Source organism: Manis pentadactyla, chromosome 12, assembly GCF_030020395.1.
Source record: "Manis pentadactyla isolate mManPen7 chromosome 12, mManPen7.hap1, whole genome shotgun sequence".
In the NCBI taxonomy this organism is placed as follows: Eukaryota; Metazoa; Chordata; class Mammalia; order Pholidota; family Manidae; genus Manis; species Manis pentadactyla.
The window spans coordinates 58,493,920-58,638,098 of NC_080030.1; the positions used below are offsets into that span (position 1 = coordinate 58,493,920).

Below are 144,179 nucleotides of genomic sequence, written 5' to 3' on the forward strand. Positions count from 1 at the left end.
TTTAAAGATACGAGATTTGCCAAGACCTGGGTTCAAATTCTTGCAGGGTATAACCCACTAGCCAAAGTTAGGATTGGTATTTTCACATTAAAAGATTGTTAAGAAAATAATTGAGTATATCTAAATCATTTAGAACAATGTCTGGAACAAAAGGAGTACCCAGTAAAGGTTAGCGATTATTATAATTATCATATTTGATCTAGTTTCTGTGATATCTTTTTTATCACAATAATATTACTGATTCTTGCAATGAAGCCTTTTCAAAACCTGTGAGAAGAGCTCCCTCTCTTGCTCTGCCTCCCCTGTTCGGTTGGATCCTGCTTCTTGGTCAGAGAGCTCTATGCTTGGGGAACGAGGACGCCTCCATATGCCGCTGAGCCAGGCCCCAAGCTCCACGAGGACAGACGCTCCTTTATTTGGGACCTTGCCCTGTGTATCTCTTCCTCTGGCCGTTAACTTGTACCCTTTGTGGTATCCTTTGTTAAACTGGTAAACATAAGTGTTTTCCTGAGTTCTGTGAGTGGCTCTAGCAAATTAATCGAACCCAAGGGGGAGGTTGTGGGAACCTCGTCTGTAGGGGGTAGGTCAGAGGCACAGGGAACTGCCCGGGGCTGGTGACCGGTGTCTGGAGTGGGGGATTGGAGGACAGTCTTTCAGGACAGAGCCCTTAACCTGGGAATCTGGTGGTGTCTCCGGGCAGATAGCATTAGAATTGAATCCTCCAACAGCCTGCTGGTGTTTGAGAATTGCTTGGTGCCTGTGTGAGAAGACCCCTTCCCACAGATACTTAGACATGGTGGAATTGGGTCCAGGCACCTGAATGAAGTTTTACTATTACTGCTGTGTATAACACTGTTACTGTTTTATATATATGTAGGGAAGAAATACACCATTTCATTTGGTGTCAGAGATATTGCAGATATGAAAGGCGCTTTTATGTTGCTTCCTTTTGGCATCCGTGGGTATTATATCTATTCCAGAGATTATTTCATTTCCAATAGACTAACACACATTTTCTATCTATGATTTCTGGTATGGATATGATTTCTTAGTAAACATCTTCATTTCTCCTTCAGGCACTACCTATATAGTGGAGAAGATAAATGCAAATTTTTCATTTTCATGGAGAAGAAAACCTATGGAAGTTACAAATTGGGAGACTTTCCCTCTGGTTCAGACCATTCTAAAAACTTGAAGGATACTTATATATGCCCATCCCTTAATTTTACCTATAGGTACAATTAAATATTAAAATACCGAAAACAAGAATGTAGGTCACAGATCAGAAGTAGGTATTCTGTGAACCTGAAATGAACTTTGGATCTTTTTTCTCCTTCCAACGATACAACTGTGGTTAATTGTCCACAACCCCTACACTCAGTATCCTCCCTGGAGAAACACCACCACCCCTCTCCTGCCCCACCCTCCAGACACACAAATCGACACAGGAAAGCAGCCAAGCTTCTGTATATATGTTTATTTATAAAATCCACATTTCTTAGCTTAGAGACACTTACATTCTATGGATTTTTTTTTCTCCCTTACAATATTTAGACTGGTGAGGAATCAGGGAAAATGTCCTTGGATGGTAGCCATACTAACATTTTACTTAATGCTTATGAAAGCATCCACACGCCAAATTCCTATGATAGGTTTTGGCATGAAATATAATCACCACATTTAGTTTCAAAGTTCAAATGCCAGTTATGATTATAGATAAGCACATAGCCACAGAGCAGGGCAGGACAGTTATTGTCGCTGTGACAGAAAAAAGTGAAAGGGGGCTAACAGCCTCTCTTGGAGGAGCAGGTGGTCTCAGCTCCAACCATGTCTGTCTAATCTCCTTAAACAGGGCCAGGCCAGCTGGCCTATCCATCTTTTCTACGTATCTGCTTATCCTGCTGGAACCTGAGCACGCACCTTCTTCCCCCTACTACTTGTCCTCTTTTCTCTGATACTTGGAAATATTTTTAAGTTCCACCTGGCTCTTTGCTCTGCTATGAATAAAGTGACTTAGCTATGAAACTGTCTCCTTTTGCTAAGTGCAGATAAGAAGGTAAGGCAGTTACTTACCTCATTTTATGAAGTACTGATCAAGTCATGACAGCAATATTGGAGATACATAAAGGTTTTGCTTTGCATTTCAAAAGCAAAGAACAGCCTTTATTGAACAAAGTAGTATAAAGGTGTTTCCATATATAGTCACATGAATTTACCATTCAAATTGGGGAAGTGAAGACGTCATATTTTTAAGTTGATGAAATAGTAAAAGGAGGGGGTCTCTTTGAAGACAACGAAAGTTCAGTACATGATAGCAACTGAAGAAAAGAGCTACATGGGAACCGATGAGGATGGCTTTTGCTTTCAAGAGTCAGCTAGCAATTACAGTCTGACATTTTCTTTAAGAAAGGAGATTATAACAAAGCAAGAAATATGGTATCATTGTATTTCATAAGTTGGTCACACTGACACTTACAGAAAATATCAGAAGTAGCAGTGAGAGAATGCCAAAAACGTATCCATCCAAGGGATGTTAGAATTTGCTTTGTACTCCTGGTGTCTGGCAAAGGGGAGAGGCAGCTATCCATTTAATTAAGATCTGTTAAAATGCTTTACTTAGAGGAATCACGTGTCTGTATGTGTTTTGAAGAAGACAGAAAAATCAAAGAGACCTGTCTACAAAGTAGATCTTCTGCCAAGTGCAGATGGGAAGGTTGGATGTTATATATGAAACAAACGTAGGAAGATTTTGAAAGGTAGAGAGAAGGCAGAAAAGCTAGGGATGCCAGGACCCAAGGAACAACACTGTGAGGAGTTCCCGAGGTTGCTTTTCAGTTCATATACCCCAGATTTGGAGCTGAAGCTGGAAACCCAGCAACACCGACAGGTGCAGATGAAAAAAAGCCCCACAAAGGCCTGCTCTCTCTCCAGCCCAGAATCAGAAGGGCAGTAGCCCAGAGAGAAAACAAGAACTGCTCCACCCCAGCAAACACCGCAGAAAATACAATAGCCCCACCCACACCAGCGAAGGCCAGGTGGGAGCCAGGACTTCCGGCCTTGATAGGCTGCAGTGAGGTGCCCTAACTTCCTGCCAGGGCGGTGCCGGAGAAGGCTGACTAGGGAACTGGGATTTCATCCCCACCAGGTCATAATAAGGCCTTCCCCCCACTCCTGTCCATAGTGTCAGTGGAAAGCATGTGGAAGTAGTAAAAAGGCGCCCTGCACTCCTAGCCACGGGAGCCTCACAGAGGCCTGGTGAAGAGTTGAATTCCCACCCTGCCTGGCAGCAAGAAGGGTCCCCTATCATCCCAAGTGTAAATGGAAGCTGAGTGGGGAACACGAACTCCTAGCCACACATGGCACTACCCAGGCAGTGCCCGCAGTTCTCCTGCTAGGGTGATGCCAGAGAAAGTCAGCTAAAATGGGTTTAAGTAAGATCCACAGCGACCTAACATAATACCAAAAATATCCAGGTTTCAAATGAAAATCACTCAGCATACCAAGAACCATGAAAATCTTTTTGAATGAAAAAAAAAAAACAGACAACAGTGCCAATGTTGAGATGACACAGATGTTGGCATTATTTGAAAAGGATTTTATAGGAGCCATCATAAAAGTGCTTCAATGAACAATTATGAGCATGCTTGAAATAAAAAAAGAGAAAGCAGAAGCAAGGAGATAAAAATTCTCAGCAAATATAATAAAGATATAAAAAACTACCAAATGGAAATTTTAGAAGTAAAAAATACAATAACTGAAATATAAAAACCAATAGATGGGCTCAAGAGCAGAATGGATTAGACAGAGGAAGTAATCAGTGAATTTAAAGACGGAACAGAAATTACCCAATCTGAACATCAGAGAGAAAATAGACAAAAAATATATATATATGAACCTTCAGGGACTTACAGGACTAAAATAAAAACTAATGAGACTTTCTAAATCATTAAATTATTTTCTGGCGCAAACTGCATTATCTAAAGGTCGTTGTGGTCCCAAGGCTGTTGAAGAATAACTATCAAACGGAGGACAAATATACATCTTTGGTATACTAATATGACACAAATTCAGACCCAGGTAGCCTAACAGCAAAGGAAGCTTTCGAAGGTCCACAGGATGGGACTAAAGGATATAGCCTGTGCAGTGGGAAAAACAGGTTAATTTATCACAACCACCTTAAAGATATGAAGGGTTCTCTTCAAATCTATGGAACTTCAAAATGAACAGCTTAGCTCACTCTGCTCTGGTAGGGTCATTTTTGTGCACAGAGGAAAACATTCCTACCATCTCAAAAAATGCCACCTTGCATGTGTTGACAAGTTCTTTGAAGTTTTGCCAAGATAAAACACATTTTGAGCAGTCTAAAATAAGCACTTTTAGAGGTATTTTCAACCTATGTTAATAATTATCAGTGAGCAGGATGGAGATTTTTTTTTTGTACAAATATAGAATAAAATTTTATAACAGGTAGATACTCTCAATTCACATACCTGTCAAATTTTAGCTTGTTAGAGCCATTAAACATAAACAACTAAGTCACAATATAAAAAATACAGGATTGCATAATTTGGCTTCTCAGGGGGGATGTATAGAATATAGAAATAGGGTCACAAATATTTTTGCTTCCAGCCATTTTTTTGATTAAAAATAAATGCAACTCCCAGTTAAAAAGAATACAGAGTTACTTAAATTCTTATTTACATACTAATGTAACGTGGACTATTCCAATCCTATCCATTAGTTTGGTGTTTGCCAGCTCCATAAAAGCTTAAAACTGATAATAAGATTCAAATATCTGATGTCCAGACAATGTTCACAGCTACTTCTGTCCTTCAGAGAAGTAGAAGAGCAGTTTTAGGTATGGTGTATCTTTATTCCCCACATTGGAACAATTCTTACACATTCAAACATGTGCGAGACTCAACAGGAACACTTTGCTACTGCTATGCGGAGGCCACAAGTTTCCCTGAGATGGTCGTATCACAGAAGATTCCCAGCTCTAACTCTGGTTGACAGTTTCTGAACAATGCAATAGTGTGAACAAAAAGAACTGTATGAAAGAGAAGGTTCTTTCAAAAAGATGTATGGTACATTTTGGGAATAAAAAATATCAGTCTTCTTGGTGAAAGGTTGGCAAATGTGTTTTCAATTTTAAAATGTCTGAAACTGGCTCCTTTCTTTCTTGATAGAAGCTGAGTCCAGTAATGTGTTCAATATCTGTGATCCGAGCTCTGTGTAACCTCAACAACTCTTCAACCCATGAGGATCCATGCTTCCAATGCTATGAGGGTGGAAAACAGAGAAGAGTCACTGGAGATCAGTCAGTTCACTTTCCCGGCAAGCTCTCTCTCTACTGCACCATTTGAATCAGCTGTACACCTTGACTCCCAGATATTAGATACCACAAGGTGCTCCTGAGTTGCTTCCATCGAATATACACCATGCATGTTTCTTCAATTAGATGTGTCAAATTTGGGAAAAGAAAAGTACACCTGGCACAGATGCACATGTATTGCATTCATGCAAGAAACTTCCATGTATGGGGTTAAAAAAATTTGGAAAACAGAAGCACCATGGCATGGTAGAAAGAATGTGGGAATTAGCACAGAGAAACATGAATTCTACCATTACCCTACCAGGTAAACTAACACAAGTTAACATTTCAATCCTGATTCTCTTACCTGTACCCTCCTTATAGAACTGTTTTGAGGATCATATGCACTGATACGTGCAAATGAACTCTGAAAACAGTAGATCCTTATCAGAATCAGTTATCTACTTAGTCACCACGAAGAAAGGGTTGAGGGAAGCAGTAAAACAACAATTCCATTTCTGGTGAGGGAGACAAGTCTTAGCCAGTATGAGATCAGGAAGAAGTAAAGGCATATGCTCTGGCACACGGAAGCAGCAGTGGTAGTTGAGGCCAGGAATAGAGAAGGGAATCATACATCCATGTGTTAATGTAAATGGTTTGGGAATCCCTACTGGAGAAGGTCAGAGGAAGAGAGTACCTACAGCTTGGTGGACTATGATTGTACTTTAAAGATGTCCTTCAAGAGAAGTGCCTGCACCCTTAGGATATTATTAGCTGGAAATGGCAAGTACAGACTTTTAACAGAAGGGAAACAGATCAATAATATCCATTTTCTCATTCACCTCCCATCATCTACTACCCAAAACTGGGACCCATTCAGTCTCTTTCTCTGAAGCAGTCCTCACTCTCATTCAGGGAAAAGCCCTGACCCAGTGGACTACTCGGCTAGTAAACATTTACCATTTGTGCCAATATTACAGGGTAGGGGCTGAGGGCAGGCTACCCCAAGATGTGTCACTTTGATATGCAGACTATGTCCAGCTGAAACAATCAAAGCCCAAAACTAAGAAAGAAACTTTGACCTTCCCCTAACATGCCTAAAAGAATGTAGAGGGCCTGCTGCAGGAGGAGAGCTATCAACCATAGATAACTACATTATAATATGAACCAGGGGTGGTAGGGAGGAATGCGGCAAAGTCTGTTAAAATTCCTCCACTGTTTCTAGGTGGCCCAGCAGACACTGGTTTACCAAACATTTACTCTTTCCTGTTCCTGGGATTTGCTTCCCTTTTCCTTTAAAGTCCGAGACCCATACCCTCTTCTTCCTAGTTCAGGATGACGTATACTCTCATTTTCCCCTGTCTATGTAATTTATGTCCATGGATTCCCATTCATATGCAATTAAACTTTGTGGTTTTCTTTTTTCATCCTGTAAATTTATCTAATGTCAATTCTATTCTTAGACCAGCTAGAAGAGCTTGAAGGTAGAAGAAAATTCTTTCTCCCCAACACCAGGAATAGCCAAAAAGTCCATGCAAGATTCAGGCCAGTATCCTAACCCTCAGTTACTACTTTGGATGAAATAGAAGGAATCAGTAAGTACATAGAATATACCTTCAAATAATCTTCTCTCTGGTTCACTCCCAATATTCAGTATTTTCTAGGTACACTGCCATTACAGAACTTGATAAAATGTTTATATTTAAGATATAGGTATATAGGTATATAGTTTTGGGGATGGCAGAGAAGGCAAAGGAATGTAACACCTAACTCATGGACTTAACATCATTTTGGTCAATGAAGTATAAGCATAAAATTGTTGCTGCTTTTTTTTGGTGGGAAAGTTGGAGCAGGGGAGAATTCAAATATCTAAAAAAAGCAGAAGCTACCTTTAGGCCACATGGGCCACATGCTAAGAATACTGGCACAGAGGAACAGGAAAGGTGTGGGTCCCTAATGGTGCTGCTGACCCAAAGTACCACTCAAGGACCGTTTACCTCTGGATTCCTGTTACCTGAGGAACCCCTTTCTTTCTCAAGACTTCCTGTTACCTGAGGAACCCCTTTCTTTCTCAAGTCACTGTGAATAGTTCTCTGTTACTTGCTGCAGAACACAACACTAACTGATACCTCTAAGGACAATTTAATCTCTCAAGGAAGAGAAAGCAATGAAGAAGGGAACGCTGGGTCTGTGTCCAACAGTCCTGATGTTGCCCAGTTAGCAGAGTTAGATGCCCAGCTGGCACTCAAATAGTTAAAATCCTGCTATTCTGACTTGATTAGGAGAATAAGGAAAAAATGACTTAATGAGATATGTGTTCTGTGAGGACTGGTCAGTTAATTCTGAAAATCTATCAGAGAAACAAGTCTTCTCCCAAGCTCAGACACAGCCTCAAGATCCTTTTGATTTTTATAATAAAATGATATATAGAGAATTAACTTGAAATGTTGTATAACCATAACTTTAAGACTAATTTATAGCAGTGCTGACATTTCTGGAATTATAAATCCAGTTTAGAAACATGAGTAAATTCATGCTTCAAATAAACCTAGAATTAGTGGTTTAGGCACATGAAGTCACTAATTTGTTACATTTTGATTTGATTTTCAGTGTTTTTAACCAACAAGACATATCTTCTCCAATGTCATGTAATTTTAGAGGATCGATTTTAAAATCACCCTCTAATTTCAAAGCACAAGAATATTCAAGTTTTGTTTCCCCCCACATTAACGTTACATGTAAGGCACACACAAACATACTTACATTTATATTTTCAATGTTTCAGGTAAGTTAACAAAAGCCACTTACCACACAGCTCTCACTGTTATCAGTCCTGTGAGGCAAAATGAAAGCTAAGGTGTCTAAATTTTCACACTGTGAGGGAGTTTGGGATGCATTTTTACAACTTGTTAGCACAATGAAGAAGTGAGTTGGAATCAGAATTTCTTGACTACGTATGAGTCTGATGTTCCTGTAAAATATGGCAACATTCAGTTTAAGAAACTATCTTCTTTTACTGAATATTTCAGTAAAGCATATTTTTAATACAAATCTAAAGTCAGTCAAATTGTTAAATGTACTGTAAGAAGTTAGTAATCATAATATCCCAACATACTCTGCCATATTGAGTGTAAAAATCTGAAGACAGATAAAGACAACCCAAGTAATTTACATTTTCTATTGGAATTTGTTGAACTTAAGGTTTTTTTTTGTTTGTTTTTTTGTTTAGTTCTGCCTTAACATACTGGAGTTGAGACACAAAGGCAAAAATATTTTTTAATAACTACAGACAAGATTCTAAAGCATTATTGACAGTCTATTAAACTCTCTATAGTTGTGGGCAGACAGTACACAGAAAGAGGACTGGTTTGGGATTTTTTTTACTCCAAATCCTTCACAGAATCATGCTGCTGTGAATTCTCCTTTGTCTGAACTGGATCTTCTTTTCTGTCCAACAATGTTGTTAAAAATCGCAGCACATTCTCAAAGATGTCCCAAGCAACATGTTACACCCCATCTTAATTCTCTTGTTTCCTTTGGTTTCAAAGCTAGGTTAGTTTGCTTTCAGTGTGTTTCAAAATTTAAGGTAGTGTGATCATTGTTTTTAAATATAATCTTACGTGGAACTATAATACATAAAACAGATTAAGATGCTCCGGTTGAAACTGTGAATGGGAAAGGTATGAAGTTCTCTGCTTTAGCCATTCTATTGCTGTGACCTATAAGGCAGCTACATGGGACCCTTATGCTTGAAGGTATAAAGTAAAAACGCTGTGTTTTACAAACTGATGTAGTTCAGAGATATAAATATATGTGTAAACAGTAATCCCCAAGTCAGGACATTAGTTGTCAGAAAGGCGCTGGATCTCAGCAGAAGTTTCAGTCTCTTTTGCTTAAAGCCTTAAAAGCAAAACCGCTTCAAAAAAATCTTGCCATTTTTACTTCATTCTCTACTGGCAGTATGCTAGTTAGGCCAGTTATCTTAACAATCTGTTACACATTGAGATTTTAAACACCGATGCTCCTTTGTTAACACATGTATTTAATCTGAGCTCAAGAATTACTCATCTGAGCTGAGTTGGGGAGAAACACTACTTTGGTGATCTAAAGAATATTTTACTGAATACTGAGCAAAACATCAAAATTAATCAGATATTAAAGGGGGTGCCAGTGTAATCAGAAATGTCACATATATAAATATGAATAGTGCTAGACAGAAAAGGTTCTGCTGACTCAATTGGACAGTCATATCTCTTGATGGCTGTTTTTAAGAGAGAATGAAATAAGTTCTTACTGCTTCAGAGTCTCTGATGCATCGTAACGTCCATCATAATCAGAGTCAAACACGGGGCCGCTGATAACATTGACGCCGTTTCTTTCTTGAGCATACCTTTGCAGGAGGGTGCCATGGAAGTAACGCCATATAACTGAAATAGGAAGGACGACAGTGTAGTTGCAAAAGAACAGGGTGCCAAGCTGCCATGTGAAATACATGAATACCACGATTCAAAATGAGCATTTGTCATAATTAGAGATGAAGTCAAGTCTGGCTTCAGTTTTAGTGTGAAGCCAAAAGAAAAAAAACAATGTTCAGCTTGAGCCTTTGCAAGGACTACTAAACAAATGTTGAATTTAACTCTATTTCAGGCATTCCTGAACACGGGCATTATCAGGAACTCGTGACCACCTATCACCATTACGCATAAAAAGATGATGAACACAAACAAGGCAGATTATTCAGATTTAGTTACTATGTAATAGTCACAGGTATTCTAGATATAAATTAAAGAAAAAATCTTGTATGATCTGTACTTTGAAGTTCTTGCAATCACTTGCAGTATAAATGTATATTTATTCTTGTAAGGGCCAAATGCTGCAATAATTAGTAATGATGTAAAATCTATTCAAGATCAAAAATATTTATCATGAACTTCCAAAAAAGTTAAATAGAGAAACAGTGGATAGTTGGCATGTTAGTAGATGGTATTAGCTAGATAACTCAGGAAGAACACTACATACTTTTCCTCTCAAAAATGTTTATAAACATTTAAATACAAAGCAGAGTAATAGGCAACAAAATATATGATAATTCTAACACAGTATTTTTTGTGTATTGGTATTATCAAAGTTAGAGGAACGTATAGGATATATTTGATATTTAAGTCACTTAATTTAAAGCGTCAATCTTATTACATATAATTATACATATAATATACAGGATTAAAATTTTTTACCTTGAAAACTTTGGTACATTGGCACCGTATTAGTAGTAAGCAATGCTTCAGAATATATTCGACTTGAACCTTTATTTAGTTCTACAAAGAAAACAAAAAGGTTTTGTTTCATTCCTGCCCAATAACATTAGAAATTGTAGTTTCTCATGGAGGGTATTTAAAAAGATTAGCTGAGTATCATCTTATACCTGTAAAACTTTCCCAGGTACTGTGTCAAGAGAAAATGCAACATCCCTTTTAAAAAAATAAGATACCTGGATCTTTTCTTCAAGATGAAATTATCAAAGGAACAAAAACTTTAATAAGGGCCTCAAACTAAACATATTCAAATTTTACCTTATTTGCCTTATTACAACTGAAGTGTATTGTGTTGACAACCTCCTTTGGTTTCACCGTGAGAAGAAAAAAGAAAATATCTGCTTCAGAACAACACCTACTCCAAGAAAAAATATCACAGGATGTCTGCCTTGAAATGCTGTACAAGGTTTTTTTGTACAGATTTTCAGCTTGGACCTGGTCTATTTTTCTAATGCAATAGCCAAGTTCTGACTTCAGACACTACTCTGAGGACTAGACTGCATATTGAGGGCACTTAAGCACCTGGAGCCCTCCAATTTTTGCATTCCAAAGCCAGCCTCAAAATGTCTTCTCATTAACATACAAACTAGACATGTAAAGAAATAGAACCCGTAACTTAAAAAAAAAGCCATTCCCTCAGAGCTCCCTATCAGTGAAAGAGCAAACACACATCCCGCTTTTCTCTAAAATATAAATTTATATTTTTCTTTTTAAAGTATGAAATGATACCCCCTTCTTGAGAACCCTGATACCTCCTTCAGACTTCACTGAGTTCTCTCAAATTCTGTTTAAAAGAAATGCAGAAAAATGAAGAATGTCCTATCTGCACTGTCTGTACTAAATCAACTACCTTTCAAACAAAAGTAAACAGTTTTCTTAAACTCAAGTTTTAGATGCTTTAAAATTTTCCCTAATAGTTATGCTTTTGGTTTACAATTTTCACCAATAAAAACACGACAATGTACACTGTCCCAGAAGAGAGAAAAGGGAAACGAAGGAAGGACAGGAAGGAAGAAACTTACGTGGTGGAGTGAGGAACCCGTAACTCAATTTAGGGGTATTTTTATAAAATGAACACTTATGGACAGGGCTAAGGGGAATTCGGAAATCCTGGTAAAGACAGTTGGAAAAGTCTTCTGCAGAGAAATTGTCCTGAAGAACAAAACGAAAAGAACCATCAGGCACATAGAAGAAAAGGAGACTGCTTGACAAATAGCTAACATGAACTATGTCACAAAATTAGGGAGCTGTACTGTCTGTTCAGGTCCTGTACCATTCCATTTTTCTAGCTGTGCAATCATTTCTTTTTTTTCGAACTGATGTGTAAACATGCTTTCCAATAATAAGGATATTAGTCAATTGTCATATGTGTGCAAATATTTTCCATTTAATGCCATGATAAGTTTGTTTCTCATGTTTTTGTTTACTCATGTTCAAACTTGTACGTAGTAAAAATGCTGATTTCTAGGGATCTATGTCTATCTTCCATCTTGATCAGCTACAAAGGCTAAAGGGGAGAGGGAAGAGCCACAGAATACAATGCAGTGAGAACCTCAGCTGCAGCGATTAGTGTGCATTTCTGCAACTTTGATTATGTAAAACAACTGAAACTTCCAACACAATCAAAGAACACCATGCTTAAAGTATTAAGCTACAATAAATAAGATGGGAACCCACAAAACATTGTGTGCACTATAAACATAAGTACACAAAATATAGTGTTCGAATACAGCCTGCAAAAAATTTAGGAAGTCGAATTTAAGGTAGAAACTTTATATAAATATGTGAATATGTGTAATATGTCTCTTTCATACAGAAATTACATATATATATATACACACATACACGCACATATTCCTACCTTTTATTTAGCAATCTCAGTGAGTATTAACAATAGTTTTATTTTGTTTAATCCAACTGCTACCATCAGCTAAGCTCTTTTAAATCACCTTTCCTTCCCTTAAGAGAATCTGGTAGCTTGCAGACACTTTCAGCTGCTGAAAATGCTGAAAGTCTGGTCAGTCTGGTTGAAAACTTCGATTCCATGTAGTATCCAAATGTCTCTTCCCATTCTCTCTCTCAAGCCCTCTCCCCTTTATCATTTCTCTTTCCACCATGGCATCCAGAGGGCTGGGGTGAAGGAGAAAGGTGGTCCTCTCATTCTGGCATCTTTGTTCCCACTCCTTTCAAAGCCTACCTCATCTGATTTGGGCAACGAAACAGGCTCTCCAGCCTCTCTCCGGTTTGGGCTGTGAGTCTTCCCACAGATGGACCATGCAGTGAGCTTACTAAGCTTCAGTGGCCCTCGCCACTGGGGAGGGCCCCCTAAGGTTTGGGCAGCTGAGGGAAATCCTTGTCCTCACAAGTTATGTATTCAGAGCTGAATAATTGAGACTGATTGTAAAACTGATTTCATGAAATTGTAAATTAAATATTAAATATTAAATAAAATACATAAAATAAAGTAAAAAAGTATTAAAACCAAAAAAAAAAAAGCTTTATCGCACATCCCCTCATTTCACAGTCACATATCTTGTCAGTGGCAGAGCTAGAACTGGAAACTAATTTTTTTGACTCCCAGTTCAGTCATCCTCTATTTGGAAAATGATTATAGAGCCAAGATATAACAGTGAGAAACTATGCTTTCAATGTTTTGCTTAATGATAATTCGAAATAATTACATATAGCTAAGGTGACAAATACTTGCATTTCTGTCGACGGTGTAGGATGTCCAAAGGGGCATTAGGATGTCATGGCTGTAACCACTCACAAAGTGGTGGTGGTAAAGAAGACACACTGTGCTGTTTTTCTGGGGAACTCTGGGTCTTCCATAAGGTAAAGTGACACGCTTAATAACCTTCTCTTGGGTCAGAGAGAGAAAATGAAACCACCATTCAAATACATTTAGTGTGCATGGTATGATATTATATAATGATGCAGTCATCTCATTATTTCCTCTATTAAGACCCAACTGAAAAATTATTGTTAACAGTAGAAAAAATAATAATTATAAAAGAGTAGAACCATAAACAACTAAAACAAAAGGGATTCACTGCCCTTTTTACCTATGAAAATTCTGAAAGATCCATGTTAATATGTAGGTTCACAAGAAGATACTATATGATTGCTAGAAATTTCAGAAACTGGGAATTAAATAGTATTACTTAAAATTCTTTAACATTACCTTAATCAATTAGTTTTCAGGATATACCAGAAAGAAAATTTTCTGGATAATGTGTGTACTTAGAAAACAAAAGTTCAGACTAAAATATGAGGCTAAACTGAATGAAATAATAGTATATACCATTTGTTGCATTTTTTCCAAGTGTCAGGTACTTTGTACAGTTTTTTGTATATACCATCTAATTTAGTTCTTACATAGCCCTGTGAATTAAGGTTATCTGCCCATTTTACAGATGAGAAAACAGAAGCTTATAGGGGGTAAACAATTTTTCCATGGACATACAGTTCCTAAGTAGGCTCATATCCAAACTCAGATCTACTCAACTCCAAAAGCATCATCCTTAACCACAACACTTTGCAAACCTGGGGCAATCAAGTATTTCTCTAATCTGAACATTTACAGAGATTGTATATACAGACAAGTTCAAGTCAGGAATAGTGCAGAGTTCACCTTTTTATTCCTGCAATAAAGAACTATGGGCTGAGGAACTTAAGGAGCAAAGACTGTATCAAAGTGTATCAGAAACTATATCAAAGCAACACTGAATATCAAAGTCGCAAGTGACAAGTGTCATCAACTGTCTACATATTCTTAATTTTCATTCGAAAGTTATGAAGAAATAACTAGTTAAATGAGTCAATGTATACTCTTACAATTAACTAAGAACCCAGTGAGACAGAAATTTAATAGGTATTTTCAATAAAACTATTAAAACCTTCAAAATCTCAAAACCCTTCCACTACGTTCATAAAGAGTGATTCAGCTTTCTACTTAATACATTATACGCTGTTTCCACTGTAAATATCCCTTCTTTCCTTATGACTAACAGTCTAGGTATCAAGCAAAGAAATCTCTGTGTTTCATTAGGTAGTCCTCCACTACTACCTTCATTTTACTGGGTTTTCTCAAATAACGCCCCCAGACCAATGCACTATGGTTGAGAAAAAGCCTGCTTCCACCTTTCAAGCTCAAGAGTAAATATGCCTTACCTTCTGCCATGGTGAGATTCAGCTGTGTCTGCGAATCCACAACTGGTGAAATCTAAAAAAGATAATACTATTATTTTAAGCAATGAGCAATGACATGTTTTGATTCTGAAGCAACTTAATTATTCTATCATAGGACAATGGTAGTTATCCATATCACTTGTCCAAGTGAAAGTTATTTTTTTAGACGAGAATAAAAGGATACAGATGACAGTTGCAAAAAGACAAAATTATCAGCAAAACCACATTATTAATTGAAAAATAAGAATTGCCACTTTATAATTCTTATCTGTATTTAGTCTTTCTACAAGTCTAACAGAAAATCAACTACTCCCTAAATTTCTCTTTATGGACACAATTAAGTTTGCTCATAACTTGTACATATTTTTACCTCCCTTATAAATGTTATATATTAAGATAGGAGTAAAAAGGAACAGTTCCAAATATCCATTTTGTACCAATAAATGATATTTTCACCTTAATTTAAAATAGGTTTAGGTGTATTTTAGAGAAAGAATATTATAATCAGTTTATAATCAAGACCTCACTGCTAGGATATGGCACAGATTCTGTGATTCAAGATGCTCCAGGACTCAGATAGACTTCTCCCAGCCTGCACCCAAGTCCAGTCACAGCACCAAGGGATAAAAATAGAGGTGAAAATGCAAAAACTAGGAAGAGGAAAAATAAATAATACAAAGTCTGCATGTATCCTCCTAGGATTAAAAATAAACATATATTTATTCCCACTCATAAATTTTAATTTGGTCATTAAGTGTTTCCACAGCACATGCTGTACAAAGGGTGTTAAAAATCATACACACTGGGCTCAACTTCTCAGCAATACTTACCGAGGGATCACAAGAACAGCCAAGGTTATCTCTGGGGTTTCTTGCAAAGGGGCACTTTCCCACAGGGTGGGCTTCTTTGGGATTCTTTGGGGTATAAACAGGATTCTTCAGAAGGTGGTTAAGACTTCCATGAGATCCATTATTGGGAGCAGGTGTCAAATTCAGTAAATCTGCATCAATTCCAAGAATGGTAAAGAGTTACTTACAAGTTTCATAATCAAATGGATAGTAGACTTTTTAACGTTCAGACTTTTAAAATAAACAGTACTAGGATTTTTATTAAAACCAAATCTATATGAGTCCTTTATTCCCTACTTAAAACTACAAAATTCTCTTGAATTTTAGAGCATTTATGATTATGCGTTTCAAAATGGAAATACTGATGTGTATGCAGTACTTCAGCATAAAAATCACAGAATTTCAATGAGTATAATAACTATAGTTACCACCTATTATGCTCATCACTGTGCTAACATATTTTTCTTAATCTTTACAACAATTTAGTGTATTATTATCAGTATTTGACAGATGAGTAATCGAAGTATTTTGCTCAAGGTTTCAGAGATACTAATGTAGTAGACCTAGGACTGAAAACCAGCCTAAGTCTCATGCTATTAATAATAATAATAGAAAACACTTAAAAGAGTAAAGCACTTAAGATATTCAGGCACTGTTTTAAGTGCTTAAGGATATATTACTTTCTTTTAAGTATATAGGTTCCAATTAAAAGAACTGTATTTTGGACATATTTAAGGTTGTGCTGATGTTCCATATCATTATCAGAAAAAGGAAGCAATATTTAAAACACAATACTCAACCATAAAAGTACTAGTCAAGAAGGCACAGAGTAAACCAAGAATATAGCTCATGGGTCCTCCTGCATTTCTACAGTCTTGACATTGCCATCTATTGAACTAAAATTGCTACCAGAGGTTCTGCTGTTTTGTCTGTTATAGACCCCAAACTCTTTTCTCTGGCTTCTACCCCGTGATCCGATTCAGCTGTCATATAATTAAGCCTTGGGCCTGACAAAGTGCTATGTACTGAGGATGCACAGACCTCCCTGCTCTAGGTGTCATACTTCACCCGTGCGCAGCCTAGTGGGAGAAACAATAAGTCATCAGATGGCATGTTCCACACATTTTTTTCAAAAGTGACTCCATATCAGGAAGAAGAAAGGTGGAAATGTGAAGGTCTGTCTTGCCTAATCATCATGTCCACAAAGGTGCCCACTATGTGATCTTCTCGTGATAATCCTATTGCAGCTCTGTTTCCAGAAGGGATGAAAGCTGCCTTTTACACTTACCACACATTAAATTATAGACTTCAATACTTTCAAAGGTATCAACTTCAATGCCGTGCTTAAACCCAGGTCCATAGCCAATAAATAAGGCCTAGATTGCCCAGAAAAGGAAGAATTTATCAATCAATTTCAGTTATATATGCAGTTAGAAAATAAATTATATATTACCCACATTATACATACAGAAACTGATTATATTAAGATAAGGGCAAAAATACTATGCTCAATGGACTTTGTAGGATATTGTTTTAAATTCTGATGCACATTTAACCTATGGATATTTAGGATATTTGTCTTAGCTTTAAGATAATTTGACTTGACAATCGGAACAGGATGGACGATGAAATCTTTTTTCATCAGGGAAGTAGGATACAAATCCTACCGTGACCACCTCACACAGTGATGTAGGATTCAATTAGATAATTATTGTGAGAAAATTTTGGTAATTTTAAAGTGTTAAGTAAATGTTAGATATTATGTTCACTTAGAATGTAAGTATTATATCTTTCTTCCTATTAAATCATTAGCTTTCATTTACAGTGCAGCAATTTTCTTTCAGAAGCATAAATATAAGCAAAATAATTACTGGAAATTTAGTATGAGATATAAACCATATGTTCATGAAACACACATATAAAATTTGAACAAAGTTCTATTTAATTTAATGTCCAAAATAAAACAACTACCTGAAAGTATATGCTTCATTCTCATTCTGTATCGGTTTCTCTTTACATATATATAGACTATCATTTTTAAATGCATATGTTTACTCACTTGCATATTTGAAAATAGATTGTCAGAGCCATGAAATCCATTTCCACAAGATTTCCTTTCTGAAGGACTCCTAATTTTGACATAATATGAGTTAATGATGTAAAGTCCATCCATAAAGCAAAATTTGTAACCATGACATTATTTCCATTAATAAAGAATAAGTAACTGTTTTGTTAAACAGACCAAAAAAAGGTAATGTAAAACCACTGGCTTTGAAAAGCATTGAGGAGCCTACTTTACACTGTATTTTGTAGATACAGCAAATGTACAGAAAAGAAAAACTGCTAGCAGTGAAACAGAACTAGTTTTGAACTCTCTATTTACTACTGTTTGGCAATTCAATTATCTTCTCTTGGTTTCAATTTTGTACACTTGGATTGTTTGTAAAAATTAAGTGGCTTAGCCTAAAGAAATGCTTGGAACATAGTAGATGTTCATGAAAGAGTAGGGCAGGGACTGTCCCATCTCTCATATCCTTCTTCCAAACACTAAAAACACAATTCTGTAATAAAAGTAGAGGCAGTGAAACTAAAATTAACTAAATTTTGGTTCCCTGTTTGGGTTTTGCTTGACAGAGTATTTATGATCCCTGATTTCCTGGCAACCATTAGAAGAGTTAATTATCAGGTTTTGAGATATTAACAATATTAACCACTCAAATAATTTGCCCAACACACCAATAAATTGAGGTTCATGGATGGATTTGTATAACAAGAACGAGAAAACTCTGTACAGTGAAGTTCTAAATAACTTTCCATTCTTATGAAGTAGAGTTCTGCCATAAATTGGCCAGACTTTGAAGATATTATGAGGGAAACTGTAATGTGCAGAAGAGATATAAGGACAAGTGGTAAAACAAACGTGGAGCATAAGAAAGAATCAATGTGGATGTGAGCTAACAGAAGCTCTTAGTTGTGCGTGTTCCCCTACCCCATCTGCCCTGGAACTTCTGGCAACATCAGCAGACATTTTTGGTTGTCACCAACATAGAAATGGTGCTTTTTCATCTAATGAGTAGAAGCCAGGGATGTTTTCAAACATCCCACGATACACAGGACAGCTTCCCACAATAAAGAATTATCTGGCCTAAAATGTCAACAGGCCAAGGTTGAGAAACCCTGGGAGAGAGTGAAGAGAACCCTATTTGTGTAGTTTTCATATAACAGTATCGTTGAAAGATGCAACGGTTACCTCGAATTACTCATATCAAGCTAAGTTTGCCGAGGAAGCTGTCAGAACTTACAATGCAAGTTGCCACTGAGGGTCCAAATAGAATACCAAGGGCTCAATTCTGTCATTATTGGCAAAGTGTAAACGCTTGGGAAAGAACTGCTTCAGGTAAGGTGTGAAGTGCTGGTTTGGTTCCCGGCACTGAAATTGTAGAAGGTCAATAAAAACTATTATTTCCATATTTTCTTAAGTGTAAACTTCTCTTGAAATTGCTTTCTAATTCTGTATGATTTTTTTTTCTGACAAACATGTTGCCAGCCTGCCAGTCACAGATGCAAAAAATAAATTGAGTTCTTACTGCTTATATAATGTACAAGTTGAATATCCCAGCTATTTGATATATATCAATTTTTATAGGAAACCCTAATTACTGCATAACAGTCACAGGACTCTTAGACTATGTCACTAGATTATATTTGAGATACCACTGATGATATTATTTTCAAACAGTCTTGTAACTATAATCGTCTGAACTTTAATAATTAAAATGTACCAAGTAGAAAAAAGGTAGTATTGATAACTCAGTACTAGGACAAAAACTAATTATTTTTAAATGGGCCTAAAAAAAGACTGGTAGGAAATATATCATAGTGCTAACACTATGGTGTTGCTATATGTTTTTCCCTTCTATTTTTTCCAATTATTTCTTATACTTTCATATAATCTAATAATGCCAATAAATTCTTAAAAACTTTCAATTCTATTTCAATTTTGGGACATGTCCTTAAAGATCTTTAAAAGGGAATTTAAATGTTAGCCCAAATACTCAAGAATTATAATGCTACAATCCTAAGAACAGATTATGAACCTTTTTTCTAAATATATATTAAAACAAACAATAACTAGACATGGAATAAGAAAGATACTCACAGAAAGATTTTTGGCAATGCCTTCATAATTAACTGAAGGAGAACAAAGATAAGAATTAATAGTTAATGGTATGATACAATTAGAAATAAAAAGAATATAAAAATGTAGAATGTCAGATTCAAACCATATATGTAAACACCAAAGCAGGTTTCAAACAAATCATTTAAATCATTATATGTTAGTCACTGACAGGAATGAGGCAGATCTTTAGGAACTGCCCCATGCCCGTGAAATTATGTCATGTTGTGAAATGAAAAGGCAAGTTACAGAACATCTACCTATCCCTATATCTTTTCATTCATCTGACCATCCATTTGCCCATGTATCCAAATATCCACCCATCCATCCATCTAGATCAAGTATGATTTTACTGTGCACAAATTAAAATGAATGTTTGACATATGCACAGCAAACTACTGGGAAGACACAATCCAAACTTAACAGTGTTTGTCTTTAGAGAGAGGAACTGAATTATGTATAAGGGGGTGCTTAGGGTGGGAAACTGTTACTTTGATATTCAACGGTAATTCCAGAATTTCTAAATAAGAAAGATAAAGGGGAACTTAGAAGACAGGACAAACAGACAAATTTTGACTAGCAAGATAATTTTGCATGCAAGAAAACAGACTTATTGCATGTTGTGCTACAAATCAATAAACATCTAGCTTTCTAAAGATTCTATTGCTAAACTTTATGTAAGTTTTAGAAAATTATCCAGATTAAAGAAAATGTATTATATATACATACATATTTTATGTATGTATGTTGACAAATAGATATGTAGTTTTTGCTTTGATTTGAGATTTTTAGGGGCCTAATTTAGATAAGGGTGGGGCTAAAGTTTAGCCTCCCATTCTAAATATCTCTGGGCACTGCCACTGCTTGTATAGGTTTTACAACAGGGTTTATATCAACTGCGAACTGCTTTTACACACTTTTAAAAACCACTAATGAAAACTTGTCACCCACATAGAGTCTGTGCTTTGTGTCACCATGTTAATATAATGGCTAATATTTGCATAGCCATTTTCCTGCACAGAAATCTATTTCTCTTCATGAAATTCAACAGTATTTATTGAAAACAAATGGCTCTGTAGTGCCCAAACCTAACCCAATTCTGATAAATGTCAGAAAAGATTTTTTGTCTTTCCATTTCAAAGTAATAGTAACAAAAGGATAAACAAGATTTGCCCAGGTATCTGAAAGTTACTAAGGAAGGGCAATAAAAAAGAGGGCTTTAACAGAGGTACAAGTTATGAAATAGAGTTTCTTGCCAAAGAATATTTTAGAACATTTCTTGGCAGTTTGGACTCAACATGTGGTCAAGAGAGATTACGAAATATATTATTTTCTTTTTACAAAATATATTCTTACTGCTTTTCAGAATGGGTTAAGGAAGTTATTTATGAGGACAAAAATCAGGTGCATTTAGAATTAATCAATTCTGCCAGCATTCCTCTTCATAACAGAGTATTATTCTGGAACAGCTGTTAGTTATTTTAATGGAATGTCTTTAATTAAACTTGAATAAGTATAGCTGAACTTTTAAGTTATTTTTTTCTAATACAAGAAATCTTGAACCTAATACAAGTAAAACAGATACTATAACATAAAATTGTACTGAACTCATCAAATGATACGCTTAGCCATGAATAAAAAAATAATACATTTTTGGACTGTGTCCTCACATTCAGTCCCACAAAATCCCTTTGGGTGCAGAATACCTGCACTGGAGATTTAATCATGAAAAGGAAATTAATTTTAATTTAAGCACTTTAGTTTACAGAGACAATGATTTAGAGGAATGTATTCTGAATGTAATCATATTTAAAGTTAGCATGGATATATACTTACATGTATAGTAGTTATCTGGGACATCAGAGGGCCTCAATCGGGCTGCAGGTCCATAAATAACTTTAATATTTTTAATATCTCCCAAATATTTATTCAGATATATATATTTCTTACAATCACCTTTTTCCATGCCTAAGAGAAAAAAAAATCCCTAAACATGTTGCAATTTTAATAAAAAATTTAGCATGTAGAACATAATTTCTTTCACTTCTAGAATCTAATTCAATAAACATGTGCTCAGGGTTCATGATGAATATCCAATAGGTAGACACAGAATTTCAATTGTATCTACCATTTCACTTAAAAAAAATCTTCCCCTTCCTTCATCCAAAATTAGTTCAACATCTCTTCTTGTTTATGTATTATAGTATCTTTATGTGAGTGAGGAGAAATATCACAGATCTAGACTGAGTATGAAAGCCTAGTTATTTTTCCAAAATCATCTAGGATATTAACTGGGAGTGTAAAACTCATTCCAGAACTGGAGCTTCTTTAGAATGTAACTTCTTATGACTGTTTCTAGAAATACTTTTCAGTAATTATTTCTGAAGCAAGCAATAACAAGAAAAAAACAAAACAGGAAAACTTATTTTCTATTTTCCTGTACACACATTGCTTCTATAGTCCCAAGGCCATACACAAATGTGTTTTAAAGGTCATGCTAAATAAAAATGAAATCAAAATATTGCCAAAATTAATATATTCTGCCACTAATGTCAGATTTATCACACTAAAGAAAACAGAAGTACATAATAATCTGTTCCAATTAAAACTTTTAGAGTAGATTTACCAAAACTGAATATTGTAAAAATATTTTTAACTATCAAAAGACAGGTCCATTTTGCTTGATAGGCTCTTAGATTTCTGTGAATTCTATATTTTACTTGTACTTTATATTAAACATAATTTTTTTCCTAAAAATTTTCCATAAGAAACTATATTTAAAAGAAAAAAAAAGAACTATAACAATCAGAGGAAATAATGAAATAATAATCAATTAAGAACTTTTTGGGGAGGCACCACTCAATTTGACGGGTAAATGATGCAAATTCAGAGTACCATGATCTGAAACAAGGATGAGGTTCAGGCATCGATGCAAGTTCAGCTCTTTGAGACCATCCATCAGCATGCCAACCATGGTGTCAACCCTCTGTAATGCTCTGATGACCTAAGAAAGGGAAGCAATCCCACATGATGCATTCTACACTAAGGGCTATTTCTACATAAAGCTATCTCTGTTAGTAAAGAAAAACGGGATGCAAATACTATGATGAACTGATTCACATTAGGCTATGAGAAGTCAGATAAAGACAGGAAGAGAATGAAATAATACTGACCACGAACAGTGGAAGGGCCCAAACTCCCTTACTCAGTTGTACGCACTTGCGAATGATGTTAGCTCGTCTGATTAGCTCTCCCTCCCTGAGCTTCAGAACGCTACTCCTTAAGAGAAAATCCAACTTAAACCAAATAGTAGCTTCAATTCAGTATTTGACCAAAAATGAATGTATTCTTAATTATCACATCATTTTTTACAATTTCTCCCTGTATCTTCTGATCATTTAAGTGTTCACTGTGTAAATGCAATGTTTCTAATTTTCAAAATGATAAAATCATTCATGAAATGCTTCTTCTTGTTCCATGTACTTAATTTTTTAAATAAGAACTTCTGGGAGTCTTAGAACCCATTATCTACTTACAGCCACAGGTATTTTACATATGAATGGCACAAGGACACATAATTTTGCATATGAATGTCACAAGGACACATCATTTTGCATATGGATGTCACAAGCACAAAGAATGCAAATGATATTGGCAAATTGCTTTTGACAATTCCTCTTTCCTTGCAAACCACCTGCAGAAAATTCTTCTATAGTTTTTTGTAATATATCAAATCAGTCTAAATGATCCTTAGACTTACTTGTAGTCAAACTGATGTTACACATGGATCTCAAGTGTCAGTGAATTTAGTGAAAAGAATAAAAATTAGAGTAGCATCTAGCCAATTTGTTCAAGCCAAGAAAACAGCTACAAGAAACTTTTCCCTTTCACTAATTATGACGTTGTCACATCTTCCTTACCCCACCTCTAAAAAGGAGTATTTCTGCTTAGTTGAAGGACAGAAGCAAAGCAAGGGCACATGAGGTCACAAACTACATTAGAGCTGCTGGAGTTGGGTTTTGATGGTAAGAAAACAAAGGGTAAATACAGACCTGGATGCAGATCAACTTCCCTTTGTCTTTCCTCCCTTTTACCTGATGATATAGTACCCAAGGGGAACCTGTTCTTTAAGAAGGGCAAATCTAGGGTAAACCCAAGGTAAGGGAAACCAGAAGAAAGTTCAGGCAGCTGTTTTAAACTGAAATGAGAAATTTGAGCATGCTTTCTGTCTTCCTCCTGCTGTTGCTGAAGTAAGCATTTACAGTAAGTAGCACTGTAAAAATCAGGGCTCACAACAGACATGACAGGTCAGCCATGACAGGTCCATGACAATCCAGACCCTGAGATAAAGAGTCTTTGAAGCTCATAAACTCTCCAGCCTCGGCTACTTAGACAGGACAACGGATGGGAATTTGGGGGTGAAACTCTAGCTATTCCTAGCCTTTTATCTCTCAAAGTCACATGAGGCAAAAAATAACAAGGATTCTGAGATTAGGGATCCTGGTAATATCTTTCTCCCATTCATCATGACCAACAATATTCACAGATCCTTACTGTTTCTTTTCATATCTTAGGTCACAGACAAATAAAAATCATAAGTAAAGTTAGCTTAGAGGGACAAGGAAAAAAGCTTAAATCATTGTTTGTTCTACTGCTTCCTTTGCTTCAAGATACAAAACTGATATGGACACACAAAAACTTAATGCAGTATTTAATGTTTCAAAGCACTATATGGATTACAAACAGCCAGGAGTGAGCTGAATTCCTAAGAGTGTCAGGTCAAATAAGATGCTACATTAAGAGCCTTAGTCCATGAGAGTTTCCCTATATCAAGTTTCCTAGTAATCACTCAATAAAACAATGATTATTTGAAGTTTTCTGTACTTTTGATAAACTCACCCATTCTTTAATGCCTAAGCTCTGTTTTAAGTATGGTGTCAGACAAAGATATATCTGTTATGGTGAAGATTCCTTAGGAGGCTTCTTATGCTATTTGACAGGTTCTCCCACATTTTCATAGGAAATTGGACTCTAACCCAACTACAAAATTTTCAAAGAACACTTAGATTTTAGGCCAATGTAGGAGGATATGGAATGGATAAATATAAAATTTAATTTATCATCAGTTCAATTTAGCATTGTGGAAAGTATAAGCAAAACAATTCTTCCAACTCTAACTGATTAAAGTGCATCCTTTGGTTTAGTAAAATTATGCTTAATACTCACTCTTTCCAGAAACTATGGACTCTTACAGAAACAGGTCTTCAAAGCTGCTTCAAAGCAAGCTTCAGTTAGATGTTACTAGGTTCAATAAAGTAATCACTGATAAAAATGTACTTACTTCACTGCTGACTGGTCCATATGAATGACCTGAAGAATCTGGTTCTTCTAAATACAGAGTGTAAAAGTGTGGTCTAAATCAAACAGTATCAAAATGTAATATTTTATGAACACATTATGAAACAGAATGAAAAGAATAATTTTTAACAATTGATAGTGACTAAAAATTCTACAACACTGGGGTAATATTTCTAAAACGTGCTGACAAATAATTTACAGGTTTGGAATTCTTCAAAATGTGGCTTCACAGCTCACTAAAAAGTTCTCACTAAAGAGACCATGTAAAACTTCATAGCCAACTGAAATGTTTTCTTGTACTCTATTTTAAAATACTGTGTAATTTCTATAAAACAAAGGAGTATCAACAATAGAAATGAGTTGTCTGCATACCTTTCACCTTCAGGAAGCTGCAGCCACCTAAGAATAGCTGAAATTCTTTCTTCAAATGGTATTGAGCTAAAATTAAGTACAAACAAAATTAAATCTGTGACAACTGTTTAGGCTTAAAATATAAATGTTTTTCTTATTGAAAATTGCATTGAAAGACTAAAACAGTCAAACGCATCAATTATATGTGAAGCAATGTAAGAGTTTTATTTGAAAACTTATTGTTTTTTCGACATAGGAACAAAAGTTAAATTTTACACATATGAAAGTTGTATTTGGGTTTAAAATTTGCTCTCCAGGCTCTACTCCAGGCTCCATATCTGAGAATAGCAACTGCTACCACATGAAAAACCCATGTGTTAATACTTTCTACAAAGGGTATCTCATGAAGAACACACTCATCAATGTCTCTTGGTAAAACTGGAGTCAGTCACCAATGACTTCATTTTTCATTCCTGCCCTAAGATCTGAATACAAACTCCAACATGTTACCAGTACTTTCTAGAAAACCTCTAGAAAAATAACCTTGTCTAGTGTTATAATTTATCTATCTAAAATTTCTTTGAGATAGAGTTCTTATTCTGACCATTCTCATTTTTTTCAGCCAACATACCGCTCAAATGCTAGAACTTGGGCTTGATAAAAAGGAGGACCTGAGATTAAAAATAAGCTCTTCTAAATTATGGGTCCTAGAAAAAGTACATTATGCATACCCATTGTACACTTTATAGAAGTCTGGAAGAATTCCTTGAATTTCCACTTCTGATCCTGGCCAAAAATATGTACCAGTCTTCAGGCCTTGATATTTGGCTGTGAGCCAAATCTGGGAAAGATAATGAAGGAAATTTACCAAAGAAGGAAATTATGCAAACATTCATCTCTTAGGAAGTATGTGCTCATGAAACACTAATGCATTCCTCTCAAGTACTAGAATGTTTCTGAGCTTAACAAACTCCATCAGCTAGACCACAAAATAATAACGTAATATGACTCTGAATAGCAGCAAAAAGAAATTAAATACAGATTAAATTAACCTAAAAAATTAAATTAACCTAAAAAAGTATAGACATAAATCAGTTGGCAACTCCTGCACCTCTTAGAGTCATACTCCTGCTTAATAGGAGTTAAAATTCACAAATAGATGTATGTTTAATTTATTGACATAAATAAGAAGAAAAATTCACAAATACGCATATGTTTAATTTATTGACATTTTTGCTTATGTAATTCACATTGATTAAGCACTTATTATTGCCAATTGCAGTTCAAATATTCCTATAAGCATCGTAGTTATAACTTAAATAATCTTCACAATAACCCTATGCGGGAGTTAACAGTATGTCTACAGAATGGACATGAGAAAACTAAGACACAGAAAGAATAATTTGCCCCAAATCACATAGCTTTAAATGTCAGAGCTAAAATCTGAATTTATAACCTGCAAATTGAACATCATGCTTTTTCCATCTGATAGGAATATTAAGACTAACAGACCCTATGGAATTACTGGGGCAAATTTTAAAAAATTAAAAGGAGAACACACCTAAATCACAATCAGAGAGAAACTTCTAAGTTAGCATATGCAAACGAAGTCAGTTTGCCTCCTTCAGAAACATTTAGCTTTGTGTAAATCAAAATATTACCCCAGACTACTGCTATACACTGTTAGTACAAGTAGGTAGAATCAAGCAGAAAAGAAAAGTGCCTCAGAATAACCCAAACCCCCATCTGAAATAAACTATTCCTACTATATAATGATATTGTACTTGGGGTTATCACCATTCATCTCCATTTGACCACAAACACAGTGAATTAAGGTTATTAAAAGTTGCAGGAGATCTGGTATGTTACTCTGAATGAAACAGATGAGAATAATATAAGAAATTATTTTAGTAGCTATAACAAACAACTCACTGGTTCTCCTTTGTACCACTCTGGATTAAATTTCTCTTTATTTCTAATTGCAAAGGAAGCATTCATTTTGGGATCATAGATATTATTGTCAATTATGCCATGTGATTCTGGATAAAGTCCCTAAAAAATATAAAATACAAGTTTCATGTAAATTATGAGATTTTTAATGTTAAAAGTCACAGAACAAAATCATCAAAGAGAAACATATCCAAACCTACAAGGAATTTAACACAGATTAAGGAGGAATAAAACAACAGGATTGTCAGAATACAACCAATCACTCCAGCTTGTATGTATTATTTGTGTTTTAGGTTATGTAATAGGACAAAATGAGTTAGGCACCCTATGCCTATATAAATAGGCAGCCTTCCAATTTTTTTTTTTAAAAAGTGCTCTGTTCTTCTTTTGCATTTCTGATTAAAGCATTTCTGCAAAACAAACTCCTTTTTGGTTGGGTTCAAGAATAGGTTGTATTAATACAACCTAAAGTGTTGTTTAATTAGTGTTGTATTAACAAAATTAATAAAGTGTTGTATTGAAGCCTAAATTTCTGGCTTCAACGTTAAAGCCTAATGAATTCAACTGTTTTTTTGGATTCAAATTAAATCAGAAAACTTTGCCTGAAACAAAAACAGGGCTGTAATCCTATCTAGAGTCAGGGAAAGTGGCTTGTTTCAACTCAAACATCAAGGTGACTGGAAAGACAAGCTGATATTTGGCTGTGATATTTTGCAAGAGTGTGAGGCTGTTTGGGGGCTCGAATCAAGTATTCTATAAAACTAGCAAGAAAATATCAGGACACAGGAATCAGAGAATCTCAAAACTGAAAGGAAGCCAAGAAACATTTCCTGGGGTCTTTAGTCACCTCCTTTCACAGCTGGGAAAATGGAGACCCAGAAGGTAAGGTGACCTTCCCAAGGGCACAGCTAGTTAGTGGCCAAGCAAAGACCAGAACCTACATTTCCTTGCTCACTACACACTGGAAAAGAAGTTTGTTTGTTTGTTTGTTTTTCCTGGTCTGATATCTAATTATTTCCTTAAATATTGTCATATTTACATTTATTTTCTATGAACACATAAAAGTTGAAATACAGAACTTACCGTGACGATGCTGTAGTGATTGGGGAAAGTCTTGGTGGGATATACTGGTCTCATGTTTTTAGTATACGTTCCACAGTTTTCTACAAGGGTGAACAATTGAAGATTGTTATTAAACACAACTGACAATCTGTCTACCTCATTTAGCTTTGGCACTGCAGAAACCTAAACAGTATAAAAAAATTAACTCAGGAGTTCATAACCATAACAATTCTGGGGGAATTATACAGCAACTTTGTGGATCCAAATTCAGTGTTAAGATTTCATTTTTCTCTCAGAAAAACATTAAACAATACAAGCCAATGAAATACTTAGCCCAACTTATCAATAGCATTCTGTTCCAGACAGATTATTTGTAATAATGCTGCTTGTTAGATCTTTGTCTGATACAACTTGGTGGTCACATACTTAAATTATAAGAGGTAGCTTTAAAAAACAACAACAACAAAAAAAAACTGCAGTAGCTAAATCTGCAAAATTAAAACAAGGGTGAAAAGGTAGCTGGAGTGACAGTGTCCCAACCTGAAAATCCAGAACCAGCTAACTCCAGACAAATTTGACAGTGCTCTAAAGACAAAAAGCATCTCCTGGCTTCAAGGTAGAGAAAGCACAGAAGTCAGACTGTCCTGAGTTAGCCTTGGTGTCATGCTCCTCCTCTGCCTCTACTATTGAGAGAGGAACACATAACTAATCATCCTAGCATTTCAATACCTCCTTGCCTGAAAATGCTCCTCAGATTGGCATGTGTTTGTCTGTCTCAATGTCTTCGTAGCAATTCAGAATTACAGACTACTCACTCAATCAGGCAAAGCTAGTGCTTAAGCTAATTGTGTATAATGGTTTCTTTTACATTTCACCTATAGGTACCTACAGCTCCTTAATTCTGAACTCAGGACACCATATTGGGTGCCAACAGGACGAATTTTTCTCTGAATGGTAACAAACAGGTAGATTCAAGGTTCAAAGACCATGGTCCTATCTGATAAGAACAGAGCCTTCCTTACCTGAGCAAGGGCTTTGCTGAAGATTTTTTATGTCAACTGGGTTTTTTTTACAAAAACTATTTTTTTCCAGGTAGAAATTAAAGACTTAAATTTTTTTAAGTTTTCCAAAAATTATTTTGGCTTGTGACCAAAGAACTATAATAAATGTACATAGGTATTTACTGAGAGTGATTTTAATGTTTAATCCAATCTCACATACTCATCTGGTAAATAGTATTTTAAAATTCCAGAAGAACACTAAGGTGTATATAAATACATAGTTGTATTTACTTACTTCTATTTCAATCCACTATTACACTGTAGCTACTTAAATACTGATCATTGAAAATGAAAAAAGGTCTAGTTTTTATACCCATATACAATTTCTTCCTTTTTCAGTAACAATGATGATACAAGTGATACCCATATTACAGATGTTAATGTGACTTAAAAATTTGGCATTAATACTAAGGAAAGACCATTCCACTATTGCAAAAATAACTTAAGGAATAATCATTCAATCAAGACATTGGTTGAGACAGAGAAATTGGAAGGATGGTACACAATACTATAGGATAACTACCAGGCAAATATTCTATATCTACACTACTAGTATTGTATCAGAAATACCTTTAGTTTTTGAAATTCTATTTTAAGATGTAATACTTATTAAGTAAATGGATGAATGAATGACTTTTCCACAAAAGGAATCCAAAATTCAAAGGAAAAAAAATACATGTATCAGCCAAGGGATGAAAATCCTAAGGTAAATGTATCATCTTGGAAGTATTTGAAGGGTAGATTCCAGGTAATTACAATGTTTAAGACTGGTTCCTTATCATTAGGTTCAAATACTTTGTAATAGAAGTTTGGTAAAACAATTAGATTCTGCCAGTATTTTTCCAAAAAACGACTGCCTCCCTAGTCTATCTCACTGAAATTGTGACATTCTGTCAATTCTGAAGTTACTCACTTAGTCTACTAATAACAGGAAGAAGTCCACCCCAAGTGCGTAAATATTCTGCCCTGAAGCCATCCAAAGAAAGTAACAGGGTAGGAGGTGTCTCGAACCTGGGTAATGAGAAAGAAAAAGAGAGAATATTTAAAGAAGTAGAAAGAAGACACACATCAAGTGAAGATTTTCTCCCTCCTTGGCACAGGTGCAGTGAAGATTTTCCACTCAGATCAGTACGGAATTGAAAGTAAACTATCAAGCTTAGCAAACATCCTCATAAAGGATATTTTACAAGCATTTATATTTATATACATGTTCTGTATTTCATTGTATCTATCTATTATTAAATAGTATCGGTTAAGCATTCATACAACTATGAGCCACCATACAGAGAATATCATTCATGTTTACTGCTATTCTAAAAGTTAGACCAAATGCTACTAAAATGTAATAATATTTTCTCAATTTGTAAGAAAATGTTAATAGCATTTTCTAAATTGTTTCCATTGATTTTTTTTTCCTGAACAACCACTTTCTGACATTGTCTCTACTTGAATCTAATAGATGATCATACTAGACGATATGATCTTATCATATCACATAAGGTATATACAATATTTAGTTAAATCCAATATATTTGAAAGACATTAATATTTAATAGAGATGTTTGAAAGGTTTTTGCTACAAATAAAATATAAACAACAAAGAAATGATCCAAAGCTAGAAATGACAATAAGATTACACACACACACACATACACACACACACACACACACACACACACACACACACACACACACACACACACATACACAACACGTATGTGGGGTGGAAATCCAAAGAGGGAGGCAAACAATACATACAATGAAGAGCATATCTGCTGAGCCACCAGGCAAATGTACTGCTGTAATAATTTATGGTATAATAAAATGTGTTTTAAATTATGATCTTATTGTAAAGAAAGGAACAATATATTTTCACTGGGGTTAACATTAATTAAAAAATAATGATCAATGTTTAGAAGGAAAAGAAAGATTCAAAATTCACTGGCCTAAATTTTCAATATATCTTGGACTTAAAGACAGATCAGGATCCATGTGAAATCTCCTTTTAAAAAAGTCTGTTCTTTTGGAATACTTTGATTTAGGTTTAGTTTTTGCTGCTATGGTTAATGTTTTGTTTTTTTTTAAACTACTCTCCCATCCAAAAGAAAAAAAATACACGTTATAAAGTAACAATACAATAAATTATACACATAAAAACATAAGCAAAAATACAGCTTTAAAAATTTTAATAGTTCAGAAAAATCATTACTTTAAAAAGGTAAAAATATATTTCTGAAGATAAATAATTCAAAATATATGAGTTAGAGCTTAAGTAGAGCAAAGGTAAATATATCTAACATTTTCATAAAATTTCCACCCTTTGAATTCCATACAAATTTTTTCTGATGGCCTGGAATGTGTATGGTACTGCACAAAATAAAGACAAAAAATACGAATTATAAAAATTATGTAACACCCTCTCACAGACATGTTGCTTCTCCCAAATGTTTAAAAATATAAAAAAATAATGAGGCTGTAAAGTAATTTGCTACATATTCAACTCTCAAAACTGTTAATGAAAATAAGGGGCTTTCCTTCCTAAGAAGGAAGACACAATACGTCCACCCAACATTCATGAATTCTAGAGATTAAATATTCATGACTCCTCTGTTTTCCATTAGCTTCCAGAGTGAGGGTCATTCCATAATCATCTCTATACCACCAGCACCAAACACAAGGTCTGACTAAAACTAACGTCTAATGAACCAGTGATTAATTATTATTTCTATTTTTTCAATTTGTTGAGAGATAAAAAAAAAGGTACTTCTAAAAATAAAAAATTAATATCTCAGAATATCATCTTACCCTGCTGGACACTGTGGCTCATTAATGCTCTCACATGTTTCTTCTACCCAACTTTTCTCACCTAAAATATTTTCAAGAAATATAATGAGCTAGACACACTTGATCGTAACAACAATTGTGATGCTGTGATATACATTAGGACAGATTCCAAAAACAAAATATGTTGACAAATCTATAAATATATGGGGCATGATTTTAGGGAAATACAACAAACATAAAGAGTTATTCTGTGTCAAAATAAGAGGTAGCTGGTATCAGGAAGAAAAAGAACATATAATTGCAAGACTAAAACATGTTTTAGTATTTGTGAGAACTTGCAGGTGTCTTTTCCATTTTCAAATAGGTAACATTTTTAGTCAAAATTTACAACCCTCCTTCTATCCACCCAACAAAATCTTCTGGTATTAAATCCCTGATGCCTTAGTTCTTCTCATATAGAGCTAGGTTCTGTTAAAGAATTTGAAGGAAACCAGTAACATCTAGACAAGACATCATAACAGCATTGGTTTGCGTACTATATTATAATTTTAAGCAGTAATTTCACTTCTACTCTCTCAATGCATGGCAGACACTGTCCTCACTTACTAGGAGAGACCCCAGGGCATAGAAGTCATCCAGAACTGCAAAATCAATCTTCCCACAAATACAGCATTAAGTATGCACTAATATCAAGATAACATGAGGGGATGGATGGTAGCAGGACAGTGAGGACTACAGATGGAACAAGATTGGTCATGTATAGATAACAATTTATTAGGCTTGCTGATGATTACAAAGTTCATTACATACTCTCTTTACTCACATCTATGTTTGAAATTTCCTTTAATCAAATGTTTTAAAAATATTTTGTCAGCTAATATAATTAATAAATATGACTCCTACTGAAAAAAAAAAAAACACCTATGCAAAAACAGAAGTAAGATCTAGGAAGATGTCAGTCTGCTGTAGAACTGGATAAGTGCATGGAAACCTCACCTTGACACACAGAGCCATAGTTGATGCAGCAGTCACCTTTGTCCCTACAGTCATCTGAACAGGAGCAAAGGCTTCTGGACAACCTTTTCTCACCACACCTGAATTTACTGCAAGTCCATATATGTTCTAGAAACAAGTAGCAACAAAATACATTTTATGGCCTAAATTCAACACATCAAAAATGAACACAGAATTGGTGTCTCCTGGAGCATGATCCATAAGAGACAATGAACTACTTCATAACTCTGAGTCACAGAATCTGCCCCCACAGTGGTCAACCTGAACTAACAGATAGAAAGCATGAAGGCAACAATTACTACTATTTTGCTAAAAAACAAGCAGAATTTCATCATTTTAAAACACGAACAAACATAATTATTATTATACAATTCATATGTAGATTTTTTCCATCAGCCATTTTTTTTTCAGTTCTAAAAATTTAACCTAAAATCTAGCTCATTCCCATTTAAATATTATTCCACGTCATGTGTAGGAAGTCCAAATCAAACTGTGAAAATTACATATTTTCATATTCTGATGGGTTTATTTTAAAGTTTAAGTGAACATCTAAGAACTCTTGTAATAAGCCCATAATGAAAATAATTCAATTTCAAGTATCCCTTTTGAACTTCGTTTGAATGCAAATTAGACTACAGCTTTTTAGCATCCATTAAAAATAGGGACAGTATTTAGCTACCCATAAAATGCTTAACAAAGGCAAAAACACATGAAATTTTTTTCTTTAAGGAAATATAAGGCCAAATTTCTAAAAATCTTGAATGAGTTAGGTATATCACATACATAAAAGAGGCAGAACTTTCCCCTGTTCTTTTACTCATGCCCATGACTCCATCTTTCTCCAGGCACATTCTTACCTGGTTCTATACACGTCTCCTGGTAATCCAGACAGCAGTTTCCAAGGCCAACACAAGCAACATCACAACGACAGCTCCCAAATGTCCTCTCAAAACAGCGACCTTTGCAACTTTTAACTGAAAACAGTAAATAATGAGTCAGATGTTTCTAATCATTAAATAATTCCAAAGCAAACACTAACTCATACACCTATGTTAGATTCAAACACTACTTTAGAAAACACAGAGGAGGGTAATACAGTTACCCAAGAATCTTCACAAATACACAAGGAAAAGTGACACAAATGGAAGGTAACTTTATGGAGAGTTTGCATTTTTTTAAAAAATCTCTTGCCAAAGGAAGAAACAAGAACAACTTTTTAATTTCATTATAAACCTTACTGGGTCTGGTAAGACCGAAACACTTATGGTATGGGAAAGGAAAGTCAGAATACAGGCTTGTTCTGAATATTCTATGCTCTGAGAAAGTTGGCTTACACAGCCATGGGGGTCTCTAAAATGTCAAAAATGTGAGAAAAGGTTTTAAAAGTGGTTACCTATGAACATTTCAGGAAGAGAAAGATACCTGACGGACCTCACTGTCAGTCTTTGTGTAAAAAAGAAGTAATCTATTTGTGCAGAACACATTCTGCAGATTGCCCTCCTGCCTACCTAAAACACCCATCTCACCTTCAGATTAACCTGGTTCCCTCTGAGAACCAGTCCAAAACTGCCTAGTCTAGGTCTGTGCTCCTTTTTAAAAGCTTTTATAAGACCTTGTTCTTCTCCTCAGTCACTTAATTCTATTTGTAACTAGATTACCTGGTTAGTATTTTAGTCTCACACAAGATTATAAACTTCTTAAGAACAAAGACCACACCTGGATTTTGCCCAGCATACTGCATCCCTGTTACCCAGCAAGATGCTTGACTATAGTTGGTACTAGTAAGCTTTTGTTAAATGTAAACATGGTGGAGATGGAAGGAAAATACTTTTCATTAAAAACAACAATTTGACATTGTAACTCTTTACTAGCTATCTGGAATAGGCTAGGTTTTTACTAGATTATTAAAAAAATAAGAATGGTGAGAAAAAAACTACCTCAGAGACAAAATAAAACTACTATAATATATGGCTGACCCTTGAATAATGTGTAGTTAAGGGCACTGACCCCAGGTGTTGAAACCTTCATATAACTTTTGATCTCCCCAAATTAAAGTACTAGTAGCCTACTGCTGATCTTACTGATAACATAAACAGCCAATTAACATATATTTTGTATGTTGTATACATTATATACTGTATTCTTACAAAAAAGTAAGCTTACAGAAAAGAAAATGTTTTTTCAAATTGTCTCAAATCTCCAAAAGAAATTTCCAATGCATTTATTGAAGAGAATCCACATATAAGTGGGCCCACACAGTTTAAACCCAGGTGTTCAAGGGTCAACTGTACTTTGATTCAAAGTTTTATTATTTATAGTAATCTTGTCAATGCTGGATAGATTTCTGCACTTGATTTAAAGAGAAAAAAATGTGTATGTTGAAGCTTAAAAATATCACTATTGCTTTGAAATTACCGATGTCCACCAAATTTTAAAAGCCTTAAGGGTATATAATGGTAAGTTTCTGGTTGCCTAGGGATGCTAATTGGTCACCTAGTAACCTCCAGGGCTCCCTCAGCAACTAACTCCTTAGAGCAAAAAGTATCCTAGTAAGTCTCTAGAGGAAGTCAGCCAGAGGGCTCCAGAAGTTCTGTTAGCTATGCCTATGTGTTTGTGTCTTTGTTTTTAATTTTTTTGTTTTGTTTTTAGTTTTTTCTTTGTTTGGTTACTCTTTTGGTCACAGTCCCTTTTGTTGTTTTAGGATGATGTTGTGTGAGTAAATAACATGTCATATGTCTAAAATAATAGAAGAGCTTCAAGAAGGCTCAAAGCAGCATCAAATGTGTGATATCAAGTACCCACAGGATTAGAGCATAATGCTTATCTCAACAGCATTCTAAAGAAGGCTAAAAGCACCCCACACACAGACATACACAGCAATTACTGTACTAATTACCTTCTTTGGCACAGCTTGGTTTCAACCCAAATATACAACCAAGGATTGTTGCTAACACACAGACGGATAAAACCTATGGGGAGAAAAGGAAATTATATAGCTTCGGAATCCTTTTATGTCCTCAAATGTTTTATTTCTTCAAATGATTCTAAACTTGCTGGTTCTGCTCTTTTTCCTGATATGGGTATTGGTCACACAGATGTGCTCACTGTGTGAAAATTCAGACTGCACACACATGCTTGTTTTTCTCTGTGTGTGTTAGACTTCAACAGTTTAATTAAATTAGTTTAGCAAATGAATCCAAGCCATCCAAGGTTAACATTGCCAGACATTTCTCAGTCAATGTAAAGAAATCTGTTGACAGAATGGAAGTTAATACCGTAATTTGATATTGCACTAGAGAACTAACAGATGTGCAAATGTTAAACAGTTGGATGACACAAGTATTGGTAAGGATGGAAAGAGTAATGGAAACTCACATGTACTACTTCTGTAAAACCACACAATTACTTTGGAAAACAGGTTAAAACTATTTGGAAAAGTTGGAGATATGCATTTAGTTCAACTCAGCAATTCAACTCCTATGTGCACAAGTTGGGAAAACTTACACACACATGTGCAAAAAAGAATGCTCATAGCAGTACTATTAGTAATAGCCCTGTAATGGGAACAGCAAATGTCAGTTAACAGCAGAGAGGATAAGTTGTCATGCAACAAAAGGGAATAAAACTTGGCAAGAAAAAATGAATGAATTACAGATGCACACACTGCAATACAGTTGAGAAGATAATATTTAGGGCAACAAGGCAGTCACAAAAGAATACAAACTAAAGAGTTACATTTACAAGGGACACAACTTATTTAATATACATTATATAAAGTATATGCTCAATGTAAATACTTGGTAAAATGATTGAGAAAATAAAGAATATGTTCACCAAAAAAAAAAAAAGAAAGAAATCCGTTGACAGAACTCCATATATCAATAAATTCACAGTCACTAAGTTCCTCCACCTGCATATCTGGAGTCTGTTGAACAGCAGCAGTGTTACACCCAGAGTTAGCTATTTCTTCCAAACCCCATTTATATTTTATTTGAATTTCACTTCTAGCCTTATCACTTTTCTTTCCTTTCCTTTACTTCACTTTCATTGTTAGCAGCCAATTGCTCATTTTTATCAAATGTCATGTACACTCAGCACTGGAGACAAAGAAACAACATACCTACATGCTCTGCTTTCTGTGCTGACTTGACCATGAGATGTACAATAACCAGTCAGAGTCACTGGTCACTGACCATGATATGCCACTACTCATAGTTAACAAATCCTGGTAAGTAAAATTTGAACCATGTTGTTGGAGGACTGGAGTTATGTAATTAAACTGTGGTAACTGAAATTGTGTATGTCAGGGAGGTGTGAAAAGCTAGGATTGCCTGCCCTCACAAGAGGGCAACATAGCTATCCCAAGGATGTTTATTTTTATTGGTATTCATAAAAACAAACAAAAACCTGAAATTCATTGACTTAAAATTTTAAGAAACTGGTTAAAAACATCAGTTCAATCTACACAATAAAATATGCTGAGGTAGTTAAGTAACCTCAGAGATAGGTGTGTCAGAAGAAGGCTGAGAAGGAAGACACCAAAAATAATGAGGTGTAGCCATAGGAAATTGGAAGTGACTGCCGATGGACCTCTTCAATCTTCTGCAAGTGAGAAGCATCTGCTGGGAATGAGGAAGTCTAGGCGGGGCTCTGAAGTAATGAAGGCAGCTTAGGACATCCCATATGAAGGATGGCAGCTAATCAGCTGCATCGATGGAAATTGAACCAACAAGAGTGGAAAACAGCCCAAGCTCTGGGACCCCAGCTTGACCTGAGGTCATGGATTGTCAATTCCCCCATTTCAGAAGAGGGACTGGGGGAATGGGATAAAAAGGGAATAAGGTGTGGGAAGGTAGAAGGCAGGGAGGACTAAGAGAGTAGCAAAGGGAACAAGAGACTCAAGGTGTGGCTGCAATGGCTAAAGAGAGGACCATGTGCACATGGGTATTTGAATGGAGAACTCGGAGGGGCCAGGTGAGTGAGGGAGTGGGAATGAAAGAGGGAAAACAATTTATGAACCCTGAAAAATTTCATAGTCTAAGTATTAGAATTGGGACAACTTAAAATGGAGATGAAACCAAAAGAGGAAACCTGAACTTGGTATAAGGTAAACTCAAAAGTTAAAGTACTTTTCCTAGTAACTAGAGTTAACCTTTTACCAATAAATAGAAATCACAGTAACAGAACTTTATTTAGATTCTGAAATTCATTGACTTAAAATGCATATTTCCTCACTGATGTAAGAAATTCAGTCATGAAAAGGTATTACCAATAATTCTACTATTCTTGCTAAATATAAAACAGTACTTGTGAACAGCTCTATTACAAATAAGTCTCATCTTGAGAAAAACTATGTAAAAGTTTGTAGTAAACCAACATTTAAGTGTTCAGCATGAATTTATAACACACCTAGTGTATGCTGGTCTTAACCTTCTTGTTAAACTGCCAAAGACACATGCTGATTTATTTTTTAATCACCTCTTCACTGATAGATGTTATATAGATTTACCTTTTATACGATAACACAAAGCATGGAATTGAAACAAAGTATGAGAACAGAAACAATCATTTCTCATCTATAGTCACAACCATAAAAGATGAAATTGGAGCTCTCTCCTACTTTGGAACTCAACACCCTATCAGAATGGTTTTAAGTAGGAAATTACTCTTCAACAATTTTCAGAGCTATGAAATATAATTCAATTTGAATTAGCATCACAAAGTGGTTTAACCAAGCAACAGCAAAATCTATCAACCACTTTTAGCTCTATAACAACCTAGGTAGTTTTCATATTTTCTTAAAAACTATAGAAAAACATTTTATCTTAGAAGACAGGGTGCTTGGCCAGGGGCTGAGCAGCTCTAGAGAGTAGAGGTTTTGTGCACTAGAGGGCGCCACCTACAAAGATGAAACATTGAAGGAATCTGGTTTAGACCAAAATCCCACAAACACCAGAAAGAGGACCAAGTGAAACTGAACATGCCTATCTTCCTGAAAGAGATTTCAAAATAAAAATCATAAACATGCTCACGGAGCTACAGAAAAATATTCAAGAACTATGGGAGGAATTCAAGAGATAGAAACTTTGAAAAATACAGTATCCAAAATTAAACATACAATAGAGGTATTTAAAAGCAGATTAGGTGAAGTAGAGGAGATGGTAAATGAAGCAGAAATTACAGAACAGAAATACAAAGAAGCTAAGGCACAGAGAGAAAAAAGGATCTCTAAGAATGAAAGAATATTGACAGAATTGTGTGACCAATTCAAATGGAACAATATTTGCACTATAGGGGTACAAGAAGAAGGAGAGTGAAAAAGGGATACAAAGTGTCATTGAGGAGGTAATTGCTGAAAACTTCCCCAATCTGGGGAAGGAGATAGTCTCTCAGGCCATGGAGGTGCACAGATCTCCCAACACAAAGGACCCAAAGAAGACAACACCAAGACATATAATAATTAAAACGGCAAAGATCAAGGACAAAGACAGAGTATTAAAAGCAGCCAGAGAGAGAAAATAGATCACATCAAAAGGAATACCCATCAGGCTATCATCAGACTTCTCAGCAAAAACCTTACAGGCCATAAAAGAGGGGCATGATATATTTAATGCAATGAAACAGAAGGGCCTTGAACTAAGAATACTGTATCCAGCTGATTATCATTTAAATTTGAAAGAGGGATTAAACAAATACCAGATAAGCAAAGGTTGAGAGAATTTACCTCCCACAAACCATCTCTACAGTGTATTTTGGAGGAACTGCTATATATGGAAGTGTTCCTAAAGCTAAATAGCTGTCACCAGAGAAAATAAAACCACAGTAAAGGAAGTAGACCAATTAATTACTAAGCAAATGCAAAATTAAATCAACTACCCACAAAGTCAGTCAAGGGATACATAAAGAGTATAGAATACGATACCTAATATATAAAGAATGGAGGAGGAAGAAAAGGGAGGGGGAAAAAAAGAACCTTTAGATTGTGTTTGAAATAGCACACGAAGTGAGTTCAGTTAGACTGTTAGATAGTAAAGAAGCTATCCTTAAACCTTTGGTGACCAACAATCTAAAGCCTGCAATGGCAATAAGTACATATCTATCAATAATCACCCTAAATGTAAATGGTCTGAATGCACCAATGAAAAGACATAGAGTCACTGAATGGATAAAAAAATAAGACCCATCTATATGCTGCTTACAAGAGACTCACTTTAAACCCAAAGACATACACAGACTAAAAGGGAAGGGATGGAAAAAGATATTCCATGCAATTAATAGGGAGAAAAAAGCAGGAGTTGTCAAAAATCCATCAACATCATCCACCACATGTACAAAAAGAATGTCAAAAGTTGTCTTATACAGTACTTGTATAAGACAAAAGAGACTTCAAAACAAAGAAAGTCACAAGAGACAAAAAAGACATTATATAATGAGAAAGGGGTCAGTCCAACAGGAGGATATAACCATTATAAATATCTATGCACCCAAAAAGGAACACCTACATATGTGAAAAAAATACTAACAGAATTAAAGGGGGAAATAGAATGCAATGCATTCATTTTAGGAGAATTCAACACAACACTCATTCCAAATGACATATGAACAAGACAAAAAATAAATAAGGAGACAGAGGCAGTGAACAACACATTAGAACAGATGGAACTAACAGACTTCTACAGAACAATTCAACCAAAAGTAGCAGGATACACATTCTTCTCAAGTGCATATGGAACACTTTCAAGAACAGATCATATATTAGGCTACAAAAAGAAATTGTACCAACAAGCATCAGACCACAAAGGTATGAAACTAGAAATAAATTATGCAAAAAACACCCAAAAAAAGACTACAAACACATGGAGGCTTAACAACATGCTCCTAAATAATCAATGGATTAATGACCAAATAAAAAAAGATATCAAGCAATATATGGAGACGATTAGAAACAAAACCTCAACACCACAAAATATGTGGGACACAGCCAAGACCATGCTAAAAGGGAAGTATATTGCAATACAGGCTTACCTCAGGAAAGAAGAAAAATCCCATATGAAGTCTAAATTCACAATTAATGAAACTAGAAAAAGAAGAACAAATGAGGCCGAAAGTCAGTAGAAGGAGGGACATAGAAAAGATTAGAGCAGAAATAAATAAAATCGAGAAAAATAAAACAATAGAAAGAATCAATGAAAGCAGGTGCTGATTCTTTGAGAAAATAAGCAAAATAGATGAAACCCTAGCCAGACTTACCAAGAAAAAAAGAGAGTCTACACACATAAACAGAATCAGTCTACACACATAAAAGATCACTATGGACACCACAGAAATACAAAGAATTATTAGAGAATACTATGAAAAATTACATGCTAAGAAACTGGATAACCTAGAAGAAATGGACAACTTTCTATAAAAAACAACATTCCAAGGCTGACCCAGGAAGAAACAGAAAATCTGAACACACCAATTACCAGCAATGGAATTGAACTGGTAATCAAAAAACTACCTAAGAACAAAACTACTGGACCAGATGGCTTCACTGCTGAATTTTATCAAACATTTAGTGAAGACCTAATATGCATCCTCCTTAAAGTTTTCCAAAATCTAGAAGAGGAGGGGATACTTACAAACTCATTCTATGAGGCCAACATCACTCTAATACTAAAACTAGAGAAAGACACAATAAAAAAAGAAAATTATAGACCAACATCCCTGATGAACATAGATGCAAAAATACTCAACAAAATATTAGCTAACCAAAGAGAGAAATATATCAAAAAGATCATCCACCATAATCAAGTAGGATTTATTCCAGGGCAGCAAGGATGGTACAATATTCAAAAATCCATCAACATCATCCACCACATGTACAAAAAGAATGTCAAAAATTACACGATCATCTCCATAGACGCTGAAAAAGCATTCAACAAAATTCAACATCAATTCATTAATAAAACACTCAACAAAATGGGTATAGAGGGCAACTACCTCAACATAATAAAGGCCATATATGACAAACCCACAGCCAACATTATACTTAACAGCACAAAGCTGAAAGCTTTTCAAGATCAGGACTAAGACAAGGATGCCCATTCTCACCACTTTTATTCAACACAGTACTGGTGGACCTAGCCACGGCAATCAGACAATACAAAAGAAATAAAAGGCATCCAGATTGGTAAGAAAGAATTTAAACTTTCCCTGTTTGCAGATGACATGATATTGTACATAGAAAACCCTAAAGAATCCACCCCAAAACTACTAGAATAACTGAATTCAGTAAAGTTGGAGGATACAAAATCAACACACAGAAATCTGTTGCATTCCTATACACTAACGATGAACTAGCAGAAAGAGAAATCAGGAAAACAATTCATTCACAATTGTATGAAAAAGAATAAAATACCTAGGAATAAACCTAACCAAGGAGAAGAAAGACCTATACTATGAAAACTACAAGACACTCTTAAGAGAAATTAAAGAAGACACCAATAAATGGAAATACATCCCATGCTCATGGATAGGAAGAATTAATACTGTCTAAATGGCCATCCTGCCTAAAGCAATCTACAGATTCAATGCAATTCCTATCAGAATACAACAGCATTCTTGAACAAACTAGAGCAAATAGTTCTAAAATTCATACGGAACCATAAAAGACCCTGAATAGCCAAAGGAATCCTCAGAAGGAAGAATAAAGCAGGGGGGATTATGCTTCCTGACTTCAAGCTCTACTACAAAGCCACAGTAATCAAGACAATTTGGTACTGGCACAAGAACAGACCCATAGACCAATGGAACAGACTAGAGAGCCCAGATATAAACCCAACCATATATGGTCAATTAATATACGATAAAGGAGCCATGGATATACAATGGGGAAATGACAGCCTCTTCAACAACTGGTGTTGGCAAAACTGGACAGTTACATGTAAGAGAATGAAACTGGATTATTGTCTAACTCCATACACAAAAGTAAACTTGAAATGGATCAAAGACCTGAATGTAAATTGTGAAACCATAAAACTCTTATTAGAAAACATAGACAAAAATCTCTTGAATATGAGCAACTTTTTCCTGAACACATCCTCTCAGGCAAGGGAAACAAAAGCAAAAATGAACAAATGAATGGGACTACATCAAGCTAAAAAGCTTCTGTACAGCAAAGGACACCATCAGTAAAACAAAAAGGAATCCTTTAATATGGGAGAATATATTTGAAAACAACATATCTGACATGGGGTTAACATCCAAAACGTATAAAGAACGCATATGCCTCAACACCCAAAAAGCAAATAACCCAATTAAAAAATGGATGAAGGATATGAACAGACACTTCTCCAAAGAGGAAATTCATATAGCCAACAGGCACATGAAAAGATGTTCCACGTTGCTAATTATCAGGGAAATGCAAATTAAAACCACAATGAGATATTACCTCACACCAGTTAGAATGGCCAACATCAAAAAGACAAAGAACAACAAATGCTGGTGAGGATGCAGAGAAAGGGGAACCCTCCTACACTGCTGGTGGGAATGTAAATTAGTTCAACCATTGTGGAAAGCAGTATGGAGGTTCCTCAAAAAACTAAAAATAGAAATACCACTTGACTCAGTAATTCCAGTCCTAGGTATTTACCCAAAGAAAACAAGATCCCAGATTCAAAAAGATAAATGCACCCCTATGTTTATCACAGCACTATTTATAATAGCCAAGATATGGAAGCAACCTAAGTGTCCATCAGTAGATGAATGGATGAAGATGTGGTACATATACACAATGGAATATTGTTCAGCCAGAAAAAGAAAATAAATCCTATGATTTCCAACAACATGGATGACACTAGAAGTTATTATGCTCAGTGAAATAAGGCAGGCGGAAATGGACAAGTACCAATGATTTCCCTCATTTGTGAAGTATAACAATGAAGAAAAACTGAAGGAACAGAACAGCAGCAGACTCACAGACTCCAAGACTGCAGTTACAAAAGGGGAGGAGTGGGAGAGGGTAGGTGAGAAGGGAGGGATAAATGGATTGAGGGGCATTATGATTAGAACACATGGTGTGTGTGAGAGTCACTAGGAAGACAGTGTAGCAGAGAAGACAAGTAATGACTCAGTGGTATCTTACCATGCTGATGGGCAGTAACTGCAGTGGGGTGGATGGGACGTGATAATATGGGTGAATGTAGTAACCACATTGCTTTTCATGTGAAATCTTCATATGAGTGTATATCAATGATACCTTAATAAAAAAAATCACACTAATAAAATACATCATCCCTTAACCTTTCTACAAAAAAAAAATAGAGAAGTTGGAGCTAGGAAATACAAATAAAAGTTATTGAAATGTTTTGCCTGTGTTAGAAGAGTACTTGGAGTTTCCTGATTTTTTGTTAAATCCCTAAATCCTTAGATCTTTCTTAGACGTTTAATAAATAGTAAGAAAGAGATTTTTAAAAATCACTCAATTTTTCTCACGAATTCCCTCAAATATTGTGGCATTTATATATTTGTACGATTCGTCCTTTCTCAATCCTTCATTCAAATATGAGTGCCTACTGTGTGCAGTCCATTTGCTAAAGGCCAGAGATATAAATGGAGGCAACTCTTACTCTGACAGAGAAACCAAGGGGGGAGGAGTGGTCATCAAAATGAATGACTACAATGGGGCTGGACAAGAGCTATAACAGATAGATGTAAAAAAATGCTAACATATGGGGCGGAAGATGATGGCGTGAGTAGAGCAGCGAAAATCTCCTCCCAAAACAACATATATCTATGAAAATATAACAAAGACAACCCTTCCTAGAATAAAGACCAGAGGACACAGGACAATATCCAGACCACATCCGCACCTGAGAGAACCCAGCACCTCACGAAGGGGGTAAGATACAAGCCCCGGCCCCGCGGGAGCCGAGCGCCCCACCCCACAGCTCCCGGCGGGAGAAGAGCAGGCAGAGCGGGAGGGAGACAGAGCCCAGGGCTGCCGAACACCCAGCCCCAGCCATCCGGGCCAGAGTGCAGGGCGCTCGATACTAGGAAAACAGGGCAGCAAGAACAGTGAGCGGGCACTGGAGGCTGGCGACAGAGGACATAAGAAAAGCGCGCGACCATTTTTTTTTTGCTTTTTTGCTGTTTTGTTTTGGCGAGCGCTTTTTGGAAGTCTTAAAGGGGCAGGGTGGGTCACTTAATCCAGAGGTAGGGAATCCGGGATCTCTGGGCACCCTAACCCCTGGGCTGCAGGGAGCAGGGAGGCCCCTTACGGAGATAAATAGCCTCCCAGCAGCTCCTGCTCCAACGCGACTCCACCACTTTGGAGCAGCTGCCCGAGCTAGGCCACGCCCACAGCAACAGCGGAGATTAACTCCATAGCAGCCAGGCAGGAAGCAGAAACCCTGTCTGCGCGCAGCTGCGCAGCACAAGCCACTAGAGGTCGCTGTTCTCCCAGGAGAGGAGGGCCACAAACCAACAAGAAGGGAAGTCCTTCCAGCCGTCACTCGTCCCAGTTCTGCAGACTATTCCTATCACCATGAAAAGGCAAAACTACAGGCAGACAAAGATCACAGAGACAACACCAGAGAAGGAGACAGACCTAACCAGTCTTCTGACAAAGAATTCAAAATAAGAATCATAAACATGCTGACAGAGATGCAGAGAAATACGCAAGAGAAATGGGATGAAGTTCGGAAGGAGATCACAGATGCCAGAAAGGAGATCGCAGAAATGAAACAAACTCTGGAAGGGTTTATAAGCAGAATGGATAGAATGCAAGAGGCCATTGATGGAATTGAAATCAGAGAACAGGAACGCATAGAAGCTGACATAGAGAGAGACAAAAGGATCTCCAGGAATGAAACAATATTAAGAGAACTGTGTGACCAATCCAAAAGGAACAATATCCGTATTATAGGGGTCCAGAAGAAGAAGACAGAGGAAAAGAGATGGAAAGTATCTTAGAAGAAATAATTGCTGAAAACTTCCCCACACTGGGGGAGGAAGTAATCGAACAGACCACGGAAATACACAGAACCCCCAACAGAAAGGATCCAAGAAGGGCAACACCAAGACACATAATAATTAAAATGGCAAAGATCAAGGACAAGGAAAGAGTGTTAAAGGCAGCTAGAGAGAAAAAGGTCACCTATAAAGGGAAACCCATCAGGCTAACGTCAGATTTCTCAACAGAAACCCTACAGGCCAGAAGAGAATGGCATGATATATTTAAAACAATGAAACAGAAGGGCCTTGAACCAAGGATACTGTATCCAGCACGACTATCATTCAAATATGACGGTGGGATTAAACAATTCCCAGACAAACAAAAGCTGAGGGAATTTGCTTTCCACAAACCACCTCTACAGAACATCTTACAGGGACTGCTCTAGATGGGAGCACTCCTAGAAAGAGCACAGCACAAAACACCCAACATATGAAGAATCGAGGAGGAGGAACAAGAAGGGAGAGAAGAAAAGAATCTCCAGATAGTGTATATAACAGCTCAATAAGCGAGCTAAGTTAGGCAGTAAGATACTAAAGAGGCTAACCTTGAACCTTTGGTAACCACGAATTTAAAGCCTGCAATGGCAATAAGTACATATCTTTCAATAGTCACCCTAAATGTTAATGGGTTGAACGCACCAATCAAAAGACACAGAGTAACAGAATGGATAAAAAAGCAAGACCCATCTATATGCTGCTTACAAGAAACTCACCTCAAACCCAAAGACATGTACAGACTAAAAGTCAAGGGATGGAAAAACATATTTCAAGCAAACAACAGTGAGAAGAAAGCAGGGGTTGCAGTACTAATATCAGACAAAATAGACTTCAAAACAAAGAAAGTAACAAGAGATAAAGAAGGACACTACATAATGATAAAGGGCTCAGTCAAACAAGAGGATATAACCATTCTAAATATATATGCACCCAACACAGGAGCACCAGCATATGTGAAACAAATACTAAGAGAACTAAAGGGGGATATAGACTGCAATGCATTCATTCTAGGAGACTTCAACACACCACTCACCCCAAAGGATAGATCCACTGGGCAGAAAATAAGTAAGGACACGGAAGCACTGAACAACACAGTAGAGCAGACGGACCTAATAGACATCTATAGAACTCTACATCCAAAAGCAGCGGGATATACATTCTTCTCAAGTGCACATGGAACATTCTCCAGAATAGACCACATACTAGGCCACAAAAAGAGCCTCAGAAAATTCCAAAAGATTGAAATCCTACCAACCAACTTTTCAGACCACAAAGGCATAAAACTAGAAATAAACTGTACAAAGAAAGCAAAGAGGCTCACAAACACATGGAGGCTTAACAACACGCTCCTAAATAATCAATGGATCAATGACCAAATCAAAATGGAGATCCAGCAATATATGGAAACAAGTGACAACAACAACACTAAGCCCCAACTTCTGTGGGACGCAGCAAAAGCAGTCTTAAGAGGAAAGTATATAGCAATCCAAGCATATTTAAAAAAGGAAGAGCAATCCCAAATGAATGGTCTAATGTCACAATTATCGAAATTGGAAAAAGAAGAACAGATGAGGCCTAAGGTCAGCAGAAGGAGGGACATAATAAAGATCAGAGAAGAAATAAATAAAATTGAGAAGAATAAAACAATAGCAAAAATCAATGAAACCAAGAGCTGGTTCTTCGAGAAAATAAACAAAATAGATAAGCCTCTAGCCAGACTTATTAAGAAGAAAAGAGAGTCAACACAAATCAACAGTATCAGAAACGAGAAAGGAAAAATCACGACGGACCCCACGGAAATGCAAAGAATTATTGGAGAATACTATGAAAACCTATATGCTAACAAGCTGGGAAACCTAGGAGAAATGGACAACTTCCTAGAAAAATATAACCTTCCAAGATTGACCCAGGAAGAAACAGAAAATCTAAACAGACCAATTACCAGCAACGAAATTGAAGCAGTAATCAAAAAACTACCAAAGAAAAAAACCCCCAGGCCAGATGGATTTACCTCGGAATTTTATCAGACATACAGGGAAGACATAATACCCATTCTCCTTAAAGTTTTCCAAAAAATAGAGGAGGAGGGGATACTCCCAAACTCATTCTATGAAGCTAACATCACCCTAATACCAAAACCAGGCAAAGACCCCACCAAAAAAGAAAACTACAGACCAATATCCCTGATGAACGTAGATGCAAAAATACTCAACAAAATATTAGCAAACCGAATTCAAAAATACATCAAAAGGATCATACACCATGACCAAGTGGGATTCATCCCAGGGATGCAAGGATGGTACAACATTCGAAAGTCCATCAACATCATCCACCACATCAACAAAAAGAAAGACAAAAACCACATGATCATCTCCATAGATGCTGAAAAAGCATTTGACAAAGTTCAACATCCATTCATGTTAAAAACTCTCAGCAAAATGGGAATAGAGGGCAAGTACCTCAACATAATAAAAGCCATCTATGATAAACCCACAGCCAACATTATATTGAACAGCGAGAAGCTGAAAGCATTTCCTCTGAGATCGGGAACTAGACAGGGATGCCCACTCTCTCCACTGTTATTTAACATAGTACTGGAGGTCCTAGCCACGGCAATCAGACAAAACAAAGAAATACAAGGAATCCAGATTGGTAAAGAAGAAGTTAAACTGTCACTATTTGCAGATGACATGATATTGTACATAAAAAACCCTAAAGACTCCACCCCAAAACTACTAGAACTGATATCGGAATACAGCAAAGTTGCAGGATACAAAATCAACACACAGAAATCTGTGGCTTTCCTATATACTAACAATGAACCAACAGAAAGAGAAATCAGGAAAACAACTCCATTCACAATTGCATCAAAAAAAATAAAATACCTAGGAATAAACCTAACCAAAGAAGTGAAAGACTTATACTCTGAAAACTACAAGTCATTCTTAAGAGAAATTAAAGGGGACTCTAACAGATGGAAACTCATCCCATGCTCGTGGCTAGGAAGAATTAATATCGTTAAAATGGCCATCCTTCCCAAAGCAATATACAGATTTGATGCAATCCCTATGAAACTACCAGCAACATTCTTCAATGAACTGGAACAAATAATTCAAAAATTCATATGGAAACACAAAAGACCCCGAATAGCCAAAGCAATCCTGAGAAAGAAGAATAAAGTAGGGGGGATCTCACTCCCCAACTTCAAGCTCTACTATAAAGCCATAGTAATCAAGACAATTTGGTACTGGCACAAGAACAGAGCCACAGACCAATGGAACAGACTAGAGAATCCAGACATTAAACCAGACATATATGGTCAATTAATATTTGATAAAGGAGCCATGGACATACAATGGCAAAATGACAGTCTCTTCAACAGATGGTGCTGGCAAAACTGGACAGCTACATGTAGGAGAATGAAACTGGACCATTGTCTAACCCCATATACAAAAGTAAACTCAAAATGGATCAAAGACCTGAATGTAAGCCATGAAACCATTAAACTCTTGGAAGAAAACATAGGCGAAAACCTCTTAGACATAAACATGAGTGACCTCTTCTTGAACATATCTCCCCGGGCAAGGAAAACAACAGCAAAAATGAGTAAGTGGGACTATATTAAACTGAAAAGCTTCTGTACAGCAAAAGACACCATCAATAGAACAAGAAGGATCCCTGCAGTATGGGAGAATATATTTGAAAATGACACATCCGATAAAGGCTTGACATCCAGAATATATAAGGAGCTCATACGCCTCAACAAACAAAAAACAAATAACCCAATTAAAAAATGGGCAGAGGAACTGAACAGACAGTTCTCCAAAAAAGAAATACAGATGGTCAACAGACACATGAAAAGATGCTCCACATCGTTAATTATCAGAGAAATGCAAATTAAAACTACAATGAGGTATCACCTCACACCAGTAAGGATGGCTGCCATCCAAAAGACAAACAACAACAAATGTTGGCGAGGCTGTGGAGAAAGGGGAACCCTCCTACACTGCTGGTGAGAATGTAAGTTAGTTCAACCATTGTGGAAAGCAGTATGGAGGTACATCAAAATGCTCAAAACAGACTTACCATTTGACCCAGGAATTCCACTCCTAGGAATTTACCCTAAGAACGCAGCAATCAAGTTTGAGAAAGACAGATGCACCCCTGTTTATTGCAGCACTATTTACAATAGCCAAGAATTGGAAGCAACCTAAATGTCCATCAATAGATGAATGGATAAAGAAGATGTGGTACATATACACAATGGAATACTACTCAGCCATAAGAAAAGGGCAAATCCAATCATTTGCAGCAACATGGATGGAGCTGGAGGGTATTATGCTCAGTGAAACAAGCCAAGTGGAGAAAGAGAAATACCAAATGATTTCACTTATCTGTGGAATATAAGAACAAAGGAAAAACTGAAGGAACAAAACAGCACCAGAATCACAGAACTCAACAATGGACTAACAGGTACCAAAGGGAAAGGGACTGGGGAGGATGGGTGGGTAGGGAGGGATAAGGGGGGGAGAAGTAGGCGGGTATTAAGATTAACATGCATGGGGGGGTAGGAGAAAAGGGAGGGCTGTACAACACAGAGAAGGCAAGTAGTGATTCTACAACATTTTGCTATGCTGATGGACAGTGACTGTAAAGGGGTTTATAGGGGAGACCTGGTATAGGGGAGAGCCTAGTAAACATAATATTTGTCATGTAAGTGTAGATTAGTGATACCAAAAACAAAGCAAAAAAAAAAAAAAAGGGCAATTCCTGTGTGGTGACCTCCAACGAGTTCTACACCAGGGTATAAAGGGCATATAAAAGTGTAGGCAAAGGGTCTGTTTGTGTTTATACAGAGGATCAAAGCCTAATTGGGCTACCCCGAAAATGAACTAAGATACGATATCAAAAAGAACTTCCAACATCTGCACTCTCTGGAAGACTCATGCCAGAAGATGATCATCAAAAAACCCCAACAAAGATCCACGCACTGCTACAGCTGTAGATGCACTCATCCCACCGGTTCCTGGACTTGCCATGGGAATGAGGAAGGAGATATCTAAGCTGGCCTGTGCATACAGTAAAACAACAAATTTGACTGGATCTATACTGTTGGAACTCAACCAAGAATTTGGAGAAGTGCAAATTGTAGCGCTCCAAAGTCTTACAACTACAGACTATTTATTGTTAAAAGAACATATGGGATGTGAACAGTCCCCAGGAATGGGTTGTTTTAATTTGTCTGATTTCTCTCAGACTGTTCAAGTTCAGTTGGACAATATCCACCATATCATAGATAAGTTTTCACAAATGCCTAAGGTGCCTAACTGGTTTTCTTGGTTTCACTGGAGATGGCTGGTAATTATAGATATGCTTTGGTTATGTAACTATACTCCTATTATGTTAATGTGTGTGCGCAATTTAAGTAGTAGCTTAAAACCTATATATGCTGAAGTTACTCTACAAGAAGATATGTCAAAGAAATAATCAATCTTCCCATGTGTTCTTCCGCCTGCTACTTCTATAGCTTTTCTTCTTCCTTCCTAATTACAACCCTTAAATAGAATTCGTGCCTCATATCAAATTTACCGAGTATCATAACTCCTCCAAGTGGTAAAGACACCTCAAGACAAACGCTGGGCATAGAAGCCACAGGGCATAAATATGCAAAGAAGTAAAAAGCTAACCTTTTCAAACAATAAGGCTTCCCTCTCACTTACCAACTTCACATTTCCCTGTATGGCCCCGGAAGATGACTGGTTAGCCAGAGACGGGTAAGATTCCTCAAGGGAGGAACAACCTAAGACAGGCACAGTCGCAGGGGGGCCATCAGGTGAGAAATTGGGGATCAACAGAGGTGAGGCTTAGAACCTCACCCCCCCTGTTCTGAGAGAAATCTTCTGCATACGTGGATGTTTTATTGCCCTGGTCTAGCTTGGATTAACACATAGTCTACAGGCACACACCTGATCATCTACATCTGCTCTCTTACAACACTAAACTATGTTTTCTACCTTTATCTTGTATCTACCTACCACTTCAGCATTCTATTAAAAATCATAATAATAAAGAGAGAAATGTGGTATCCACATATAAATCAAGTATAAAAACCAAATGAGTATTCATATTTGAACTGACTGTTTAGAGTTCATAATGCATGAGCAAAACCGAAAGTTTCTGTGATGACTCCCCTTGTACTGTTCACTATGTAACTTATTCATTATGTAAGAATTTGTTCTACATGTAAGAACTTGTTTGTTATGCCTCAGAAGATTGGAGACTGACGAAAATTAGGCTTGGGGTGGATTAATGATTGTGCATTGAGCATTGACTCCCCTATACAGAATTTTATTGTCGTTAACAACCATTTGATCAATAAATATGAGAGATGCCCTCACAAAAAAAAAAAAAAAAAAAAAAAAAGGATAGACTTCCAATGGTAAAATAAATAAGTAACCGGGATGTAATGTATAGCATAAGGAATATAGTCAAGATATTGTAACAGCTTGGTAGGGTGATAGCTGGAACCTAGAATTATGTATATAAATGTTCTACCACTGTGTTGTACACTTGAAACTAATGTAATGTAATACTGTGCGTCAACTACCCTTCAATAAAAAATAATTATTAAAAAAAAAAATGCTAACATGCTAATTAACAGCACAGTGGAGAAAAAAGGAACGGATGGCTTACAAAAAAGGCTTATTGCCAAAGGCTGCGTGAAGAGAGATTTGGAGAAAAACGGATTTTCCCTTCAATCAATAAACAAATGTTCACGTGCCTACAATATGCGGTGTATTTAGATTATGTGGGGAAGTATAGAAATAAACCAAAACAAGACTGTGGTGAAATCCCTCATCTCAGAGTTTATTATCTAACCAGGGCAACATCTGTAGAATTTGTTGATAGAGACATGAAATACTGAGAAGGAACCTAAGAATTAAACTACCCTGTAGTGGCAATATATGCAATAGTGCTTTGTGCAAAGCCAGGAAGTAGAGAAAAATAACACCAGTTTGGGAAAGAGAGTAGCCAAGGCCATGATAAGCCATCCCATCTATAATACTTACTATGTGCCAAGCACTTTTCTAGGTGTTTTATAGCAAATCATTTGATCCTTACAATAACATTCTGAGACAGATTATGGAGAGTAGCTCAATTTAAGGAAACTGAGCTGCAGAAATGTAACTTGCCAAGGTCCACAGGGTTGAGGAGCAGCTGGGTTAAGATTTGAATTTAGGGTGTCAGGCCATAAAGGGGGTGGCATAGTAATGTTAGGAAAGAGTATAAAACCTAAATGTGATTTATTTCCACTAGGATGTTTAAACATTTTAACAGTAAGGTATTAACAAAGGGCCACATGGTGGAAGCTGCTCAGGCTGAGAGGGGGTGTGGGGGTGGGGGAATTGATAAGGGCCTGGCTATACCTGTTTGAGTGTTTTTAAACCTACCAATAAGATTAAGACAAATGTAAAAGAAAGATATAACTGGCTTAGGCGAGGTCTGGGGAAGAATGTGAACCCTGTAGTACTCAGCCAATGAGGAACCAGGGGAGGGACTTGCGCACTAGGAGATGAATTACTGGCACCAAACTCCCCAGGTGTGCCTGCCCACCAGACACCCGATTTTGCAAGACCATCATTAAAGCCTTACTCGCTGTTCTCTTTGTATCCGTGTCCCCTCATTGAATTTGGACCAGTGAGTGTGTTTCTCACAGTAGGGGGGATGGCCTCAGGGGCAGTCAGTGGACAGCTGTGGAGGCATTTAAGTATGGAAGCCACATGACTTAATTAACAAGTTCTAGAAAGATCCTTTGGCAACACTGTAGAAGGCTATGGTATGAGCCCAAGTATGCAATGAGGACTTCCATCTGCCTTCCTCTCTTCTCCCAGTGAAGGGCCCCCACCCATAAGATGGCGAACCTCCTGCTTCTCTTCCGAGTCCTCGGGTCCCGCCAGCGCCACCTGAACCCCAATCACCCCTCGCCCCCCTAATCCCAGCACCTAGCCAATAGCCAGCAGCCCCATAGAAGTAAAACCACAATCACCCCATGCCCCTTCCTATATAACCCAGCACCTTTCCCCAGTAAAGCGGAATTCTCCGGTGAATTGCTGCTGTGTGTCGCTCCTTTCCTCTCATTGGTGCTGAAACCTGGGAGACGGGACACCCCAACTGGGCCCCGTCTTCCCCCCGACACCAGCAGCAGCTTGCCCTCGTCCTCTTTTTCCGGCGCTGGCTCCTCACACTCACCACTCCTCTCTGGCCTTTGGGTAAGTTTTCCCCCGGAGTGGGCCGCTCTTCCCCGACGAGGAGGGAACTCTTCCCGCCTTAGGCCTTCACGGCTGCGGCGGACCCTCAGGCCCCTCCCCCAACAGCCATAAACGAGGTGACTCCTTTGCGGATGAGAACGCTCCCTCCCCACCCCCCCTCCTCCTTCTGTTCCTTCCACCGAAGATTCCTAGTACTAGGTACCTCGGACTCCGGCACTCTGCCTTCTTAGAGCAGTCTGGGTGATGACCCACACTTCCTAAGAAATTCCGACTCATATACGAGTTTCCGCAGACCCCCAAGGATCACCGGGGACGCCCTTTGTCTCCTTGCCGTCTGCTCCCAGTCCGAGGGTCTCCTTCGTCTTCCCCTGTTTGTCTCCTTCTCTGTCCTTTAGCCATGGGAGCCTCCTCATCCCTCCCTGGAAGTTCACCTCTTGAATGCCTGCTCAAGTATCTAGCCACCCTCTCCCTGACGCCTGATATAAACCAAAACTTCTCCGTAAATACTGCTCCCAAGATTGGCCGACATGCCCCCTAGACAATAACAACCAATGGCCCGCAGGGGGAGCTCTTGATCCTAACATCACTCGTGATCTCTTTAACTACTGCCAGCGCCTGAAAAAATGGAAGGAGATTCCCTGTACCGAAGCTTTCCCCCTCCTCCCCCCGCCTCCCCCCAAGTTCTCCTAGCCTGCAAGCCTTCTCCCCAGCTGAAGCCTCCCGTTCACTCCCTTCCCCCTCCTCTCCTACAACAGCCCCTCCCCTTCCTCCCCCACCATCTCCTCCCCCACCTCACCCCCCTGCAGATCAAGCCTGAGCCTTTCAGCCCCCCTCTAACTAAGCCCCAGGAGCCTCCTCCGTCTTTGCCCCCATCACCTGTTTCTCCCCCACAGGCTGAGCCAGAACCCTTCAGTCCCCCACCGCCGTGGGTCTCCGCTCTCGAGATATCTTCGCCTGCTGCTTAATAGCAGGTCTGAAAAAGGCAGCTCGTAAAGTAGTCAATTTTCAAAAGCTCCAAGACATAATTCAAAGGAGGGAGGAGACACCCTCTGAGTTCTTAGACAGACTCACTCAAGCCCTATTACAGTTACCAGCCTGGACCCAGAAACGCCTGATGGGAGACGTGTCCTTATGACATACTTCCTGGCTCAAAGCTACCCCAACATTAAAGCTAAACTCAAAAAGTTAGAACAGGGCCCCGCTACCCCACAGACTGAGATCCTAACAGTGGCCTTTAAAGTCTTCCATAACCGGGAGGAGGAGAAAGAACGCCGTAAACAAAAGGCTGATCAGGCCAATTTCCAAATGTTGGCCCAGCTGATAAAACCACAACCTGGGCGCCCCTCTACAAACAAGCCCCTCCCACAGGAGCTTGTTTCAAGTGCGGACAAGAAGGACGTTGGTCAAGGGCATGCCCCCTCCCCCAGATCTCCTACCACCCCATGCCCCAGATGCCACAAAAAGGGCCACTGGGGGTCTGATTGCCCAGCCACCCGAAGGGGAGGCTGGACGAACAACCCCCATCCTAAGCCCTCCGTAGTGGGGCTGGCAGAAGATTGACGGGGCCCGGGGGCTTCTCGCCCGACCATTTCCATCACCAAACAGGAGCCCAGGGGTTACTCTAATAGTAGACGGTCGCCCCACCTCCTTCCTCCTAGACACAGGAGCCACCTTCTCAGTCTTGCAGGAATACCGGGGCCCTACCACGCCTGCCATTACTCCTATAGTCGGGGTAGGAGGTAAGCAGATTTTCCCATTAAACCCCCCCCCTTTTATGCACAATCCAAGACAATCCCATACCTTTCTCCCACTCCTTCCTGGTTATGCCCCAGTGTCCCATCCCCTTACTAGGACGGGACATCCTTTCTCTCCTCCATGTTTCCATAACTATATTCACTCCCACAGCCCCCAGTACTCCCTTTCTGATGGCCCTCATAGCCGACGACCCCCCTCTACCCAATGAAAGCTCCAGTTCCACCCTCATACACCCTGTAAATCCCAAAGTTTGGGACATTACAAGCCCCTCCGTGGCTCTATGTCCTCCTGCCTTTATCAAATTACGTGACCCCTCTCAGTATACCTGTCAGGCCCAATACCCCCTAACCACTTCAGCCCTCATAGGCCTCCAACCCATCATTCAAGATCTTTTAAACAAAAATTACCTCAGACCCACTCACTCCACGTTTAATACCCCCTTATTAGCTGTTAAAAAAACCAACGGATCTTTCCGCCTTGTCCAAGACCTTCGCCTCGTCAACATGGCCATCATCCCTATCCATCCCTTAGTCCCAAATCCATACACCCTTTTATCTCGCATCCCTGCCTCGGCCTCCCACTTCTCAGTCCTAGATCTCAAGGATGCATTTTTTTTTTACTATCCCTCTGGACCCCTCCTCCCAAGATTTTTTTACAGAAAATGGTTCCTCACTGACCTGCCCATTCCCAAAACCAAGACAGAAATCCTTTCCTTTCTAGGCCTGGCTGGGTATTTTAGAGCGTGTATCCCTAACTTCTCCCTGTTGGTAAGACCCCTATACGACCTCAGCAAGGGCCCCCCTGAAGAACCATTATCCTCCTCACCCTGACACTCCTTCATTAAGCTCCGTCGAGCCCTTGTGGAAGCCCCAGCTCTCCATCTTCCTGATTTGTCGAAGCCCTTCTCATTATACATTCATGAGAGGTCCAGTCAAGCTCTAGGAGTCCTAGGCCAACATTATGGCCCATCCTTTGCCCCAGTAGCTTATCTTTCCAAGCAATTAGACCCCACAGTTCGGGGATGGGCCCCCTGCCTACGGGCATTAGCCGCTGGACAGCTCTTGCAGAAGGAAGCTCATAAACTGACATTCGGGGCGCCCCTTACCATTCTGTCCCCACATCACCTAAAGGATCTCTTAACCTACAAAAGTTTACAGACTCTCCCTCCCTCCAGACTCCTGACCTTACTGTCCTTTCCTCCAAAATCCCGCTCACCCCCTTTGTCATCCATACCCGAATCATGACGTTTTCCTCCTTTACTGCTCCCTCGCTCTCTCTCGCTTTTTTTCCTCATTCCTATTGTCTTCCCTGCCACCCCAGCCTCCTTTGTATGGCGATTCAAAGTCAGACAGACTTACACACAGCATCAAACAAAAATTACTGCCCTCATTGCCACATCAGACTGCCCTCTGAAAGGCTGCTCTGAGCCTTTATACCTCCACTTTCCTCCCTCCACCGAAGTGTTCACTAGCAGCTACCTTTATTCTCCCTGCCTCTGCTTCCTCTATGACCAACAACAAGCCTGTTGCAGGCGATGACCAGACACCTATGGAGATGTCCCTACTGGTCTTGCGCCATTCACTACATGGGTAACTCCCGGTACCCACAGTATTACTCCTCCAACCCATTCTCTTCAATACTAACAAACCCCTTCCTTACCTGGCTTTGGCCCATTGCAGGCCCTGTAATAATCACTCTCCTCGCCTGTCTCTTCTTGCCTTGTAAAGTTTATCAAATCCCAAGTTGGTAAAATCTCTAATCAAACTTTCAACCAGCTTTTACTCAGGAACTACCAGCTTTTAGCCACAGAAGATCCCTCACCCTCACGTAACCTCCCCAGCACACGCTGAGATGGACCCCTCTCTCCGCTGGAAACTGTTCCTGGAAACAATGGCCACAGACGCCTGGCTTCTGGCACCCGTATCCTCTTGGCACCATTAGAATCAACAAGTCCTCGACCTATGGTTACAGGGAACCTTCATTGATCTCCAACCTGAAGAAGTCCACATCTACTCGTCCTTACTGTGGGGAGTCCTATCAACCCTTTCCTCCTAGTCCTCAAGCCCTCACTTCTTTCTCCACCCCTGTTCAGCAGGAAGCAGTCAGAGAGAAAGCAACGTCCACAACCCCATAGAGGAGAAAGGGGGGAATGAAGGGCCCCCACTCATAAGATGGCGAACTTTCTGCTTCTCTTCTGGGTCCTTGGTTCCCGCCGGCGCCACCTGAAGCCCAATCACCTCTCTTCCCCCCCCAATCCCAGCACCTAGCTAATAGCCACCAGCCCCGTAGAAGTAACACCACAATCACTCCATGCCCCTTCCTATATAACCCAGCACCTTTCCCTAATAAAGCGGAATTCTCCGGTGAATTGCTGCTGTGTGTCGCTCCTTTCCTTTCACCCAGGAGGTGCTCTGTCTTCACCCTTTGCTGCAGCCCTGACCAAGCTCCATGAGATTTGTTTATTTTTTTTGTCTCTTTCTAGACTGTCAGTTCCAAGGAGGAGTAATTTATTCATTTCTATATTTTCTACATCTAGCATAGTACCTAGCATAGAGCAGACTTGCAACAAATTGCTGAGCTGAAACCCAGTAAACTAATTTATATAAGAATAATTTGAGGGGAAACCATAAACCTCCCCCCTTTCTACATCTGAGATGAGTTTGTTAAGTGCATTTGTGTCTGTGATGCCAGGGTTCTTGTTTGCTGAGTCGAAGAATGAACTTAGCAAACACCCAAGGTAGGAGAGCCAGGAAGACTTTCATTGAGAGATACAGTGAGAGGACAGACAGAGCTCCCGGCTTGCACCAGCTGGGGGCAAGAGAGCCTGGGGTGGTGTGTTATCTAGGGGTTTTATAGGCAGTTGAGGATTTTTAGGAACCAGATAAAAGGGTTAGGGGTGTGGACTTGTTAAGTGGTCCCTGAATATTAAAAATTAACTTAACACAAGAAATTTACTGCTCTGATTTCTCCCTGGGATACTGGATTTCTTGGTCTAGGAGCATATCAAAAGGTTGCCTGTCCAGCCCCCAAGGTGGGCTGAGGTATAGTCTGTTTGCTGAAGAGTAAGTGAAGAATCTTACTTCTTAAACTTCCTGGGTATTAAAATGCAATCTTATCTTTAAGGTGGAATCCTTCCTGCCTTTTACTATGTTGTTTACAATTGAGTCTGCATGTTAAATTAGTTGCCCAGTTTGCAAACTCACTTCATCAGATCTGAAGGAGGAAAGACAGCATGCTAAGATGAATCTTACACAACATTACAAATGATTAGCATAATAAAAACATGTGCTACTCTTTATCTGGGGAATATTAACTGTCTCAATGAAGAATGACCCTAGAGCTTAATGTTTAACAGAGTTTTGGTAGGGGGTTTCCTTGCATGTAGTTACATTGCTCTGACTGCAAATATCCTGCCTTGCTTTTTCTAGAGGCCCTCACCCTATTCTGTCTAAGCCCATGGTCCCTGTCTCATCTGCTTTATATAAATGATGCCTATAATAAATACATACACAAAATATTTTTTGTAGGAAATGATCCCTGCTGGATTTCATATTCAAACGTGACCAGTGGAACATAAATGCCTATCTGATGTGAAGATGAATTAGCTGCCTGGACTGCCTATCAGCCCTCTGACCTTGGACCAAAGCTGCACGCTTTCTGAAAACAACTATGAGAACTTGGATCTAAGCATTGCTGTGAGTCTGCAGGGAATTTCCTTTCCTAAAGAATGAGGATTAAATCCTAGTGCAATAAGCCCAATGCCAAGAAACTTCCCAGGAGATTCAAAGGGAAACACAAATGCCCTGTTCTTGAGAAACTTTTAAGCATTACAACATTAGAAGTTGTAACTGCTGCTTGTGAGACAGGGACCGTGGGTGTAGTCAGAATAAAGTGAGGGCCTTCGGAAAAAGTAAGGCAGGATATTTGCAGTCAGAGCAATGTAATTACATGCAAGGAAACCCCCTACCAAAACTCTGTGTTAAACATTAAGCTCTAGGGTCATTCTTCAGTGAGATCACTTAATATTCCCCAGATAAAGAAGAGTAGCACATTTTTCTCATGCTAATCATTTGTAATCATGTGTAAGATTCACTTTAGCATGCTAAAAGGCCCAGGCCTATGTGTTGTCTTTCCTCCTTCAGATCTGATGAAGTAATTTTGCAAACTGGGCAACTAATTGAACAGGTAAACCCAGGCATAAGCAACATAGTAAAAGGCAGGAAAGATTCCACCTTAAAGATAAGATTGCATTTTAATACCCAAGAAGTTAATAAGTTAGAAATTCTTAACTTACTCTTTAGCAAACAATACCTCAGCCCACCTTGGGGCTGGGCAGGCAGCCTTGTTTAATACGCTCCCAGACCAAGATGCAGGTATCTCAGGGAAAAATCATCAGAGCAGAAAGCTGATTGTCTGAAGTTAATTTTAAACATTCAAGGACCTCTTAACAAGTCCACACCCCTAAGCCTTTTTTCATGTTCTCAAAAATCATCAACTGCCTATAAAACCCCTAGACAACGCACCACCCAGACTCTCTTGTCCCCTTCTGGCATAAACCGGGAGCTCTGTCCTTTCACTTTATCTCTAAATAAAAGCCTGTACCTTGCTCTCCTACCTTGAGTGTTTGTGAAGCTCATTCTTCGGCTTCATCAACAAGAACCCTGGCCTCACTTGTATGGATTTAGGAACTTTTTAAAGAAAAGGTTCTAACTCTTGCTCAGCCTCTTATACACTCAATATCTGTTGCAGTCGGGGACCGTGAACATGAGAAACTGAGTCAGAATGACGTTTAATGCAGAGGGCTTAGACTTCCTCGGAGACTAGGCACCAAGTCAACGCTCCCCTATGCTTTTATTAGGTTACAGCAAGTAAAAAGACAGGCATCGATTAATAATTATAGGATGAGTTTTTCATCAAGCTAAACAATTGCAAACTAATTACCTCTTAAAGGTTCTCTTCTGTCTCATTAAGTCATCTGGCCATGTGACTCTAAACAACTGCAAGCAAATCACCTCTTAAGTTTCTCTTATGTCTTGTCAAGTCATCCGGCCATGTGAGTCTCACGGTGTTTTCCTATCTTGGTTTGTCTCAGAAAAGATCAGAACTGTTTGCCTGTCCCTGTCACACCGCTCACGACTCCCACCAGATTACAAGACGCAGCACCTATTGATCTCTCTTAGATTAGTTTCAGCTATAGATTAAGCTTAAGCAGGAACTAAATTACAGCAAGGTTAACTGCTGGAGTAACTACACTGGGGTATCTACAAATATCATGTTAGTTGTGTTTGACTCAACTGAAGATTCTCCCAAATGGCAGTGAAATTTAATAAGAAGGAATTTACAGAACTGGTCAAATGAAAATGGGGAAAGGAGACACCAAGCAGTGAACAAGCATATCAGTAGGGGCAAACCTCAGACTCAACCTCTCAGAGAAACAGTAGAGCTCTCAAGAAGTTGGCAACTGCCTGGTAGAAAAGTTTTCAGATACAAAATGGCTAGGGTTCAAATCCCACCTCTGCTAATTCATTTATCCAGCATTCAACAAATATTTCTTGAGAGCACACTCATACCACATGCCAAGACTGAGCTAGTGATGGGGATATACCAGTGAACAGAGTAATTTCAATGCCTTCGTGGAGTTCACATTCCAGTGACTTCCTGACAACCACCAACTGTGTGACTTGACAACGGTTCACATCCTCACTAAACCTAATTTTCTTCAATCTCTAAAGGGCTGCTAATACCTACCTCACAAAGTTGATACAAGCCTTGGGAATAATGTACAGAAAGTGCCCAGATTGGTGTCTATGGCCAGAGGTGCCCATAATGACAGTTCCTACTAGGAATGTCCAGCTCCCTAAGAGGACTGAACCCACTATAGATTCTTCCACAGGAACAATATAACCTGATCAATGGTTCATCTAATTAGAGAGCATTCTTTTTATTTGCTGTTAAAAAAAAATGCCATAAACTACTATATGAACTTTTTCCTTTCTGTTTTGGGGGGTATGACGGCTATTAATTCTTCAGTAATCTGTTTTCAACAGTTGAACACCATACAATAGAAAAGAAAATCTGTCCAAAAGATGTAACAGAGAGAGACAAATATTATTTTGCAGGAAATGGTGGTACTGCTAATTTAGTTATATCTATATAGCAGCTCTCCAAACCATGCTACTGAAAAAGGGATCCATGTAAACACCAATTTGCATATTAGAGATTACTACAGATTGATGTCTGCACACTGAACAAAGTATAGCCTTAAACTGATCAAAGCACTGTAGGTATAAGAAGCTGTAAAAAATTCTGAAATAAATACCTTAAAATATCCATATCCCTTGGCTCAAAAATAACACTTCTTACAGTTTATTCAAAAGTAAAAAATCATGTACCAATATTTGGATACAAACATACATATGCAGCACTATTTATAAGAAAAAAGAGAGATATACACAATGTCCAACAACAGTAGTATGACTAAAGAAAGCAGGGACTATTTATATAACAATATGCAGCCACTAAGAGTGATGACATAGAAGACTATTTGATGACATGGGTAAAGATACACAGTTGATCACAAACTGCAAACTGTAAAACAAAATAGGCAATACAGCCCTAATTATATATGTGATACATATTTTACAAATAGTTTTTTCTCTAGCTGATGGGCTTGTGATTTTTGTTACTCTCTTGGTACTTGTCTTTATTTTCCAAAGTTTCTACAATGAACCCATATATTTTTGGAAACAGTATACAGGAAAACGAGCATGGGCATTAGTGACCCAGAGTAAAGTTTTCCTTGTTCTGACATTTCTAGGTATATTCAGCATAGCAGGAAGAAGAAATTCTAAAAAGCTATAACCTAGGCTTACTCTAGGCAAAGTTTCCATTTACTCTAAACAAACTTCAGTCAACAAATTCTGCCCCCACTCATCTATCTAAACCCATCATTCTTAACTATCAGTCAATCTTAACTATCAATCAAACTTAACAATCAATCACCAGTCATTTGAAGCCTATAGTATGAGATCAATGAAAAGGTCTAAGATCACACAAAGGAAAAAAAGAGGAGGGAAAGAAAAAATATATTTATATTTAAGAGAACACATCCAATTGGCATTCTCAGTGGGATTCTAAAAGATATATTCAAATCTTCAAAGCAAAAGGTCCTTATATCAAGTATCTGGAATAATAAATCAAAGATGGCTCATTTGGTAGTCACATAATTGTAAAATTTCAGAACCAACTATAAGATGATCTTTAAGTGAAAGGCTGTGCCAGCTTCATTAAAAAAGCCTTAAAAATATGTAAGATGGAGTTTGTTTTTCTCTGGAGAATTAGTAGAACTCACTGGTGAAACTCTCTGGCCCAGAAAGATCCGTGTACAAAATTTACTGATTTCTGGTTCAATTTCATAATGCATTATAGAATTATTTAGATTTTTCTAATTTTTCTTGTATCAGTTTTGATAAGCTGTATTTTTACTTGGAATTTATGATTTCATCTATATTTTCAAATATATTGTTATGATTTATATTAACTACTTGTTATTTTGTCAATATCTTTAGCATTTGTATCTGTGTTCCTTTTTTCATTCCTGATATTATTTGTGCCTTTTTTTTAACTTAATCAGGCTCACCAAGGATAATTTTACCTTTTCAAGAATCTACTTTTTACTTTGCCAATCTTCTCTTTAATATCTTTATTTTTTTTATTTTACTGATTTCTGGTCTTGTCTCTGTTTTTCTTTCCTTCCTTATCCCAGGTTTAATTTTGTTGGTTTTTTTGTTAAGTTGTTGATAAAGATGCTTAGATTATAGCTTTTTACATGTTCTCTTTTACTACTGCTTTCATCATAAATTTTAAACCCTTTAAGATGTTGTTTTAAAAATTCATTTAATTTATCCAAGTATTTATGACTCTATGCATTTTAATGCATTTTTCCTTTGTACCTATCATCTGGAATCATCTGAAATCTGTTTCCTTCTGCCTAAGTTTATCTTTTAGAATTTTCCTAATGGCAGAGTCTCTCAGTATTTATTAGTCTACATGTCTTTATTTTGTTCTTATCCTTAAAACATACTTTTGCTGGGCATACAATTCCAGTTAGCAATTATTTTCCTTCAGAATATATTTGAAGATATCATTACACTCTCTTCTACTTTTAACCATTGCTCCTGAGAATTTAGCAGTCAGTCTATTGCACTTTGGGGGGAAATTTGTCTTTTTTCTCCAAAACCTTTTAACAATTTTTATTTTTACATTCATATGCTACAATGTTATTATGATGTTTGTTGTTACATACTTCTTTTACTTATTCTGCTTAAGATTCAATGAGCTGCTTAAATCTGAGGATTGGTATCTTTCAACAGTTTTGGAAAAGTATCATCTCTTCAAATAGTGACCAAATTAAAAGTAACAGAAAACAGTAAACTATAGAAAGTGAACTAGAAAGTTGTTTAAAGAACAAGTAAAATTTCTACACCTAAGAATAAAATGAATTCAGTAATTAGGCTTCATATCAGAAAAGACATAGTAGAAGACAGAATTAGTGAGCTGAGCTAGAAGATAGTTCAGGAGACATTATCTAGCATGTATCACAGAAGGACCACAAGATATTATCCCTCTTCCAATTCACTATTTTTTCTTCTGCGTTTTCTCCAAAACTAGTTAAGAGTTTTACAGAGTGTGTTTGATAACACCAACATCTGAAGTCTTTGCTAGTCTGCTTCTGCTGTGTGGTATTTCTGCTGGTTTTTGCTCCTGGTATCATTTTCCTTTGCGTATTTCATTGTTTTGAACTGTGTTCTGTTCCCTTAAGTTAAATATCTTCAGAATTCTTTGAAGCCTAGGATGAAGGTGTTTTCCTCCAGAAATCATTTATATTAGCTTTGCCAAAAATATTGGGGAAACTTGAGGTCTGAAACCACCTTCATCACTTGAAGTAGATAAAGTAAAATCAACCTGTGTATATATTTATATATGGGGAATGCATCAGAAATTACACTATAGCTACATCCTTCACAGATTGTTTTAGCTTCATACAACAAAATACATATATAAAACAATACACTTATAACATAGTACATAGCATATAAGGTATATAAACATGTATAATTTCTTTATAGAATTAAATTATGACTTCAAAACTTTATCTCCATTTTGGATTTATGATAACTTTCAAAAATCTTTTATGTCTGTTTCTCAAACCCATGCTCAACATCATCAAGTTGAATTAAGGATTAATGCCTGCCTGGACTGTGGCAGGGATATCTAACATAGGAGCTGTCATAAGCAGAATGTCCCTTATCCTCACAATTATGTCAGCTTGGGCAGTTATGGGAATAGTGATATTGTTTATTATCTCATTAACAGATTTCAATGAAGAGTCACAGAAATCATTATAGCAATATCTGTCAACTTAACAACTAACATAGGTTGAAGACAATGACAGAAGAGGAATTGCTAAAAAAAAAAAAGGGGGGGTAATGTAAGATTTATTATATGAAGTTTTAGGCAATAACAAGCAACTGTTAAACGACATACACACACACACACAATCCCTGAAATATCTATGGTCATGGCAGACAAGACCTTTTATTAGCAGACTACTGCTTCTAAAGGTAACTAGAAGGACCGATTGGAAGGCTAATGACAGCATGACACAGGGAACACTCTGGAGGGTTCCTTTAGCTCTGCTTAGATCCATATATGCAAGGGAAAAATAAATTGGCCCGAGCTTCTCAGACGCAGCTGCTAAAGTTCTTCTAGGACCTACCTATTACAAGCAAGCTAAGATCACAAGCCACAGTAGCATTTATCCTCAGAGAGACTCCAACTTCTGTGGTTAAAAATAATCCCTACTCTAGGGATACCAGCATAGCACTTTCCACAAATGTAAAAGGGAAAACACTGGCTTTAAATTGAGAGGCGATAAGACAGGAGTCCACGAAAACAAGCTTCAAAGGCATATCATAGAAGCTTCAGTTGATTTTCCAAGAATCCGACATCAACACTTTTTTTTTTTTACAATGATTAATAGAATTGCTGGATGTATGCCATCATTTCAAACAGTCCTTGCTTCTAACACATCAGAAATAATGCCATGAATCTGGTGAACTTTTTTTAAATGCCAAACACTTGTCATGTATATTAAGTGGGGAAAATGAGTAGCTGGCTGAGTTTAACAGACTTAACCCAAGTGGATTCTAATTACAAGAGACCCATATTCACATTGAAAAACCACATACTCTTGTTTGGATCATTATATTCTTCTTTTTCTATCTTTTTAAAAAAGAACAGAAGAGAAATAAGGTCAAAAAGAGGTAGAGCAGTTTGTAAGGCACAAAATAGAGATCCTTAAGTTACTATTATTTTAAATCCTGGCTTTCTTAAATGCTCCATGTGTCACTCCGGGATTCAGGCTTTTAACCCTTTCCTAATAGAGAAAGAAATATAACAGCGTATAGATATTTACCATTCAGGTATGACACTGTGTACTTGAAATAGAGAGAAATAATGCCCCCAACCTAATATAAATTTCTTAGGAGTCGCTAATAATAGAAAGTGCACTTCAAAATAATTATTTTGAAAAAGTACAGTACACGTTTGGTTTTAAATTAGTTTCTTGGGCAGATAAAACTATGAGATTCTTCTCTAACCTAGAATTAATAGCTCAGAAAAGTTTTTTTGGCACCTTTATTATTTAAGCAAAGGCTTATTTCATCATTTCCCTGATTTTCAATGACTTATCCTGGTAAATAAGCATTTGAAGAAAAGTCTCAAAACAGAGTTCATATCAGTAGCCCTTGGGAACTGGTAATGATAATTGAAAAGTGATTTTTTTAGGAGGATAGGTTAAAATGAAATATCAAATTAAAAGTCTGGCTTAAGAAAACAATATTAGTACTTCACCATAAACTGTAAGAAAATTATTAAAATTCTGTTTTTGATTAAAATTTTAAGTATGGCAAAATTGTGGCCTTAATCACAGAGGCCAATAACTCTCATGTCTTTGTATCCCAAATAAGATGTGTGTTACATTTGGAGCTTTGTGATATTGAGAAAGCCATGTCATCTATAGTCCTTTCATCGGGTTGGATTAGATATATTCTGTGGCTCCTAATAAATCTAAAATACCTGTGAATCTACTTCTCTCTGTCAATTGATCCTACCTTTCCTAGAATCACTACAGACCCCTCATCCTGTACCCTTCCCTCTTAAGGAGTGTTACCCCAAATATGTACATATATTAAGATTCTTGCTCGAACACAGCCCATTGGAATAAACTATTTAGCCTGTCATGAGAAGTCCCTGAGATACCAGCCCTGAAGCCTTCCTTCCCAGGTAAAGTAGAAAGGGGATCAGGAACTTACCTGAGCCATATCCTTGATATTAGAAATTTTTCCTGGGACCCTGAAAGGCCTCCAGAGAGCTGATCTGAGATACCAATTCTCCTTTCCTATCATGTTCATTTATTTTTTTTCCAGTTTTAATGAGAAATAATTATCACACATCACTTTATAAGTTTAAGGCATACAGCACAATGATTTGATTTACATATATTGTGAAGTTTACAACAGGCTCAGCTAACATCCATCATATCATATAGACATAATAGAAAAAAAAGTTCATTTGTTTTTTTCTTTCAAGAAGTACCAAGCAGTTTCCAAGGAAAGACTATCCCATACTGTTAACTTCTGCCTGAGTGAGCAAACCACTTCTCCCACATCTCACTGCTTTCACAGATCATTTCTCTCTGCAGTTAAAGGTCAAAGGATAACACCCATTTGGTAACACAAAGTAATGGTTTCAGCACAGACTTAGCTTTGATGACAATATACCCTCTTATGGCTTGTATACCCTCACTTTTTGTATACAATTTTGAGATGCAAGCACCTAACTAACAAGATCAGTAACAGAAAACACCTTGTAACAAGGCCGTGCCACTTTTGAAAAGGCTGGTGGGTAACTCCTCAGATACCAGCCTCCTTCCACTAGAGCTTCTATTTACACCCACAAATGGATAATGCTCACAAGCAAACACAAAATTATTAAATGTCAACACTTTGATGGCTTATTTAAGTGTCTTTTATCTTCAACAGGACTGTTAGTATAGCAAACTACCATTTTGTGGCCTTTCTTTATATTTATATAATTCTCTGATTGACTTCAGAAAAGCAATCCATTGAGAAAGAGAGCTTGAGGGAAGTATCTAGTACACTGGATTTCTATCTCTTGCCTTGTAACAAAAATAATGACAGATGGGGGAAATATGGAAAGGTTTAACAGGAAATCACTAGGAGAAAATAATGGGCAAATATTTTTACCATTTTAGGGTGGTGAACACACTTACAAGCATGGTGCAAAATCTAGATACTACAATGGAGAAGTTGATACATTTGAATGCATAAAAATTAGGAATTTCTATAAAGCCAAAAAAGGAACATCTATCACAAGCAACACTGGGGAGGGAGGAGAGTAGGATAAAACATTTTCAACATATGGCAAAAGGTTAATGCCCATAATAATGAGGGCATGAAAATCAAGTAGAAAAAAATAACCCACTGTTCAAAAATACCAAAAGTAATAAACCAGCTACTTAAAGAAATAAAACAGCTAACAATAATATATTCATCTTCATTAAAATATCAAAGAACTATAAATGAATGAGTGATTTATTACCCAATGAAATTGACAAATGTTAAAAAGATTGGTAATTATAAGTACTGGCAAGAATGTAAGGAAAGGCAGGCACTTTCACAGTTTTCATGGAAGTAAAAGTTTCTTCCTAAAAGGTCATTTAGATGAACCTATCTAAAATCAAAACATACATACCCTCCACTCCTGCAATTACAAATCCATTAATTGATCTGATAGAAATTTTCACATAAGCACATAAGGATATGCATAGAGATATTTATGTATTGCAGCATTATTTGTAATAGCAAAACACCCAAATAACCTAAATTTTTTAAATAAACAATCCAATAAGTGTAATATGGTAAACCCAAACAAAACCAAATACTATCCAATTATTTTGAAATTCCATAAATCTATTCACTGGAATACCTCCTCTTGAAGCTGTCAGTCCCCATGCAAGCAGCCTTCTCTGAGGCTATCATGCTGTAAGCCCAAACGATCTCATGCATGGTGACTACACATAGGGAGAATCTGAAACTACATGAAGTGGTAGAGAAATGCCTGGACAGCATCTAGATGCTCCATTCTCTGCAAGTGCAACTCCAGCCATGACCTGACTGCAACTGCACGACAGACCTTGAGCCGTATCTACCCAGAAACCCTTTGCTGAATTCCTGACCCATCGAAACAGTGGGAGGTTTTTGAGTGCACAGAGTTGATGACCAGACACTGAACAGAGATGAATTTATCAAGCTGGCAATACCAGCCAGTACAGCTCCCTGACCAATAAGAGAACATGTTTGCTTTCTCTTTCTCCCAGATTTTATGCCTAAATATGTTCTGAGGTAAAATGATCAATGCAGGAGTCTAAGAGCTGATTCTGCTGAAAGTGTACAACTGGTCAGCCACGCTCAGAGGTAACAACCCAGTTCTTCAGCACTTCACTGAAGAAAGGGAAATGCCGTATAACTGCTTCACGTAGTGACATGGGGATTTGAATGGTGTGATATAGACTTTTCCTCCTTTGGCAAATGCACAGAGTTTAAACACAAATGTTTTTATGAGTCCACTTCTAATTTTCATATGTGAAAGGAGACTTTTGGTTATGCTCACAGTTTTATAGTATCAAGAATATTAGTAAATGTTTAGGGGGGAAAATAGGACAAGATGAGCTTTTAAGCCTGAGACATGTAGTAACAGAAAGTACGGGAGGGCTACACACACATACACACACACACTCAGACACACACACACACATAGACACACACTCACACACACACACACACACACACAATGGTTTGTCAAAAGGTACAAACTTCCAGCAGTAAAATAAATAAGTCCTGGGGATACAATTTACATCATGGAAACTATGAATAATACCATATTGTATATTTGAAAGTTGCTAAGAGAGTAGACCTTAAAAGTTCTCATCATAAGAAAAAAATTGTAATTATGTATGGGATGATGGACATTTTAATTAAGACTTATTGTGGCAATCATTTTGCAATATATAAATATCTTTAATCATTGTTGTACATCTAAAACTAACATGTTATATGTCAATTATATTTCAACAAAAAATTATAGTCCAATAGTCCAGTGTATGAACATCATTTCACAACAGCATTGCAAACTCTCAGTATTTTCAAGTTAAAATAATTTTTGTTAAATTAAGAAACCTGATAAACACTACCTCAGCCAGGTAAGTAAAGTGAACATCACCAATGATTAACTCTTATTAACAGCATAGACTCTTGATATAATGTGTTGAGAATAGCACTTTACCTCTGTGGTCTGCCTCCCAAAAGTACATAATTCCAGTCTAACCATGAGAAAAACATCAGACAAACCCCAGTTGTGGGACATTCCACAAAATAGATGACCAGTCCTCCTCAAAACTGTCAAGGTCATCAAAAACAAGGGATGTCTGAGGAAGTCCGAGAAACTTAGCCAAGAGAAACCTACAGAGACATGACAATTAAATGTAATGCAGTATTCCTGGATGGGATCCGGGAACAGCAAACAAAAACAGACATCAGAGAAAATCTAAGAAAATGTGAATGAAAAGTATGGACCTTAGTTAATAAAACTGTACCAATATTGATTCATCAGGTGTGACAAAGGTACCATGTAAGATGTTAATGATAAGAGGGTGGATGGGAACTCTGTACTAGCTTCATAACTTTTCTGTAAACCTAAAACTAGTCTATAAACAAAAAGTTAATTTAAAAAAAGAAATAGGCATGTGTCCATATTATTCCACAACCAAATTTCCACTGTTTAAAAATTCTGGTCTATTTTAACTTTTTAAAAATGCATATACACACACATATATGCATATAATTAAGAAATTATTCTATATGCAATTTTTTTTATGTCATACTATTTCAGAAGCACTTATTTTATTTAATAAATCTTTAAAATATATGTTTTATAAATTTAGGTAGATCCATAGGTTGGGACATAGAAATATTTAAACAACATATGACCCTGTTAATACAAAAAATAGTTGAACTACCACTTCCTACATTCCAGCAATATATGATTTTAAAAAGTAAACAATACGTGGACGTTGCTTTTGCATATCCCCTCCTTGTCCATGACAGGCACTGCGGCAAGCTGCCTGGATTCCCTTTCAGGAATGAAGGGACTGCTCCCCCAGCTGCTGGAAGTGCTACCTTCCTAAAGCAAACGCCTTACCCCACATCACACCCCCTTTTCAGGAGAGCTTTTTCCTTCTTGGACAACTCCAAAGGGTCGCGCTAGTAAGCACAGCCCAAAAGTGGGCTGAGGCCTTCATGGAGACCACAGGGCAGCTCAGCCTCACCCTCTCCATGGTCCTGTTTCCTTCCCTCCCACAGGAGCTGATCTCAAGCGCACACCCAGGGTCACCTGGCATGCTCGTCTCCATCAAAGCCTATTTTCCAAGAAACCCAAACTCTGCTTCTGCCTTTCTCCTCACCTGCTGTCTCAGAGAAATGACCTCTGACTACATTGCGCCCAGGCTCCCCGATGCTAGGCACCAACAGGACAAGCCAACGGGAAACACCCAAAAAAGACTGGCTGGTGGGAAGAAGAGAAAAGTCAGAATATATCCCCCTCGTTCTACTGGCTTCAGGAAAGCCCCCTGCAGTGACTGCATCTCTCCAGGGTCCCAGCTCCTACAGAGAAGCCCTGGCTCCCAGTTGTCACCTCTCCCCTTGCCCTTCCTGCCCTCCAGGTGGTAGCTACTTCTTTCTGTTACTCTTCTCTGTGTTGCCTCATTACCACACCATCCCATTTGGCTTCTGGCTCTTTCAACACCTTTGTCTCTTATTTCTTACATTAAATCCTCTTGATTAAATTTCCATACATGACCTTTGTTTTTCCAACTGGACCCTGGCCAGTACAGCAAATGATCAAATATTGTATGCATACACACATGCACTCCCTAAAGCATAATCTAAGCTAAACTGAATATAGGCAAAGAATTTTCCATGTTAAGGATTCACTTGTTTTTTACCTGTCTCCTAGATGCAAAAAATATTTTAATTAGGTTTTGCTTCAGTTGGATCCCAAAGAAAACAAAAAACAAAAAAAACAAAAACAGCACTGCCAAAGTAACCCTGAAAACTGTTTCTTTTGAAGCTATGATCAAGAAAGATATGACTCACTATGGTGCTATTTCATCATATTAGAAAAATATGTCTTTAGTTAAGCTCATAAGATGGAAAAGTAGTTCATTTATGGTACAGAATAGCCCTTCTTACCCTCAGGCAGAGAACAAAACAGAGGGATTGAATGGTAAAACACTATGGGTGTTATCCAAACGACATCACTTTTCTTGCCTAGGCAGGTGTCTTGCCTGGGCAGGTGGCAGGTCAAAGATGAAATGCAAAAGGTGGAGACAGAACCTCATGCTCAGTTAAGATTAAGTGACTTATTTCTGTTTTTTTCTCGCTGAAATAATGTTTGGAACATAATGACTACAACACCTTGTATTTACTCTAGAAAAATGGGCTCAGTAGAGAGAGACAACAAAAAGAAACACATCCAGAGGATTTTTGGTAATTCTTCTGGGGGACAGGAATGGTTTAACAGGGATACGAACAACCACTGACTTTCTGTAAAGACCCAGTGGCTGGTTACTCAACCACAATTACAGTGGCAACTTAAAGACAGAACTGAGACACTGGTAATAGACACCTGGGTTTATAATTTAGGAGGGCACATAATTTTAGAAATGTGTTACCTTTTAATGTTTATATTTAGGCTTAAGTCAACTTAATTACAAGCATTCATTTTGACAAGGAATCTTAAAATTACCTTTGTGAGAACATTTCATGACTTAATCCTTTTAAGTAATTTCCTCTGTTCTTACAAATGTTGCTTGAACAAAGAACATTTTTTCTATGTACATTTTCATTATTATTTGCTAAAAGAACTAAAAAAGTAAAAGAACCCATTAAGCATTATGTAATAGAAGTTTTTAAGATGATAAAACGTTCCAATTGTCTGTGCTGCTCAGCAGGGCTCATGACTGCTGAGCCCTTGAAGAGTGGCTAGTGTGATTAAGGAATTGAATTCCTTTTCATTTTTACTTAACTTCAATTATTGTCAATTTTAATTTAAATAGCCACATGTGGAGCTTAAAATACAGTAGGGAATAGAAAGTAGTTATGAAATGGCCAAGTAAAAAAACAGGACACCCACCATGCTCCCTTTAATTTGTTCCTGCTACTAATGCTAAAATGACCTTTCCAAAATGTAAATCAGATTTTGTCATGAGAAACATAAACTGAAAAATGCTTCTGATTTCCAATTGCTTTTAAGAAAAACCCAAATCCCACAGATGGTCTGCAAGACCTTGCCTGGACCTGGCCCCCAACCACTTTTCCAGCCTTATCACCCATCACACACCTTTCTGCTTACCAGCCACCCTAGTGTTCTCCCATTTCTGGGATGGACCATGCTCCCTGCTATCCTGAGGCCTCCACGCACACTGCTGCCTCCCCTCAGAATCCTCTTCTGCTTGCCCGCCAGGATGCTGCTTTATGCCTCTATGACTAAGCCAATAGCCCCTCACCAATCTCTCTCACAACTGTGCAGAGCTTCTAGATGGCACTTATCACGGCCACAGTGTGCAACAATCTTACGGAGATGAGCCATCAGAACAGGGTGGGAGTCTTTCCCCTCCCTCAGGCCCTTGCAGCCCTCAGCCTCCTGCACAGGACTGCTCACACAGTTGGAATTCTAAATATTTGTTGAGTAAGTTACTAACCATAACAATGAAAACAACTAACCCTAATCTAGCATCTATTATCTCTCAGGCACTTTTCTATTTAGGTTATATATATTAATCCTCAAACAAATCACCTTCATTTAATCCTCAAAACAAATCAATGAGGTAGCTACTATTATTATCTCCATTTTACAAGTGAGGTAAGTAAGCACAGAGAAGTGGCTTGCCCAAGAACACAAAGCAGTTATTGGCAGAGACAGGATTCCACCCTAGCAGCCTGGCCCTTTACCACTAAGCTCTACGGCCTCTATTTTATTAAGTGGCAATCGAGTAGTTTAGGGAGAGGGTGGATCAGGACAAAGAGCAGCTAAGGAATGTTTCATGTGGGAATATAAATTGACTTTGATCCTGGGGGGTACCTGGTGCTAGGTAAAAATAATGAAGGCAAAAAGATATTCCTGGGGTAGAGGACAGAAATAACATATAGAAAGTATATTTGGAGAACAGTACAAGTCTGAGCTGGCTGTAATAGAAGGTGTACTTCAGCAGAACTGGGACATTTGTGAGATATGTACCTTGAGACCCTTTCTGATTCTCTAAATTCGCTAAGTACCCTAAGAGCAAAAGCTGAAAAATGCCTGAGCCCTTCAAACTTCTAAATCCAAGTCACGCATGTGACATATACCTGTCCCATATGACACATGGGGCACAAAGTCCCACTGAGGCCTGGGCCCCAGACCAGAGTCACTCAGCAGCCAACAGGTTTGCACCCTCCTACTTCACAACTGTGTCAATTAAAGGAGATAAAATGTTTAACATAGGGTCTGACAAAGAGTTAGCTCAATAAAGGCATGTATTAATTCAACAAACACTTGCAAGGCACTTATGCAGAAGGGTCTAGTCTAAGTGCTTTCCAAATATTTATGAAGAAATATCTATACGTATGTCACAGACCTTCAGGACTGCCAGGAATGGGTGAAACTGCTCATGCTAAGCCCTTGAATGGCAACACTGTTACTCAAGTAATGAGAAATATAGGTGAAAGGAAAATTGAGTTAAGGAATACCTACTTTCCCACATAGGTTGTAGCAGTCTCTGGGAAATTCTAAGAGGAAATATAATGTAGGGAAGTCATTTTTTTAGTATAACTAATTATCAAACTATAAGAATGAGACATGGACAATGGAGATGGAGTTATGGAATGAATAAAACAAAGAACGGGTTCTCAAACAAATTTTAAATTATCGGGAACTGATTATATCCGAGGTATTGTCTTGCCATAGGGTTTCAACCACGGGCAGGTTCACTATGGATTCAGTGAGACCAAAAAATGACAACGAACATTCTTGGAGTAAAAGGGTTTATACCCGACTTTATTCTCCCAGCGGTAGGTTGAGCACTAGAATCACGTCTGCATCCAACAGTCTGCAAATCCGTAATTCTCCTCTGTCTCTGCCTCAGCCCAGAGCACTGGGCAGGGCTCTTTATATATTGACTCAGTCAATAATAGCTTATTGCCTACAGGTGTGGAAACAGTAGCCTAGCAGTAGGCAAATTACATCATCGAGTAGTTTAGGGTCAGCAGAGAATCCTGGCCATAGAACTTCCATTTTCCCCACTGGTATGAGTAGAGTTGCTTCCAAAGATTACCCCATGAACTAAGTGAGTAAAACTCTCAAAATCGTCTTTGTGAATGTAGCCTATTAAGAAGGCACCTTTAGTTAGATAATTTGAGTTGATTTCTGTTGTTTGCAAATTAAATAAGTCCTTGTTGAAGTGGGGAAAAAAAATCGTCTTTGTGAAAGGTACATTAAAAATCTGTCTAGCAATAGTAAAATCTTATAATGGAATATAAATGAAAAAAGGAAAAGAAACAGCAGATGCAGTATGATCCTATTTTTGTTTAAAAAAAAAAAAAGTGTTACATACACTGTGGGGAAAGTTGGAGTTCCTATGGCCAGGATCCTCACCTGAACGTAAACTATTTGATGATGTAACTGGCCTGCTGCTAGGCTACTGCTTCCACACCCACAGGCAATAAGTTATTAATGACTGAGTCACTATATAAAGAGCCCTGCCCCGTGCTCTGGGTGGAGGCAGAGATGAAGGAGGATTATGGATGCAGACTGATGGATGCAAACGTAATCCTAGTGTTCAACCTAACCCCGGAAGAACAAGCTGGGTAATAAACCCTTTCACCCCAAGAACATTCCATTGTCATTCCTAGGTCTCACTGAATCCATAGTGAACTTGCCCGGAGCTGAAACCCACTGGCAAGACATACACAAAGAAAAGTTTTTAAGGGAAAATAAATATATTCATAGTAGATAATAAGAATGCAACTTTTTCTCTTCTTTATACTTTCTTGTACTTTCTGAACTTTCTGAAATATGTAGTATTTTTACAAAGGGAAAATACTATAAGCTCTCTACACAAAGATTTTAGACCAAAGAGAAAGCCACCTAATCCAAACCCTTCTTATTATGGTTAAAGAAACAGTAAATCAGAGCAGCAAAGCACCTGTTTAAAGGTCACACAGCAAGCAAATCTTGATGCCAAGTTCAGGACTCTTTATGTGACCCCTATTTTTCAAAACCTTTACCTGAATCATCCCTGAAAAATAAATATTTCTTTTTCTTTGAAAGTTTCCAAGAGATGACAAATACATACTTTTATACATCAACATTTCTTCATTTACTTCCTTTGAGCTGATTTATATAGTATACAAGTTGTTTTGCACTTCTTTCTCTAGATAATCCAAAAAGAAGTAAAACCAACAATCTCTTCTTAATACTAATCCACACCCTTCCATCTGAATATACTTCATTCACCTGTTTCCTAATCTCTAGACGATTCTAATCTGAATGATACCAGGTGCACTTCATAGGAAGCCATGTGTTTAGACAATGAAGTATTATGGAATAAACTCTGGGCCAAGGACATTTCACTGGATCCAACACCACCTGGAAAAGCTGGTCTAAGATTCCTTTGTTTGGGTTTTGTGTCAAGTATACTGTTGATTGTTGAGAAGGTACAGCAGTGGAAACTTTGAATTGTTGAGTTATATTGATGGTGGGATGTAAACTGAATTCTGATGGATGTTTGAACTGGAAAGAACATCAGATGGTTATCCCATCACAACCAAGGCAAATTGGCACAGCTGAGAGCAATAAAGAGCAATTAATGGACAAGCCAGGGCAGAACAAGGAAAAGGCAATTAAAGTAAAAGAAACAAATGAGTGCACAGGCAAGCTCCTGAGAGCCAGAAACAGCACACGTGAAGGGAAGTAAGAGTCTGCGGAAGCAGTGTCCTGTACACATGACAAGAGCAATGGGCTACTTTATCATTGCACCTCTGAGGTTCTAGGAAAGAAAGGGGCCAGGTGCAATGAGCAGTAGTACCACTTCAACCTGAAGCCGACACAAGGACACAAGGACAACCTGAACTCCTTAAGGAACATTTAGTAATTTTTTTAAGTCATAGCATTGTGTGTGAAGTCAGTGGCAGAATAAGAGTTGATCAGAATCCCCAGGTAATGAAATTCAGGTTGCTGTGCCTTCTGTACCACCTCAGAGGCCTATGAAGTGCTGCTCCTCAAACTTCGATGTACAGACAAATCCCTATAATCTGTAAAAATGCAAAAATCCTGGTTCAGCAGGTCTGGAGTGGAACCCAAGATTCTGCATTTTGTACAAGTTCCAAGAAGGTAACACTGATATTTCACTCTGCAGACCACACTTTGCGTAACACAGATGTGAAGGGCCTTCTGAGTAAGGAAAAATTAAAAATTCAGTCACACTGAAGCTTATCAATAATAACATTGATGCAGGGTACATTATGTGCCACGTTATTTAATTTAATTATCTTAACAACATTCAATATGGCGTTTATCATCTGTTCTATGATTGTGGAAGCTGATATTCAGGAAAACTTAACTTGCCTACAAACAGCTAATAACTGTACCAGGATTTGAACCCAATTCTGTCTGATTCAAAATTATTTGTCAATAAACTACAGCAATGAGATTAAGAAATTAATTAATTTTGTGATTTTAGAAAGTCCCCCAAATTTCTCTGAGCCTCTAACACAGGGATAATAGCAGAGCTGTGATTTGGAACAAAAGAGATCATAAATGTAGAACTATTCTGAAACCTATAAAGGACCTTACATAAATAAGGACACAGTAATTACAACCAACTGATTCTATATGTCTTAGTCTTTCTTAAAATATTATTGAATGTACACCTTTCCTTCAGGCAGATATTGTGAAAACTTTTGGTTTCAAAATCCCTTTATACTCTTCAAAATTATAGAGGACCCTAAAAGCCTTTCAAATAATTGTGGACATTCTTCTTTAAAACTACACCAAATTTCTACAAGTGGTAATTTCTTAAAGGCAAGATGCAACATGAAACTTGAAAACGTATTAATGAACTTTACATACTGTTACATTAAAATCCATTAGTCTATCTTGCACTTTGAATAGAACTTATACCCATTCATAATTGTATAAATCATCTGTGGGTCCTTTGGAAAATATTGGTTCACTGAGTTCTATAGTTCTTCCAAATGCTGATGCATGTCATTATACCATATGAAAAAATAAATTAGATTCCTTACTACCTCCATCAATTTCATCAGAAAAGTCTTTAAGGATTGGGAAGCTGTCAACCTTACAATGGCAGATACAGGTTCTCCAAAATTCTGATTTTTGCTTAAAATATCAAATTTTTTCATAGGCAGCAAGTACTTTCATTTGTTTCCCTTGAAGTGACAAGCTAACATTATTCACTTTTGAGAAAACATGTGCCAAGTCCCCAAGTATGAATAACCAGTTTGTCAGTAATTCTTTCAAATAAAAATGCTGTTCATGAAAAAAAGCAGCTAGTTCAGCTCATGACTCAACCAACTGCTTTTCCTCTAGAAAACAGGAGTACTTCAGTATGCAGTAGTTGTACTAAGTGGATACTTCAATTTTGTCACACAGAGTATTAAAAAGACAGGTAATTCAGGGTGGACATTTAATAAAATCTGCTTCATCAAGGACATATTTCCTGCTTCATTTAGTATGTTCTTTTACGTGAAACTGGTTTGTGCTAACTGCCAAGTGCATGTCTATGTGCAATTGGTGGCACTGACTTGATTCTTGCTAAGGCGACAAGAGTTCTATCCACCATTGCTTTAATGCCATCAGTGTAAATGTCGGCCCAGTGAGAAGGGCAAACACTGTCTTTGTATTGTTGTTAAAATAGTTTGGAATTTATGGTTCCCCTGAAAGGCTCCTGGGGACATCCCCCTCACCTGAGATCCACAGGTCACAATTTAAGAACTGCTGCCTGAAATATTTTGGCTTTTGAAACTTTGTTCTACCTGTGTTGTCTTTTGCTTATAAACACATTTGTCCAAAATCATGTAAAAGCACTCTGGAGTAAAATGAGACTTTATATAGAAAATTTTCATAAAGACAGCTGTATTTATTTTGCTGCCCAATAGCATCATAAAAAACTAATTGAGTTCCTTTTCAGTCCCCTCTCTCTTTGAGAGACCACAGACTCCAGATATTTGCTGATGCCAAAAAGCTTCTCAAGGGAAAGAAATCAGCTTTAGGAATAAGCTACTTTCTCATGAATATTTCCTGAAAACCAAGAGAGAGAGAGAGAGAGATCTTTAAGGGTCTCAAACCACACCTGTCATAGAATGTTTGTCACCTAAATTTGTGAAGTCCTAAGACAGGTGAGGAAATGATTGATCCACAAATGAGATAGGCTGGCAAAAATTTACTCCCTCCATAACGACTTTGTATCATGACTCCATCTTCCTATTTTGGCACATTTTAAAAGGTACTGAGAAGGAAACTCGCACTAAGAAGAAACTCACTTTCCCAGAAATTTGTATACTTTGGTAGCTCTTAATAACACGTGATCATTGATGTCACACTGATAAAGGCAAATTAATGACTTTAGTCATTAGTCCTGAATAAAAATCCACAAAGTCCTTTCAGTTGTCACAGTCTTACCTCCAAAAGGCCCCACTTCTAAACAGCATTACATTGGGGTGGGGTGGATTTCAACATATGAATTGGGAGGGTCTGGGAGGGACACAAATATTCAGTCCATAACAATTCCAAGTAATCATAATTTATTGTCTAATTTGCATTCTAAAACTGCAAAGTGCTATGTGAATAATAATAATCACCTAAATTTTTAACACCTACATTTCACCAAATTTTATCCTAAAAACTAAAAGCGAGAAGGGATAAAACAAAAAATACTATAGGCATTATTTTTATTCTCGTAATTAAACCTCAGAAAATTCAAGTACTCAAGAAAGTATTCTAGTTAATATTTAGCTGAAAATTCTGGTCACTCTTTTGAAAAGCTCTTTTAAATATATTATTACCCTTTCTTTCCTTGGAAAACACATCACTTAGATCTTATTTGACACCAAAGGATATTGATGCTGGGTCAGAATTCTGAAGGTCATTTCTTGTTGCATAGGCTTAGAAGAGCAATCTATATTTCGCCTCAAGCTCATTTGCTAAAAGGTTTCTTGTTTACTTTTTGTTGTTTGGGGGGGATAGTTCATGCTTAATGGAGACATGTTTATTTTAACCAGACACAGACCTCTAGTTACAAGTTGTATTCCCAAAGCTTATTTGTTCCTAAGCTGTTTGAAACATGAAATGCTCCTCGCTCTACAAAAAAAAAAAAAAAATACTATGAATCGCAAGTTCAAGAAAAAGTAAGATGGAATACATTTGCTATGCCTTATAAGTCATGCAGACATTTTGCAATGGGATTTATCAAACTCAGAAACAACACTGAATATAAAATGATTTTCATTTACCTTTAATGTTGGTATCTGAGGAAACAGTTAACTGGAGGAAGATGTGAAACTGATAGATAAAAATTTTTGTAAATTTTCTAAATGGGTTAATGGTCCTCGGTTCTTTATTATACAGAACACATGTCTCAACATGGCACTAGAGACTCTACAGAGTCCTGATTAGGACATGAAGGGGGCAGGGGACAGCAAACCTGGGCATCTGGAGTTAACTGAACAAGTGGAATAGAAGGGAAAAAAGAAAGTGTTGAAAGAGTGGCTGTGTATCCACGAGAAAGAGACTAAATGGAATGGAAATAGCTGATCTAAATGCTGAGAAAGAGGAAGACCAGAATATGACACAAAGCAGAAGAAGCAAAGTAATAAAAAGTAGTGCTGGAGAAAACGGTTCCCTATAAGAGCAGCAAAGACTGAATTTGGGGTGTGACAGCAAAGACATCAAACAGAAGAGGCCTTAGTACAAGCCAGGGAGCCTCATGGCCACATGGGGGTTGTTTCTACCTGAGGCAATGCCCAGTGGTTAGAATCCAATTCTGAATCCAAGTTATCACAGAGGCCCTATCTGGCCACTTCTAAGGTATACTGGCCTTAGTTGGATCCTTTTGGTTATAATTCATTCATCATCTCTTCACTCTCCCAATGCCCTAATAAAATATATCCCAATTTTGATCTTATCCCTGAATGTATACTCAAGCGTCATCCATATGAGCACATCTACATGTAGATTCCTGACCTTCTACTGGCCATGCGGGTCTGTGGTTGTGTATTCAATCTCCCCGCTTGCTGTTTTCTAGGTCCAAGTGTCACTCAGTCTAGGTAAAAATGCAGTGCATTCATTCATTTAACCAAAAGCTGACACTGAGTGACAGGCAGCGTCTTAAGCCTGGTAGTAATCAGAACAGTCTTCCTCAGTTCCCGGAAACCTTTGGTGCATTTTATTAGAGCATGTGAAACAAATACCAAAAGGAGCAAACAACAGCCTTCTCTGGCCTGTGAGATGCTCTGGTCATTTTGAAATAAAATATTAAACTATGGCTGGATGTATATTAAATTGTAAAAACCAAAAAGCAATGTCAATTCCAAGTCTGATGAAGAGCAGAGGATTATCTTGAATATTGAATGACTCCGTGCTATATTCCAGAGATCAGACATGTGTTGCAATAGGCAAGGGAGAGAAACTTACAGAATTAATAACTTTGACACCCAAATTTCTGATAAACAAGGACAACTTCTGCCCTTACAAGGAACTCTTTCAATAAAAGGTGAAAGTAGTTGTTAATCACTACCACCCACACAAAACCCTTTACACATACACAGGCATATATATTCATAAGACAGCAAAAGGTCACAAACACAAAATAATGCTGGAGAAGAGCTCACTGGAGAATAGAAGTGTTTTGCAATGTGATTAAAAATTACCTGCCTTTAAAATGATGCCATTGAACAAGAAGGACATTTCAAATAAATCTGCAAGTCCAACCTCAGTAGAAGATCAAAACCTTGTGTAAAACCAAGGAAAAGTATCTAGTATTTAACATATCTACTAAAACATAGAGAGAATAATACTTGTATCTGCCTTCTTGGAGTTTCCTGTATCAGGAGCAGTGCCTAGGCATGAGCATACCCAGGGCCCAGGACCAAAAGCCCTGAGAGAAGAGCCTGTGTGTCTTTCCCTGGGACTAAATGCCACACTGGGAAGAAAGGGTTGGACAGGATCTCCCCTTCTTCATCCACTCTCACATACGTATACCATTTAAGTTTACCTGAAATACATTCTGAAAAATGCAGTATGTTCCCACTCATTGTTTCTCTGGAAGCAACTCTGGTGTGTATTCTACTAAATAAAAACTTTGTGGCTGAGGCCTGCCTCAGTGGTTGACCACTAGTAATCCCTAACCCAGATGCAATTAGTCAATCCATTTCTTCATCTTTAAGAAAAGTGTGCTAATGTTTAACCTGAAAAAGGTATCCCATAATTGCAGCTCCTTTCTAGAAGACATGTCCCAGAGCTCTTTGATGCCAATTGTCAAGTTCCTTTTGGAGACTTCTCCCTTGGGAGTGCATCATTTGGGGAAGGTCTAGGGGAAAGCAAGGTACTGAAGTAGGGAAGAGAAAGAATGGGTAAGAGTTTTAACTTTCAGTTGACATATATTAATGAAGAATTTCAAAAGCAAAGCAAATCAGTTTTGGTGTGTATTAATGTACCACAGTATTTTGCCAAAAGATAGAAGGTAAGAATTCTTTCCAACTCAATTTGTGTTACAGCAAAAGATCCCTCCTAATGGAATAAAAAATACTTGTGACTGTCCTACTGTGGAAGTCAGTCCTAAGACACCTGTATGTCAAATACCCAGAGCACATCATCAGAGGATAAAAGAATACTGTTTGATCAGCTGACTGCAGATTAAAATACTGAAATACACATTCCAAAGGTAGACCTTTGTTGATGTCTGTTGTGAATTCATAAGTAAACGACTAGGAAAGATTCAAAACACTTAATTTAGCAATTGGTAATTTAGCAACCTTTCAAAACCACAGAGATTTAGAAATGATTTCACATTGGAGTTACATATAGATTCAATGTACAATTACTGAATACTTCACAGTGTGCTACTAAACACCTGAAAATATTAATACTATATAATTTAAGTGATCATGTTGCAAAAGTTAAGGTCTTCCATTGACAAAAACAAAAAAGGTAATTCAAACTAAAACGAAGTTCTTATCAACACCATGTGTTCTAGTGATACATGATGCAAAAATATATCTTGAGATATAAACTATGTTTTGGGAGACTTACTCTTTGAACCTTAGGCTTATTTTTAAGTACTAAGTGTATGACACCATCTCTTTAGTCTAGGAACGTTGGTTCCTCAAAGTACTCTAACATCTTCATGATACCCAAAATATAGTGAAAATGGAAATGCCTATGAAAGGAATGGAGATTTCAAAAATCAAAAACGATATTGTCTACATGGCATTGTTCAATCACAATATGTGACAACACATTTTAGAGTGCACTGTATGTAGACGTTAGTGCCATAATACAATAGTAATGAATTGCTTCTTGTAGTTTTCAGTTGACTTCCCCACATAGGTTGTTCCCTTTGACCCTCACAATAATCCTATGCATTGCAATGGAGTTGATGTTTACATTTTAACAAACTGAGGCCTCAGCAATTAATAATAGCCATGAAACCAAGAACCCAGACTTCTCTCAGCCCAGCCACTTCCTACCACAGATTTACAATGAAAAACAACCCTCACATTTCATAAAATTGACTGTGGATCTTTCAACTGTCAAAACAAAATAGAGGAATAACGGGTACTTTTGTTAGCCACAAAAACTGCTTAACCTATGGTTCAACAAGTGGACAAAGAATCCAACGTTTCTTCACATTCACATAACATGAATACTGATGGAATTTCTGAGCAGCTGCAAGGAAATTCCTAAACAGAGCCAAAGGAAAAAGTATTTCTTAAGTTTCTGATAAAATTTAACGAGTTCTATTAAGTCTTTTCAAGTGGAATAGTTAATGCAAGGGAAGTGATCAATACTGCACAATCACCCAAAAAAGGTTAGGAAAAAAAACACCCAAACCTTTTTGGTCCTTCCTAAGACCAGCAAGTTTCAGACAAGTTGTTCTTCCCTTCTAAATACCGTGTGCTTTCTGGGGGTTAGAGGTGACATTTCTAAAGATGACAATTTTTAACAGTCTGATTTCATAAACAGGCCCTGTAAATCATCACTAATACAAGTCAGGGTGAACCAGACCCTGGGGGCAATAGAAGAACAGTGGTGATGAGCATCTGCAGCCTGCAGGAGAGCGCGCGAGCGAAGGGGCGCGGCGGACGCGCTGGGTCTCCCGCCCGGGTGCTGGCCGCGCCCGCCGCGCAGGAACTGAGCACTGCCCTCCCCGCCCTCCGGGGCGCCGGGCCGCGGCGGACCTACCAGCGACAGCACTTTATAGGTGTTGGGGTCCTTGGCCGTGCGGGCGCGCGCCGCCTTTTCCAGCGGCTCCTCCCCTAGATCCATGGGGGTGAGCAAGGACGCGGCCGCCTGCGGGTCCCCCGGCGCCTCGGCAGCGTGGCCGCGGCCCGGGTGGCGGCCGTTCCCCGCCGAGTCCGCCCGGGGACCGCGCCCGCCCTCGCCGCCGCCGCTCCCGCCCCCCGTGCAGCCTTCCCGCTCCATCGTGGCCCCGAGCGCTCGGGCCCCGCCGCCCGCCGCGCCTTTAATAGGCTCTGCGCAGCCCGGCCCCGCCCCGCGCCGGCCCGCCCCCAGCCGCCAGACCCTTGGCTCCTCGCCTGCCGCCCAGCGCTAGAAGCAAGGGGAAAGCAACCCAACGTCCCGGATTATTTGGCTTCCTGTCTGATTTCGGGTGCTTAGCGTGTCGGTTATTTTGGGTCCTTTGCGTGGGCGAGTCTCTGACTTCCCCCAAAGCCTTCTCCCCGCGCCCCAGGCACCTTCCGACACTTGCAGGAATCGCCCTGCGTGGCCTCGCGGCGCGGGCTGGACTGGAATTGCAGAGTGCGGTCTGCAGAGGGCATGAGATCATGGGGCCCCAAATAGAGCGCGAGGAGGAGGAGGAGAAGGATGCAGCCGCCGAGGCTGGTGCCGCTTCTCCAAGGCCGGAGAGCCGTGTGAGGACAGGGAGGTGTGTTTCCGGATGGAAATGCAAATGCACTATAGGAGTGAGCGTGGGAAAAGGCGACCTTCTTTTTCTCCTGCGTAGAAACAAACGAGAATTCCCTCAACGCCCTGCTGCCCATCACCTTAGCTACTCTGAGAGAGGACTATCCACCCTTTTAACAAAAGCATACACATAGAAGGGACACTTCGTTTTCTCCCTTTTTATGAGGTTTCCGGGGGTGGCGGGGGGCGGAGGGTTGGCGCTGCTTTTCTTTTAATATGCTTACTAGTTCTTTCAGACTTTCTGTATTGAAGGCTTCCAAGTGTTAATGTTGCCCTACCCTAAGGTTGACGCTGATGCTTGGGTAGCACTATCAAACGTGAAGGCAATCCGAAATGCTTTGATACTGCATTTTGAACTAGGACACGAAGAGCAAGCTATAATCGTTAGTGGGTTTTGATTCACTTTTGATTCTACAACTTTTACATGTCCCTGCACATCAGTTAGAAAAACCGCAAGTGTGCGATAGATTCTTGCCTGTCAAGGGGAAACCAGTGACTTTTAACTGCTTTGCAATACCCCTGACTGACTTCAGTGAACAAAGAAAGTTATACAATTTAAACACAATTCGTTTTCAATCCATTCTGATTACAGAAATACAAGGTTTTTTTTAAATATGAGTGAATCTATAACAGATATACAGTAGGTGGTACCCTATAAAATAGTCAACTTAAGATGCTCTTTATACTGATTCATTCATTCATTCATTCATCCAATAATGAGCCTTTCGATCCAATCTTTTGGCCTCCAACTGTGCATAACATAATCAAAGAAGAATAACCTTACATCTTTTCAAGTGAGTCAGTCTGGCTGAAGTGGGGTGAAGTCAATAACCAAAAAATGAAAACCCAAGCTATATATGCATAACAGTCTCAAATAGGATATTTTGAAAGTTTAGTGGAAAGGGTAACTGACATTTGGAAGAAGTAAACGCCATCCCTCAAAGCATTATTGAGCTTTTTTTTAAAATTACCTTTGAGTCAGCTTACAAACCACCCAAAAGAAACAGGTTTTCACTATTTCATAGTCACATATTTTTTAACCCAAACTTGGCTCCAAATTTTCCTTTAACTGTTTCCAAAAATCGATTCAGGGACAAAGATAGGCTCCAAAGTTAAATCAATGTCAAAATTTTTAAAAACAACTCACCACAGACATTCCGACATGGCTTTGAAACTGACAAAACAAATAAAGTAAGTGTATTGTCTGCCTCTGAAGGCAACAAATCACTTTAAAAGACTTCTCCTGGTGGAAAAATCAGCGTACAGAGTCACAGATGCACCTAAAGATGTGCAGGAACCATAAATGAGTGAGACAGCCTTCCTGAAGGGGAACTGTGTGCTCCATTAAAGGGGGCAGCATTTACTCAGCAGGATTGTGGGTCCATTGTGGCCAGATAGATTTCTCAAGAGAAACAGGAAATTTAAATGTTTGTGTCAATTCTCCAGGTTGTGAAATTTTGTCTACAACATTCAAAAAAAAAAAACAGTTTCTTTAAACACTTTGAAGGCCAAGCAAAATGTAACACATCTGCAGGGTGGGCCTGACACACAGGCCACCGGGATGTGGCCTCTGCCTTATGCTCATGCCTTGCTGTGCCAATTGGTACTTTTATGGGTAACTATAAAAATCCAGTTGAAATTCTAAAATCAGAGGAACAAAAATGGATCAAGTATGCCAGTCGTATTGCTTAGCTATAGACATTGAGATGCCTGTAGCGAAGTCTTGCCTCGGTCTTGTTTATATTATAAATGGTCTGGGGGACAGCCTCAATCCAAAGTACAGCAATGTCATAAGACATAAAACTGCAACACAACCTCTCTGGTTAGTGCAAAGGTGAGCAATGACTGTTTTCATCCTTAGTTCTAAACCACTCTGCTTTAATGATTGAGGACACCAATCTAGTACAGTCATAAAGATGATAGTTTAAGCTTTTATGGAAGACTCCTTAATTTTTACTCTACAGCAATAAACATCTCTTCCTTGGTGCCTGAAACATTAGCTATAGGTAAGAACAAAACACCAAATAAAACCAATTGATCTGTGTTTAACCTATGACATCTCAAAGTTGAGAAACAATTCTTTTCAGTGTTTAAAAAATGAAATATGCTGCTATTATTCTAGCAGCTGTTTCAGAGCTTCTCCAGCTTTGTCCAATTCTCCAGTGACACCAAAGACATCCAGCCCAGTCTAAAAAGGAAAAAAAAAAACCACAAGATTCTTTACTCTTTAGAAGACTTAGAAAACATTTTTTCCACGGCATTAATTTATTTTTAAAATTTTGTATGACATCCTGATTTTACTTTGTTTTTTGTAAGCACAGAAATATGCCCTCTGGAAGAAGCTTGGATAATTATGTGTCCTTGTACAGTTGACCCTTGAACAACAGAGAAGCTAAAGGCACCATGCCTCTCCCCACCCCCTTACCCACCTCCCACTCAGCTGAAAATCCACATAAACTTTGGATTCCCCTAAAACTTAACTAATAGCCTACTTTGTCAACAGAAGCTTTATTAACAACATAGCCAATTAGCACATATCTTATACGTTATAGGTATTACATACTATACTCTTACAATAAAGTAAGCTAGAGAAAAACAATGCTTTTTCAAATTCTCACAAATCTCCAAAAATTTTTCCAATATACTTATTGAAAAAAGTCTGTATATAAGGAGACCTATGCAGCTCAAACCTGTGTTGCTGAAGGGTCAGCTATACAGATAACAAGAATTCTCTGAGGCTCGGTTTCCTCACTGATAATGAGGAATTGGTGTTACAAATAATACCATAAAATTATACTGCTATCTCAGAGAAAGACAAGTGCCAAATGATTTCCCTCATTTGTGGAGTATAACAACGAAGGAACAAAACAGCAGCAGACTCACAGACTCCAAGAAGGGACTAGCAGTTACCAATGGGGTGGGAGAGAGAAGGGGATTGAGGGGTATTATGATTGGTACACGTGTTGTGGTGGGGGGGAGGGAAAGACTTTGCTTTCAGTAAAATATAAGATGCTATTGAAAGTAACAGAAACTGTGAATAATGGAAAACGGATACCCATCTACAGGAAGCTGCTGTCTCGTCCTTCACATTTTAGTTGCTCACAGTCTCTGCCACTCCCCATTGTCTCTTATATGTCATTTCAAAAACAATCTAGGGTTGCCAATAACCTGGATTTAAGCCTACCTGCCACTTTGATGTTTGTTTTCGATATGTCTCATGTCTTTTTTGTCCCTCTGTTCCTCCTTCATTTCTTTAAATTTGCATTAAGAATTTTTTTTAACACGCCATGTTAATTCCTCTGCTGAATTTTAGCTTTTTTAAAAAGTGATTTTCTTAGTAGTTGCTCTGGAGGTTGCAATATGCAACTTTAATCATCTACTACAGGTGAATACTAAATTCTGGTAAAATACAGCAGTTTTTTCTGTAGTACATCTCCATTTCCTCACTATTAGTCTTCTGCTATTGTTATCATATATATTACTCTATGTGTTACAAAGCCAGTGATGCAGTGTTACAATCATTACTTTAAATAACCTTATTTTTTTAAAGAAATTAAGAGAGCAGGATATTCACAAACACACAGACATTTTTTTGTTTGTTTTTAGGGGGGTTTTTTAAGTCACATTTTCTTGTTTCTTTGCATGTATTGTAATTTTGGGTTGAAATTGGGTTTCTGGTAATATAGCAATGCTGTATTCTGGTTATTTTTGAGAATTTCTTTTTCAGTACCCTCCTGGACTTATAGCTATAGGTTTTTCTGCTGTTCCCTACCGGTTTGGCCATTTTCACACCCCATTATCACCCCACCAACTCAAGACCATCCCTCTGCTGGCTAAAGGCTACAAACCCCCACTGTTCTTGTCAAAAACCCTCCTGGTTTTTCCAAGAGTGAATGCGCTCAACTTGTCTGCCTTTGGTCAGCTTACAGAACCCTGAAGTGGTTGGGAATTCTGTCTGTTTTTCACAGGCATACCTCATTTATTATGCTTCATTTTATTGCACTCTGCCGATGTTGTGTTTTTAACAAATTGAAGGTCTGTGGCAACCCTGCATTAAGTAAGTCTATCGGTGCTGTTTTTTTGGCAGTATTTGCTCTTTTCAGGTCTTTGTTACATTCAGGTACTTCTCACAATATTTCAAACTTTGCCATTGTTATATTTGTTACCGTGATCTGTGATCGTTGATGTTGCTATTGTAATTGTTTTGGCACTCCACAGACCTTGCTCATATGATAGTGAACTGATACAAGTTGTATTCTGACTGCTCCACTCACTGGCCATTCCCCAACTCTCTCCCTCTCCTTAGATCTCCCTATTCCCAGACACAACGATATTGAAAGTAGGACAACTAATTACCCTATAATGGCCTTTAAATATTCAAGTGAAAGTCAGAGTTGCATGTCTCCCACTTTAAACTGTAAACTAGAAATGACTTAGCTTCATGAGGAAGAAATGTTGAGAGCTGAGATGGGACAAACACTAGGCCTCTTACACAACACCACCAAGCAGAGAATGCAAAGGAAAAGTCCTTGAAGGAAATTAAAAGTGCTACTCCAGTGAACCCATGAGTAATAAGAAAGTGAAACAGCCTTATTGCTGACATGAAGAAAGTTTAATGGTTTGGATAGGATATCAAACCAAGTACAAAATTCCTTTAAACTAAGCTTAACCCAAAGCAACACCCTAACTCTTTTTAGTTCTATGATGACTGAGAAGAGAGGAAACTGCAAAAAAAAAAGTTTAGAGCTAGCAGAGGTTGGTCCCCTAGGTTTAAGGAAAGAAGTCCTCTCCATAAAAAGTGCACAGTGAAACTGCAAGTGCTGACATAGAAGCTGCAGCAAGTGATCCAGAAGACCTGGCTAAGAAAGTTCATAAAGGTGGCTACACTAAACAACAAGATAGTTGATGTAGACAACATAGCCTTCTGTTGAAAGAAGGTGCTGGACTTTCATAGTTAGAGAGAATTCAGCGCCTGCCTTCAAAATGTCAAAGGACAGGTTGACTCTCAGGGGCTAATGCAGCTGAGGGCTTTAAATAGAAACCAATGTTTAGTTACCATTCTGAAAACCTAGGATGCCTAAGAATTATGTCAAATCTATTTGCCTGTGCTCTATAAATGGAGCAACAAAGCCTGGATGACAGTGTATCTGTTTACAACACAGTTTACTGAATACTTTAAGACCACTGCTGAGAACTACTGCTCAGAAAAAGTTCCTTTCAAAATATTACTGCTTCTTGCCAAAATATTTCCCAGGAGCTCTGATGGAGATGCACAATAAATTTTATATTGTTTTCATGCCTGTTAATACATCAATTCAGCAGCTCATATAGCAAGGAGTAATTTCAACTTTCAGGTCTTATTATTAAGAAATATATTTCATAAGGCTATAGCTGGCCTAGATAGTGATTCCTTTGATAGTTTTCAAAGTAAATTGAAAACTTTCCAGAAAGGATTCCCAATTCTAGATGCTATTAAGAACATTGATGATTCACAGGAAAAGGTCGAAATATCAACACTTACAGGAGCTTGGAAGAAGTTGATTCCAACCTCCATGGATGACTGTGAGAGTTTCAAGACTTTAGTGAAGAAACTACTTCTTGTTGGTCGAAAAGCAAGAGATCTAAAATTAGAAGATGAGCGTGAACATGTGGTTGCATCTCATGGTAAACTTTTCGTGGATGAGGAGTTGCTTCCTATGGATGAGCCAAGAAAGGGGTTTCTTGAGATGGAATCTACTCCTGGTGAAGATGCTGTGAAGACTGTTGAAATGACAACAAAGGATTTAGAATATTCCATAAACTTAGTTGATAAAGCAGCAGCAGAATTTGGGATGATTTACTCCAATTTTGAATGAAGGCTTATTGTGAATAAAATACTATCAAACAATATCACATGAGGTGGCATGGGTTCGGTTCCAGACCACTGCAATATGGTTTATGAAAGGAAGAATTCATCAGTGTGACCAACTTCACTGTTTTCTTATTGTAAGAATGAGAGTGTCTTATTCTAAGAAAGTTTCTTATTTTAAGAAACTGCCACAGCCACACCAACCTTCAGCACCTACAACCCCATCAATTAGCAGCCACCAACTTGGTTGCAAGACCCTCCGCCAGCAATAAGTTTATGACTTGCTAAGAGCTTGGATGATGGATAGCATGTTTTAGCAATAAAGTATTTTTAATTAAGGTATGTACATTGTTTCCTTAGGCATAATGCAATTGCACACTTAATAAACTACAGTTTATTAAACTTAACTTTTATATGCACTGGGAAACCAAAAAATTCATTTGACTCCCTTTATTTTGCTACTCACATCATTGCGATGGTCTGGAACCAAACCTGCAACATCTCTGAGGTATGTCTGTAATTACCAAAATAATATATTTAGTGTGGAAGATAGATTTAAACTGTTGGTACTGAATGTTAATGCACTGGCCTGCTAAACACAAAATTATTGATTACCTTCTGTATACCAAGGACTATACTAGAAACACTGGGGATAAAGAAGAAAAATAAGAATAACTCCTTCCTCCCAATAAGGCCCTTCCTAGTCCAGTGGGAAAGACAGAAATATTAACAGTTCACTGAAGTACAGTATGTTGATAGCTATGAAAGAGTAGCACAATGTGTTGGGAGCCCACAGAAAGGTACCAGACCCAAGCTGGCGGGCCAGTGTCCTTGTGATCATCATTACTTAAGCTTCCTGTAGTCCATTTCAGAAAGCCTATTCCTCTGACAGCCACTAGAAGAGGCAGCCCCATAAGTGCTGGGACATTATCGTACCCCTGTAGTTACAACTGTTTTGGACAGAAACAGATGCCTTACAGAAATCTGGCCCATTCATCAACTCTACTGTGATGTAAGTTTCCTTTGGTTTGAGCTCTGAGGTTTGCTGTCACTTGAGATTTCTGTGTCACACATCAATGAAAAGTCATGATGTAGAAAGAGCAGGTGAGGGAGACTATGTTGGATGGTGTGGAAGGTGAATGAGCAGAGGAATTTGGTCTGGGACAGAAAGGGAAGCATGGAGCAGGCACTTGGAAAGAAGCAGAGTCAGGCAGGAACATGAAGTGACTTCCTGATTGTCAGTGCCCCACTCAAGGACATGCGTGGCTCAATTATACCCTACTTAGTTAGTGTCTTTGGATTTTACTTGTTGTTGTAATCTTAAAAGAATGCCCCTCCTTTTTGCCATGATCTAATTGTAGTCAATTTCTTTCCTGGTATACAAAAAGATGGGCGACCTCTTGAGAAAATGATGCCCTAGCAAATCTTGAAGGACCAGTAAGAGTTAGTCAGGCAAGGAATGAGGAGGATGGTATTCCCGGATAAAGGAGCAGCCTCCAGGGAGATTCACAGGCATGATAAAGTGTGGCTCCTTCCAGGAACCACCCTACAAGCTGTTGAGTACAGCAGAAGCAGATTACAGCTGGAGAGAAACAGAGAAAGCATATGCAGCTAGCATGTAGGCACTGAATAAATAAGGTGATTAAGTAAACTCTCAGTCCATCCATAGCATGAGAAATTCATTCCTGGAACACAAAAAAAGACAAATAAGATTACTGGAACATTTGGCAAGGCAATGAAGAGACAAGATGAGTCATGGTATTCTGGTTCCAAGAGAAAAATTCACAGATATACGGCTGTGCATAAATATTCTATTTAGAAAATGGTATCAGTGGGGGGAAAAAGACACTTATAAAATAACTTCACTGTTTATGAGCTGCAAATAAATTAATTTTAAGAAATTAAATGTGAGATCAATGGAAGGATAATTATTCACAAATCTCAAACTTTTTATGTGGATCTAAAATCAAGGAATTCTGGGTTCTTACAATCAATAAATTGAGAATTAAAGTTAACATTATTATATAACAAAGATTGATTACCCAGAAATCCCCATATCATTGAGAATATTATACTTTTCTATAAATAAAAATAAAAATCTTGAACTTGTAAATTTTACTAAAGTATTCAAATGAAAATGAAGAAAATTGAATTTTCAAGAATTATTTGAATAATGAATTTTGCTTACTCCTGGTCATATATTTCTTGATAGTGGAAACCCTGATAAGGACTCTTAAGATTTATACTAAAAAAAAAAACTAACTGCTTTAGTAAAATTAAATAAGATCAAGGTGAATATACATTTGAATATACATGACTACTAAACAGAGAAAATATTTCATGTAGCTTTACATCTAAAAATCCATTGCTTTATTCTTTACTAATATGCAAGCACATATATACATACACACATATATGTGTATCTTTCTTTTTTTTATTTTTTATTAAGGTATTATTCATATACACTCTTATGAAGTTTTCACATGAAAAACAATGTGGTTACTACATTCACCCATATTATCAAGTCCCTCCCCAAACCCCATTGCAGTCACTGTCCATCAGTGTGGTAAGATGCCACATATGTATATCTTTGTATCTCTATATATCTATCTGTTGTACAACTTTAAGAAACAATTCAACTGTAGGAAACAATATATTTGAAGGAGCACATAACTCTTGGTTTCTGAAGTCATAATCGGGCTTTCAACAAACAGAAATACTCAGCAAATTGATTTGATCTGGAATGGAGACTAACAATAATTACATTAACTACTGTGTTATTTTATTGTGTGCCATAACGTACTGGTTATGGTTCTGGGTACTTTAGCCACTTATTTCGCTAAATGCCTGTTGAATTCCCACTATTAGCCAAGCATTGCTCTAGGCACAGGATACAAAAGAAAGAAATCAAGGAATTTAAGACTCTAGTGAAGGGAGATAGATATTAATCAAACAATTGCTGAGAATGATAAAATACTGTAACAAACACTCTGGTGGAAAAGTACTAAGGTAGAATATATAACTGGAGTTATCTGAAGCAATCTGTGCTGGAGGAGGATGTGGTCAGAGTAGGATTCCCTGAGGAAGTGATGCCTGGACCAAGATTTGAGCGATAAATAGAGCTTAACTAGAGGAAGTGGAAATAAAACCACAGACCCAAATGATTTTGAAACACAGATTTTATTGACTGTGTAAGATCTGTATCTCAGAAAAAAATAAGATAAATTGACAATGAGTCATAAACTGGAGACTGTTCACACATCAGTTCTTAATCCACCAATTTTACAGTAGAGTCCCTTTTACACACAAGAACAATGCAAGATTCCCCCAACATTGCCAGAAATAGTTTTTGGATACAGGGAGGTTGAGGGGTCAGAGGGGCCACTTGAATTTATAAGTAAAAAAAAAACTCCAAAGGAATGATAACAATAATACACATTTGAAATGTGATTCAGATATATGCATTTGGAAAACAGAAGAGAAACAGTAAATTAGTTAAAATACACATTTCAAGATAGACTCAAATATATATTTTGAAAACAAAGGGAGTCACAGTAAATAAGAAAAGCTATGAATATAAAGGAGATTCGAAAGTAAAGCAAGTCACAAAATGATGTTGAGGAAGGAAATCAGGAATGATATATTTTGTTTCCATTTAACCTGAGTTCTGAGACACTAATGAGTGACTAGGAGAAGATTGTAACAGAAAATTTAGTGTCTTGTGCTTTTCCTCCCTAATCACATGAGATTAAACTTGCAAAGGCATTCATAGGAATGAATGCTTGGCAAACTACAAAAATGCAACATAAAGACTCATTTTGGTTATTTTTACACTTTCTTCAGAAATGAGATATTTGAACCTTGTAAGTACAAATTGTAAAATGCATCAAAATTTTATTTTAGTGAATTGTTATGTGTCTTTCAAAGCAGGGGAATGCATCAGCAACCAAGTGTTAACTAGCATTATTTTATTGTTATCATCATCACTTATTTTCTCTGTATAACTCTGTGGGTCACAATGTTAAGTCTCTATCTGCACAAGGAAGCAATGGCTTCCCAGCTTGCAACAGAGGCTGCCACATGAGCAGAATGGGCAGCCCCCTTCTCTAGCTCTAGCTGTGCTGGAAACACAAGTGAAGTAATCCCGAGAAGAGACAGAAAGGACTTTAAGGGTTCACTCAGGCGTGCTGTCCTGCTCTCCAGCAGTAAGCCACAACTGGGACTGGCTGGGAAGCAGTTGCGGATGACAGACCCATCTGGTGAGCAGCTGAGAGGTAATTCCTTTTTCTGAGGAAAGGCTGAAAGCCAGTGGTATCTCCAACAGGCATGGATACAACTTTCCGTGCCTCGTGGAGCTTTGTTGCTTTGTGACTCAAGTTATATGGAGAAAATAAGTGATGATGATAACAATAAAATAATGCTAGTTAACACTTTGGGAGCTGATGGCAATTCAAGACAGACGGCCTTAAAAATGCCGTTTTGGCATACTGATTAATTTGAATTAAAGTGACCTGAGAAACAGCTGGTGCAAGAAGGACACTCTGACCCTCCTCTCTGCCCCCCTGAAAGCAGGAAATAAAGCTCTCATGTGAAAGGTGCCTTCTCTGCACAGTGAGGTAGAGATATCCTAATCCCTACAGACAGGGAATTCAAAGCCCAGAAGGCTATGTAAACAAACTCTGCTTAGTTTCTGTGCTAATTAGTATCCAAGCCTAAATTTCATTGTCTTATCAATTCTTCACAAATTGTTTCTTTGTCTAAAAGGTATGAGAGCTGCCCGTTTTGGCCACTTCTTTGGGTCTCATGTTCTCACGGGGCCCCTGTATGTCCATAATTATATTTATTTTTCTCCCATTAATCTGTCTTAGGTTAATTTAATAAAACCAGCCAAAAGAATCAAGCGGAATGAAAGAATGGAAGAAACCTTCCTTTCCTGACCAGCCATCTACAGTACACTAGGCACTGAGCTATGCAATTTACGGTCTCTGTGCTTGTGGTCACCTCACTTCTCCTCACTGTTGACAAATCAGCAATAGCTGGAAGGCTATGCTGCCACCATCTCTATGCAAGAGGCAGGTCTCAGCCTATTTACTCATGAAGATGGAAAGGTTTTCAGTGGCTTCACTTTTCCATTGTACCAAGCAGTCACAGTTTGAAGCCAATTCCCTGTGGATGGAGCAGAATATTAGACTGCTTGTAATTTTCCTACTACAATGTTAACAACGACTACCTTTGCATGCACTGTTTTCCACATGTGTGGCTGCCTTTGTAGGATGTATACTTACACAAAGAAATGCCAGACTGTCACTTTTCTTAGTCTCTAAAGACTGGCAAATGGCCCTCAACATAGAGTAAATGAATTTACCCTCCCACGAGCAATGCATGAGTGCTCTTGTCACCACCCCAACCTCTTAATGTGGCAGGAATAATAGCAATTCCAATTTACTGATGTCTACTATACTCCAGGTGCTTTTCTAAATGGGTTACGTATATAAAGTAACTTAATCATCACAAAACCCTAAGACATCAGTACTCTGGATGCCATTACCATTTTACAGATGAGGAAACTGAGGCAAACAGATTTGCAAATTTGCCCAAGGTGCCTGTAGCTGCTAGAGGAAAGGGCTCCCCCACCCAGGGCAAGTTCTCAATGATGCAATAAGACTGAAGGACAACATGGGTGAGAGTTAAAGGGAAGGGCTTTATTTCTCACAGCTCTGTCTCCCTCTCCTGAGGCACTCTCTGCCTCCCTCTCACTTAGTTATGCTAGCACACTGCCAAGTCCTTCCTCTCCAGCCCCCCTACCAAGCCAGCTCCATCTATCCCCTGTCTCCATGGAATTTTTACTGTCTCCATGGGTTTGCCTTTTCCAGAATGTCATATAGTTGGAGTCATGGAGTATGTAGCCTTTTTTGTTTGGCTTATTTCACTTAGAAATATGCACCCTCTCCCCCTTTCAAAACAATTCTCTCCTGTTCACTCTCCATCATGCTCAGATATCACTGGTACCTTAACTCACAGAATTTCTTCCCTCCCCAACTCCTACCAAGATCACAGGCAATGCTGATATTCACAGGGATAATGTTCTGCTACTTCTTAAATCTGATAACCTTCATCCTCATGCTTCAGTAGTCCATGCTCCTGGCTGCTCTTTGGATCTAATATCTACCCAAGCAGACTACCCTCTGGAAATACCAACTTCAGTACTCTACTTTCCAACTAAATCCACTTATTATTTCAACTCACCCTCATTTCTACTATACCTGTTCTTTGACGTTATCATGACCCCTTTGCTTTGATCCCATTCTATCATATACCTCGTGCCTTGTCTTCATGAACTATGCAGTAGTCATGGGTTTAATTGTGTCCCCCAGAGAGACGTGTTGAAGCCCTAATCCCAGGTACCTCTGAATGTGACCTTATTTAGAAAGGGAGTCTTGGCAGATATGATTACTTCAGTTTGAGGTCATGATGAAAACGCAGTCTCCAACCTAATGACTGATGTCCTTATACAAGGAGAGAAATATGGACACAGACACAGAGACCAAAAGAAGAAACACTGTGAAATAATAGAAAAAATATGTTGGTCTCTACTCCTGGTTCCTGGCACAGGGCTACTAAAACCCTGGTAATTTCCTAAATAATGAGAGCACTAGAAAAACATTTTGTCTACTGTTTGGCCTTTGACTAAATTCTGACACCAAGTTCCTAAATCCCATGAAATTTCCTGGGTGATAGAAATGTCCTGTGTTCTGAGGTAACTCTGGGTGGGCTCCTGGATGGGGACTGGTCACCAGAAAGACCAACCCACAATTGGAAGCTTGGAACTTTCAGTCTGTGAGATTTTATATATATGTATACATATCTGCTCCAGGTTCCTGCACAGGGTTCCTAAAGCCCTTCTAAATTCCTAAGTGATAAGAACACTAGAAACTTCTCTTGTTTGTAATGAGATGACTCTGGGTGGACTCCTGGGTGGGGGCTGGTAACGAGAAAGCTTAAACCATAATTAGAAGTTTGGATTTTCAGCCCCTCTCCCTACTTCTCCAAAGAGAGGGGGGACGTAAATGAAGTTAATAATTGACCATCCCTACATGTGGAAGCCTCTGTAAAAATTCCAGTTATGAGGAACTTCCAGGTTGATGAACACATCAATGCCTGGGAGGGTGGTATACCCCAACTCCACAGTGACAGAAGCTCCTGTGTTCAAGACCCTCCTAGACTTCTCCCTATGAGCCTCTGCATATAGATCAATCATGATCACATCCTTTAATAAACTGGTAAATGTAAATAAATGTTTTCCCAAGTTTTGTGAGACACTCTAGCAATTTCATCAAACCCAAGTTCAGGGGGTCCTGGGAACCTGTGATTTGAAGCCAAATTGGACAGAAATTGTGGGAAAGCTTGGGTCCTACTACTTGTAATTGGCATCTGGTGGGGTGGGAGAAGTCTTGTGGGACTGAGTCCTTAACCTGTGGGATTTGACACTATCGTCTCTTAGTAGAGGGCATCAGAAACAAGTTAAATTGTAAGATACCCAGCTAGTGTTGCAAAATTGCTTGGTGTGGATAAACCCCTACACATCTGGTGTCAGAAGTACTGTGAGTATAGCAGTACGGAGAGTAAAGGAGACACCTAGATTTTTCCTATTCATATGCACAGAGGGAAGCAATGTGAAGACACAGAGGGAAGACCATCATGAGGCTGGGATTGCGCACTATGAGCTGAAGAATGCTGGCAGTTTGCAGGAACCACCAGAAGCTAGGAGTAGGCAAGGAAGGATCTTCCTGCAGAGCAGTTAGAAAGAGCATGGTCCTACTGACACCCTGATTTAGAACTCCTAGCCACCCAGAACTGTGAAAGATAAATTCCTGTTGTTTTAAGTCACCCAGTTGATGGTTTATTTTTACAACAGTGCCAAGAAATGAATATAAGAGTTTAAACCCTATATCTAAGTTTCTGAGCATGAAAAGTCACATAATCAGAGAACAGATGCCACCATTAATTTATAGATTTCAACTTTAGCTAGTTTTTAACATAATTCAGCTTTACTTGAAGACATCTCTGGTCCTCCCATTTTCAACTATAGCTGCTAATCTTTATCAACTCCCTTCACATACTTAGGACACTACCATATTGCTCAGGACCATATATAAACAGCAGCTGTAATTGGGTTTATGACCTTGTCTTGTCAATGGGTTTCAGCCCCAGGCAAGTTCACTATGGATTCAGTGAGACTGAGGAATAACAATGGAACATTCTTGGGGTAAAAGGGTTTCTTATCCAGCTTGTACTCTGGCAATAGGCTGAGCACTAAAATTATGTCTGCATCCAAGAGTCTGCAGGTCTGTAATCCTCCTTTGTCTCTGCCTCTGCCCAGAGCACTAGGAAGAGCTCTTAATGTAGTGACTCAGTCAATAATAGATTATTGCCTACAGGTGTGGAAGCAGTAGCCTACCAGCAGGTCAGTTACATCCTCGAGTAGTTTAGGTTCAGGTGAGGCTCCTAGCCATAGGAACCCCAACTTTCCCCACAGACCTGCTAATGATTGCAGTAGTTCTCTCTCATCTGCCAGGATCTATCTGGTTTATATAGGAGCCATACATTAAATTTTCTGAAAGGGACCACCACCCAAGAATCCTTTAGGTCTTTAAGGGTGGCACAAATTTCTGCCATTTCCCCTGGAATGTGAATTTGCTTTAGGTTTTACTATTTGTTTGCGAGAAGGAAGTTTTAGACTTCTATTCAGCCTTCCCAAGATGTGATAGCTCTTAACCACTGTAGCTCCAGGGAAAAGGGTATTGTTCCCAGCCTGGGGTGAATCCCCTAGTCAACCAGTGAAAACCAAGTAAGTCAAGGGAAAGGAAAGGTTGGGAGAAACCATTTTTTATCACTCACAGCTTTCTCTAATCCACCAGCTAGGACCAGCCCCATCCATCTTCTCAGACCACAGCTCACATTCTGCCACCTCACTGCACTCTCTCCTTTCTCCCCAGTCCCCACTAGCCAAGCCTGCTTGGTGCTCTGTGTCTCTGCAGCCACAGCATGAGTTCTCTTCCCTACCCTTCCGTTCCTCCCTTCTGGCAGGTTCCCAGCAACTGTCAAGTGCCAGACCAGTTACATACCAGGGACAGAGGGGAGAAGAGAATGGCTGTCCTCTCTCCACCGTTTGCCCTGGAGGCTTCTGGAGGCTCCAGCTGTAAAAAGCTATTGATATGTAAAAGGACTAAGGCCAGGTGGAAGATTCTGGAAATTCTGCAATTTACCCTACAACAGCACAGGCAAAGGACTGAGTAACTGAACACTTCAGTAATCCATGGGCCCCATATGAACTGGACGTGAGCCAGGACTCCAGTTTTTGGTTGACACACATTCACCACTACTCTACTAAAGGGCTGGATGAGGTTTCAGGTCCCTGACTACCAATGTTAATGTCAGACCTTGGGTTCAACTTCTCTCAAAATGTCTGGGTATACCTTTTTCCCAGAGTATAGTTACTGGGTGTATGGCTATAGATTCCTTTGAGAAAGAACTGGAAAGAATTATTAACATATCCACTTGCCACAGTATTACAGTGGTCCGTCCTCATGGAGACCCAGCCTTACCTTGAGACAGACGCTGTGGCTTGAAAACTAGCTCAGTTCTGGTGAGGGATTGTGACATTGTTTTGGGCTGTCTGCCCACACCCTCCTAATTATCTATCCTTGATTGTCATGCTCCATTAACCATCTCCACAGCTCTTGGTGATTCATGCTTATCTACTTGCCACTCCTGCAGTATTGCTCATTATGATAATCGCATCCACTTCGCTTCTGAAGGTTAAATGCCTTCATCTGGCTTTCATTATCACCGTGGCTTTCAGGGATTCCAATTCTGTAAAGCTGCTCTTATCCTCAGCCCTGGCCTCCAGAAAAGAATATCACTGAGTTTCACAACAACACTGGTGCCCATCAGCAGTACATCTCTTGCATGTTTGGTAAACTGCATTCTTCTGGGACACTGGGTAGGCTTTCTGGACTTACAAAGCATATCCTCTCTAGCATGTCCACTTTTGTGGCTTCTTGATCACTTGCTTAACCATTTACTGTGGAGTTCCAAACTTTCTACTTCAAATGAATGCAAGCCATCATTTTCCCCAAAGTTTCCAAAGACAGTCTAGCAATGTATTAGTATCATCCTTAGAGGGCTCTGCCATGTTAAATTCTGTCAAGAGAGGGAGGTCCTGTATCAATAAACTCTTATTGTGTTACATTAAATATTATATATTATGTTCCATCCCACTGGATTAGGCACACTTCCTAAAGTTCTGTCCTACAGACTGTTGGTATACAGCAGCTAGATTCTATGCCTCCTCTAGTGTAAAGTTCCTTTTCTTCCCTGGTAGACCCAGCACTTCCCCAACTGGGTATCATTTCCCCAAGTTGTGACTTGACCCTGGTTTTTAGTCTAGTGGGCAGGTGGTAGGGGAAGTTACACCCTGGGGTGGCCATGTGTTTTCTCGCAAAGCCGTAGCATCATCTTTAAGGTGCGAGTTCTAGAATTTAAAGCAGAACAATGAGCCCATTCTTCAGGTTGAAAGTCCTGTTTTCTGCAGAGAATAGGTAGCTTTTAAAGGGTAGTAAGATAAATTCTTCAGAAATAGCCAGCATGGACCCAGACCGAATAAAGACACACCACATTAAAAATTGTTGAATTTTTCTGGTTACTTCTGGGAAGAGGGTGGAGCTATAGTTTTGACCTTTTGAAACAACAACAGGGAAAGTTATTGCTGAGTCAGGATGCTTGAATTACTGCTTAAGTATTTCACATACTTTTTTCATTGTTTCCATTATATAATTTTCATGATGTGCTAAAGACATCCTAAGTAATCATGTGTCCATCTGTTTATGTGAGATCCCAGAGTAGTCATGAGATCTATTTTAAAAAATAGTTGTTTCTCAGACTCAATATGTTTGAAAAATCTGCTTCCTCAATACATTTCCTCCCTTGGTTGCAGCTATTTTAATAGGAGATTTTTGTTTGAAGAGAGGGCAAAGAAAAGGGTATAGGTGGTGGCAGGAAAGAAGGAAATGCATCATCAAGTTGTGCTCAGTGTCCTTGAATCCCAACTGGACTGCACCCAAATCTAATTATGCTTAAGGGTCTACAGACGTTTGTAAAGGTAATGGTGAGAAAAGGCTTTGGAATCAGATACATTTATTGAAGTCCTAGTTTTTCTATTCAATAATTGCATGATTCTAGTCAAGTCATGTAACTTCTTTCTGCTTTGGTTTCCACATTTGAAAACATGAGAATAATATTATCTGCTCTGTCAATCTCAGAAGGACTATTTGGGTTTCATATTCTGGATATGAAAGCCCTTTGTGAATTTTAAAGAGCCATTAGGGTTGGTGATGATAGTCTTTTGTAATTACTATACAGTAGTTGTAAACTAAGGGCAAGCTGCTTATTCCTAAAGTGTGAGTTCACCACTTTGGAATGCTGGTTTGTTTCCTCTAAAGCTCCTAGGATTGATATTTTTTTGAGTTTCAAACTAAGTATTTGTAAACATAACTTGTAAACACTGTATTTTTTAAATTAGTGCTCATTTCTAATTTCATACCATTGAGGTAGGGCAGGGACATGCGACAAGCATCATGATTGATTTTTCTTGCCTATGATGAAAAATGCCAGGATATAAATAGTATAGTAAGGACAGGAAGGATTCCATCTTAAGGCTGAGATTCCATTTTCAAAACCGGGGAGTCAGGAGGTAAAGTTCCCTACACATTTTATGGTAATCAGTCAATAAACTACCCTATCTTAAGGCAGGGCAAGCAGTCCTAAATGATCTGACCCCACTGCTTGAGGGTAACCACTATCTTGGAGAAGAAAAGGATCAATAAATTCCTTGTGTTAAGTTTATCTTACAGAATACCTAGAGGACTGACTGTGTATGATGACATAATGTCTTTCACCAGAGAGAGACATCATGAGACCACAAGTCAAGCCCATAGCGCCCCTTAACCCTTTGCCCCATTCTTGAAAGCCTCAAAAGACAGAATTCTAAGCCTCTAAGTACACCTCTTCTCAGAGGTTGCCCACACGCCCCTTTCTTCAAGTGAGTTACTTTTGCATTAAATAAAGACTTCTCTCTGCTCAACTTACTGTGTTTTGTCTCTGCTTTTCCAGTGGTCAGTGTGTTTGTTACGTTGCTATTTTGTTCAATTTTCTAGACTTAAGCACAAGTCTTCACTCTCTCTGTACTATTTCAGACAAGTAGGGAAGGGCTACTGAGATCTCTGATTAGGGCTTTCATGTTTCTATGGCCTGGGTGACCCAGACAGGACTGTAGCTGTACAATCGTGTTCTTTAGTAGCCTGCCCCAAAATCTCCTTTCTGTGCCTTTGGCAAGTTCTCAGAACATAATCTCACTCTATCTAGTGCTCCATGGCTCCCCCAAATCCTGGGGTGGCAGGACCTTAGTTCCCATGCTGTGCAGCTTCAGAGACTGGACACCAGGTGACCCTGGTTTTAGGATTTGGCAAGGGATCTGCCCCATGCCGAGCAGGAGTTCAGTGAGCTTCCCTTTCTTCCCTCTGTTATTCCTTGCTCTCTGCTGCCTGAACAGTGGCTGTCATTCACTACTCCTCTCGCTTTAATGAATTCCTTCCTTACCTACATTTGTCTGACCTGTTTGAGAATTCTTTCTCAGAGTCAAGAACCCTTCCCAGTTTAGGTTGAGGTTTCACCGAGTGCATAGGAAGAGACCTCCCCAGATGCAGCTGCCTGACAACATCATGACTATTTTTACCCTGAGAAAAATCTACAGGTTATAACTGCAGAGAAGGTAAACTAGTTTTTCTAATTTGCCCCAAAGGACATTCTATCCTGAGGTGATAATTGTGTAAATTTGTAGACATGTCTGAGGATCCAAAGTAAATTTCTAAATGTATAGAGTCCATGTAAGAAAGTTACCCTTTATTTCAGGGTAAAATATGAGTTGGAAAGTCAGTATGCTTCTTTATAAGATCTGGGATGAGATATACAGACCTGCCCTCCCCACCTCTCCCGCTACTATAGTGAATCTTAGAATATATTGGCTGCTCAATATTACTTCTTTTTGACCCTATCCTGGCCTATTGTCACTCCATGTGAGTCTGTTATTCCAAGGCGACAACAACTTTCACGTAATAAGAACCATTCAAACGGAGATACCGGATATAGCGTGATCCTGTTTCCTTACCCTCAATATCACCAGTTTCTTCCTTCCTAAAGATTGTGTTATTATTCTTATCATGAATAACTAAAGGTTATGCTGATTTTTAAATTATTGTTTGGCTAACAGTAAAAAGAAGTCTTTGAAAGATATCATCCTATTACAGAAACAGCAATTTGTTTTTGTTTTTATATTTTTTACTAAATTACAATTGACGTACAATATCATATTAGTTTCCAATATACAACATGATTTGACATTTATATACACTATAAAATGATCACCGTAGTAGGTCTAGTTACATCTGTCACCATGTAATTAATACAATATTATTGTTTGTATTCCCTGTGCAGTTAAGTCCTCATGAATTACTTATTTTATAACTGTAAGTCTGTACATTTTGATCCCCTTTACCCATTTCCCCCACCCCACTCCCCAATTTCTTTATCCATTCATCCACTGTTGGACACTTGGGGAGCTTCCATATCTTGGCTATTGTAAATAATGCTGCAATAAATGTAGGGGTGCATATATATTTTTGAGCTAGTGTTTTCTTTTTTGTCAGATAAATACCCAAAAGTGGAATTGCTGGATCATATGGCAGTTCTATTTTTCATTTTTTGAGGAACCTTCATATAGTTTTCCTTAGTGGCTGTACCAATTTTACTTCCCCACAAACTGTGCATAAGGATTGCCTTTACACCATATCCTCACCAACACTTTTCTTTTATAACAGATATCCTGACAGGTGTAAAGGGATATATCATTGTGGTTTTGACTTACATTTCCCCAATGATTAGTGATGTTAAGCATTTTCATGTGCCTGTTGGCCATCTGTCTGTCTTTGTTAGAGAAATATCTATTCAGATCTTCTGTCCATTTTTAATAGGATTGTTCATCTTTTTTGCTACTAAATCATATAAGTTCTTTAAATATTTTGGTTATTAGCCCTTAATCAGATATATTTGATTTTGAAAATATATTCTCCCATTCCATGGGTTGCCTTTTTGTTTTGTTGATAGATTCCTTCACCATGAAGAAGCTTCTCACTTTGATGTAAGAAGCTAAAATATAGACATATTTATCATTTAAAAAATTTTTGTTGCCCTTTCCTATGGAGTCAGGTCTAAAAAAATATTGCTAAGACCAATGTTAAAGAGCTTACCACCTATGTTTTTTCTAGGAGTCTTATGGCTTCAGGCTTTACATTTCAAGTCTTTAATTCACTTTGATTTAATTTTTGTATTTGGTATAAGACAGTAGCCCAGTTTTATTATTTTGCATGTGACTCCCCAGTTTTCCAACACCATTAATTAAAGAGACTGTCTCATCCCCAATGTATATTCTTGCCTCTCCTGTGAAAGATAATTGATCATATAAGTGTGTGTTTCTGGGTTCTCTATCCTAGGAAACAGTGCTCTGAAGTAATTCTCCTGCATATGTAACAAGCTTACAGTGAGAAATAATTAAGCTCTTAAAAAATAATGGCTTGCATAGCATCCTATATTTCTAGACTTGCATCAGCATTAGAACCAATCTGTGCACAAATGTTAATTTTGGGAATTATCCACATTATTACATAAACAGCAGGCAAACTAGAAGATAAGAAAGAAAATATGCTTATCCAACTGAATTATTCTAGTTGGCTGTTCACCTTAACCAAATCACCAGGATAACTGCCAAATCCATTCCCTTGGGTGGCATTCCAGTGCTCCTAATAGGACCAGAATAGCAGGAGTGGAAACCTCTACGGAACAGGGCACCTGGCAGTTTCCATGGTTGTCCATCCCACACCCCCTAACCCCCAGGCCTAGGGTGAACAGGACCCTGGGTGAGATCACCCATACTTCAGACCAAAGATCTTCTGTGGGTCTATTAGAGTTTCAGCAAGGCATATGTATTTTGAAAAAAAAAATCAATTTTATGATAATTTCATATCTGGAAAAACAAATAAAAATCTTCATTTTGAAATTTCAAATAATTTATTGTTAATTTGCTTTTCCAAGGAGGCACAGGTTTTGAAACAGTCAAATGCTGTCCAGACTTTTTCCTCCTTTCTTCTCCTTTTGAAAATTTGCCGGACAGCTGGTTCCAATAGGGAAAGAAGAGAGAAACGATGAGGGCGTTGGGTATTTGAAACATGACAATGAGAGTGCACACAGAGAGCACAGTGAGTCAGTTTGCTTATTTATTTTCCACCTTGTTTCATTGAAACTTACCCTGGACAGTATTCCCTCTTCAGGATAGCATAGGTTATCTGAGTGAAAGCAGCAGAAACTAGCAAACAAGATAAGCCAGGATTGCACATCTAATGCGGAACAAGATGGAGCATCCCTTGGTTAATAGGTACACCTGGATGAGAGTGTTCCAGAAAGCACATGTGGAAAGGCTCTAAGAACACACACGAACTCTGTATGCAATGATGTGCCATACTTCCAACGGACGCGGGGTGCCCTGGCTCCTGCTGCATCCCAGTGTTCTCCCTGTCCACCTACTCTCCTAAGGCTGTCACATCTACTCTCTCACAGCCTATAACGTTCTCCATCCCAGTGACCCTTGGGATCCTAAGTTGTCCTCCTTGGGGTTCTGTTTTCAGAAAACAGCTCTTATTTAATATCATGGTGACATAGTTGCACCGAAGTCCTCACCAGTGGTCTAATCTACCTCCAGTGCTGAGATAACAGGTCAGGAATAAATTTAATCTCATCAGACCCATCCAGTCCTCTTGGTCCCTCAATCTGTCCACCCTGCGAACTCTTGAAGTATTTTAATCTCCACTATCACCATTGCTACCACCATCGAGACCCTTATTCTCATTTTTTATGGGCATCCATCCATGTTTCAGACAGAGAGATATGGGGAGCCTACTACCTGGCTGGTACAGGGAATGTAGCAGTGTCTGGGAGAGACACAAATCCCTGCCTTCCTGGCACGTACAGTTTAGCAGGTGGACACAGGGAATGAGGAACATAAATAAATAAGACATATAGTATATTAGCAAGGGATAAGTTCTATGGGGAAAAATATGTGGGGAGGAAGAAAAGAAGTGTTAGGGAGATTTTACTTTTAATTTTAATCATGGTGGCCAAGGAACGCTTCATTGAGGAGGTGATATTTAATAAAAGGTCTGAAGGAGGTGAGGGAGGACATTTGAATCTAACAAGTGTTAGAGAAAGAGAAGCCTTTTGAACAAAGTGCACATCTTTGAGGCCAGAGCCTGCCTGGCCTGTCACAGGAATGCCCAGGAGGCTAATGGGCTGCAGCAGAGTTAGTGGGAGTAAGTCAGAGCAGACGAGGTGAAAGAGGCCAATAAGCTGAACCTTGGAGGTGAGAGACAACCCTGAGCATCCCCAAATCCCACAAATGCTGAGCACCGTGTGAAACGCTCCTTGAGGAGCTTCCTCTAGGACTTTGTATCCTTTATAGCTGAGAGCAGCCAGAGTGTACACAGATAGAGGTTCTGCCCTCTGCTTGGCACCCCAGCCAATTTAGGCAAGATCCTCATGTATTTCTTGGATTCCTCAATGGTAGCTACATTGTTAGATTTGCATCAGGAATTGTGTGTGCTCTCAGTTAAAAATTTGTGAGGATTTGTTTGCTGTTAATGTTTCAGCTAATTAATTCAAGAACAGAGGCAATATACAGGAGGATTCACAATCAGAGATGCAGGCATTTTCCAGCCTGTCCTTAAGAATACTGAGATAAGATAATGACCTACAGACCACAAGGGAGGTGATCACCAATGCCAGAGAGGATGTGATTGTCCCCATCTGTTGCCAAATGTCGGTTTAGATCAGCTCATCATCTTTCTATCCATTGAATAAATTTGTGCTTCTCAACTGGTAATACATTGATAGTTAAGACTTGTTATCTAATGAACTATTTTAAACTATCCTATATTATATTTTGTAGTATCCACATGTCATTATAATTTTTTAATTAGGAGAAGCCTTTTGAGAAAAGTTCAAGATTGAATCCAAGGATTGGGAACATCCCCCTGGGAACAGAGATTAATTGACTCTGGATTCTAACTCCACCTTACTCTTTTTAGAATCACAATGATGTTTCATACAACTTCTCTGTATTAAAAGAAATTATTTAGAGCACTTATTCTCTACCAGATATGCTTTGATAAGTACATACTAACTCTTTACAGGTACTAATGCATAAAAATATCTCTTATGGATTCTATTATTAAATCATTTTATAGATGAAAAACTGATGCATAGCAAGTTTAAGAAATTTGCACTCTTGCTATGTGTAGTAGACAAGGCACACATTTTCACTTAGTCTGCAGAGGAAGACATGGAGAATTGGTAAAACATATTCAGATCTTAAGAAGCAATAAGCAGACTGCTATCATTAGATTTGTCTATGATATTTAATCCAGTTTATTCCCTGATGGATTTCTCTGAGGGATGAGTGACACACTCCGTTCAGGAACTGGCTTTGAGTCAAGAAAGCTGCAGGAAATCTTGGCTTGTTCAGATTTTACAGGCCAGCCAATTGGCTCAATAACCATATAATGTTAGATATAGACATATTATCTCATTTTTTCCCTATCTGTGTCTAGTTTCAACCAAGAAGGTCAGAATTGTGTGCTTATGGAAAATCATGGCAATACTAAGTGAACACCGTTGACCCTGTAGGGTTCATGTGGCACTTCCCCTGTGACTTAGTTGTATCTTCCTTATTTCAGGATGAGAAATCCAGAAAGGTCTCCAAGGAATGAAATAAGTAGTATGCACACTAACAGTCTTGGCCATTCCTTTCATCAACCACAGAAGAGGAGAAGTGGTTCTGAGATTCCAGGAAAGCTTCCCAGTGGGAACACTGATGAATCCAAGGACACATTGGTTACTTTCCTTGTGATTGAGTCACTCAGGAGCACACAGGATGGTATGTCAAAATCCAAACTCCCCATAGTTTTGTATCAAGGTCCCCCACCCACTGTCTTTCTTGCTCTCTTATTTCATTGCCATCCACTTAAATCCATAGCATTTGCATAAGTGTCTCTTCATGAGTTTGTAGCATTCTAGAAAAGTTCTTATTTACTTATTTGCAATACTTATAAATCTTATTAATGCTTCTCCTTGAACATTGTCATTTCAGACATGCCATGTCACTTGAAAAGAACAATTTATATGTATGCATATGTATCATGTGTCTTTAATTTGCATATTTACATATACATATACTTAACATGCAAAATTATTTTACAAGCTATATTAATAGATGTCCGGATGCCTCAAACATTTTGAAATCTCATATTTAAAAAGAATACAATTTCTGATAAAATCACTTTTTAAGTCCTGAATTAAAGTTGGCTGATATTTCTGGTAAAATGAGAAATAATGAGATTTGAAAAATTCGAAAAAATTTTTTCTTTTTTCTAAATATTTTCAAATCAACATCCCTATTTCAAATGTAAGAAAAAATCTATTCTAAACAAATAACAAATAAATAAAATTAATATTTACTGGGCATTTGATTTGTGCCTTGAACACCTTCCTCCTGCCAGGCACCATTACCAGACAATGAGCACCAACAAGGTGATTCCTCCTTTATGGAGGTTAGAGTTTAATGAAGATGCTAATCAAGTAATCACACCAACAAATGTAATTATAAGCAAATAGACACTATGGAGGAAAGATATCCAGGGTTTACTGATAATTCAAAGCATTTCTATGGTAAATAATTTTTTATCAAGTAACTCTATTGGGATATATATAAATTGGGAAGTTTCCAACTTGTTATTCAACAACTGCATATGAATGTCTAATCAACATCTAAACCTCAATATGTCAAAACTACCCCCTGTCATCTTCCTAGCTTTTTCTGGTTTAGATGGTGACAACTTTATCCTTTCAGTCGTCTTGACTTCTCTTTCTCCTTCAATGCTTTTATCCAATCCTTCAGCATATCTGTGGCTCTACCTTCAAAGTACATGCAGAATGTGACCACTTTTCACTCTTTCCTCAGAACCCACTGAGGTCTGGATTATCAGGATACAACATTCAATCTTGCCTGGATCTGTGCAAGTACCTCCTAAATGGCCTGTCTTCTACACTTTCCCTGTTAACCATCTATTCTCAATATGGATGTTGTACAGACCCTATTAAAAGCTAAGTCATAGTATGTTATGACAGTCCTCTGCTCAAAATGTTCCAGTTTGCTCTACCTACCCATTAAACTCACAGCCCAATGGGGACCATTTCCCCTCTGATTTCATCTCCTGCCCCTCTGCTCCTCATCCCTCTACTCTACCGTCCTCATCTCCCTGCTGGTCCTTGAACTGGCCAGATATGTTTCCCCTTGGAGCCTTTGCTCCTGCTGTTCCTCCTGCCTGGAATGCTTGTCCTCAGAGATCTGCATGGCTCCCTCCCTCCCCCACCGCCTCCAAGTCATTGCCCAAAGGGCACCTTTCCAATGAGGCTCATCTTCTATTTAATATGGCAAACTGCCCAGCCCCTGCTGCCCAGCATTCCTCGTCTCCCTGCTTCTGCTGTCTTTTTTGTGTATCCCCTACTTAGCACTTGTTAACATGTATGTAATTTTATGTAAAAAATTATGTTTTTTTCTTTGTCTTTTCCAACATTAGCTAAAACTCATAAAGGTAGGAAGCTTTGCCTTTATTCACTGATGTATCCTAAGCATTTAGAACAATGTCGGACATACAGTATACATTCAATAAATATTTTTCAAATAGATGAATGGAAGTCAGTAGGTAAAGTAATGCAGTGGAAGAGTTTAGGCTTTGAGAAGGCAATTCTGAGTTCAAATACTAATTCTCCACTTTCTAGTTGGGTGAGGTTGGGTGAGCTACAACATACTCTGAAGCTTCAGAGACCCCAACTGTGAAAATATAAACAATGGTGTCATTGTAAGAGTTACACATGAAGCGCCCTGTGTGACTTAGGTTTTATAGGTGTAGTTATTGATATCATCTCAATATTTTTCTATAAAATAAAACATACAGTGCTATATTTTTTCAAACCATGTTCTATAAGTCAGAAATACAGCTTACATAATTAAAAATATTTGCTCAGTTTAACACCCTAAGTACTACTCAAAATTTGAAAGCTCTTCAATTGTATAAGTTTTTCTGGGTTTCTTTGTGAGAAACTCAGCAGTTCAGTTAGTTACTGGAAGGTGTCGGATGCTGAAAGACACGGTTGTCTAATGCCGGGATTTCTTAAGCCATAAACACCTATAGACAACAAAATGGTCCCATTAATAGTATTTAGAGTTAGAAGACTAGAGAAAACAGGCTCATTTCTTGTGGCAAATAGTGTAATATTGACAAATGACAGAGAGAAAGCAGGAATAGTTTGTTTAATTTTGCTTTATGATTTTTTTTTAGGAAGAATGGTAACACAAACATTAGTGAGAAGATATAGAAGCATAAGATATGCTACTCTGACCAGTTCATACCCACAAATTAAAGTGGTGGGCACCCAGAGACACTGCTCTTAACATTCCTTTGCCATTTCCAATTGCTGTTGAGAATCCAATTGAAATATATTTGCTGAGGAACAGAAGATGACAGTTAAGAGTGCTAGAGCTACAATTTCTAAAGTAAGTTGAACAAACCATAGTTTGATTTTAAAACACATTTAGAAAACCAGTTCAAGGGACTATGAGGAGCCAATTAATTCATGAAGTACAAATTCATTCATTCATTCAAAAGGCACTGAGTGTCTACCATGGCCAGACACTCACTAAATGTCTTTTGAATGGAGAAGAATCCCCACCCTCATGGGAAACAACACCGGGTGCTGTTTTGGTGATGAGTAAATTAAGGCAATGCTGTAGTCCAAGTGCAGCTGAATCTCCAAAGAGCATTTGACAAAGCTTTTCATGGGACACTAATAAAGTATGTGTCTTCTCAACTGATTGAATGACAGGTCCCTGACCAATGAATGGTGAACCGTGTAGGAGACTCTGCAACATGTTACAGATCAATAGCACTATAGAGAGAACCAAGGAAGTGAGTTTGGTCTCATAATGGGAGAGAAATCCTATTCGGAGAGAATAAAAGTCCCCTCCCTTGTGTGGAGGTTACCTCGCCTGGGGTATTGACTTCAGTTCCATGGGCCACAATTGAAATGAAAAGGGATATTGTTAGGCTGAGGACAATAAACAAATGCTGAGGGGGTGGGGGGGCGGGTACATGGACTGTCATGTGAGGAGCAACTGAACAGAGAAGAACCAGGGGCTTCCCCTGAGCAAAAAGAAGATTCAGGGACACATAACAGCTGCCTCCACTATCAAAAGGTGCAGCAAGGTGCAACAGAAGGCAAGGAAAGGGTGGCACATTTAGGGCCCATCTCTCAGTGAGGCACGCCTCTGGTGCATGGTCTCACTTGACCCTCATGTTTAGTTTTCAGGTACCTGACTCCTGATGGACACAAACACCTAACATCTCTCCCCAGGCACATAAGGAACGCTGAAAGGCATCGCTTCTGGAGGGCCAGTCTCATCTTCCCAGGCTCAAAATCCCTCCTTTACCGACGCCACAAAAAGCAGTAATCCCCAAGGAATTACTGCTTTTCTATTAACTTGATTCTCATTGTTTATAAAAGTCCTAAGCAGTTAAGGTTAGTGAAGATTCAGAGAAAGGGAAAAAAAAAAAAACTAAATATTTTGTCCTTTGGGGCAAATGTTTAACCAAGAGGTGAAGGTGGAGAAACCACTCCAGAGGTCACAAGGGATTTTGTAATCTGAAAGGACACATGGAGTGCAGCCTAGCTTGTCACTCGCAGCAGCCCAGTCCCATAAAACAGCGGGTGCAGAGCTGTTCACTGATTTCCTAAAATGGGACTTTGGGACTTTAGGACTTTAAAATGTGGAGTCTGCTTTGAAAATGAGAAAAATTGATACACCTGGATGGGAAAGCCAGTTGGATTTCTCAGTTCAAGCCACATTTCTGAATCAGGCTTCTATTCCTTTAAGGAACATGCTTACCTTCTAATTCATTTTGGTTCATAGAGGCCCTCCTTAATAGCAATGCTCACAAAGAAAGGAGTCCTTTCAGGGAGACCTCAGAAAATATATGAAAAGGTCCTTTGAAAGCTATCACATTTTGAAACTGACTTTCAATGAGCTGCTGCCAGCTGCAGTGATCAGTTTAAGTAGATTAAATGGCTTTCATTTTTAGTATTTAATAGTTCACTTTTTCCTACTATTCTCAAAAAACCTCAATATTCTGACCTTTCTGGTGTTTCCCTTACAGGGAATCTGACAGCATAAGAAGACGCATTCTTTTTTCCTAGTAAGGTTCCTGGCAGATTTCTGCACATCTGAAGTTCTGTGGTCAAAGGGTATAAATTTATAGGCACTAACTTAAGAACTGTTCAAGAAAGCAGACATCTAAAACGTCACCTTCATGAAACGGCCATGCTTTTTAAAATACTGTTTGGGGGATTTGGAATACAAAGAAGCACTTTTACTGAAGTAACTGCCTAGACGACTCCAAGTGGTGGGGGTCACATCCCCCAAAGCAGTGGATTCTAGTCACAAACTCCATCCAGTCTGTTCTTCCACCACCTCTCATACCAGAACCAGGTCAATCCTTAGCTCCCCCAAAGCTGCTCTTTGCTCATCTTGGCTTTTATTAAATACTTATTCTATGCCAGACATTTAAGTACACAATTGGATTTTCACAGTAACTTCTGGAAGTGGGTACTCTCTTTATTTCATTCTGCAAAGACAGATACTGAAGCTTAGAAATTCTTCATCAACAGTTGGCTGCTTGGGGTGACTCAGGCCCAGCACCCTGGTTCTTCATTTTTACACTAACATGCTTCTTGCAGCCAGGTTCCTTCCACCTAAGCTGGGTCCCTTGATGCCTGAACTGAATCTGAAGTGTTCCAATGAAAAAGCTAGGAAATTGAGTTAGTGGGAATGAGAATTCTTGTTTGAATCACTAGAAACAAAAAAAAAGAACATCTGGCAGGACTAACCGGGAGCATCAGAGCGAGGTCGGCCACTCTGGCTGGTTCCCCCACAGCCATGGCCAGAGCCTCAGCCCGGAAGCCGAATTCAAGGCTGCTGCATAAGCACTGAGGAAAGAATCTAGTGCTTTGCTGTTTTTCATTTTTGTTTGTTCAGATTTCTGGGCTTTGGAAATCCGCCAGAAAAGCCTGAGCACAGCCTTAGGAGACCTGTTGGCAGTACCCTAGGAGTTGGTAGCCAAGAGCTTCAAGCTCCTCTCCTCATCACTGAGACTTGTCTGTTGACAAAGGTATCTTTCAAACAAGATAATTCGTTTAGCAAAAAGGGAGCCATTTTGGTTTCGATTGCTCACCACTGATAACTAGGTCGAGATAAGGATTGTTCTCTCCTTTTTTTTCCCTCCGGAGACCTTAGATAGTAAAGTACTGTTGACCTTGTGCAACTGAGATCCTCCTTCCCATTGAGAGTTAGGTGGAGGCATGGGGAGGGAGGTGGGAAGAAGTAAATGTCCACTGTACACACTTTTCAACACTTGTGTTTACGCCATCGGCTGTCACTTAGTCCACAGGCATGTGGCCCTCACCTCTAGAGTCAGGAGAAAAAGCCATGACATTCCTAAGGCCAGCGATAGCCCTGAAGGGGTTCAGAACATGCCACCCCAAAATATGCTGCTTTAGCATATTTATTATTTTGAGCTGAAGGTGCTTGAGAAACAGCAGATACAGAAAGAGCTCTCTGACCTCCTTCTTTCTGCCAAAAAGCAGATCATAAAATTTCCCATGAGAAAGGTGCTCTCCCTGCAGCAGGAAGAGAAGCACATTCTTATCACCAGACACTTGTGTACAAACAGACCTACCAAAATGACCCTCATCTTCCATTCGTTTCCTCCATATATTTTCTAGTCACTGACTCGCAGTTGACTGCCTCGAGCCCAAATCCTTTCCTCCTATCACATCCCCAAAATGTATCATTCTTTGTTTAAAAAGATATATACACTCTCAGGACTAGTGGCTTCTTCTGGTTGTCATTTTCCTTTTGAAGATTCCCATGCACATATAAAAATATTAAATAAAATTTGTACACTTTTCTCTATATAATCTGTCTCCTGTCGGTTTAATTCTTAGGCCCAGCCATGAAACCTAGGAGGCTTGAAGGAAGTTATCCCTCCCCTAGAGCCTTCTTGTAATGACTGGAAAATCTTTTTCCAAAGAACTTGATGACAAAAACTAGCCAAGTAAATAAAATGCTTTTAAAAAACATTTCTCTTCTTTTTATATCCTTATGCAGTCTATTCATGATCACTGAAGAAAATTTTAAGAACGTAAACAAAAATTCGGTAAATTAAAACTATACAAAATACTACTACCCCAAAAAAATTGTCATTAATAATTTTGTGCAGATTCTTCCAAGCTTTATCCATTAAAATATAAACATATAAAAATTACCTCTATTTTAAAAAATGAGATCAAGGTCTACACACTTTTACTTAATAATATATCATGGATATTTCACATAAAAATAAAAATTTCTCTTATTTTATTGCCTTATAGATTGTAATACGTGAGCATATTTATTAATCAGTTCAATGGTCAGGTGGTTTCTTACTTTTTATATTTTCTTTAAGCAACCACACAACAGCATCATTCATACATTTCTGAGAACTTGCCAACTGTAACCTCAAAATATATTGCCAAAGCTGAAACAGGCACATTTATTAAGGTTCCTGAGTCACTGTCCTCCAGAAAGATGACATCCCACAAGTCTAACTAGCAATGAATAAAGCCCTTAGCATAGCAAATCGAAGAGCCCCAAAATAATTCTAGAATAAGGAAGGAAAGTTTCACTGCTTTGCCAGGAGGCTCACCTCTGGAGCTCTTACACTTCACTGAGGTACTGTAAATGATGGTCACTCTGCGGCCCCCTCCCAAACCTGTAAAACAAGACAGTAGCAGGGTTAGATTATTATCCCAGAAAAAGGGAAGTCCCGGGGGTCTTCTAAGAAGGTATTGCTGTAGTGTACAGTGTTGTAAAGAAAACAGAGCAACAGCCAGTATCAGGTATAAAACTCGTGTACAGCAGTTGGCAAAAGCTAATGCTAAAAACTGCTGCTTCAGAGGTGCAGGACTTACTTATTAATCTAATACACTTATTATGTGCCAGGCACTCCAAGAGCTTTATAAATCTCAAATCATTTAACAACCCTGTAATAAGGCAGGTACCATTTTATCATCATTTTTACCTGTAAGTTAAGTAACTTACTGAGTTTAGTTCTGGAGTCTGCATATCTTGCCACAAGACAATGTTGTCCATCAGGGAAAATCCCTGATCCAACTAAGAGTGTCCCCAACTGTTCCCACATATGTAGGGGACCCGTTACTCAATTTTCCAATACAGCAGGAAGCACCATTTAACTGGTATTGGCACAGCAAACACAGTAACAAAGGAAGTTTGTACACACAAAGCCACTTGATACCTAAAATAACTAAAATAATTTAAATAATAACACATTCCCTGTAACTGATTTAACCCTGGTTTCCTTTGCCATTCATTAATTTTAACTGTTTCTTTTCCTGGCAGATTCATTTTTATTCTTCAATTATAATTGGATATATATTTTCTTCAATAAATATGTTAATTATAATGTTATAATTACATTTAAAGCCTTATACTTTCCAAAGCCTGTGATATATTTCATCTCATTCAGTCTCTGACAGTTTGGAAGGTACTGAGGCTTAGAAAGGCTAAGTGACTTATTTGGGATAACACCAGTCTTTAAACTAATTCATATCTCCTGGCCTCCATAAATTTGCAATAGGCATTGAAACCAAGCAAATATGTGAAGGAGTATGCTGATATATTGAAACACGTAAGTAGTTAGATTGATAAATAAATGTCTACACATACACACATACCCCATAATGTTTGATGTATTCTGAATTTAACTATCTGGTGAACTCATCTTCTAGAACTCAAGATCACCTCATCATTTTATTTATTTATTTGTTTGTTTACTTATTTATTTATTTATTTATTTGCTCACCTCTAATCAGCCTCCTCTTCCATACCCCACAAACTGATTCTTAAAATTCACCACAGCTCAAAAGGAACCCTCCTACACTGTTGGTAGGAATGTAAGTTGGTGCAGCCACTGTAGAAACCAGTATGGAAGTTCCTCAAAAAACTAAAAATAGAGGTGAAGGGGATAAAGATAAATTCCAGTTTTGGGAATTTACCTAAAGAAAACAAAATCTCTGATTTGAAAAGATATATACATCCTTACATTTGTTGCAGCATTACTTAAAATAGCCAAGATATGGAGGCAACTAAAATGTCCATCAATAGATAAATGGATAAAGAAGATATTGTACATATATACAATGGAATATTACTTGGCCATAAAAAAGAAAGAAATTATGCCATTTGCAACAACATGGGTAGACCTAGAGGGTATTATGCTAAGTGAACTAAGCCAGGCAGAGAAAGACAACACTTGATTTCACTTATGTGTAGAATCTTTAAAGAAAAGCAAAATAAAACAAACAAAATAGAAATAGACTCATAGACACTGAGAAGTGACTTACCATGTGGGAAGTAGTTACCATGGGGGAGGGGTTGGTGTAGGTGGCTGAAAGAGGTGAAGGGAATAAAGAGGAGTAAAATCTTAATGATAATATAAGTTAGTCATGGGGATGAAAGTACAGCATAGAGAATATAGTCTTTCTATGTTGACAGATAATAACTACATTAAGTTTAGCATTTAATAATGTAGATACTTGTTGAATCACTATATTGTATACTTGAACAAATATAGTATTGTATATCAACTATACTCAATAAAAACAATTAATCAATCAATAAATAAAATTTCACCACATCTCAAGCCCTTTGGCTTCTTGTCTCTCTGTGATTGACAGAGCAAGTTAAGGCCATCCATCTTTCATTCATTTATTCACATGTTCATTCATATGAGTGAACCTGCCCTGGCATCTTCTACACAGCTTACCAAAATACCCCCTGTCTCTCAACATACTCACACACACACACACAGATACACACACACACACATGCATGTACATGCATGAACACATATGCACACTCCTACACTCTGCAACCTTGTATTACCCCTGGCTTCTTTTTTTTAACTTAATCATTATTTCTTTTTAAATTGAAGTATATTTGATATACTGTCTCTTGCTAGTTTCAAGTATACAACACAGTGGTTCACCGGCTACCTATATTATTAAATCCTCACCCCCACTACTACAGTTTCTGTCAATATCGAAATATATTACAGAATCATTGTCTATATTCTCCATGCTGTACTGCCTCCTTGTGACCAATTTATATTATGATTGAGAATTTTTGTGCAATTTCATCACCCTTCACCTCCCAACCCACTCATTCCAGCCCCTCCCCCATAGTAACCACCAGTCACTTCTCAGTGTCTGCTATTTTGTTCATTTTATTGTGTTTTGTTTTTAGATTCCACAAATAAATGAAATTTTATGGCATTTGTCTTTCTTCACCTGGATTATTTCATTTAGCGTAATACCCTCTAGGTCTTTCTATGTTGTCACAAAAGACATGGTTTCTTTCCTTTTTATGGCTGTATAATATTCCATTGTGTATATGACCCACATCTTCTCTATCCATTCATCTATCGATGGACATTATGGTTGCTTCTATATCTTGGTTATTATAAATAATGAGGCAATAAACATAGGGATTCATATATTCAAATCAGGGATCTTGTTTACATCAGGTAAATTCCTACAAGTGCAGTTACTGAGTTGTATGGTATTTCTATTTTTAGTTTTTTGAGGAAACTCAATACTGCTTTCCACAGTAACTGCACTAATTTACAATGTAGGAGAGTTCCCTTTTTCTCCACATCCTTACCAACACTTGTTATTTCTTGTCTTTTGGACTGTGGTCATTTCCAACTGGAATGAAGTAATATTTCATTGTGGTTTTGATTTGCATTTCCTGGATGATCAGAGATGTGGAGCACCTTTTCATGTTCCTGTTAGCCATCTGTATTTCTTCTTTGGAAAAATGTCTGTTCAGGTCCTCTGCCTAATTTTTAATCAGGTTATTTGCTTTTTGGTTCTTCATGTATTTTGGATATTAGCCCCTTATTGGATAAGTCATTTATGGATAATTCTCTCATACTGTAAGTAGCCTTTTTGTTCTGCTGATCGTGTCATTTTCTGTACAGAAGCTTTTTAGTTTGATGTAGTCCCACTTGTTCATTTTTTATTTTGTTTACCTTGCCTGGGGAGAAGTGACAAGAAAGAAATGCTCATGCTTATGTTCAAGAAATTTTTGCCTCTATTTTCTTCTAAGAGTTAGATTTAGGTCTTTAATCCATTTTTAGTTTAAGTTTACTTATGTGTATGGAATTAGACAGTAATCTACTTTCATTTTCTTTCATGTAGCTGTCCAGTTTTCTCAACACCAGTTATTGAAAAGATTGTCTTTTGCCCATTGTATATTCATGGCTCCTTTATCATATATTAATTGACCATTGATACATGAGTTTATATCTGGCCTCTCTTTTCTGTTCCATTGGTCTATGGGTCTGTTCTTGTGTCAGTATCATACTGTTTTGATTACTGTAGCTTTGTAGTATAGCTTGAAGTCAGGGAGCATAACATCCCTAGCTTTGTTTTTTCTCAGGATTGTTTTGGCTATTTAGGGCTTTTGTGCTCTAATGGAATTTTAAGATTATTTCTTTATTGAAAAATACTGTTGATATTTTGATAAGGATTGCATTGAATCTGTAAAGCGCTTAGGACTGGATTGCCATTTTAACAATATCAATTTTTCTTATCCATGAATATGGGATAGATTACCATTTATTTGTGTCTTCTTTTAATTTCTCTCATGAGTGCTTTATTGTTTTCAGAGTATATGTCTTTCACCTCCTTGGTTAGGTTTATTCCTAGGTATTTTATTCTTTTTGACATAATTGTAAATGGAATTATTTTCCTGATCTCTTTCTGCAAGCTTGTTGTTAGTATATAGGAATGCAACAGATTTCTGTGTATTAACTTTGTATCCTGCAACTTTGCTGAATGCAGTTAATAGGTCTAATAATTTTTGGTGCAGTTTTTAGGGTTTCCTATATCTAGTATCATATCTTCTGCAAATAGTGACAGTTGTACTTCTTCCTTACCAATTTGGATGCTTCTTATCTCTTTGTCTTGTCTGATTACTATGGCTAGGACTTCCAGTACTCTGTTAAATAAAAATGGTGAGAGTGGACATCCTTGTCTTGTCCCTGATCTTAGAGGAAAAGCTTTCAGCTTTTCACCATTGAGCTTGATGTTAGCTCTTGATTTGTTGTCTATGGCCTTTATTATGTTGAGTTACATTCCCTCTATCCCCATTTTGTTGAGAGTTTTTATCATGAATAGATGTTAAATTTTGTCAAATGCCTTTTCATCATCTATTGAGATGATTATATGTGGTTTTTATCCTTTTTTTTTAGTGTGGTGTATCATTGATTGATTTGTTAAAATTATACCATCCTTACATCCCTGGAATAAATCTCACTTGGTCATGATGGATGATCCTTTTGGTGTATTTTTAATTCAATTTGCTATTTGTTGATGATTTGTGCATCTATGTTTATCAAGGATATTGGTCTATCATTTTCTTTTTTGTGTACCTTTGTCTAGTTTTGGTATTGGAGTGATGCTGGCCTCATAGAATGAGTTTGGAAGTATTTCATCCTCTTTTACTTTCTGAAATACTTTTAAGAAGGATGGGTATTAGCTCTTTCCATGTTTGATAGAATTCAGCTGTGAAGCCATCTGGTCCATTACTTTTGTTGGTTGAGAGTTTTTGATTACCAATTCAGTTTTGTTACAGTAATTGGTCTGTTCAGATTTTCTGGGTCAGTCTTGGAAGGTTGTACTTTTCTAGGAATTTGCCCTTTTTTCTAGGATGTCCAACTCATTTGAATATAAATTTCACAGAATTCTCTAATAATTCTTTGTATTTCTGTGATATTCATTAAAATTATTCCTTTTTCCTTTCTGATTTTGTTAATTTGTGTAATCTCTCTTTTTTTGTTGATAAGCTTGGCTAGGGGTTTGTCTATCTTCTCAATGAATCAGATTTTCATTTCATTCATTTTTTTCTATTGTTTAATTCCTCTCTATTTTATTTATTTCTACTCTGATCTTTATTATGTCCCTCCTTCTACTAACTTTGGGTTTCATTTGTTCTTATTTTTCTAGTTTCCTTTGTTGTGAGTTTAGACTGTTTATTTGGGATTTTTCTTGTTTCTTGAGGTAGGCCTGTCTTGATATGTACTTCCTTCTTAGTACTGCCTTTACAGCATCCCACATATTTTGGGCTGTTGTATTTTCATTTTCATTTGTTTCCATGTATTGCTTGATTTCTTCTTTGATTTGTTCATTGATCCATTGATTACTTAGAAGCATGCTGTTTAGCCTCCATGTGTTTGTGGGGTTTTTTGTTTTCTTTATATAATTTATTCCTAGTTTCATATCATTGTGATCTGAAAAGATGCTTGATAGAATTTCATTCATTTTTGAATTTGTTGGTGCTCTTTTTGTGTCCTATTATGTGATCTATTCTGGAGAGCTGTTCCATGTGCACTTAAGAAAAATATGTATCCTGCTGATTTTGGATGGAATGTTCTGTATATATATGTTAAGTCCATCTGGCCTAGTGTGTTTTTCAGTGCCTCTGTTTCCTTATTTATTTTCTGTCTGGTTGTTCTGTCCATTGATGTAAGTGGTGGATTAAAGTCCCCAAATATGATGGAGTTGTGGCTTATTTCTCCCTTTTGTTCTGTTAGTATGTGTTTTATATATTCAGGTGCTCCTATATTCGATACATAGATATTCATTATTGTTATATCCTCTTGTTGGACTGACCCCTTTATCATTAGTTAATGTCCTACTTTGTCTCTTGTTACTTACCTTGTTTGAAATCTATTTTGTCTGATACAAGTACTGCTACTCCTGCTTTTCTCTCCCTATTATTTGCATGAAATATCTTTTTCCATTCCTTCACTTTCAGTCTATATGTGTCTTTAAGTCTGAAATGAATCTTTTGTAGGAGGCATATAGATGGGTCTTGTTTCTTTGTCCATTCTTCCACCCTGTCTTTTCATTGGTACATTCAGTCCATTTACTTTTAAGGAAGTTATTGATATGTATGTACTTATTACCATTTTATTAATTGTTTTCTGGTTGTTTTTGTAGCTTCTCTCTAATCCTTTCTTCCTCTCTTATATACTCTTCTTTTCTTATTTGATGGTTTTCTTTAGTGTTGTGATTTCTTTTTGTTTGTTTGTTTGTTTAATTTTTTGTGTATCTATTATAGGCTTTAGTCTTGTGGTTACCATAAGGTTCTTTGATAGTTTCCTAAATATATAATAGTCTATTTGTTCACTCTATTTTGAACACAATCTAAAAGTATTTCTTTTTCATTCTTCTTCCTCCACACTTTATGTATTAGATGTCATAATGTGCAGTTTAAATGTATTCCTTGACTGATTTTGTATATAGTTGATTTCAGTACTTTTGTTTTGTTTTGCTTTTAACTTCAATCTTGCTTAGTAAGTAATTGGTCTACTACCTTTCCTGTGGGTTTATTTCCACTGATGAAAAATATTTAGGCTTAAGAACATTTCCATCTACAGAGTCCCTTTAACATATCCTGGAAGACTAGTTTAGGGGTGGTAAATTATTTTAACTTTCATTTATCTGGAAAACCTTTAATCTCTCCTTCAATTTTGAATGATAACATTTCTGGGTAGAGAATTCTTGGTTGAAGGTCTTCTGTTTCAATATATTAAATTTTTCATTCCACTCCCTTCTGGCCTGCAGAGTTCCTGCTGATAGCCTGATGGGGTGGCCCTTATGAGTAATTTTTTGCCTCTCTGTATCTACTTTCCATACCCTCTCTTTATCCTCAATCTTTGTCATTTTAGTTTTATGTCTTGGTGTTGTCTTTCTGGAGTTACTTTTGTTAGGTGCTTTCTGCATGTCCAGGACCTGGTGTCTATTTCCTTCCCTGGCTTAGGGAAGTTTTCAGCAATTCTTTCTTTTTTTTTTTTATCTTAGTAACATTTTTTTTTATTAAGGTATCATTGATATACAATCTTATGAAGGTTTCACACAAGATCAACAATCAACAACGATCGTGGTTACTACATTCACCCATATTATCAAGTCCCCCCACACCCCATTGTATTCACTGTCCATCAGCATAGTAAGATTCAGCAATTATTTCCTCAAAGAGACTTTCTACTCCTTTGTCTCTCTCTTCTCCACCTACTATCCCTATTATGCAAATATTGTTTCATTCAGAGTTGTCACACAGCTCTTAGCCTCCTCTCATTTTGAAACATTTTTTTTATTTCTCTGTTCCTCAGGTTCATTGTTTTCCTATTTTCTAGTTTACATCTCATTGATTTTCTTCTCTACTTGAAGTAATCTATTATCCATTCCCTCCACTGTATTTCTCATTTAAGTTAATGATTTCTTCAGCTCTGAGTGTCTCTTTTTCAAATCTTCTATCTGTGTTGAAATCCTCCCTGAGATCATTAATACTTTTCCACAGAACAGTGAGCATATTTATGACTGTTATTTTGAAATCTTTATCAAGAAGATTGGTGATCTCTATTTCATTTAGTCATCATTCTGGTGTTCTGTCCCATATTTTTGTTTGGAACATATGCCTCTGCCTCCTCATTTTGTCTAGGTTCTCTGTATTTTCCTTTGTTTTAGATAGATATATGCTTTCTGGTCTAGTGAGTAATTACTTTATGAAGAAGGTGTCCTGTGGTGCCCAGAAGCTCAAATAACTCTTGCTCACTTGAGCCTGTTTCTTCTTTGCTGTGCAGCTGCAGTTGTTGGTGGGCTGTGGGCAGGGCTGCCTTTATGTCTGTCTGTTGGCAGTGGCTGATCTCTGTCAGCAGAGGCCCTTTGTGAGCCATGCAGCAGTGCTCTTGCCGGGATCTCTGTGAGTAAGGCCTCCCTTTGCCTGCCCAACAACAATGGTGGTGCTGCTGGACCAATGGTGTGGGTGGGGTGGGTACATAGGGAGCACTGTGTGGTGTGGAGGAAGGAGCATTTGAAGCTGGCACCTGCATGCACCTACCCACTGTGGGTGAGAAAGGGCCAGGAAAGGTGAGAAACCCTTCCTATTCCTTCCAGGCAGAAAATTCTCCCTCCATCTGCCAGGCAGCAAAGTCTGTCCACTACTGGGCTTAGTGGGTGGGAAGTCAGGTGTGTGGGTTGGTGCACAGAGAAGTGCATTAGGGTTGAGCTCCCACTGAGGGGGATGGAACATTTGGGACTGACTCCCATGAACACCCAACCAGTTGGGCTGAGGGAGGGCTGGGGAAGCATCATCCACCAACTCTTTCTCCTGTGGAGAGAGCTCTGTCCAACCCCAACCTCTCTGGAACCCTTCTTGATGCTAGTAAACAGACTGTCACCTCTCTTTTGGGTCTCAGTGGGACTGATGAAGTGTGCCTGTCATCCACTAGAGGCAGGAGTCTCAGACTCCCAGAGTGCTCCCACTCTCCCTGATGCCCAGCCCCATTAATCACCAAGGCCCAGTGCAATGTGGACTTATGTTTCCAGAGCAGATATTCAGGGCCAAGTGGGCAGAGTTCCTGAGCACACTTGTTCTTCTCCACTCTGTTCTTCTCCCTCCTGATTATATGCTGGGATGGGGAAGGGCTTGGGTCCCTTCTGAATGCGGCTCTGCCACTTTACCCTTCTCTGTATGGTCTTTTCTTCAGCAGGTGTAGATAGTCTGCTCTGCAGTCTCCATGTCATTTTCAGGGTTAGCTATTTTTGCTGTAGTTGCTTCTTTGGTGTGCATGTGAGAGTAGGTTTCTACCTTCCCTTCCTACTCCATCTATTTTGCTGGATGTCTTGCCCCTGGTTTCTTTAGCTTACAGATAATATCTCAGTTTCTTCTTCTATTCATTAAACATTATATTAAGATACATCAAGCATACCCCAAAGCCACTTATACTAACCACCCAGTTTTGATAAATCTTAATGTTTTACCTTACTTTCTACTTTTATTAAAGGAATACATTGTAAATACCATAGAAGCTTTTATATACCTCTCCTTAACCCTTTTTCTTCCTCTCCTTCAAAAGGGGTAACCACTAACATGACTATGGATTATTTCTTTTATTGTCTATGCATGTATTAATTAACACTATTTAATCTTTTATAGCCTTAAACTTTCCTTTAAATGGAATAGTGGAGTATCATTTTGAAACCTTCCTTCTTCTTCCAACATTGCCTTTGAAATTTCACCATGATGGCACATGTAATCAGTTCATTGTAACTGCATTTTGGTAGTATGCCCTTGTATGTACATGCTGCAATTGTTTATACAGTTACCTCTTTGTGAATATTTAGGTTATTTCTAACTTTAAAAAAATTACAAGACCTCATCTCCTGCACCTTCATGGAAACTAATTCTCTGGCCCAAGCACTGGTAAACACTCACCTCTCAGGTGTTGGGTTCTCTCTGTGTGGCCCTGGGGATAGCTCTTACTTTTGCAAATTTAGCTACATATTTCAAAAATGTTTGTCATATTTTATCCAACATATCTATCTGTTGCTTAGCAAGAATGTTTTCTGGTTAGCTAGACAATGGGAAAGTCACCACTTTCCTTTCTAAACTTTCCTTTTCTTTGGTATCACCACATTCTATTGCTTCTCTTCCTCTTTGCTCCTCTTCCCATTTCTTGCTCTTTAAATATTAGAATTATCATAAAGTCTTGCCTGACCTCTTTCTCACTCTCATGTGCACTTCCTGTGTGGTCATTTTCATAAACATAACTGATAACAATGTGCTAATAACTCACAAATCAGGAACCCAGGGTTCTGTAATCAAAATTTTCTTGACTTCCAGATCTGTTTATCCAATTACCTCCAATATATTTTCACCTAAATGAGGGTCAGTGACACCTAAAATTCAGCATTTCCAAAACCTAAATCATTCCTTCCCCCAAGCCCTCTCTTTCTCTGATATCTCTAAGAGACAGGCAGTATCATTCTCTCAAGTCAGAAAACATACAGTCACCCTTTCCCTCCCTTTCCCTCTCCCTTTCTGCTTCCTGTAACCCACCATTATAATCAACTACCACATCCACTCAGGCTACCTTCCCTCTCTTCTGCTCCATCCTCCACTTTCTGACCTTTGTCATCTCCTTCTGAGCAACCACAACAGCCACCTCACCTCTGCTGTTGCACTTTCCAACTAGGGCTGCTAAATCCAGCAAATAAAAATACAGAATTACCAGTTAAGTTTTAATTCCAGATAAACAATGAGTATTATTTTAGTGTTAATATTTCCCAAATATTGATGGGCAACTTTGAGGACAAGCACTGCTTGTTTGTAACCTTTTGTCCCAGAATCACCATGTGATTGGGACATGGTCTCCTCCTTCAGGTAGTATGCTAGCTATAGGTATGTGGATGATCTGGGGCTGGCCCAATCCAGGCCCGCCTTATTATAGTTATTGGGAAGCAGAACCCTCTGACCAAGGTCATCTTCCTTGAAGAACTAGTCACACCAGAATGATTCCTTCTAGCAAAACACATAGTATAGTCATAAATCACATATCCTTTTTGGCACGCACATAGCCTGTCTTCTCACCCTGTGTAAGCAGTTCTCTTCCTGTCCATGACAGCAGTGTGCAGCCTTGTTCAGCCACTCCTGGACTCCCTGTACATAAGTCCCAATAAACCTTCATGTCTCATTCACCCTCTCTGTGTCTTTTCTTCTGGGTCTTGAGTGATTTCCCATCACAACTTTCCCATCTGGGTGTGGACTTATGATCACACAGCAACCTAAATTTGTCTGGCAACTCTACAAATACATCTTCAATATTGCCATCAAAATTATAAAAAGAATTTACCATAGTATTCCCAGCTTAATATTATTGAAGGATCCCCACTGTCCACAAGATTGTCTTTGGCATGGCATGCAAAACCCTCAATAACCTGGTCACTGTATACTTCTAATTTTTTTTACCTATTTCTCCCTTACTCACTGTGTCCCAGACACACAGGCCTTCTTGGTCCTGGAACACATGGAGCTCTTTTCTGTCTTGGAACTTGCAGGTCTATTTACCTAGACCATTTTCCCTCAGATCTTTGCATGGCTGCCTGGCTCATTTTTCAGAAATTAATATCACTTCCTCAGAGAAACCTTCTCTGGGCATTTATCTAGAGTAGGCCCTGATTACTCCTCATTTCATTCTCATTCCTTTTCTTGATAACACTTTCACAATCTGAGAGTACCTTACTTATTTGCTTAGTAATCTGTTATCTATCTTTTCATTAGAATGTAAATTCTGGGAGAGAAAGACTTAGCTTCTTCACCACTGTACTCCCAAGGTTTAATACAGTTTTTGACATGCACTTAGAGTTAAATAAATATTTATGAATGAATAAATGAATGAACAAATGAATAATTAAGCTTATAGTCATGAGTTCCTTTTGAGATTTTATCTACTTTGTGGGCTTCATGCTTATCCTAGTCAGTCCAGGTTTCCATAACAAAATATTCTAGCAGCTTGGTTAAACTATAGAAATGTATTTTCTCATAGTTTTGAAAGCTAGAAGTGTTTGAAATCAAAGTGTTTGCAAGGTCAGTTTCTGGTTACAAACCCATCTTCAAATATCATCATATGGTTTCAATGTGTGAATTTTGGGGACACAGTTCAATCCATAGCATAACCCTAAGTGTAATGCCCTCTTTTTTCTTCTGTGTGTTTAAGAATCCCCACCTCTATAAAGAGATTCCAGATAAAATAAATCACTTCTTCCTTTGAACCTCACCACCAGCCTATGCACCTGTAGTACTTCACTGTAATTAACTTCTTACATGACTTGTGTCTTCTGAGACTGAATTCTCTGAAGGCTGTACCTACGTTTCAGTCTTCCATATCTGGCACAATGTCTGGTACATAGAAAGGGATCAACAAATATTCACTGATTGACTAAATAATTAGATGAATTAACATGAGCATCTAAGGCCACATGAAATGAATGGGACTTGGAGTCGCCAATATTCATACCATAAAACTCCTAACAGCTACTTATAGGAGATGTATTTCTTGTACCCTCTCAAAGTCTATTTATAGTTAGTTTTCATGGTACTCCTTAATTTGGTTACATGATTTCTAAGCCAACCTGTATTAGTTTACGAGGTCTGCCCTAACAAAGTATCACAGATTGGGTGGCTTAAATGACAGAAACTTGTTTTCTCGTAGTTCTAGAGGATAGAAGTCTGAGATGAGGTGTTGGCAGGGTTGGTTCCTTCTGACGGGGTGTGAGGGAGGGCTCCATTCCAGGTCTCCCTCCTTGGCTGGTAGACAGCTGTCTTCTCCCTGGGTCTTCATATAATCTTCCCTCTGTGCCTTTGTCCAATTTTCTCTTCTTATAAGGACACTAGTCATGTTGGAATAAGGTCCACCCTAATGACCTCATCTTAATTTGATTACACATGTGAAGACCTTATTTCCAAACAGAGTCACATTCTGAAGTATTGGGGGTTATAACTTCAAGAAATTTGGGGGCGCACACTTCAGTCCATAATATAATCTCTGACATGCAAATGAGAAAAGTGGCAGGCAGGGCTGGTCAAAGCAGTCAAACAAACACACACACACAGAAAGAGATATCCAACCACCTGAAACTAAAGGAGAGAACATGGTGGTTGCTGGGGTGGTGGACAGGAGGCAGTAGGGAACGCAATAAAGAGCAAGCATAAAATGTCAAAAAAAAGGAGACTAACCAAAGAGCAGAGTGCACTACTGTTCATGATTATGAACAGGGTCTTTAGGGAAATATTTACTTTGTTTAGAATAGCCCATTTAAAAACTGGGTAGGAAAAACTATAATACTTTTATGAAGTGGTCCTTCAAATGGGGTTACACGGTTTTAAATACTGCTTCTTAAAGGTAAATCTCCACGTACATGAAAATTTGGGTTATTTAAAAAGAATCAGCCCTGCAACGATCCCAATGGCTCCTGATAATTTCCATCTCCAAGTGAATATAGATCATAGAGTAGAAATTTTTAAAAAAACACATGAAGTAGATACCCAAAATGGGTTAAATTACCAGGAATATGCATTCAGGTGAGGAAGCACCTGTGTGTAAAATAAGACACCGTCTATTCCTTAATTCTTACACTTGCTCTTAACTTCTCCTATTTGCCGCCTACTTGCTAGGACATATGTTTGAACATCCTGGAAGAGTGAATCACCACGTGAAAGGAAACCCTGGAATATTGTGCCTTGGAAGTCTGGCAGGTGACTCATAGTTCATAGATTTTGCCTTTAGCGATTTCATTTGGAAAAAAGTTTTCATGTTTCCCAAATATATAGTGTGTCTGTGGAGAAACTTAAACAAGATATAACAATACATAGCTTGTTAAAGTTGGAGAGTGTTACACACTTTTTTGTAGCATATTTTCACTTCATGTTGTCTTCCACATTCTTTTTTTAAGCGTAACTATCTTCAGCAATTGTATTAGTTACAGCAATGCTGTTTTAACAGATATACCAAAAATATGGAAGGGTCAAACACAAACCACTTTGAGTGTTTTATTTGGGATGGCTCAGTTTCTTTGGCTATCCTAACACTTCCATGTGTGAAAATGCATCAGGTCTGAAGACATACTCTGCTTGGTAGTATTTTGAGTGTTATTCTCTTTTTCTATCTGTATTTCTCTGTGGTAAACATTTATAGCTCTATAACATATAAAATTTTAAAAGTGATTTTAGCTTTTAAAATATTTTAAATTCAGCACAAGTATTTAATAAGCCATCTCTTTATACCTGAAACTTCCCTATTAATTGGAAGGTTGAAAATACCCATTTGAAAAATAGGCCTTTTTCTACATTAGGAATTTAACATGTGTTTACATTTTTGTTAGTGATGTACAAATATAATCATAAAGCGTATGTGAAAGAAAATAATCTCTCACCTAAGAAAGTGGCCATCTTTTTGCTTCAACATTGTAAATTTGGAAGTGAAGTATTGACAGCAGATAATCTGATAATCATTACAGCATTTTCAGTTAAGGAGAGATGCTCACTACCTGAAAGTGGAAGTAATCCAGATGTGCCTGAAATTCCGTGGTCACTTCTCTCCTAACCCTGGGCCTCCTCTGCAGCCAAACTCAGCTTTTGGGCATGCCTCCAAAACAAATCCAACACTACAACACAATCATAAGTAATACTAATTTTATTGAAGATTTCTAGGAAAAAGGAGGAAAAGAAATTGCATCACATATCACCTAGAAAAACTTAATAAAATTCACCTCCCCTGTTTGCTTCCACCTCCCTGTTCTTATCTTTCAACCCAAAAAAAAAAAAAATCCTCTCTATCTTCCTAACATTTCAATCTAGTCTTCAGCTTGAATTTTTCCCTTAACAAAAAGAAACCAAGGAAGGCAGTCAGCAAAGCCCTCCACCAATAACAGTTATCATCACCACAATAGAAAAACAGAACACTAACTGTTTAGTGTTGGTTAAGTCTGGCTCATGGGAATCTTATGCTCCATCTCAAGCAGTTTACCAGAATATTCACCCAACAAAACAGGTGTGTGTATGCGTGTGTGTGTGCATGTGTATATGTGATGGTGGTGGTAGTGAAATTGTGCAGCCAAGAGAATATTATTTTTCCAGATGGATAAATGTACAATTAGTCACATATCCATAAACACATGTAGCTAAATATACAATATGAAAGTGGCAAAGACTCTTTCAATTCTGCTCTCAGCCTGTCCTTGCCTTGAGCTTTGGCTTCTGGTATGGATGAGCTGGCCAGCCCTGGAGCCCCTGGTGATGGCACTGGGGGCCCTTTGACTTAAGTTCCCTCCACAGGGGAGCCTTCTCCTGCATGTCCTCTCTGCCTTCTGAGGATATCCAGATCCTCCAGTGCAAGTATTCTTTAAGAAATCTTTTTTGAAAACCTAAGGAAAAAAAAATTGTCTCTATACTTTTGTGTGACCCATTTGGCTGAACAAAATAAATCTTACTTGGAGATACATAGCAAACTTCTATCTTCCTTTAATAGTCATGTGTCCTATTACTATATAAAATTATCTATAATATGAGAGTAAGAAAACTTACCTTGACAGCTGTCATGAATCCAAATTCAAGCTTTTTTCCAACTATTTACACCATCACTCAGCAACCATTTAGTAATTGCCCAGTTACTGTTTCCAAGTATGTGGTCGTCTCTGGCTTGTAAATGCAGAGTAGGAAAAGGAGGAAAACCCAGCCTGCAAAGTTTCCATCAACTAAGTATAAACTCCAGACATGTTTTGAGTCACTCTGACTCTACTTGGTTATTGAAATTATATGGAAAATTTTCTATTCGCTGGCACTGCTAAAACCTCCAGACAACTGGTTTCCAGCCTTACGGTGCCTTTGCTGTTTTTCCCTGCTTTTTTAAACCAAGGGAGTTTAATTTTTCCACTTTCATCCTTGCTGTTTGGGGGTTTCAAAATTCATGCTATCATATGGCCTAGGTTACTCTGATTGTAAAATAAAGACAATTTCAACTTTAGATTTTAATATTTGACTTCTTTATTTACCATTGTGTCTCAAAATCTAAGTCACCCACCCTGCCTGAGGTGGCCACATTCCACTGTTATCCCAGACCTACCTAGTGAGTACAGCTTTCCTGAAGCAAATGTGTCAAAGAGGAACATTTTCCCTAGATAGCCCAGGCTCCCCTTTTGCTGATCCTGCTCCCATTATCAACTTCGTGTTCTCAAAGTGTTACCCACAGTTCTCTAGAAGCTATTATCTCTCAAGAACCTAGAAAAAATGAAGAATTGTGTAAATTAATCTCTTAGAGTCACATGCAATTCCAAAAATGTACAAAGATTTAAGATGAATTTAGTAAATCTCTAACAGGAATAATTAAGACTCCAGAAAGGGAAGTGTTTCAGAGCACAGCCCTTAAACCATTGGCCATCCCATACTCTCAGGGTGGGGGGACATCACACTGGACTAGAACAGTGCTCTAAATTTTCTGCACCTCACTTGCATCTGCATCTCTTCTCAGAGTTGTGCAGAAAAATTAGATTGTGTGCATATGAATAAGTAATATTTTATGAGTTCATAAAAACTCGTGAGATCTGAATAAAGCCAATAGGCTATGTAACAGTACTATACAGTGACATTTCTTAGTTTTGATGTTACTATAGCCATGTAATACGTTACCCTTTGGAGACGTTGCATGAAGGGTATATTGAATTCTGTACTATTTTTTCAACTTCCTGTGAGTCTATACTTATTTCAAAAAAAAATTTTAAGTGAAAAAGGATTTTAAAGTCTTCCTAGAAAGATACAATATATTAAATAATATTATATTTTTATGTGCCTCACTTCCAATATCTTGTATGTCCCAAAGTGTTATGTGCATCATTTTAAAGTAACTAAAAACCACTCTGCCAACTCAACTTCTTAAGAAACATCTTTGCTGTTCAAAAAGAAATTTTTTTTTTTCTGGTAAGCATTAATATGATTTTTCTCTATTTTGAGCATAAGCCATTCAACCTGACTTGTCCAAATGTTGTGTAGGAGCCCAGGGAAGGCTCCCCCAAGGTCTGCCACAATGGCATATGGATTATTTTGAATTAAAGGACGGAGAAGGAGCAGTGCAGGACTGACCTTCCCTTGCCCAGCTACCCTACCTAACCAGAAAAGTAACCTCCCCTGTGGTAAGTACCCTCCCAGCTCCTGCAGGGTAGAAACCATTTTTATCACTACGTTTAGGGAACTGAGAGTAGAGAAGTTTGCGTAAACAAATCATGTTACTTTTTTACTAATCTACTATCCCAGCCCAACACAATTTAGAATTCCTTATTAATTGAAGCCCCCAAACATAAGTTTTCCTTGTCCTGTTCAAGTCCTTACAGATTTAGTGTCTTTTGTCTAAAATGTGTAAAAACTGCCTGCCGTGGTCATCTTGTGGTGGTGGTGGGGGGGGATCTCAACTGCATTATTGGACCTCTGTGCACACATAGTTAAACTTTGTTTATTTCTCTGGTTAATCTGTCTCATGTCAATTTGATTTTAGACCAACGAGAAGAGCCTTGAAGGTAGAGGAAAATTCTTTCTCCCCAACAGTAAATAAACATAAAAGAGGAAATTAATATGTTTTGTCAAATTAATACCTTTTATCAAATGCTGGTGCTCTCATATTCAAAAATAGGACTTTGCATAGACACTAGCCTTTTATCAATAATTATTTAGGAAAATGATTATCTAAATTCCTCGATCTCCCCTTCAGCGTATCCAGGGACCAGCTTGATTGCCAAAACAAGAGTTTTCATTGGGGAAGATCCAGAAGGACAAAAGGCCACTGCTCCTTTTTGGCCTCAGTGGACTGTGGGCAGAAAGAGAAACAAGAGGAGCGGGAAAGAGATACGGCATGGGTTTTTTCCATCACTGCGCTACAGCCCCACGTGTAAGGTTCATGAGGAAATCACTTAGGGAGGCACAGAACAGTTCTTGTAGTTTGAACTTGGGGAGGAAACTGCCCTGCAGGGCACAATCATAGAGACATGGAGCAGAGCTTCCTAAGCTCCTTAGTGTCCCTGTGGCATGGATCCCAAGTTCAGGGCCAGCTTGGTTGGAAGAAATACCAATTTGGGGATAGGATTAGATTTAAAGGCCAGCTGGAAGATGTGGTGAGACTCAGAGGCGGAGGCGCCTAAGCCAGATGGAAAGACTGAGTTTACCACTAGTAGATTTCAACATTGGAGATCAGTAGGGCAATTCCATAATGTGAGAAATGCACTCACTGGTCTGAACTTAGTCAAAGAGAACAGTGGAGCGAGGCTTTAATGACAGTCTTGCAGGATTGTGTATCTGGTGAGCAGGCAGTCAGGGTGGTTACAACAACTATTTATGCCTTAGCATGCTAGTTTCTCCCCCGGTTCCTCACTGGCTACAGGGTTCACATTCTTTCCTGGAGGTGACCTAAGCAAGTTATATCTATATTAGGCTTTTTTTTACATTTGTCTTAATTTTATTGGCTGGTTTAAAACTTCTTCTGCATTTTTTTTTTAAGTGAAGCACAGAGCACTCTTCCTTAATCTCCTTCTGCCTCCCAGCCAGAATGACTCCCTGGTACAAGTTCTGACATGTAGGTTTCTTGTTAATACCTTTTTATTTAAACATTAATTTATCTGGGAATAAATTACATTAAGTTTTATGCCATTTCTAACAGTTCCCCCTCTTTTCTTAAGAATTTTTTATTTTATTCCCAGGAATATACCTCAGTTTATGCCCAGTTCTTTTCAAACTTTTCTAACATATTTTTGCTCTCTTCTTCATAGTCAAATTTATATTCCAATAACATAAGATTGTTTTGGGTGTGTGCCATAGGAATTTGTTTGTTTTTGGCTGCCTTTATAAGCCTCTGAGCCAGGCCTCTCACACAAGGGATGATAGAGCATCCTACAGTGGTTAAAATTCCTGCAGCTATGTTAACACAGCGTCAACCATCCTTTCCATTTTCTGAACCATCCTTCTAACCAGTCTGTAAAAGGATCATGGTAAGTCCAGGGACAGGAAATCCTGGGCAAAATACCTCTAAAAATGGAAAATCAGTCAAAGGGAGAATAAAGTTTAAAACCCATTTATTGCTTACAAACTGCAGCCCAGTGCTGTCTATCTCCCCTGCTCCAGAAGAAGCAAGAAAGCAAGCAAGGCCCTCCCCTTAACTTCTCAGGTTTAGAGACACCCTTGGTTGCCCAAGTAATTACCCACTGACATGGAGATGAACTTCTCTCCACCCCTGAGGATATGCAAATGCACCAAAGCCAGGAGAGCTATTCTGGAAATGTTACAATTTTACCCACAGGTCACTCCTCCAGAAATCTCGCCTTACAATCTACTCATTCTCCTTCTTTCGCTGGAGCATTGTGACCAGACTAATGACATAACAATAGCAACAGCAATAAAATTATGACAATCCTTAAGCCGGAGGATTCAGCTAGGTTCAAAGTCCTATGCAGATTAAGTCCATAGCTCATCCATTCCATAGACAGGCAGGAGCCGAGGGTTCAGAGCAATCACCATGTGGTGGTTGCAACCAGGGGGTGCATTCAGGCCACAAGGACTGTAGGAGAAAATAACCTTAAGGACAATAAGAAGATGTTTTAATGACACCAGCATAGGCAAATCTTGTCCATCAGGTAGGATGCATGCAAGAGAGTGGTCTTATGATAAAATACTGGCAGGAATGGGATCTCGCCCTGGTCTAGTATACCAGAATTTCACCCCCCTCCCTGTGGGAGTTACAGATGGGTTGATATAGAGGGCTATGGGAGGTACATGCACTGGCCATAAAGATAAAAAAAAACTTCCCCGTAAGATGCTCTTACCTCCTGGACATTTTGGGTACACTACCATGACCTTTGGGGGCCATTCAGCTGTTACTCCAGGAATACACATGAGGCCAGATCCAGGCCTTTCCCCCAAGGTGCCAGAAGGGGCAGCCATCGCTGGTCCATGTGTCTAAATGTGCAGGGCCAGGTCCATTCAACAGTGCCTCCAGGGCTTAATGCAGTGGGGCTGGCAGCAGGATGTTGCTCCGCTGGCCATGTCCTGGTTTCAATAGCTCTCCTTTGGTTTGGACAGACAATGTATAGGAGAGGAGGCAGCAGAGTGTGTGAGCATATCCACAGGGCTCAAAGCTCCTTTATGTGGTTTCTCATTCAAATGCCGCAGCACTGTATATAGGCGAACTGACCAACCCCATAGACTATTGGTGTCCGATTTCAGGCAGGATTTCAACAAACCAGTGTACCTCTCTATCATGCCTGCCCAGTAGGATTACATGGTACATTAAATTTCCACTTTATTCCTAATTGCTGCACCCATTTTTTTTGTAAGCATGTCCAGTAAAGTGGGTGCCTTGATCACTCTCAATCACCTGCGGCCAGTCATAGGCTGCAAAGAGACTCTCCAGGCCCCTCTTGTTGGTTTGCTGATCTGCAAGATGTGCAGGAAAAGCAAACAATAGTCCAGTGGTCATGTTCACACATGTCATGGCATACCGGTATCCTTCTGATATGGGCAGAGGCCCAATATATTTGGCTATATATTTGCCACCTGACAAGTGGTATTGGCTCCTTTACTATTATCCCATGTTGCTGTGGGACTTGGTGTAAATCCCTCTTAGAGCACACAAGGCACTCCTTCTGGGCTTTGCTGACTTCTTCAAAGGTCAGTGGCAAGTCCCACTGACGGGCTACAGCCCACATTGTTTTTTGCCCCGCGTGCTACAAACGCTGGTACAGCCATTGGGTACATCAGAGGCGGCTTTCCTTCTAGCCAGCACACCTGGGCCAATGTGTCTGCTTCATCATTCCCTGGGGATGCCAAAGGCAAATGGCCAGTCACATGATATACGGTAACAGTCTTAGTCTGACCAGAGGCCCATAGGTCTTGCCACAATTCTTGCCCCCAAAGGGGCCATTGACCAACCATCCAGTTGGCATGGTACCATGTCGGTAGCCATGGGGTCAAGCCCCAATAGACAGCCCAGCTGTCAGTGAAGACAACTATGGGTGAAGGCTCCTGGGTGATCATGAGCCATACTGCCTGCAACTCAGCCCATTAACTGCTCTTCCCCTCTCCATCCTCCATCCTTGTTGTCTCAGCCTTAGGATGGAAAGCCACAGCCCTCCACTTTGGGGGCTGCCCACGACTGGAGCCATCTGTGTACCAAGAATCTTCAGATATAGGGGCTTTTCCCTCCTGATAAGGAGTCTCAGCTACCAAAGGCAGAAAAACAAGTTCTTTCTGCTTTCCACTGGTATAGGTCACTGGCCCCAATAAGCATTGGAGTTCTCCACTTAAGGGGCTAGTAGAGAGGGAGCTGCACTGATGTAAATATGCACCCCATTTGGCCAATGTAGGTGTCTGTGTCATGCCACTCTGTGGCCTTTGGGTCCAGTCTCACACCCACCCTGCAATGGGATAGGTGGTTATTACCTTGGTCGGAGCTGTTCTGGCGATGGGCTCTGTAGCCAGCATGGCGTGGTACACAGCAGCCAGTTGCTTCTCTATCAAGGTGTACCAGAGCTCTGCTCCTTTCCATAGTTGTGACCAGAATCCAGCCCCTGGAATGTGTCCATTCCAGACACTGCCAAAGACCCCATCCATAACCATCTTTGGTTACATAAACATCTAGCTTACAGGGCTTAATGAGTCCATTACATTCAAGGTTTGTATGGCCTTGACTGCCCACTTGGCAGCAGTAAAAGCAGCTGCACATGTCTCATCCCAGTCCCACCTGATGTCCTTTCATACCAACCGGTATAAGGGCTTCAAAATTTGTGCCAAGTGCAGGATAAACACTCTCCAGTAGCCCAAAGGACCCAAAAACTCTTGTAATACTGCCACAGTGGTAGGGGTAGGGAAAGCTTGGACCTTGTCTTAACTGCTTCAGGAATAACTTTAGTTTTACCCATCCAACTTCCAAGAATTTCACAGACAAACTAGGTCCCTGAAACTTGGTGCTGTTCACAGCCCATCCTTTTTTCTGTAGATGTTGCAACGGTCTAGGAACTGCCCCTTCTAAATCTGAAAGAGAATCAGATGTGAGCATAATATCATCAATGTAGTGATAGAACCACATTGTTTGCAGTTTCCTCCATGTAGCCAAGTCCTGGCTACAAGTCCATGACAGATGGTGGGACTGTGGAGGTATTCCTGTGGAAGGACAGTGAATGTCCACTGCCGGCCTTCCCACGTGAAGGCAAACTGTTCCTGGATTTCAGGGCCCTGGGGGTTTATATGTTTTTCAAATCCAATTCCTACAGTACCTGCTGGAGCTCTGCATACATTTTCCAACTACTGGGAAAATATGGTAAATCACCCTGATTAGGCCAGACTATCCTGATGGCAGCTGTTAGCCATTCCAGGAGTGTCTGATTCCCTGAGGCGTGATGGGTATTTTGCAACTGCTGCCGGAGGGAAGGTTGAGTCATCAGGGAAGCCATTCTACTCATCTCAGTACCCGACACGACAATATTTTCCACCCCTATATCCCAGAGATGTAAAAGCCATGTAGGCAGAGATTCTGATGGCCTCTGCCTATACCAGACGCTCATGTCCACCAGCTCATCTGGGTATAGGGGCAGGGCATGGAGTGCTCCACAACCTGGGGAGGGGGAAGCTCCTCCCACTGAGGAGCCCACGGTTGTTTCATTTTTATTTTCTTAATTACAGGTAGGTGGGCCTTTAAAACAGGAGAAGATGGTACCTCCGGCAGTGGCATGGGTAACAGATCCACCAGTGGCCCCACCTCCTCCTCTTCTCCCTTGGGCTTCTCCACCACTGGCTCCTCCTCCACCATTTCGGGGGCTGAAGACACTACTCTTTCCTCCCCTTCTCCCACAGCCTCTTGCAATGCATCTTTTCATGCCTTCTCCCCCCTTGCCACTGCTAAGGAATCTTCTAGGAGCATGACCTGCCTTTTCAGTAACTGTCTCTTCTTTAACAACATCCATAGGTTATTGCCCAGCTCCTCCAAGCGATGCTGAAGTGTGTCTCTCTCCCGCCTAAGTCCCTCAATAATCCTCTCTTTCTCCTGTATAACGTTTTTCACTATCTGGATGAAAAGAGACCTTACAATGCCAGCCACTACACAGCCCCCTAAGGTCTCCAAGCAGTCTTCCAACTCACGGAGGGCTAATTCTGCAGCTTCCGGTGTTTCCACCGGGGAAGGCCTTACCCCTCTAAGAGGTACTTTACCCTAGACCAATTCCCCACTAGGGGTTCCCAACTTGGAAGCCCACAGCTGGAGGGATAATAGCAGGTGAAGAGGCACCCTCTGCCACTGCATCTACTGGGGCCTCCCCACCATCCACAGGAGCAGCCCTCCCAAAGGTCATACCCATTATGACAGATTTCGGGTTCAGAGGCACCCTGCCGACTGCCGCCAGATGTAAGTATGGGAAGATGAAACCCCGGGGCAAAATACTTCTAAAAACCAAAATCCGTCAAAGGGAGAAATAAAGTTTAAAACCCATTTATTGCTTACAAACTGCAGTCCAGGGCCATCTCTCTCCTCTGCTCCTGAAGAAGCAAGCCAGCAAGCCAGCCAGTCCCTTCCTTTAAACTCTCAGGATCAGACACACCCTGGGTTGCTCAGGTAATTACCCACTGATATGATACGGAGATGAACTTCTCTCCACCCCTGAGGATATGCAAACGCAGTAAAGCCAGGCGAGATATTTTACCCACAAGGGCATCCCATAGCTCATCACCCAGCTTCTCCAAGTGACACTGAAAGGTATTTTTCTCCTTGGTAACCCTTTCCAATGCCTTGAGAAATGACCCCACAATCCGTGCTGACACACAGTCATTCAGGGCCCCTAAGCAGTCCCGTATCTCTTTGAGGGCTAATTGCACAGCTTCCAGTGTCTTCATCCTTCCCCAATTCTCAGAAATGGACCACCTGTCTAGGAGTTGCTTTACCCTAGACCAGTTCCCCACTAGGGGCTCCCTGAGAGGAAGCCCCATAGATGGCAGCTCCTGCATGATGCTGCACCATCAACAGGGGGGCCCCACGTGCTCCAGCCACCTGGGGGTCCCCACCATCCACAAGGGGGTTTCCTGGTATCTCCCCACCATCTCTATGGGCAGCCTACCCGAGGATCACATCCATGAAGACAGATTTTAGGTTCAGAAGTCCTGCCAACTACCACCAGGTGTAACTCCTGGGGGAAAGTGTGTTCCCAGACCAGGGAAAATAAATATGTGAAGCTGAAATCAGTCAGGGGAAGAAATCTTTCTTTGCAGGCTTGGCTCCATTCACCTCTCTCTCTCTCTCTGGCCGCTGCTCTCACTTGTCCATTTCTCTCCCGTTTTTTCTGGGGAAGCCAAACCTCTCCTGTCCTGGTGAGCATTTGCCACCCCACGTGCCTGCCCCTTGTAAACACCCGTTGATATGGAGATGGACTAAAACTAGGCAAGAGCTTCTGGAAATATTGCAATTTTACCCACAGTACTCTAATAAAGGAGGTTGGAGAGTAGCAGTAGGACTGAGGCCAGGTTTATAGTCATTTGTTTTAGGCACATTTTATCTCTAATTTCTTACAAGCTTTCATAATGAATCTCTCAGTGAAACTATTTTAGGATTTTGAAACTTTTTGGAGGCTTCTGTTTGTCAATTAAAATGGTTATCTCACTCCATTTAATTTGGGAACCCTTGCTTTCAAGTGCACTTCTTAAATGATCTTGTTGGGGGTTGAGTTTGTTCTCCTCAGTTCTTGTCCCACCACAACAAAGAACTGAAGGGCAAGACACAGTAGTGAAGTGGAGCAAAAGTTTTGTTTGATACACTTCAAGGGAGTGTGGGCAAAATTGCTATATTTCCAGAATCTCTTGCCTGGCCTTAGTGCATCTCCATATCAATAGGTGTTTCCAAAGGGTGGAGAGAAGTAGGCCATCTCTATATCAATAGTTAATTACATGGGTGAGTGAGGGCTTATCTGGACCAGAGAGGTTGGGTGGAGCTCTCTCTTCTTCCACAGCAGGGTCTAGAGAAACGTAGGACAATTGCTTGTAAGAAATAAATGGGTTTCTCCCACTTTATTTCTCCTTTTGACTGATTTTGGTTTCAAATCATGCATGTTGCCCCAGGATTTCCCCCCACCCCCAGAGTTACAGGGAGGAACAGGCCAGAGTCAAGATAAACAAAGGCAGGTTTACTGAATAAAGCAGAGAGGACAGGGAAGTTCAATGACAGGAACTTGAAAGCTCAAATCAGAGCTCTCAGTAGCCCTTCTCTACTTATCTGAAGTAGGACAGAAAGAGAGAAGACTTGTGCTTTAAAGTCTGGAGAATAGAATGAAATAGCAAAGTGACAAAGATGACACTGGAAGAGCACAGAGTAAGTTGAACATTAAGAAGTCTTTTAAAAGTAACACACTCCAAGAAAGATTAGTGCAGATAACCTCAGAGAGGAGCACACTTAAGAGTTTAGGATTCTGTTAGTAACCGTAATGTTGCTCATGTAATTGTATATTAATGATACCAAAATTTAAAAAAAGCTTAAGATTCTGTCTTTTACGGCTTTCAAGAATGGGATAAAGGTAAAGGGCTAGGGGAGGCCTAGGTTTGTCATGTGGTCTCGTGATGTCCATCTCCAATGAGAGAATGTTATCTATAGTCAGTCCTCTAGATAATTCTGAGGATAAACTTCCTGTTCTCCTCCAAGATTGTGGCTACCACCAAGCACTGTGAACATATCAGTTAAGCCTGCTTGCCTTGCTTTAAGATAGGTTGTTGGCTGATTATCAAAGAATATGCCAGAGATCTAACTTCCCAATTCTCTTTTAAATGGAATCTTAGCCTGAAGATAAGACTCGCCTGTTCTTACCATATCTCAGCATTTTTAGGAAAATTAATCATGATGCTTGTCCCATGTCCCCACTCTATCTCACCTGCATTAGCTAGAACAAGTCTCAAGGTCAGCCTAGATTCGGAGCATGTGGAATGAACCCACATTGCAAAGGGCGTTAACTCTGTGAAGTCCTTTCTGGCTCTTAGGCTTTATCTGATTAACTCCATGAGTTCTTGGTGGGCCCCACCCTCCTTTCATCTTGCTTATAACTATCTTTCTGTCTAACAATCTCATCTAATTGGGATATTCCCTATAATGGCCACTGTTAATCTGTAATAAGATTCCACCATTCCACTAGATAATCAAAATGATAGTTCTTATGCATAAAATAAGCAGGCATGCCAGAAGGTGGTGCACTCAACTCTTTTGATTAAACAATCCTGCATCTTTTAGCTGAGTCTTGGTTTATTTGAGCCACACTAATAAGTAAGACAAGGGGAAAAGGCTTAACCTGCAGGCCCCAAAGTGTGGGGATGTGCACTGATTTCAAACAAACGGGAAACTCTCCCTGCCTCCAGAAGTTCCCAACATGGAATCTGTGGGAGAATTCTGTTGGGGAGGAAGAAATTTCCTCTACTCCTCAAGGTTCTTCTAGCTGGTCTAAGAATAAAATTGACAATGAGACATACGAATAGGAGAAAAAAAAAAGTAATTTTGTATGTTTGAAGAAGCCATAGACATGAGTTCCAAAGACCGTCAGAGGCAATGAGGTATTCATGCTGTCCTGAAACAAGGAGAAGGGGGTAGGTGTCTGAGATCTCAAAGGAAAAGAGAAGTAACTTACAGGAATATGAAGAGCAAACATTTGGTAAACAAACTACTTAATGGGCCACACAGAAACAATGGGGCACAGAGAGAAATTTCAACAGATGTCATATTCTTTCTGGTCTATCACCCCTAGTTTACATTATTATACAGCTATTGTAGATAAAATTGTAACATTTCCAGAATATCTGGCCTGGCTTTAGTGCATTTGCATATCCTCAGGGATGGAGAGAAGGTAATCTCCATGTCAATGGATATTAACTTGGGCAACTGAGGGCATGTCTGAATCTGAGAGTTTAAAGGGAGGGGCTGACTGGCTTGCTTGCTTGCTTCTTCAGGAGCAGAGAGAGAGCCCTGGACTGCAGTTTGTATGCAATAAATGGGTTTTAAACTTTATTTCTCCCTTCGACTGATCTCGGTTTTAGAGGTATTTTGCCCCGGGATTTCCTCTCCCCAGACTTATAGCTATTAACGATGATAATTCCTTTCCTGGAGTGGGTCTCCCATCTAAATTATTTTTATATTTTTATGCAGTTTCAGGCAGAGGGCAGCGTGGAGGTCAAAGTATCTTCTGAGTCTTTTTGGGCCTTGATGGTTTTCACCTTGAAATGATCTGCATGTCACATTGGTACATCCTGGGGTGTCCTGCCCTTGGACCCTACAATTCCAAACAAATGCGGGACTGCAGAACAAACTGTCAGCAGTTCTCAATGTGGAATCCAAGGATGGAGCTAAGGTCCAGGGTTTTCCACCCAGGAAATTGTGGACCAAAGGCTAGGTAGGACCTTTGCTCTGTATGTAAATGGGGTATGAGTTAAACCATATGAAGTTGTTGATGTTTGGCAGCTTTTAAATTATAAGAATGGCAATTTCATGTGACTTATCCTAATACTATAATACAAATAGAGAGTAAAATGCAGGGTTAAACTTGAGGTTATTGCCAATCAGAACTTGATGTATACATTCATTATTGTTTCTGCTACAAGATTTTATTCTAGGACACAGGAACCCAGAATATATGTTAAACACAACAAAAAGAACAAAAAAAGATCACTTTTTTAATTGGTTGCAACTTAAAAAAATCTGCTTT

General features: G+C 38.6%; 1 protein-coding gene and 1 long non-coding RNA gene across 3 annotated transcripts; both read right to left on the bottom strand.

Annotated features, from left to right (window-relative positions):
* Positions 1 to 1,457: 1,457 nt before the first annotated feature.
* On the bottom strand, positions 1,458 to 85,358 carry ENPP1 (ectonucleotide pyrophosphatase/phosphodiesterase 1). Of its 2 annotated transcripts, XM_057489260.1 has the most exons (25): positions 85,103 to 85,358; positions 36,319 to 36,391; positions 34,280 to 34,396; positions 33,400 to 33,530; positions 32,430 to 32,485; positions 30,538 to 30,635; positions 28,585 to 28,664; positions 27,484 to 27,603; positions 26,283 to 26,392; positions 25,573 to 25,638; positions 25,184 to 25,256; positions 22,738 to 22,846; positions 21,679 to 21,810; positions 19,825 to 19,856; positions 18,968 to 19,095; positions 17,725 to 17,794; positions 16,954 to 17,041; positions 15,648 to 15,817; positions 14,800 to 14,851; positions 13,334 to 13,488; positions 11,649 to 11,778; positions 10,549 to 10,629; positions 9,609 to 9,741; positions 8,123 to 8,285; positions 1,458 to 5,281 (listed from the first exon to the last, which is right to left on the bottom strand). In XM_057489260.1, exons 1-25 carry the CDS (start codon positions 85,340 to 85,342, stop codon positions 5,111 to 5,113), a joined length of 2,778 nt encoding a protein of 925 aa, XP_057345243.1. In that variant the 5' UTR covers positions 85,343 to 85,358; the 3' UTR covers positions 1,458 to 5,110. The 2 variants fall into 2 exon arrangements, 1 of the variants encoding a protein (XP_057345243.1); XR_008992766.1 differs by lacking the exons at positions 1,458 to 5,281; positions 8,123 to 8,285; positions 9,609 to 9,741 and having other exon boundaries at positions 13,330 to 13,488.
* A 21,518-nt stretch (positions 85,359 to 106,876) lies between these two features.
* LOC130679941 (uncharacterized) lies at positions 106,877 to 117,181 on the bottom strand. The gene is made up of 3 exons (XR_008992930.1): positions 117,106 to 117,181; positions 116,711 to 116,776; positions 106,877 to 106,974 (listed from the first exon to the last, which is right to left on the bottom strand). It is a non-coding gene; the product is annotated as an uncharacterized LOC130679941 (long non-coding RNA).
* Between the last annotated feature and the right edge of the window lie 26,998 nt (positions 117,182 to 144,179).

Excerpts from the sequence above, each read along its gene's own strand:
- ENPP1 (XM_057489260.1), bottom strand. The coding sequence starts at position 85,342 with ATGGAGCGGGAAGGCTGCACGGGGGGCGGGAGCGGCGGCGGCGAGGGC. Across the intron at positions 33,531-34,279 it reads GGAGACGTGTATAGAACCAG|AACATATATGGACTTGCAGT; the intron begins GTAAGAATGTGC and ends ACTTGTTTCTAG. Across the intron at positions 9,742-10,548 it reads AATGTACCAAAGTTTTCAAG|TTATATGGCGTTACTTCCAT; the intron begins GTAAAAAATTTT and ends TTCCTATTTCAG.